Source organism: Tenrec ecaudatus, chromosome 2, assembly GCF_050624435.1.
Source record: "Tenrec ecaudatus isolate mTenEca1 chromosome 2, mTenEca1.hap1, whole genome shotgun sequence".
Classification (NCBI taxonomy): Eukaryota; Metazoa; Chordata; class Mammalia; order Afrosoricida; family Tenrecidae; genus Tenrec; species Tenrec ecaudatus.
The window spans coordinates 227,842,810-227,986,988 of record NC_134531.1 but is presented as its reverse complement, the minus strand read 5'-3'; the positions used below and the strand labels follow the sequence as shown (position 1 = coordinate 227,986,988).

General features: G+C 41.1%; 1 protein-coding gene, 1 non-coding gene and 2 pseudogenes across 2 annotated transcripts; 1 reads left to right on the top strand and 3 right to left on the bottom strand.

Annotated features, from left to right (window-relative positions):
- Positions 1-26,992: 26,992 nt before the first annotated feature.
- Positions 26,993-85,678, top strand: MAP3K7CL (MAP3K7 C-terminal like). The gene is made up of 5 exons (XM_075543403.1): positions 26,993-27,246; positions 29,337-29,445; positions 53,309-53,370; positions 66,697-66,812; positions 84,547-85,678. Exons 2-5 carry the CDS (start codon positions 29,376-29,378, stop codon positions 84,725-84,727), a joined length of 429 nt encoding a protein of 142 aa, XP_075399518.1. The 5' UTR covers positions 26,993-27,246; positions 29,337-29,375; the 3' UTR covers positions 84,728-85,678.
- On the bottom strand, positions 40,800-41,244 carry LOC142438985 (intraflagellar transport protein 20 homolog pseudogene; annotated as a pseudogene).
- LOC142441373 (small ribosomal subunit protein uS5 pseudogene) lies at positions 63,338-64,265 on the bottom strand (annotated as a pseudogene).
- Positions 85,679-121,679: 36,001 nt separating the features above from the next.
- LOC142441559 (small nucleolar RNA SNORA21) lies at positions 121,680-121,815 on the bottom strand. Its single transcript, XR_012782930.1, has one exon. It is a non-coding gene; the product is annotated as a small nucleolar RNA SNORA21 (small nucleolar RNA).
- Positions 121,816-144,179: the final 22,364 nt, after the last annotated feature.

The following is a 144,179-nucleotide window of genomic DNA, read 5'->3' as shown; positions in this document are numbered from 1 at the left end:
TTAATTTTTGACTACTTCCAATTTTCCTAGATTCACACTTTGTAACTTCAAATTCTGATATTTAATTGTTGCTTCTGTTAGGTAGCTAGCATAGGGACCGGCATATCCATTACGTATGCTCAGAGGTTTGAGCTTCTGGCCAGGAAGGGGTGGTACACCAAGGTGGGCGTGACACCTGGATTGGTTTATCTAAGCCAGGTGAATTAGATTCAGCCAATGGGGTTGACCAATATTGTTGACCACGCCTCCCAACAGGGCCCCTGAAAAGGCCAGAGGTTTTGCTCTGGCGCTCTTTCCCAGCGGCTGTAACACAATGTAGCACAGCTGGGCTGTGGTCCAGAGAGGCCAGGCCACAGTCCCGCAACTGTGCTTCAGTCTTGTGTTTCATTTACTGTAGAACCTGAAACTGCTACTATTCTCTATAAACCAACTTTGATGACAAACCAGGCTTTGGTGTGAGTTCTTCCTCATGCAGAGCCAAGGACCAAGGGATAGCTCTTCCCCAAGAGATCTAACACTAGCAGCTGTTTGTTCTCTAGTTGACTTGTGCCTAATCAGCAAATGGAGATCTGGACGGCTTTACTTCCAAAGATTCCCATAACCAGGGTTGCCTCTACTTTGAGAAGGCAACTGTTCCTCGTCATATTTTGAGTACCTTCTGACCCAAGGAGCCATCCTCTGGCACTGTCTCTGACATAGCTCTGCCTTCAGTATCTGACATGTTTCAAAGCTCTGAGTAAGGTTTTCAGTGGCTTGTTTCTCCAAAGTGGGAAGTTGATCTCTTCTTCATAATCTATTCTTATTCTGAAAAGTCTTCTGAAACCTGTTCATTTGGGGTCACCTTGCTGGCATTTGAAATCCCAGTGACATTGTTTCCAACATCATGGCAACACACAAGCCGCCTCAGTAGGATAAGCTGACAGACAAAAGGTGGAACAACAACCTCAGAGAAGTTGTTAGGCCATGTTGACTAGAGAAAAAAAACAACAACAGGGATACTCAAACATGTAAAAGAGAGAGCTTTATACCAAGAAGTAATTATATACAGCCCAGTCCAACTCAAGTCCATAAGTCCAATAAAAATTCACAAGTCCCTCTTCAGACTCACACAGCCACATGAAATGATTCAAAATGCAGGAAGATCACAGGCTGGTGGATGCAAAGTCATGTGGATCCAAGTTTGGTGGAAAACATGGCAGGGCTCCAACAGCCCTTGGGGTGGCCAGCAACAGGAAGGTCAAGGTAAAGAGAGGGAGAGGCAGTCTCCAGAGAGTCAAATATCTTGGTTGCACCTCCAAGTGAGGTTATCAGACCATGACCTGATTGATAGGCCAAACTCCACCCCTACACTTTTATATATCTTCAAGTTAACATGGAATTATGTAACTACCACAGGTAGTTACTAGGCTCTCACAGATCAAGATCAGTGAAAAGTAAGGATATAGTCATTGGTCCCTAGCACCTTTTCTCCTCAGCCAATAGTCAAGTCTCTCTCTAATCCTGAGCCTCTCAGCCATGTGGCTCCCTGACCCCTGCCTCCATGGACCAGGAAGCCATTTTGGAGTTCTGCCCCACAGTGTCTTATTCTCAGCACTGTTCCTCTGTTCTGTCTCCTGATCTCCTCCCCAGACAGGGGTCTCAGTGTGGCGTCTTGCTCTGTGCCATGGTTTCTGTGCAGCATCCTATGGTGCCTCTGGTCTTGGACTTTGCCACTTCAGACCGAGGTGTGGAACACACTGAATGGGTGGAGCATTTTCCTCAGGGTTCTAGGCCTTCTCTGTGTTTACAAGAGGTCTCATACACAAAGGAATGGCTTTAAATGAGGGGTGAATTTTGCCTTTCTGCATACCATACCCATAAAGAAGCAAGAGTTATGACTTGTTTAACACCATCCACTAAATTTGAAACTTAATTCCACCTTAATCCTATTATTCTAGCAGAGAACTCCTTCCAAAATGGGATTGTAGGCACCAGGCTAGAGTTTAGAATTATAACACATCACATTTGAAGTGCCTTATTTGAAGCACCTTATGGTTAGAAGGACCACATTAATTGACTACATGCCATTAATTAAGTGTACATATCATTTATCTGAGGTCAGCATTTATTTAAGATTTTCCTTGATGTAAAATTCACATGTAACTCAGCTCTGTGTAACCTAAATCCCTATCATGATTTATAAGGACAGCACTGCCATGTCCTTTTCCAGTCAGCATCACCCCACACTTTCAAAGGTCATCACTTCTGTTGTTTTCTTCCCATAGAACTGTTTTGCTTGTTCTAGAAACTCATTTAAATGGAGCCATACAGATGTTCTCTTTTGCAAACAGTTTTTGTTACTCAACAAACTGCTTTTGTGATCACCCATATTTTGTATTTGGCAGTAGTTAAACTGAAAACCACAACAAAACAAAGCACCAGATCTCTTATTGACTCATTTTCAACTCATAACAACATTCTATTGTATGACTGACCATACCAGTTTGTTTATATATTCTCCTATTGATAAACACCTTGTCTGTTTCCAGGTTTTGCTTCTTATGAATGAATCTGCTACAAATGAGACATTTCAATATGCCTTTTTCTTAAAGCTGTGCTTCATTTCTCTTGGGTGAGAACTTAAGAGTGGAATTGCCAGGCGATTGGGTAGTTATATATTTCCTGTCAGAAAACACTGTTAGATATTTTCTAAAAGTGGTTGAACTGTTTTTCCATTTTTCCTGACAATTTATGAAGATTTCAGAGCTTCAACACCCTCACTAAATTATTGTTGATGTCAAACGTCATTATAGTCTTTCTGGGGAATGTGGTAATATTGCATTATATTTTGTTTGCATTGGCTACTTTTCTGAGCAAATTGTCATCCAATTTGCTAATTTTACCTGATCTTTTATGTAACAGCCCAGTCCAACTCAGCTTTAGGGGACAGGTTAGATGGTAGAAACTCCTGAGCTGGGCATTACTTTGGGAGGTGGCTTGCAGTGCAATTTGTTTTGGTTCTCAACTTTCCCTCTTTCCATTTGATTCAGTCCTCTCTGGTCTATTACATCATGCCTTGTCATACTCTTTCACCTATTTTCCAGCTTGCAAAATTGTATTATAGTTGTATTTTTTCTCATTCTCTCTATTCTTGTGGATGCATAAAAATAAAACAAAACCAGAAAGTGACAATAATAGTAACAAAACGTTACTATCACTTTATAGGGTTTTGAAAATAGAAAATGTTCAAATTCCCATGTTTACAAGGAAGTCCATGGATGTGAATATGCTTTTAAAGTTCCTCAATATTTTTTAAGATAAAAGATATAAGATTATGAATGTTGTATAAGCTACATTGGGATTATGAGATGGCTGGTGATTCTATATCTTCATGCTAACACTCTCTGAGCATTGGCAGCACAGTGAGTGGTGGAAATAATACTAGAAGCCATTTCTACATTGGGAAGGCCATTGACAATGTGGCTATCCTGTCTGAGCACCCTATAAAGATATAAATGTATACAATTCCACTTCTCCTTAAGCAAATCTCCAGAATTTCCACAACTGTTGGAATGTGAATGGTAAGGAACAGCCATCTTAACTGATACAGTTAAAATAGTTCATGTTTGCAAGTTTTACAAAGACACAACATGATATGAACCCATTTGGAAGACCTTACCAGGCCTAGGCTGGAATCTGGGTGGGTGATGGTATCTGAAATCTACCTCTGGTCCCATAGATACTTTCAACAAGATGTGATGGTCATTCCTAAACCGAAACTAAACCAACTATTGCTGTTTAGTCCCTTCCAACTCCTAGAGACCCATAGGACAGAATAGAAGTGCCTCATATAGTTTCCAAAGCTGTAATCTTCATGGAACCAGACAGTCACCTTGTCCTGTGGAGCTGTTGGTGGGTTTGAACCACAGACCTTTTGCTTACTGTCAAACATTTAATATCAGTGATATCAGAGTACCTTTGGTGATCCATATCACTTTTTTGAAAGAAAGGTAAACAATGGTGGCTGTGTGAGTAATGATCTAACGAAGAATAAAAGTAGTGGTTTAAATGATACTGCTTCAAGTCACCACTGGGATATTATGATCGATTTTGGAGGATGAATTCACAGGATTCGGCTGATAATGCATTGTGAAGAGGGAAAGTAGAGGAAGCCTGGTGTCAGAAGATTAGTGAGATCTGGGATCTTTTCCTGCCTTCTCTTCTGCCCTTTCTTCAAATATGAAATGTTATATATCCCTTCCTTTGTCTTCTAATGGTTAATATTGGGCAAGTGTGCCTGAATACTTGTACAAATGAAAGGTTATGAGCATGCTGTTGCTCATGTAAGTCTCTCTTAAGGTGTGAACTTCCAGAGTGGCTCCCTGTTCTTTTTGTTGTTCTTCAATTCGACAGGCATAAATATATTTCTTCCTCTTCTTTTTACTACAGATAAAAGTTTATTGTACAAAATTAAGGCTTTCATATTTCACAGATCACTAAGGCTAACAAAATTAATTTTTTTAAATCCACAAAGTTTTAATTTCATTATCATCTCTGGTTCCAATTATAAAATGGCCTGACTAAATGTTATTTTAAAAAAAGATAAATAAAGCCACATCCTTTAAAGAAGACTACCCCAGCTATTATTTCTTGACATAGGTGATCTTCATGGCATGGGATGGTGAGATCTAAAATCCTTGTAAAGTATCCTTGGCAGCTCCAGTCTTTCCATCACTTTAACATTCAGCAAAAGCAATGCCATGTCTTCCAGTTCCAAACTCACTTTTTAAAAACCAGGAAACTACAGGAGTAGTCAAGGTGATACCCAGGTAGAATTATGCACCCAGTGCTCCTGTTGTTAGACCACAAAATGAACAGTTAAGGAGGTTGATACTGGGAGGTTGGGTGCTAAAAATAGATTTAGTGTACTAGTGTCTGATTCAGAGCTCCCCCTGTGATTTTTGCCCATGATGCGAGATAAGAACTCACTGAAACACCTTAAGTGCACTGCTTCTGCCCACAGGCTTCACTAGCCCCTTGTTGGGTCCAAGACAATAGCATACACCACCCATTCCTACACAAAAGGACTGAGTCCCACAGAGAGCAGTTATTTCTCCAAGCTGTTATCTAAAAGTGGTCATAATCTCAGGCTCATGGTGAGCCTCTGAGAGCGATCCACAAGACCTCACACCAGAGTTCCTCTCTTTGCTATCTGCCCTGCTTACAGTCTAGGGCATTGCAGCTTCCCTCCCCAGCCAGGAATGGAGTGAATACATCAGTCACCTCCTTTCTCCTTCTCCCCAGCTCCATGCCTGCCAGCATGGCTAACAGTTGTTAGATAATTAGACACTCATTTGCAGCAATTGAAGAGCCTTTGGGATATTTACCTGTGACAGAACGCAATTCCCAGAGCACAACCCACAGTACTGTGCAGGAAAGAGCTGAGGGTGGTACAGGAGTACAGTTGAGGGATTGTTCAGATTCAGTCAGCCCCAAACCCACTCTGCTAATCTGTTTTCCTTTACCTGGGGAACAGTGAGGCCCAGCACTGATACCAGGGCATCCCACAAGCCCATTATAAAAAGGAGAAAACTGTTTTTTAAATGCTTTCAAATCCAGACTGTGTTCCTTTGTGTAACTTTGAATGTAAGCCACCAGAACTCTGTCCTTAGCACAGCATTAAAAGACAGTCAGAACTCTAATCCCCAGAGCATAGCCTAGGATTTTAACGTAACAAAGCAGGAAAAGCTGGTTCTACCAGTTTTGGGCTCTATAGAGAATCTTGAAAAGGCTGAAAATTGGGGTTAGACAGTTCAGACCAGGCCCATGCCCATGCTGCAGATCCGCCCCTACCTGGCCCAGTGGCATACCTACAGTCACTTGCCTTAGCTCAGCCTCTGAGGGTGCCCCCCCGGCCCCTTCCAGCCAATGAGTTTCCTCAGCACTCTGCCTACATAGCAGACCTACACAACACCATAGTAGGCCACATGTCTTAAAAAAAAAAAAAAACACTTAACAGTCAAACTCAGGGCCTCTCGGTCTCCCAGGAACATGACTCCCAGTTCTTCCATAATGACATGTAAACAGCAACATTCCTCAACACCCTCCACAAGAAAATAAGACAAACAAAACAAAATACAAGAGCAGAGGAAGTCAAAAACCTAATAATGATCATAGAAGAATCATATGTTGATTTTACACAAAAAGAAATCTTCAGAAAGCTTCCTGGAATAATACAGGATATGCGGGAAGCAACACAGAATAAGGGTGCAATAAGAGAGGAGATTGAAGTCCATGATAGAGGGATGAAGTCCACACACCAAAGGGAAATACAAGAGCTAAAGTATGAGGTAACAGAAGCAAAACACAAGACCAACAAACTAGAAAAGTTTTTTGTACTAGTGATCTCAAGTACAATCAGGAAGACTTCAACAAACAGGAAAGACAATCAATCAAGATAATCAAACAAGTGGAAGAAAACCTGAGAACAACGACAGATGTTATGGAGAGGCACAATATTCAAATAATTGGTCTACCAGAACAAGACACAAGGAAGTCAACAGTGATGGAATTCCTGGAAGCAAACTTCCCTACCTTGATGAATGAGATACAGACACTCGTACAGGAAACAGAGGACACCAATTAGATAAAACCCCAGAATGAACTCACCAAGGCACATGATAGTTAAATTATTCAACTTCGAGGAAAAAGAGAAAATTTTAAGAGCAGCAAGAGGAAAAAAGGTGGCCATATACAATGGTGCTCAGGTAAGAATATGTTATAACTATCAGCAGAGACCAGGAAGAGAAGGAGAGAGTAGAGTAACACGTTCCAAAAGTTGAAAGAAAAAAATCGCCAACCTGAGAATCCTCTACTCTGTCAAACTATCTGCTAAGATAGATGGTGATGTACGGGTACTTTTGGACAAGGAAAACTCAAAGAATACACCATAAGACATTCAACCCTGCGGAAAATGCTTGCTGACTCACTGTGGTCATAAGACCAACATCCAGCAAGCACAAGCAGGGAAAGGAACTGCCATATAGCATAACTTCATCCAAAAGTCAATGAAAGAGGAGCTCAAGGAGGCAGTACCCTTCACAACAGGCAAGAACTAATTGAAATATCTAGGGATATATTTAACTAAAAAACCAAAAATGTATCCAAGGATGACTACAGGACCTTACTACAGGAAACCAAAAATGACCTCGAAAAATGGAAGAATACCCCATGCTCATGGATTGGAAGACTCAATATAGTAAAGATGTCAATCTTACCCAAGGTACTATATAAGCTTAATGCTATCCCAATTCAAATACCAACAACCTTCTTCAAAGAACTAGAAAAACTGACCGCCAATTTCATATATAGAGGGAAGAAGCCCAGAATTAGCAGAGAACTCCTGAAGAAGGACAAAGTCGAAAGACTCACTTTACCTGACTTTAACACTTACTATACAGTCACATTGTTTAAAACAGCATGGTACTGGAATAATGACAGATACTCAGACCAATGGAAAAGAACAGAAAATCCAGAAATGAAACCATCAGCATATAGACAACTTATCTTCGACAAGGGCCTATAAAGCACCAATTGGGATGTGGAAGTCCTCTTGAACAGTGGTGCTGAAACATTGGATATCTACTTTTAGAAAAATGAAACAAGACTCTTTCTTTACCCAATGCACAAGAAGAAATTCAAGGTGGATCACAGAACAAAAAAATAAAAAATAAAACCCCAAACTATCAGTGCCATCCAGAAAGGAATCAGGACAAACCTAAGGATCTTGGCTCAGGGAATACATAGCCTAAGTGTAATAGGGAAGGGTAACCACACAGAGGAAGCTCAAATCAACAAATGGGATATACTAAAGATAAAACACTTGAGTGCATTGAAAGACTTCAGCAAGAGAGTAACAAGAGAACCCATAGACTGGGACAGGATTTTTAGCAATGACATAACAGATAAAGGATTTATTACTAAAATCTACAATACCCTTCTAGTCTGCAAAAAAAGAGCAAAAACAGCTAACCCACTGAGGAAGTAGGCAAAAGGCCTGAATAGAAGTTTCACTAGGGTGGAGACCTGAATGGCCAATAAACATATGAAAAAATGCTCCCTATCATTAGCCACCAGAGAGATGCAAATTAAAATAACTATGAGATACCACTTAACACCCTAGAGGATAGTCCAAATCAGAAAATCAGAGAGCAACAAATGTTAGAGGGGATGTGGTGAGATAAGAACTCTCCTCCACTGTTGGTGGTCATGTAGATATTTACAGCCACTGTGGAAAGCTATCTGGCAATATTTAAAGAAATAAAAATTGAGTTACCTTACCACTCAGCAATCTCTCTACTGCTCAGAAGAGGTAAGAAAATGATCACGACAAGTTGCCTACACTCCAAAGTTTATTGTGGTGCAATTCACAATTGTAAAGAATTGGAAAGAACTTAAAAATCCATTGATAGATGAGTGGATTAGAAAACTCTGGCACATTCACACAACGGAAAACTATGCATCACTAAAAAGAAACATCGCATGAAGCACATCATCTCATGGGAAGAGTTGGAGGAAATTATGCTAAGTGACGTTAGCCAAGCACAAAAGGACAAGTACAACATGAGTCCAATGAGGTAAGTATATTCAGCACAGTAGGTATAGAAGACAACCCACTGTCTTACACTATGTGGGTTGAGATACAGGCAGTTGGACAGGCCAAACCCAAGGATGTACATGTCATTCAAATTCAAAGAAGGGTTAAGGGAGTGTGGAGGGAGGGAGAAAGGGGTTGGGGCTGAAAGAGGGAGATAATGGCACTGGGGACCAGGGACTAAACCACGCAGGTGGAGGGTATTGTTCATGTCTCCACTGCAATGGGAAGGGTGCACCTAGACTCCACCATGGTGCAGCGAACCTTGGAGCAACTCATGAAAAGAGTGGGCTGCAGGACCGGCTGCTGTCAGAGTCAAACTGACCACTTTCCTAGAACTATGTGCTACAGAGGAAAACACTAAACTTACAGGTTGGGGAGGGGGGCTGGCCTGCTATGCCCATACAGAAACAAACCCAGAGTGAAAAAGAGAGAGAGAGGGTCTAGACCCCATATTGGCACACCAATCCCTGAGGATGAGGTCCCTGCATGGAGCTGCTGAGGCACGGAGAGGAACTTTAGGACTGACAACAGCTCGAGACATGATGTCCCCTCCCTGGAGCATACTGCCTCAGAGGACAATACTGGGGACACATGGAAGGGAGTGAGTCCAGTCTGAACCACCCCCCCCCCCCAGTGGGGCGAACCAAGAAAGGAAAATAACTGATCAGCAACGGGAACAAAGCAAAGCCACAAAGCCCCTGAGGAGCCTCAAAATTAGACTGCAGGCTAGGAGGGGCAGTTCCGGGAACCTCTTGGACAGGTAGGGTGATAATCATAAAGGTCAGTGGACAGATGTGGAACTACATATGCTTTTTATTTTTTTGCTAGTTAATCCCCCCCCTTTTTATTCAATCTTCCATTTCTCTTTGTTTTATCTCCATTATTGTTGGTTTGCCGACCTATATAAGATAGGCATGGGAAGCAAGCCTGAGGAGAAAGCAACAAGGTTTGGGGGGAGGAGGAAGAAGGGGAAGGCAGTGGTGTGCAAACAACACCATATACAGGGGAACAACTAGGGAATTAAAAGCAACAACAAGGAAGACTTAAGAGATCCTGGGGGTGTTGGAGCAATAGCAATCTAGTTGTGAGAAATTACTAAGAGGCAGAAGAAGGATGAGCATGATGGTGGGGCAGGAGGACAGTTAAGAAACAGAGGAAAGATCTAGGAAGCAAAGCTATGGATAGAGGTATAAACATAGGTGTGTACATATGTAATTATATTAATTCATAAACCTAGAGGTATTGGCCTATGTAAATATATTTATTTGGCAATGCACTGAGATAGTAGGTCGAGTTTGGGCCTCTGCTCAAGCCTTCTATCAATGCAAGAACACTTTGTTCTGACAATCTGGCATTCTGTGATGCTTACCCTCCTACAGTATCACTAAAGACAAAATGAGTGCATAAACAAATGTGGTGAAAAAAGTGGATGGTGCCCAGCTATCAAAAGATATCGTAGCTGAGGTCTTAAAGGCTTGAAGTTAAGTAAGCAGTCATCCAGCAGAAAAGCACCAAGCCCACATGGAAGAAGCACATAAACCAGTGTGATCATGAGGTGTCGACAGGATCAGGTGATAGGCATCAGAAGATCCAAATAAAGCAAACCCAAAACATATTGTTGAGAACAAGAGGGGCTGGAGCAAAGACACAAAACCCATTAGCATACAGTATTTGCTGTCAGAAAGGCCATTTCTCACCACCACCTGGAAACCAGAAATGCCTCTTGGGAAATTGAAACAGTCTGGTTGTGAAGATGAATTGCAGTTACTTTTCCTTTTCTCTTTCTTGGGGAACCCCGCTGTTAGTCTGGGTGCTTTAGAGAAACAAATCCACAGAAACTCATGTATAAGAGAGAGCTTTATATAAAGGGTAAGTGCCAACCCAGTGCTGCCCAAGCCCACAAGTCCAACATTAATCCATTAACCCATATGTCCAACACCAATCCACAAAATCCTCCTTCATCTCACAAAACACACACTGTGATGCTGACTGCAAGAGGAAAGCCGAGTCAGTGAATGTGTGAGCTTCTCAGTGCTGGCAGTGGTCTCCACACAGCACCCAGGGCTGCATTGGGTTAGGTCCATAGGGCTTCTAATTGGGGATGTCGTGCAGGAAGTCAGCCTTGCCAGCTGAAACAGGGAACTGGCTAAGGCAGCTGCACCCTGGTCTGACCATCAGAAAGCAAGAGACCCAAGAACTAGAAAGGCGAGGCACACCGAGCCATTTATCCCTCCGCCCTTCAATTAACCCCACATGTGTTTATCGGTCAGGTTGGCACAATAAACTACCTAACCCACATTAATTGACCAACTGTGGAATAATTCTCTCCTACCTATCTTCATGGTGGGCCTATCACACGGGTCTCACTTAATTTAGTGCTCTGCCCTATGCTTCCCACTCATGTATCAGTTTGTTGTATTGTGGTGGTTTGTGTGCTGCTTTCATCCTGGAAGCGATTTCAAATACCACTTGGGTCATTCATGGTGGACAGGTTTTAACAGAGCTTCCGGACTAAGAAGACTAGGAAGTAAGACCAAGGGATCGACCTTAAAACATTAGACAATGAGGCTTTTTATAAGAGCTTTTCCACCAGAATGTGGGTGTTGATGAAAACCACCATAAAATCTAAGCAAAAATGGGAAAAGAAAAGACCCGTGTCAACATTGCCTTCATTGGATATCTAGATTTGTGTTACAGCACAACTACTGGTCACCTGAACAACAAATGAGGTGTGATCAACAGAAGAACCACTGAAAACTGAGAAGGACGTTGCTGAGAGGAGAAAGGGCTCCTTCAAGTATGCCTGGGTCTTGGATAAACTGAAAGCTGAACATGAATGTGACATCACTATTGATATCTCCCTGTGGAAATCTGAGACCATCAAGTGCTATGTAACCATCATTGATGGCCCCAGATATAGAGACTTTATTAGACACATGATTGTAAGAACATCGCAGGTTGACACTTCTGTCTTCATGTTGCTGTTGGTTTGGGCATGTTTGAAGCTGATATCTCCAATAAGGCGCCTGGAGGGTGTAGTAGTTATGTGTTGGGCTGTGATCCTAATGGTTAGCAGTTTCAAACCACCAGCAGCTATGAAGGAGAAAGACTTGCCTTTCTGCTTCCATAAACAGAATTTTAGAAAACCACAAAGGGTCACTGAGTCAGCATTGACTCAATGGCAGAGAGTGATCGCCCAGAATGGGTAGACCCATGAACTTGCTCTTCTGGCGTAACCACTGAGTGTTAAACAATTAATTGTTAGTTTTAACAAAGTAGGTTCCTCTGAGTTACTTTACATTCAGAAGAGATAGGAGGAAACTCTTAAGAAGGTCGTGCCACCCAATTAAGAAAATTGGCTACAAAATTGACATAGTAGCATTTGTGCCAATTTTAGGATAGAATGGTGACTCCCTACTGGAGGCAAGTGCTGCATGCCTTGGTTCTGCTTCCATAAAGGAAGGTCATGGAAGGTCACCCATGCTGCTTGAAGCTCTCAATTGCATCCTACCACTATTTGCCCAAATCACAAGCCCCTGTGTCTGCATCTCCAGGTTGTCTATAAAAGTTGAGGCACTAGTATTATCCTGTGCACAGAATAGAGATTGGTGTCCTCAAAGTGAGCATGGTTGTCACTTTTGCTCCAGTCAATGTTATCACTGAAGAAAAGTCTGTTGAAATGCACCATGAAGCTTTGCATGAAGTTCTACCTGAGGCCAATGTAGGCTTCCATATCAAAAAATGTTTCTGTCAATGATGTTTGCCATGCCAATTTGGTTGATGACAGCAATGAGCCATCAATGGAAGTAGCTGGGTGTACTGTTCAGGTAATCATCCTGAACGAAACCTGACTCATTCCAGGTTATTTCTAAGAAGGTTTTATAACTTTGCCCCCCTGTGTACTATATCACATTTGTGGATGTTTTTGCAGCAAAGGAAAATACCCCTGTACAAATAACTTCTGGATTATATATATATATATATATGAAGGTATGCTCCCCCTCCCCCTCCCACACCTGCATGTCTATCCAGGCATCAATTAATAGAGTATGGTTATCATAGGATTGGGTATATAACACTGTTTACCTCCGTTGCCTTTAACTCTTGCCTTCCTTCAGTGTCTTCCTTTGCTTACATAATTTTTTATCAACTTCCTTCCTTTTTATCAACTTCCTAATAGTATATTGACTTCCCATCACCCAAGTTCTTGAAACCTACTCTACTTCCTGTCCACTCAGAAGTTCTACAACTACTCTATTCCCTTTTTACTTTGTAATTGTCTTCATTACAAATTTATATCTCTGGTTCCCTGTCGTGAATCTCATAGATTGTTTAACTTTGGATACCGATATATCTGGCTCGACTGCTGGGTGTTGTTGTGATGGATATCAACCTCGGATTGTTGTCTGCTGTTGTTGGTTTTCTGAGTGAAGAACAACCTATGGTATGTTTTGAAAGACTGGTCTGGGTTTTGGAAATTCTTTACTTTTTGTTTATCTGAAAGTGTCCTAATATCATATCTGGGGGATATTTTTTCTGGGTATATGGTTCTTGGTTGGCAATTATTTTCTTTCAGAGTTTTTGATGTGTCATCTCGTGGTCTTCTTTCCTATATAGTTTCTGCTAAGAAAAATTTCATTCTTTTGAGTTACCTTTTCAGGATTTTTCCTTGTCTTTGGTTTTGAGAAGTTTGATTCTAATTTGATGTAGTTATTTTCTTTTAGGATCTATCCTGATTTGACTTTTGTTCAAGCTTCTTGAATGCATTTCTCCACTTTCATGATGTTAGGAAATTTTTTTCTTTGCTTTGGTCAGTGTTTTTCCCAGTCCCTTGATGGAGCCTAAATGCCATATTTTAAAAATTTCTTACCAGATAGTTCCCATTTTTTCCTTGGAGAGATCTTCTTGACCTGTGCTTTGGGCACTTGTTTGGGCCACTTTTTTTTTCTTTCTGTAAGCTGAAATGGTTGTCTCTGAGACATTGTGGTATAGTTATATTTACTGTATTTGATGATTGTTAGTGGGTATGTTCCTAGACACTTACTGTCTGTCTCTTGGAGGGTATGATAGAAAATAATGAGTGTGCGCACAGTTATGTTGGAAGGCAGATTTGGTTGGTGTTGGGTGCTGCTATCAGTGATCAAGTGGTACAGGTACGAGTGGTTGCCTTTGATCAGTAGGTGGGCTGCAAGAGGTACAGGTGTGATTGGGCAGTGAGTGCAAATGGATGTTTCCCATTAGGTGAGACAATGAAAAACAATCAAGAGCAAACAAAAAGAAAATAATAATAAAAAACCAAAGAACTTCAAGACAAAAGAATTTTATGAGAGTAGTGATACCATGAGGGTAGGGGGAAGATGTGGGAGAAGGGTGAGGAATGGGGAAATGATTGCAATGATTGGTGTGCAACAACCGCACCCCCCACATCCCTGGAGAGGAACAACAGAAATGTGGGTAAAGGGAGACAGTGGATGGTGTAAAACATGAAAATAATAATAATTTCTAAGTTATCAAGGGTTCACAAAGGTGGGAGGGTGGGGGATGGAGGGGGAACAAGAGGAACCGATAGCAAGGGCTTAAGTAGAAAGAAAATATTTTGAAAATAATGATGATAACATATGTACAAATGTGCTTGATAAAATTGATGTGTGGATTGCTATAAGAGCTTTAAGAGCCGCCAATAAAATGATTTATTAAAATAAAATAAAAAACCCAAAAAGACTGAAGAATTTAGTAACTACAAAGAAGGAAAAAAGGAGGGAAAATAAAAACAAAGGAAGTGATAAGCCAGAAAGAAAAACACAATAAACCAAACTAAGAAGAAGGGAAAGGAAAATAAAATAGTGAAGAGAAAAACTAAGGGAAGACAAAAGAAAGAGGGGAAGGGAAAAGGAAAATAAACAGTAGAAAAAAGAAAGCAGAGGATGAAAAGATTAAAACAAGGCACGGGAAAGAAAAGGGCAAAAAACCACCAAAGGATAAAACTTAAGTTGGGGCTGACCCCAGAGTGGAGGAAAAAACTGGAGCATGGTACCCAGTGTGGGTCAGCACACTCTTCAGTCAAAGGTGAGGGTTTGGGATGCTGGGTCTTAAATGGGGTTTTTGCTAGTCTGTATGTTGTCTGGGGCCAGGCACAATGGCAGGAAATCATTTATGATGGCTTAGAAGGTGACTAAGGTCACGGTGCTTATTTCCCATAGGAACTCTTTCAGGTTTAGAGGGCAGTTGGGGGTGGCGAGGAGGGGCGGGCAGGGTAACTCATTATATAAGGAGTTCTTGCCTACCCAAGGGTGTCCAGGGACTTAGCACAGTATGTTTTGTGAGTCTGACAAGTTAAGGTGCTTCCAAATAAAAGTGTAGTCTCTCTGGTGCCAGATCTGTGAGAGCATGACAGGCAGAGCAGGGCGGGAGTGTCACTGGCCACTGTGTGAGAGAGGGTGGCGGTTGACTGTGCTTTTAGTCACCAGAGCGGAGAACAAGGGAGAAGCTCACTTTTTACTTCACCTGTCACCGATGTGTGCCTGTGTTGTCAGATGTCAGTTATGAGTTTTAAAAATCATTACTTTTTCAATGAAGACAACTTATGTAACTAAAAATTCATTATAGAATTTTGAGATTCACTAAAACTAAGTTCAATGAGCAAAGCAAAAATTAGACAATAAAAACTTTATGGATCACAACAGAACACTGTCAGTTTGTGTGTTTGGGACCATCATCAAGAGTGATCAGTTACTATAGAAGGATGGTATACTTGGTGAAGGAACAGGCCAGTGAGGCTGTGGAGACCCTCAGTGACGTGGACTGGCACAACAACCACACATGTGTGAGTGATTATGAAGATGATACGGAATACCTGGCAATGTTTTGTGCATGAGAGTGAGCTGACATAACACCAATTGCCACCCCTTTTTTGCAGTAGAGGAGGCCTGGTGGGGTAATGGTTATTAATTAGGCTGTGATCCACAAGGTCAGAAGTTTGAAACCACTAGCCACTCCTCAAGAGAAAGATGGGCTGGCCACTCCTGTAAACAGCTAGACTATGCTCAATAGGGTCACTGTGAATCAGCATTGACTCCATGACAGTGAGTTTGGTTTGATTTTGGTCTGCAGTGGTGAGTATGGTGGGCAACTGTGGCCATTGATTGTCCTACCCAGGAATTCTGAGGAGAAAAGGTATCCTCTTTGCACTGGGCTCATAACATTTTAACGATGTAAGTATAGGTTGCTGTGGCCACTTGCGGAGGGAGTCCCTTGGAGAATGGAGCTGCCATAGAGAAAAAAAAATGATAGGGAGGTGAAGAACGACACTTTCCTAATGGCATCATTTGTGTCTTTGGATTAATGTATTCCTCCTGAAACGGAAGGTCTTTTGATTTCCTAGTTATGTGAGCCAATTCATATCATTTGGTATCCAAACTAGTCTTAAATTAGCTATTGACTCTTGAACGAAAAGGCTTGACTAAGTTAGAGTGGAGGTTGTTCCCTTGCCTCTTCACTCGCATGGATTATGAAAAGGTTTGCTGTCCTTTGGTCCTCTCCTGCAATGGAGGCTTTTCAGGTAAAGACATACACAACAGAGCAGATGACCAACATATCATGTAGCTCAGTGTTTGGGATTTTTGCCCACGGTTATACACATTTTCGTGATCATCTCTATAAACCCAAACCAAATCCACTACCCTTGAGTCCATTCCAACTCATAGCGACCCTACAGACAGAGTAGAACTGTCCCACAGATTTCCCATTGCTGTAAATCTTTAAGGAAGCAGATAGGCCAACTTTTAACCATTGTGCCATTAGACTTTCATATCCCAGTAGAGATATGACCTGAAACTGAAGCTCACTTGAGAAGGATCTCAAATAAGAGCTGTCTGAAAGGCCTTCAGGACACATCTGTTTAGGTTTTTCACGTGTTTGTGGGTTAATGTGGTACAAAAAGAAGCAGTTGTGGTTGGAAACAAAAGACAACCGATGTTAACTCTCACCAGGTGTTCAGTACTTCCTTCACAAAGTGTATTTGAAGCATGAAGGGCTGAGGATTCAAACACGAATCTCAAAACAAGTCTCAGAGACAGTCTCTGAGGAATTCAATTGTCATGCTGGTAGCTGCATGGAGAGGAGGAGCCTCAACAGCTCTGCACTGTTGAATGTGTGGTATATTCAAGTTGGGTGTGCCTGCCAGGCTACCTTAATGTAGTTAAATTATGGTGTAAATTGGTTTCATTTGTATTTCATTTCATTTCAATTTTTAAATTTGGTCTAGTAAGAGTCTCACAAATCTATAAATCTGATTGTGTGAGTTTTTAATGTGGTAGTTACATAATCTATTGTCAATTTGGGACTTAAGAGTGAAGGGGTGGAGTTTAACCTGTCAATCAGGTTGCAGTATGATGACCTAATTTGGAGGTGCTAAGGAGATAAATAGCTTACTGGAGGTGGGACATGCACACTCCCTTCAAGGCATGTTTGCTGACAAGACACATGGCGCTCCAGAGTCCTGGAGCTGAAGGAACCATGTGGAGACCCCTGTCAGCGCTGAGATGCTTCTACTGCCACTGGGTCCATAAGAATTACCACCCAATGGCCTGTGATCTTCCTTCATTCAGTGTCATTGTATGTGTTTCATGACTTTGAAGAGGACTTTATAGATTGGTATTAGACACATGGGCTAATATCAGACTTATGAACTTGATTTGGACTGGGCTGGGATGTTTTCTCACGATGCATTGTATATAAAGCTCTTTCTTATACACAGATGAGTGTCTATGGATTTGTTTCTCTAGTCTACCCAGACTAACACATTTTATAAGGAGCTTAAGCAAAGTTTCTGGTTTGTTCTTATTAATTCAGAGAGTTAAATTTATTCTTAAATAAATAATTCTGTTAAATCTTGAATACAGAGTGTGTCCTGGTATGGTGAAAATGAAGCAAAAAAATCACACAATTTGAGAGGTCCTGGTGGTGCTGTTGGCTGAGTTTTGGACTGCTAATTGCGAGATTATTGGTGCAAAATGACCAGCCACTCTGAGGGTGAAAAATAAGGCTATCTGCTCTCGTAAAGATTCACAGCATTGGAAACCCTATGTAGTGTCACTGTGCGTTGGAATAGACCATATTATCTTGCCATAGAGAGCCCTGGTAGTGCAGTTGTGAAAACAATTAGCTATTAACCAAGAGGTCAGCAGTTTGATCCCACCAGCAGCTCTGAGGGATACAGACATGACTGTCTGCTTCCATAAAGACTCACAGCACTGAAAACATATGGAGGCAGTTCGACTCTTTCCTATCGGATATTAATAACTGGGAATTGACTAGATGGCAGTGGATTTGGAGTATCAAGGTCCATTCTGATCCACCACTGATCAGTCAGTTGTTAACTGTGGTGACTTTCTCGTTATTGCAATTCTGAGAGCTCTGCTATTGGTATTTAAAACACCAGTGAGGCCAACTTTAGAGGACAGGTTTTCATGGAGCTTCCAGACCAAGATAGACTAGGAACATGGTCTACTTTTGAAAATTGTTGTTGGTGCCACTGAAGTGTGTTATTCCGGGTAGATTAGAGAAACAAATTCATAGTCACTCATATTTGCATAGGAGAAAGCTTTATATCAAAGAGTAATTGTTCATTAAGAAAATATCTCAGCACATGGTGTCCCAACAGACTTGACTGGGAAACACTCCTAAAGGCCACCAAACCATCCTTGAACTAACTACAAGCTTTTCTTTCTTGTGTTTTGTCAGTGGTTTGTTGTTGTTTTGTTGTATATTGTTGTTTGGTTTTGCTCTGTCTTGTTTTGGGGCATGTTATTATCTCTGTAGGTCTGTCTAAATAAGATAGGCTGGATGAACAATCTGGAGGAGAAAACAATGGGACCAACAGGTCCAGGGGAACATGCGAGAGGGGGAGGTGGGGGGGAAAGGAAGTGGTGTTAATAAACCCAGGGACAAGGGAAAAACAGTGATTCAAATTGGTGGTGAGGAGGGTGTGGGAGGCCTGGTAGGGCATGATCAAGGGTAATGTAACCAAGAGGAATTGCTGAAACCCTGGTGGGGACTGAGCATGATAGTAGGACAGGAGGAAAGTCAAGGGAAATAGAGGAAAGAGCTGGGAGGCAAAGTGCATTTATAGAGGTCTAGATAAAGACATGTATATATGCAAATATATTTATATATGAGGATGGAGAAATAGATCTATGTGCCTATATTTATAGGTTTAGTATTAAGGTAGCAGAAGGACATTGGGCTTCCACTCAAGTACTCCCTCAATGCAACAATACTTTCTCCTATTAAATTGGCATTCTATGATGCTCACCTTCCAGACGCAACCGCTGAAGACAAAGCAGGTGAATAAGTAAATGTGGTCAAGAAAGCTGATGGTGTCTGACTATCAAAAGAGATAGCATATGGGGTCTTAAAGGCTTGAAGGTAAGCAAGTGGCCATGTAGCTCAGAAGCAACAAAGCCCACATGGAAGAAGCACAGCATCCTGTGTGATCACGAGGTGTTGAAGGAATCAGGCGTCAGGCATCATCAGAACAAAAAAATCTTACCATAGTGAATGAGGGGGGAGTGCGGAGTGGAGACCCAAAGCCCATTTGTAGGCCACTGGAGATCCCCTTGCAGAGGGGTCTTGGGGAGATGACGAGCCAGTCAGGGTGTAATGTAGCAATGATGAAAAATACAACTTTCTTCTGGTTCCTAAATGCTTCCCCCCCACCCCCACCCCCACTATCATGATCCCAATTCTACCTTGCAAGTCTGGCTAGACCAGAGGATGTACACTGGTACAGATAGGAGCCATAAACACAGGAAACCCAAGGCGGAGGATCCCTTCAGGACCAGTGTTGTGAGTGGCGATGCTAGGAGAGTAGAGGGAGGGTGGGTTGGAAAGGGGGGCCCAATTACAAGTATCTACATGTGACCTCCTCCCTGGGAGATGGACAACAGAAATGTGGGTGAAAGGAGATGTCAGACAGGGCAAGATATGTCAAAACAATAATTTATAAATTATTAAGGGTTCATGAGGGAGGGGGAAGTGGGGAAAGAGGGGAAAAATGAGGACCTGATGCCAGGGGCTTAAGTGGAGAGCAAATGTTTTGAGAATGATGAGGGCAATGAATGTACAAATTTGCTTTACACATTGATATATGTATGGATTGTGATAAGAGTTGTATGAGCTCCTAATAAAACGATTAAAAAAAGAAAAGAAAACATCCCAGCTCTGTCCAGATCAGGCTCATAAGCCCAATATTAGCCCATATGACCAATACTAGTCCATAAATTCCTCTTTAGATACATGCATCCATGCAATAATGACAAATACAGGAAGATCACAGTCCAGAAACATCTCAGTGCTGGGAGGGGTCTCCACGTGGCTCCTCCAGCTCCTAGGCCTCTGGCTGCATCAGCATAGCTCCATCAGGCTCATCATCAGTAATGTCTCACAGGGAGTGAGCGTGTGTCCCGCCTCCAATGAGATATTTATCTCCTTAGCACTTCCAAGGGAGATAATCAAGCTGCAACCTGATTGACAGGCTAAACTCCACCCCTTCACTCAAATTTACAACAGATTATGTAACTACCACTTGAGTCATTGCTACCTTATACAATTGGATAAAATTACCCACATAGAATTTTATTGACTGTAATTTTATGGATAAAAACCTAAAATTAGAAAACCAAAAGGGAAGAAAACACTCAGCATATCTGAAACAAGAAAAAATTAAAACCTCAAGTTGTGATTTGGAAAGGTCCTATAAGCAAAATATTGAATGATACAGGAAGCATCAAGAGATGATGGAAAGAATATACAGAATCACTGTACCAAAAAAGAAGTAGTCAACATTCCACCATTTCAGGAGGTAGCATTATCAACAAGAACCAATGGTGCTGAAGGAAGAACTTCAAACTGCACTGAATGCATTAGCCCAAAACAAGGCTCCAGGGAATTGATGGAATACCAATGGAAATGTTTCAGAAAGCAGAAGTATTGGAAGCATTTACTTGTCTAAGCCAGTAAATTCAGAAGATAATTACTTAGCCAACTGACTGGAAGAGATAGATATTTGTGCTCATTCCAAGGAAAGGTGACCCAACAGAATGTTCAAACTATAGAATGAAACCATTGATATTGCACGCAAGTAAAAGTTTATCACGATCATTCAACAACATAGTGCAACACATGACAGGGAGCTGCAGGATAGAGCCGACCAAGCTTCTAGATCCAGAGAAGTGTGTTCAATTACATTATGGTGGCGCAACGTTCCAGACTGTGGGAAACTCTATGATTTCTTCAACAAATAAATTGCAAAAAAATGTTGAGGAGGGACCTGTTGATTAACAAAATCAAACAAAATAGAGCAAATAAACTTATACCTGGGCCTTGTTTGTGTATTGATTAAAAATGGGAAACAAAATGAAAAGCAGGCGATTTGAATGGCATGCAGATGAATGTTTGATAATTCTAGAAAATGATTGCTATGGTGGGGATGGCGTGGTGTGATAGTGCTATTTGGATGTGTTAAGGACATATATTCAGAGGTATTTACAGATGGCAGTAAAGTAATGCTTTCTTAGGATAACCTTAAAAGAATAAAACTATCTGTCTTATAATAATATGTTGAACAATCTTGCTTTTATTAGGCCTTCTGTGTCATATTCTTGAGAAAGATGCAAATGTTTAAATATAAAATAAATAAAACTTCCCTATGCAATCAAGAATATTACAGAATATTTTATTCTTGCTCCAAGAGCCTGATAACCAAGTTATTATAGGATCACAAACTTTACAACTAAGATCCCAAGCTTTAAAAACCTGTAAATGATAAAGTCACATATCAAGTTTAAACAAAATAGAAGACATGCACACATACTAAATATCATTCTAATCTGGGAAACCCTCAGCTGCACCATTGTTGTTTGGTGACTAACTCCATTGATCAAAAGGCAAAAACTGATGGGATTTAGAAAAAATGTGGTATACCACCTGTTTAATTTAACATGGCCTATGAGCTAAGAATAATTTTTACATGAGCGAGAGAAAGAAAAAAAGATATTAGTGACATGCACACATAATATTCAAATTTCTGAGTGCTTAAGTGTAGTCTCATGGGGAGATAGCCAAGCCCGCCTTTTAGCAGGTTTTTTAATGGAGCCATTCCTTTCCTGCATGGATTGTCTACGACGCTGTTGTGCTATCAGGGCAGAGATGAGTAGATGTGATGGAGACTGTATGGCCTACAAAACATACAGTGTTTATTATCTGGATCTTTACAGAAGCTGTGTAAAGATACACTGTGAAGATATGTTGACCTCTGCTACCAATGGAAAAAAACAACAACAACCAAGCCCAGGAGGAGTATGAAGTGTCTCATCTAAACCTCAGCTGTTGAAAGCAGAATTATCATTCCATAAATAGTATGCCTTCAAACTCCAGGTACCCTTTAGGTGTGGTTTTCCTCGTACTAAATCTTTTGGCACACTGAGCCAAACATTGATTAGAAGTCACTATCCCTTCAGGAGAGCAACCTAGTTATCTGCTTCCATAAAGATGGGAAACCATACAGGGCTGGTCTACTCCATCCTCCTGGGTTGTTATGAGTAAGAATTGACACAGTTGTAGTGTGGCATTTTGTTTTGAAGAATAATAACAACTTCTACTTGTTATTGGGCATCATTGAAATAATTCTGACTCAACTATCCCTACATAGCAGAGAAACTTCCCCATGGGTTTTCTGGCCTATAATCGTTTTTTATTTTTAATCATTTTGTGGGCAGCTCTTACAGATATCACAATAATCCATAGTTCAGTTATATCAAGCAATATTGTACAATTACTACCACTTTGAGTTTCAAAACATTTTCTTTCTTTTTGAACCCCTTAATATCATCTCCCTTCTGTTCCCTCCCTCACCCTATCTCTCAGGAACCCTTAGTATAATTATTTTTTTTCCTTTAATAGATTTTCTTGGGGGGGGGGCATATCTTACACAATCCATTATATCAATCCACATACAAGTCTGTTGTTCGATCCCATCGAGTGGGGGATACAGTCATCAGTGCTATTATCTCCCTGTTACCCCATTTCCCACTTCCTCTTCCCACACCCTCAGGGAACCATTACTCCTGTTACTGTTTCTGAAGAGTTATCTATCTTGGCTTTCATGCACCAAACAATCTTAAATATACAAATGAGCATACACAAATCTCACATGATTAATGAGGTAAAACAAATAAAAACCATAATGGTAAGGGGAGGAAATATTAAAGAACTAGAAGACTTTCATCTCCTCTGTTTGACCCTTCTGAGAGGGACTGTCCAATTATCTTGCAGGTGGGTTTTGGGTATCCTCTCTATCCACTCCCCTTCACATTGATTTGGTTTCTTGTTTTTGAATTTCTGATACCTCTTTCCATCTCTTAATAGAAGGAGAACTTCTGGGTGAGTTTGGTTAAATGTATCATCAGTGCTCTTTAGCTTCTACTTCTCTAGTGTGTTGCTGTGAGTCTTTCATTTATGTTAACTCTTGATCTTTTCAAATCTGTAAGTATATAATTCTTTTATACTATGAGTATAGGTTAAGTAAATTGGAAACAAAGAAAATGTATTAATAACAGAAAAAGGCTATTTATTCATAGTATATCATAGCCAGGCATCAGCTACCCTCATTGTGTTGGGCAGAAACTCAGTGGCCGACAGGAGAGTATGAAAGCTTTACAATAGAAAAAAGAAGAGGCTTCTAATATGTTGTGGTGGGAGGCTGTTGGCAACAGGAAGCTGTAAGTGGGCTAAGTAGAAATGGAGTAGTTTATGTGATGGGTCCCAAGGCAAAGACCAAACTCATTGCTGTTGAGATGACTATGGCTCATAGTGATCCGGTAGTGACAGGGTTGACTTTGGCTCATAGTGACAGAGTAGGCTGCTCCTTAGAGTTTCCAAGAATATGAATATTTATAGGAGCAGACAGCCTCATCCTTCTCTAATGAAATAGCTGGTAAGTTAGAACCACCAACCTTCAAGGTAGCAGCTCAAGATAACTCCTACTCTGTCAAGAGTTGTAACCAAGAGTGCCTTGTGATTGGTTAGGGGCGTATATTTGACTTTATCTGGCTATCCATTAGTTGGAAGCAGGGAGAAACATTAAGGAAGCGGTCAGATATTAATCAAGGTTTAGACTTTGGATTCCATTGTTACCGGAACTAGATTGGTTGTTTGGTTACCAGGATTGGATGCTACTGGAAGTGGCTTGACTTCCAGCGCTGGTGGTTACAGTTAGTGGGACAGCGTTGTTTTAGGATATGGTCTGACCACTGTCTGTACGAAGTCTCAACACCAGCAGCAGACAGAGAAAGATGGGAAACTGACTTGTACAAGACAGGCTCACAAACACCAAACCGACACTGCTTCTCTTTCAGAGGAACTACAGGCTTGTGAAAGAGAGATCACAGAGTAGCATAATGCCTCTTGGGGTGGTTGTTGTTGACATGGAGTTGGCTCCAAGGGCAATTTATACCAGAGCAGAATCATTAATATATCAATGTCGAGGCTATAGAAACCAGGCTCACTCAGGCTTTCCAAATCACGATCTATGACAGAACCTGAGAAGGCTATTTTTAAAAGGCATGAGCAGGTAAATGTGGGAATATTGGGGTGTAATTCATCTTCAAAACATGTTTAATCTTCAAATCTTTAATTAATTAATCTTTAAAACATGTTTCTTCAAATGTATGGAGAAACTGAGACTTCATAATCATGTTTGTACAGGAGTCTTGGTTGCGTAGTGATTACGAGTTGAGCTGCAATCCCCCTGGTCAGCAGTTCGAAATCACCAGCATCTCTTTGGGAGGAAGACTGGGCTTTCTATTCTCATCTGTTACCGTCTTGGAAACCCACAGAGGACCACTGTGAGTAAGTATTGACTCCATAGCAGTGAGTTTGGTTTGGTTTATAGCTTGTATGCCTGCTATGCATGAGCTATAGGTCACAATTCAGAAGCATGAGTCTAAAGCTCATTATGTGAAAAGTTTATGAAGTACTACTAAAATAAACCTTCCACAAAGCAGTCAAGACACGTTTTCTGCTGAGAAGAATAGAAATTATACAAACTGCTGCTACTCATGGTGCCCCTGGTGACTTAGTGGATTAGGCCTTGGGCTATTTGCTGGGAGTCAGCAGTTCCAACCCATCAGCCACTCGGTGGGAGAAAGATGAGACTGTCTGCCCTCGCAAAGACTTCTCGTCACTGAAACCCCCAGAAGCAGTTCTGTGCTTCCCCTGCAGGTTTGTTATGAGTCGAAATTGACTTTATGGCTGTGGGTCACTGTCCACAGGAATACTGTTAATATTTTGAAACACGCACACAGACCTTTTTGGCTTGAATTAATATAATTCTATTGAATTCTTAAAAATACCACTGTTATTTTGGGTTTCAGTTGTGGGAAGGGATTTTACTTGGGCTTCAGATTTGTTACTGTCTTGGTAGTGTTTGGATAATGAGCCAAGAAATATATTGTTGCTTTTATGGGAACAGAAGAATTGGCAAATATTAATTATTGTTTTGAAACTCTTAAATTTAGATGCTCAGGCTCAGACAGAGCATATTCAGATGATTTAGACATTTTTTGTTGTTGTCCCTTTCTTGCTGTTCTTAAATGATCTGTTAATGAAATATTTTCCTCCAAAATTCTTAGCCACCTGGGTTTGCACAGCACCACTGTCAATGTCTTCTTTGATGTGAGGACAGCAGTCCTTGACATTGCAGCCCAACACATGCTCCAGCCCCAGCATCTCACTGATGCTCTGGAGTGTTTTCTGGCTACATCTGGATCTGCCAGTTGCTGTTGACTTTATCGTCAAAGGTGATATTGTTATTGTCTTCAATATGCATCTGTTTCTTTCTCTTTCTGGTGTGTACTTGAGGGCTTTGATGATAAAGGCCATCCCATCCAGGGGTGGAGCTGCCATCCCATCCAGGATTGTGGAGAGTCCAAATGTTTTCATTGGAGCTGCCATCCCATCCAGGATTCGATCATGTTTAATTGTCCATTTTCCTGTCATGGACTGCCTTCCGGTCACTGATTGCCTAGGCAATGTGGATGCCATCACTTTTTCTGGAGACCCAATCTGTGGGTCAATTTGGGAGCCAATGCCCCTCTATCATCCTCTTCTCCACACATCAGGCACACACCGATGCACAAGTTTGATCTCGTTGGGGCTGTACTTGGATGTCATGATGGAGGCACCTGCTGAGAGATGGACAAGCAAGCCATTTCTAAGCTCAACACTGAGCACCGCACTTATTCTTAAATAAACAATTCAGTTACCTAATGCAAGTAAATTCAGAGTGCACCCTGATGTAGTGGAAATAGCATAAGCCAAAAAGGGGAAAACTGAGATTCAACCCATGTCCTTTATTCCATTATTATCTCTTACCATTAAGCCTCTTCCGTAAACTTTCTGAGCATTATGTAAAGTGATATGGAGTCCCTGATGGTGCACATGGTTACCATGCTCAGCTGCTAACCAAAAGCTTACGTTCCAACCCACGGCTAGGCTTGGCATGCTACTTCTGAAAAAGTATCTATTGAAAGTCCTATGGCACACAATGCTATAGAGTTAGGGAATCCACTCAATCATAACTTTTAAAAAGCAGTGACATTATTATACAAAGAAATACATAAGATAACATGAACATAATAGTTGTTCCTGAAGAGAATTGCATTTGCAGTCACAGACAGGTTTGCATGCATAAAGAGCTTTATTCCTGAGTATATCACAGCAAATTAACCTTCCACTCATTTGTTCAGGGAAACCTGTTAAGCCCTTTCATTTATTTATTTTTAGTTATTTAATCTCAACATCTTCCTCCAACTATTCTTAAGTACTATGGACATTCAGGTTCCTGGCATTGCAAAGGTGGAAATGGTTTAAACCTTCCATTCTTCAATGCCATTGACTTGTTTTGTGGCTGGTTCCATTTGTAGATGGGGTTCCGGTCATCAAGCTCAGTCACCAGCTCAACCTCAAACCTCACGTTCTTAACGGGGATCATCGCCGCTAGCATCTGGGAGTCTGCTGGCGGCCTGTCCGAGTTGGCTGGGTCTCACTGAGCAGATTGGGGAGGCCAGCATTTTTGCTGACTGGAGTCATGCTATCTTTGCCAGTTTGCTGGAACAGACACAGACACCAATCGGGTCACGCCGAAGACATTCCTGTCTTGTGAAGCAAGTCTGTTTGTATTTTAAGTTTGCCAGGACTAATGAATTAAAACATTTGGACTCTCCACAACATGCCTGTGACAGGAGGAGGGTTTTCTTTTGCTCTTGCTTTTTCTAGAAGCATGACAACATCCTGGCTGTTGGAAAGGCAAGGAAAGGAGAGAGGGCTTGTGGAAGGAAGCGGAACAGGGAGGTCCCATGGGACGCTGGGGTCTGGGGGAGAGCAGGTAGCTGTGTGCTGTCCTGCCAGCTGTCTCTGCTCCTCAGATTGTCACTGGCTGCTATGCAGCAGGTGCAGCCTGGTCTCTTATTGAGTCTTTATTCCACAAAGGCAACGACTGGCCAAGGCAGTGGCTGGCCCTGGATTACACAAGGGCAGACACTCAACTAAGTGAGGTAAGGCAACAGGTGTGAAAACCCAGCTAAACGCCCGGAGCACAGGCAACTTAGCCCAAAGCTCTGTGGCAGCCTCCGAGGAGGAAGCAGTGGCCAGTTTCCCCCAGGCGGTGTGATGAGAAGGCAAGTTGGTTTAGGGGCTCGCTGGGTCCACAAGGCTTGGAGGTGGAAACTTGCTCACCTCAGCCTCCATCCTAGGAGGCAGACAGATGCTGTGGGGAGGGAGGGGTGCCAATTAGCTGTGCTTATCATTTCATTGTCTCTGGCTGAAGGCAGCCGCATAAATCTCTTTAGGAAACCCCGAAGGCAAATTTCTACCTCTTGTGTTTTATTTCTTCATTCAGAAAAGCATTGGGAGAGGGAGCCGAAGCAGCAGCACAGCCGTTTTCTCTTTAGATGTTGTGATAAGATGGTTGGTTGATGCTAACAACACCACTCTTCCTTTTAGCGACCACTTCAAGGGGGGCTGTTAAAGTATGTTTTGTTAAGTTTCAGATGGTCTGCTCTATTCCCTAGGGACAGGTGGCTAAGAAAGGGCGTGATTATGTCCCGATGGGACAACTGCAGATGTGTGTGCCAGAGCTGATATAAAACTTATCTTAAGTCACAGTCATTATGCATTGCCCTTTCCTTAAAGCTGTCCTTCATGGACTAGTTCTTTCTAACTTAAGAGTTACATGACATCTAAAGCGGATTGCCTTCCTGTTCATTGCTATTTGTAGTATTAAATGAATGGGCTAAACATAGTTCTAATTCTGACTGTGTGATAAACAAATGCTGTTTTTTCTTCAAAGTTATCCTAGATATTTAAGCTTGTTTCCTTTTAATACATTGGGTGGATGATTCCCTGTGTGTGCGTGGATATGAAAGTCCACATATGAGTATATCTGGATACTTACACTCTATACAAATTATTGTAAAAGCAAAACTCAGTGTTCTAGGTGCTATTTTTAGATAGGAAAAGTTATGGGAAAGAACCAGAAACCTAGCTATGAGAAAATGCTCTGCAAAATCAGTTCCCAGAAATCCCTGCTAAGGATGGCTAATGGAGTGCTTTCTATTTTGGCAGTTTTAGAAAATTAGACTTTAAAATAGCAGTCAAGAAGTTGGCCTGAAGCTTGTAGGTTACTGTAAATAAATAAAATATCACTCAGGGTTTTGACCTATGTGAGATGGAAAGGAGAAGTTTTAGGAGAAGCAAAACTAAAATAGAAAAGTTAAACAGATGTATTTAAATGATAAGGTATCATATTTTCAGCAATATCTTTTCCCGGTCCTTGTGAACATAAAATGGTCAAATGTGCTGGTTAAAATGTATTTGGGTTGACTTCTCTCTTGCTAAACAAAGGTTCGTGAATTTCTGCCCATCCCACTGCATCTTATCTGTAGGATGATGACTTTCCATTCATTTTATCTTAATTTACGAATGAAATAACACTTGGATAGATGGCATAGGAGAGCAATAGAGTGTTTTTCAGTTTTTCCTTCCGCTTGCATCATTCATTGCTAAGATATTGTTGTCTTGGTTGGTGTTTGATAGATTTATAAGTAGTTAATCAGATATACAAAGTACCTAATATCCAGTTGGACCACGAGACATTTAAAAACAAGCTGGTATTCTTTAGATGAGTCTAGGCCTTTGACTTTTTACCATTCCCAGATCAATAATTCAGATCTAATTTAGGATTTCGAGCCTCTAAAGCTAGCCCAGTCTGATTCCGTCTGCTACACTATTAAGCCTATCTCTTCTTTATACCTCTTAAGTGAAAATAAAATACAGTGGCAGCCCTTACAAAACTGGGGTTAAACTGTTCGGTGTGAAGGGATACTGAAAGAGCAAGTTGGATGGAGATTTTTACCACATCTTGCACACTCTATTTTAGCCATACTCCCCCCCCCCCCATAAGTCAGACACAATTTTTAATGGGGCTGAGGAATACTTTTGAAGTAGGGAAAGATGTTCAGAATTGGGAGACTTTCAAGATAAGAAAGCAGTGTTTGCTAACTTCCCCTTTTAGTTTTCCAGAGTTTCTGAGTATCCATGGGCATGGTACCAAGTAAATTGACATGGCTTCTTCTTTTCCTTACAGCTGGAAGACCCAGGGGAAGGCCGAGGCTCAGGTGCCCACATGATCAGCACAGCCAGGGTACCTGCGGATAAGCCAGTACGCATTGCTTTCAGCCTCAATGACGCCGCAGGTACACTGTGCTATGCCTTCTGCCTGTTACCAGTATGATGTCTAGTTCCACAAAGGGCAAAAAAAGTCCACTGACATTAAGTTGATTCTGATTCATTAGGACAGAGTAGAAGACTGTAACTGTTCATGGGAGTAGAAACCTTATCTTCCATGGAGTGGCTGGTGATTTTGAACCACTGACCTTGCTTGCAGTTAGCAGCCCCAAAGCAGCCACACCTGCAAATGCCCCCTTACAAGCTGAAGAGTTTTCATCACACATTGGTAGGGTATGGATTCCAGAGAGCACTCTGGTGGTACTTCACCCACCACCTCCGATTCTTTGGTTGCTTTTGCATAGTTCTTCTGTTTTTGTTTCCATCCACTGTGTTTACTTCCTTTAAGTATAAGATTAATAAGAGTAAATAGCACTATACTAAAGGGCCTAATGAAAGCAATGGACGTCACTTTAAAAACTGCATGAGAAAACATTCATGAAGGGCTGGCCGCTAGTTAGGTGACATAAAAATATCGCTGTCCCAGTTCCAGCAGCATTTGCTGAAGCCCGAGCTCCAAATGCTGCTTTCTCCCTGGTGCTCCCACACTTCCGGCTAAACAGGCTTCAGCGGGAGTGATGAATGGGACAGGTGAGGCCGAGTCTCTCGAAATAGTAAGGTCTGAGGTGAGGCTGCCATACTTAGAGCCCTTCATCATCGCTCCCCTCGGTGACCTCTTAACACATATATTGAGTTGCACCACCTTTGAACACAGGACTCAGTGGTGGGAGGTCACAGCCATGAGGCTTGGCACTTTTCCACGGTGGCGACCATTTCTCTCTGTCTAATGTCACCTGTTAAAATCGCATGCTTGCACCACATGACCATTTCAACCCTGGGTCTTTTGAAGACCAGCTTAAGTTCTGTATCTGTTTTCCTACAATGCTCATGAAAGGGTGATACTTGTAATTATTTTTCAGAATGATTGCAAAAAGACAGATTTATTTGAAAATACTGTGGAAAGAGAGAGAGAGAGAGAGAGAGAGAGAGAGAGAGAGAGAGAGAGAGAGAGAGAGAGAGGGAGAGAGTGAAAGCTAGGTTCTGTACAGTCTGATGTTACATGGCCCATGCAGACTAGAGATTATGTGGGTGATACATTTACCCCAGGTTTCCTGCACAACGGCACCCATGGAGGGTGTGCTCCGGTGCAGGGAGAAGGGAAGCCTCAGGTTTTGTGACCTCTTCTTACATTATTCTTCCTCTGGCCTGCTGCTGTGCTCTACTCTGATTCAGGGTTTGTCCAGAAAGACAGTGGCGAGGGAGAAGTAAGCCAATCTACCCCAACATAGGCGTGCAATTGCATTTAGGTGCCTTTCTTTGTTTATTAGGCATTTGATATTATTCCTAATTCATGAAACCTGCCCGCAGCGTAGGCATCATTATTCTCACTTGACGCGCAGAGACCATAGTCGAATTGTCGTTTAAATTCAGATTCGTAGTCTTAACGGTGGAACTCTTTATTATTCCATCCGGCCTCTCTAGGAGAAGAAAACAAGGAGAGAAAACCCCCCTCTTACTTTAAAACGCGTTCATCCAAGCGAGCTTTTGAGGAATAATCAGGCCTTGAGTGCTCAGTTCTCAGAACGCACATCATCCCCAAATCCCGGGAGAAGCAGGAGCCATCATTCTTCCTTCCGCTCCTCCTGCCCCATGGGTGTAGTACAAGTCATCGTGTAATCAACAACCGTAGAAAGAAAATGTTTGTATAAGAAGCTCGTTTATTCTCAACAGGGTTTTTACATCATAATGTTAGCGTAGACAGATAAAGGTACTGCTCCATTAGATTCATTTTAACAGAATTTACAGGCAGAAAAGCCACTGAGAGGAGAATCTCAATGTTGAGTCTACCTTAATGAGAGCCTTCTTGGAAGCACAAGATGTGCGGCTTGTAATCTGCTGCCATCCCACAACTGGGAGCGCGTCCATACTTTTAATCCACCAGTTTAGATAGATCCGCTCCACTCTCTTATGCATCAATTAAAAAACAAGCAAACCAGTGATAATGCTCTTAAATGCCACAAAATATGGGCAGAACTAGAGAACATTATGCTTAGCAAATTCAGTCAGTTCTACGCAGATCAACATTCAACATCACCATTGTTAGAAGGAAAAACAAAGAAGCGTTGTTTATACACCTGTAACCAAGACTTTGATGGCCACGAAGAGGCCAGAGACAGGGGTAGGAACGTGGAGAGGGGAGGCGCGGTGGTGGAGGGAGAAATGGAGGGTTTAACACGCAAAACAATTAATTTAAGAAATAAATAAAATAAAAATTGCGTCATTAAGGGAAAAACCCAAACCCTCCAGATTCCTTGCTCTTGAGATCTAAATACTGGTCTGAGTGGCCCAGAAAGGAGGAAAAGTAAAGCTGACATGGACTTGGAGTCTCCACTGAGAGGCAAGTGCATTTCAAACAGTTGCGAACAACAACAACAACCACACAAACATTTGTTCTAGTCTCTTTCTCATCTCTCCCAAATGCTCTAAGAATGTCTACTTGGAGATGCATGGGCTTTAAAATATATAATTTCAAAAAGAGATCGTCATTTATTATACACCATTCTTCCTGATCCCACCGAAAGATACTTATGAAGAACGGACCAAAATTAGATATACTAATGATCAATGTGTCTCTGTATCTCTGAAGGAGCATCACACTGGAGTGTCCATGGCAGGCGCTTGGGCTCATTATTTCTCTGCATCTACTGGAAGAGCTACTTGAGACAAACAAACATTAAAAATACACATCCGATTCAATAGGTTCAGGCTCAGGAATCTGTTTTAGACAAGTGCTCCGCGAGAACTTTCTGATCTGACAAATACGGGGTTAGCTATTAGTGCAAAACTGGTTTCACTTGACGCTGAGAATATAGAGAAACATGCTTTGCAGATATGTGGGGACACTCCTGGATTCTTGAATAAGCATGTGGAGTGTCACACACAGCAGTGCTTGTTGTCATGGACACAGTGCATGCCTTTGGCATTCCAGTGCATATGGCCATGTGTTTAGGGGGGAAACAAAGAAAAATATCAGAGGCTTTCATGACAAATAGGGACATTGCAGTGGACTTCTGGGAGAATAAGTCTAAATTGTTGACAGTTTATTACTGATGAGTGAGCAACATCTTTTGCAGAAGGAGAATCTATCCGTAAGCATAGATACTTATCTAGTTTTGTAAGTATTGTAATACTGTGCCTCTTTCTCTCCCATTATGTTAGGACTGACTATTCATTGTTTGCATTTTTTCCTGAAATCATTTGGTGTCGAAGTTAAGACTTAGGTCTTTGGACTCAGAGGGTGTGGGTTTCAGGTTCATCTTTCTCACTGTTTGTATGACCTTGGTTAAGTCATTTAACCTTGCTAAACTTCAGCTTCCCATAAACTTTATAAATTCATAACTCACAGAATTGTTGTAAGAATTAAATGACATCATATAGTGCTTGACACAAATTAAACTTTATTACCGTGACTGGTGGAGTCCCTGAGACTATGGCCCTGAGTCACGCTTTAGGTTCTGGAAATGAACTCACCTCTATGACTCAACTTTCAGCCAAACAATAGACAGGTCTATAAGGAGAACAGTAACACTAGGGAGCTATGCACACCTTAGAATAATTAATTTTTGAGATCAAAAGGGTGGCACTTACTCAAGGACAAAATACTGACGGGTCAGGAAAGGAGCAACAGTAACACGGGGAGGAATTGGACTGCATGATGTTACATTCAGGGAATCGCAATCAATGAGATCAATGAAAATGTGTATGAATTGTTGAATGGAAAATTGATTTGTGGGATAAATCTGCACCTAGTTTACAATAAAAAAGCTTTGTTCTTAAAAAGGAAACTACAAAGCAGTGTATGTCTTCTAGTTGATAGCAAAATAGATTTTATAGTACAGGATTGGCAGCAGCTATGTAACTAGTAATTACATGCTCTCAGGCTGATTTCAATTTATGGTGAACCCATGAATGTCAGAGTAGAGCTGTACTTCAAAGGGTTTCCAAAATCTGATATTTCAGACAGAAGTAGATCGCCAGGGCTTTCTTCTGAGGCACCTCTGGGTAGACTCACATGTTTAGCCTTTTGATTAGCTGCTGAGCACATCAGCCATTTTTCATACCTCCCAGCGACTCCTGCAGTTTTTCAGGGTCTAGTTATCTATTTGATTGGCTGTGGGTGTCCCTTGCTTCCTTTCTTTTCCAAATAGAACACATGAGCTAACCTAAGAGAAGGAAGTAGTGTAGTGTGTTGGGGAAATACTAAGACTCCAGTCAGCTGTAGCAGAGGTCTGAACTGTGTGAGTCAGTAACATCATTTACTGAGCCTTGCTTGAGTTGGACCTTGTGATGGGAAGTTACCTATATTTTAACTCAGAATACATAATCATGGGGAAGAATTAGCAAGTCAGTTTTATGAGTTCAACAAAATAATTTGGACCTGTTTAGAAGGAGTAGGAAATAAAAAATCTCTTTAACAAGAGAGCAATATAAGGGAGCTTCAAAAAGTTCATGGAAATAATCCATTGCCTTTTAATTCAATTTGTCCATAAACTTTTGAAGCCCCTGCATCTAATGAAAGTGCTAAAAGCTTGACTAGTGGGATACTCTAGAATATGGAGAAAGGAGAGTACCCAAGAAGCTTTCTACAGTGCCACAGAGACAAGCAATAAAAGCCTAGATTCGAAAGGAGAGACTGCTAGATCCAGGGGACTGTGTTAGTCCAGGTGGACTAGAGAAACAAATTCATACAAATTATATGTGTATAAGAAAGAGGTTTATATCAAAGAGTAATTGTATCCTAAGAAAACCTCTCAGCCCAGTCCAGATCAAGTCTATAAGTCTGATACTAGCCCATCTGTCCAATACCAGTCTATAAATTCCTCTTCAGACTCATGTGACACATGCAATGGTGCCGAATGCAGGAAGCTCACAAGCCAGTGGGTGGAAAGTCTTGTGGATCCAGTGGTGGTGGAAGCATCTAAGTGCTGGCATGGGTCTGCACATGGCTCCTCCAGCTCTAAGGGTCGGGCTGCCACCAGCATAGATCCATGTGTATTGTTAATAGGAATGTCTCACAGGGAGAATCCACAGGAGAAGGCCAAGCCCACATAGAGGCCTCATTGGTTGTTACCTGATTGACAGGTTAGACTCCACCCCTTTGCAAGTTGATAGATTATGTAACTGCCACACACACTTGGAAGCAAGGACTGAAAGGATGTAGTGACAGAGTTTCCTGGGAGAAGGGGAGTCTGCCATTGTCCATTGATAGCAGACAAGCCATAATACTCCAAATCAACCAGGGGCTTCCAGAAGTTTAAATGAAGTAAGTTTATTGTTTTATTTTATTTTATTTTATTTTTTAACATAGCCCTTTAAACTACATCCACTGTTTTGAGCTTGCCATTGGGACCCTTCATTCAATAACAGGTGTTGTTAGTGGATCCCAGGTTCGCGTCCATTCTAGCAACTCCACAACATGCTGCCAAGTCCTGTGCCGACTTTAGGGTTATTGATGCTCATTGTTGTGTTCCTGGTGTGTTTTCAGTGCCTTTCAAAGCTAGGGCCCTCATTTTCCAGCTGTATATTATATAATATTCTGTTGTTATTTATAAAGTGTTCCTTGACTGATGTTTCAGAAGTAGTTAGCCATTTCTTTCTCCCTCATGTGTCTTAATCCATAAATTCTGCTGTAAATTGCTTACCCCAAGTCACTCTGCTGATGCTTAACATATGGGCAGAGTTTCCAGCATCATAGCAATATACACATAATCATAATTTCCAGAAGTAGAAATGCCTGTCTGTAATAAGTGAATGATATGACTATTTTCTAACTGGGAATTCCAAAGGGTTAACTTCCTCAGCCTTCACGGAGTTAGTTTTCCCAATATAAGTATGCAGAAGAGAAACATAACTCCCACTTTCTTGAGTTAGTAGATACTCCCTTTTCCGAGTACAATTTATAGCTGGACTGACATGGATTTCATATTAATTATTTGAGAGTTTCCTTTAGCTGAGCTAAAATCTGGCATGTGCTCACACAAATTTAGACCTTGACTCCGAGGTTCTTCTTTTTCAAAATTATATTTAAAAAATTTCTTTCAAGCTATTGGAATTTTTCATATCTGAACATGAATTAATCATGTGACAGTTAATATCTATCCAAGACCCATGCTGTTGGAGTCTCTATTAAAGCAGTATCATTTAGTCTTCAAAGAGCAGGGTGCTTTGTGCGACAGTGGGAATGATGCGGACTAGCAGAAGTAGTCTAATTAAACTAAGTGGCTGTCTGTGTATGTCTACTTGTATAATTGGCTCTTAGCAAGATGATGACAAAGGCAGAGTTCCTTTTCATTGTCCTCTTCCTTCAATTTTGTTTCTAACTTCACTGTTATTGCACTCTCTCTTCTCATGGCCCTAAAATCTTCTGTACTCTCTTTTTCCATGATCACAGTCCCCATATTTCTTACCAAGCACAGTGCTGAGGAAAAGAATAAAAACATATTTTAAAAATGTTTATAATAGGGTATCTATAGCCACACAGGACACATTTATCGATATCAAATGATTCTTTGAGGTACAACTGGTTTATTGGTTGGAATCTGTTACATATGGCTTTAAAGAAAGTCCAGAAGAGAATGTTTTTTAAACATCTATATGCCTTTATCAGAAAAAAACTCTGTGACTTGCCTTTGAGCATAGAGTAGCTAAAGCAAAGGGAGAAAATGATGAAATAAGTGAAAGAGCTGAACAGAAAATTTCAAAAGCAGTTCAAGGAAACAAAGTATTATAATAAAAGGTACAAAGACCTGTAACTTGAAAGCTAAAAGGGAAGAAAATGATCAGTATATCTGAAGAAAAAAATTCAGGCTTCAAATGGCAATATTGAAGGCAGTTATGGGTAAAATACTGAATGTTGCAGGAAGCATCAAAAGATGGAAAAATATACTGTCATTGTATCAAAGACAAAGAACTGGTTGACAGTCAAGTATTTCAAGAAGTAGCACATGATCAATAATCATTGATACTGAACGAAGAAGTCCCAGCTGCACTAAAGACATTAGTGAAAAACAAAGCTCCAGGTATTGAAGAAATGCCAATTAAAATATTTCAGCAAGCTGATGAAGCACTAGAAGCACTCACTCACCTATGCCAAGCACTGGAAGATGTCCTTATTTGTATCCACTCCGAAGGAAGGTGCCCCCCAAACAATTAGGGAATCATTGAACAATATAATGAATATCCCACGCAAGTAAATTTTTGCAGATGATCATTCAACAGTAGCAGCAGTGCATTGGCACAGAGTTACTAGAAACTTAAGGTGGATTCAGAAGAGGATGTGGAAAAAGGGATATCATTACTGACTTCAGATGAATCTTGGCAAGAGCAGAGAATAATTGAAAGAGGTTTACTTGTGTTTTATTGACTATATGAGAGGGTAGCCCCCTGAAAAACAGAATTTTTCCCCCAAAAGTATGTATTTAATTTTTTTTTTACAAAACAACCTCATCATCTTCAAAGTACTCTCCATTAACACTTAATACATTAGTCAAATCTGTGATTCCATTCCTGAAAACATTTTCCAAATTCTTCTGTTTGGATGGCTGACAGCATCTCCCCCCTATTTTTTTCACCTCTTCTACTTCATCAAATCGCTGTCCTTTCATGTCCCTCTGTTTTTGCAGAAACAAAAAGAATTCTCAGGGAGTGAGGTCAGGTGAGTAAGGTGTGTGGGGCAAGAGAGGCATGCTGTTTATTGTCCAAAACTGGTGCACTGAAATGGCTGCGTGAGCACATGCATTGTCGTGGTGGCAAGACCAGTTTCCTGTCTACCACATATCAGGCCTTTTTTGGTCATACGCTGTTACACAATCTTTTCAGAACCTCTAAATAGAAAGCTTGATTAACACTCTGACCTAGTGGAAGGAACTCCAAATGCATTTTTGTCCGTTCTGGAAGTTGATGGATGTTCAGAATGAGATTTGTCATCAGTTTACCTCTCTTGAAATGAGAAAACCATTTGTACACTTTTCCTGGTAAGCTGTATTCAACCTCATAACAGTTTCTGAGGCATTTTTCCTAAGTAAGAAACAAAATTTCATAGTCACATGCTGTTCTCTTAAACTGGCCATCCCCAAAAAACAAGGGCAAAACTGAGCAAAACTGCTTTGATGAAAATATTCCCTGTGACCAGAGAGAAACTTCCCAGGTGATGCTACTGAGTGCACTAACTCAGAGCCAGTGTCTGGATGCTCGCCTAGCAGGGGAAATGTGTACTATGAAAGCTCCGTCCAGCGCAATCCCATTTTTGGGGGGCAACACCTCGTATAAAGGAATTTTAAAAATTTAAATCATTTTACTGGGGCTCATGCAGCTCTTATCACAATCCATATATACATCAATTGTGTAAGGCACACATACATTTGTTGCCCTCATTCTCAAAATTTTCCTTCCACTTGGGTTCCTGGAATCAGCTCCTCATTTTCCCTTTTTTCCTCCCCATCCCTCCCTGCTCTCCCCTCCTTCATGAACCCTTAATAATTTATAAATTATTATTTTATCTTATCTTACACTGCCCAGCGTCTCCCTTCACCCACTTTCCTGTTGCCCATCCCCCAGAGAGGAGGTTATATGTAGATCCTGAGATTGGTTCCCCCTTCCTACCCCCACTTCTCTCCCATTATCGCCACTCTCACCCTTGGTCCCGAGGGTTTCATCTGTCCTGGATTCCCTGTGTTTCCAGATCCCATCTGTACTGCTGTGCATCCTCTGGTCTAACCAGGTTTGCAAGGTAGAATTGGGATCATGATAGTTGGGGGGAGGAAGCGTTTAAGAACTAGAGGAAGGTTTTGAGTTTCATTATTGCCACACTGAACCCCGAGTGACTCATCTCCTCCCCACTACCCCTCTGCAAGGGATGTCCAGTTGTCTACAGATAGGCATTGGGTTCCCATCATGTGTTACCCTCATTCACGATGATAAGATTTTTTTCCTCCAGCCTTTGTTGCTTGAAACCTGGTCCCCTCGACCCTTCATGATCACACATGTTGGTGTGCTGCTTCCATGTGGGCTTTGTTGCTTCTGGGCTAGAAGACCACTTGTTTACTTTCAAGCCTTTAAGTCCCCAGACGCTATATCTCTCAATAGCCAGGCACTATCAGTCTTCTTCACCACACTTACTTATGCACCTATTCGTCTTCAGCGTTTAGGTGGGGAAGGTGATCACACAATGATGGTTTTTGTTCTTTGGTGTCTGCTATCTGGTCCATTCAACACCTCATGTTCACACAGGCTTGTGTGCTTCTTTTCTGTGGGTTTTGTTGCTTCCGAGCTAGATGGCCGCTTGTTTGTCTTCAAGCCTTTAAGAACCCAGACATTATATCTTTTGATAGTCGGACACCATCAGCTTTCTTCACCACATTTGCTTATGCACATGTTTGCCTTCAGCAATCGTATCAGGAAGGTGGGTATCAAGAAATGACTGTTTAGCTGAGCAAGGTGCTCTTGTATTGAGGGAATGCGCATGAGGAGGCCCAATGCCCACCTGCTACCCTAGTACTAAACCTATAAATATACGCACATAGGTCTATTTACCCCATAATCATAAGTATATTTACATATGTACATGTCTGTATTTAGGCTTCTCTGTATGCCCTTTGCCTCCTACTCCTTTCCTCTATTTCCTTATGCTTTCCTCCTGTCCCACTACCATGTTCAGCCTTCATTCTTGTTTCAGTAATTCCTCTCAGTTACCTTGCCCTCGGTCACTCCCTACCAGTCCTCCCATCCTCTCCCTCCACTGGTTTTGAATCACTCCTTGTTCCCTTGTCCCTGGTTTGGCCAACACCTCCTCCCTTCCCCTACCTCCCACACTCTCATGTCCCTCCGGGACCATTGGTCCCGTTATTTTCTTCTCACATTGTTTGTCCAGCCTGTCCTGTCTAGGTGGACCTGCAGATATAGTAATATGTGCATAAATGCAGATGGCTTTGACAGCACCAAAGTGGCACATGAGAACATGGCTTCGACGCAGCAACACTGACATGCCGACAGACAAAAAAGCCACTGACATACAAAATTTAAAAGAAGAGGAAAAAAAGAAAAAACAAAACAAAAAGACAGCAACAACAACAACAACAAAAAGCCTGTTAGTATCAAGGTCTCTTTGTTGATCTTTAGGAGTGTTTTCCTGACAAGTCTGATGGGGTGCCACGTCCTGGCCCCAAAGTCCATACTTTATACTCTCTTGGGACCTCCTTGCTCTACTTCCTCCGCCCCTCCATTGCACACCCACTGTGTTTTGCCTCAGTGTGGTGGGGTCAGTTCAGGTGCACATCCCCCACTGTGTCTCAGGTGCTGTCCCATGTAGGGTCAGTGCAGGATGTCGCATCTCATCGTGGGGCCAGCTATATGGTCCTCTCTGTACATTGGAACCTTCGAGCTGGGCTATCGTCCTCTGAACTTGGTGGACCCAGGCGTGCTCCGCTCCATTCTTTCTCCTTCCTTGTACAAAGGAATTTTTTAACTATGTGAATCATAACACAAACTAGTGATAAAATTGAGCAGAATTGGGATTTCAGAAAACTTCATTGTACTCATATGGAACCTGTGCTGGAACAAGAAGTAGTTATTCAAAAAGGAGCATGGCCCTTCTACGACGCCAAGCATGATGTCCTTTCCAAGAATTGGTGTCTTCTGAGAATATGTCCATCGTGTATGGCATAAAGGCTCCCTTCCAAGGAGCCTTCTGGACCTATGTCTTCCAAGACAGATTTGTTTGTTCGTTTGGCAGTCCATGGTACTTTCAACATTTTTTACCAGCATGATAATTCAAATGCATCAACTCTTCTTTGGTCTTTCTTATGTAATGCCTAGATTCCACATGCATATGAAGCTATTGAAAATACCATGGCTCTAGTCAGGCACACCTAGTCTTCCATGTGAAATCTTTGCTTTTACACACTTCCAAGAGGTCATTCACAGTGGATTTACCCAGTGTAATCTATCACTTGGTTGTTTTTTTTCACTTGAAAACAGTAATTTATGGCTTTTCTTTCCAAAGGTTTTTGGACTTAACAAAACAAAACAAAAAAAGGGATAAATGATTCCAGATTGCTTAGTTCATACTGAGAACTTGCCTATATTCCACATGCATATGAAGCCTTCATAATGCCTATATTTATAGCAGATAGGCCTGCTGCTGTTTGAAACAAGTTTCCGCAACTTTGTCTTCCTGTCTTTTGAAATCCATTCCTTACATGCCATTCCACATAACAGTATCCAAGTCATTAAAACAGCACAGAGGTTTATTTTGGTCTATTTAACTTTATTTTTGGCTTCCTTCTATAAAATGAAAAATTACAGTTTGTTTCTGAAAAATAAATTGGTCAATAAATTAATTTTTTTTGCTTCTACTTTACGTAAAACTTCATATTCAATCAGATACTTTTCTGGCTGGATTTTCTTCTGTGCTATTGGTGCTTAAAGTTGTTGTTGTTGTACTTGGCTGTGCTCTGCTATAGATTTTAGTGAGTTCTGAGCACTAATGAACTACATCTTCTCATTTTCTGCTGCTTTTGCAGATTAGTCCACAGCTCAATTAAACCACCAATTACTTTCTGAAATATTGCCCACAAAAATGTCCACAAAGTCCTTGTCTCTATCATCCTTGAACTGTATCATCTGGTGGAGATAACCTCTGGGTCCAACATGCTCAGCTGGTTCAGCTCATCAAAGTGCAGCCCAGCATCCCCCAGGATGTCCTTGGTCATAGCTGCAGGCCACGTAAAAGTGATGCTTTGCTAGTCCAGGTTGATGACTGTGGGCTAAGCTTTATGCTCAGTGGTTCTCTGCCAGCCTGGGTGTCTCAGCCACTGCTGCGGATATAGGGACTGTTTATTCAGGACATCACTATCTGTTACCATTTGAGTTCTTCACTCCTTTTTCCCTGGATGTTGATTGTGGATCCAAGTAAGAGGAAATACTTGACAACTTCAATTTTTTTTACTCTAGTGATTATGATAATGTTTATCGACCCAGTTGTAAAGATTTTTGTTTTCTTCATATTGAGTTGTAATCATACTGAGTTGTCAGCAGTTTGAAACCACCAACTACTTTTTGGGAGAAAAATGAGACTGAAGGATATATTCTTTGTTCTTCAGCAGTAAGTACTTCAAGCCCTTTTTTTCAGCAAGCAAGTTTGCCTTATCTGCATATTGTAGGTTGTTAAAGGAACCTCTGCCAATCCTGATGTCACATTCTTCTTCAGATTGTCCAGCTTGTTGCAATGTTTGCTCTGCATAGAGATTGAATAAGTATGGTAAAAGGATGCAAGGATACAATCTTGATGCATACCTTTCCTCCCTTTAAGTCACTTTGTTCTATTCAAATGACTGCCTCTTACTCTGTGTACAAGGTCCACGTGGTACAAATAAGTATTCTAGAATTACAGTTCTTTGAAAGATAGTACATAGTTTTCTGTAGTCTACACAATCAGATGCGTCTGCATTGTCAATAAAAAACATAAATCAACATCTTTCTGATATTCTCTGCTTTCTAGTATTCTTTGCTTTTAATTGTGATCCATCAGATATCAGCAATATTATCCTTTGTTCCATGTCCTCATGTGAATCTGGCTTGAATTTCTGGCAGTTCCCTGTATTGCTGCAATAATATTAAAATTAACTTCATGAAAATGATGCTTTTGTGTAATATGGTATTTTTTGCTAGTTTCACCATTCTGATTGATTACTTTTCTTTGGAATGGGCACCAATATGGACCTCTTCTGGTCAGCTGGTCAGTTCCAAATTTTTGTCATAGACAGTGAACACTTCCAGTGGAGCATCTGTTTGTTGAAACATCTCAGTTGGTATTCCATCAATTCCTGGAGGCTTCCCCCCCCCCCCCCAATGCATTCAATGTAGCTTAGTCTTCTTCCTGAAATGCCATTGGTTCTTGATCACATATGATCTTTTTGATATGGATGAGCGAGCCCTGGTGGCAGAGTGATTGCATGTTGAGCTGCTAACTGCAATGTCAATTGTTTGAAACCACCTGGGGAGAAAGACAGGGCTTTCTACTCCCATTAAGAGTTAGTGTCTCAGAGACTCACAGGAACAGTTCTACCCTGTCTCACAGGGTTGCTGTGAGTTGCCATTCCCTTGATGGCCCTGGTGGTATAGTGGTTATACAGTGGATTTTAAAAATCATTTTATTAGGGGCTCATACAACTCTTATCACAATCCATACATACATCAATTGTGTAAAGCACATCTGTACGCTCGTTACCCTCATCATTCTCAAAACATTTGCTCTACACTTAAGCCCCTGGCATCAGGTCCTTGTTTTTTCCCCTCCTTCCCTGCTCCCCCCTCCCTCATGAACCCCTTGATAATTTATAAATTATTATTTTGTCATATCTTGCCCTGTCTGACATCTCCTTTCACCCTCCTTTCTGTTGTCCATCCCCCAAGAAGGAGGTCACATGTAGATCCCTGTAATCGGTTCCCTCTTTCCAGCCCACTCACTCTCTACCCTCCCAGTATCACCACTCACACCACTGGTCCTGAAGGGATCATCTGCCCTGGATCCCCTGTGCCTCCAGCTCCTATCTGTACCAGTGTACATCCTCTGGTCTAGCCAGACTTGCAAGATAGAATTTGGATCATGATAGTGGGGGAGGAAGCATTTAGGAACTAGAGGAAAGCTGTATTCTTCCTTGGTGCTACATCACACCTTGACTGGCTCATCTCCTCCCCCTCTGCAAGGGGATCTTCAGTGGCCTACAAATGGGCTTTGGGTCTCCACTCTGCACTCCCCCCCTCATTCACTATGGTAAGATTTTTTGTTGTGATGATGCCTTATACCTGATCCCTTCGACACATCGTGATCACACAGGCTGGTGTGCTTATTCCATGTGGGCTTTATTGCTTCTGAGCTAGATGACCGCTTGTTTACCTTCAAGCCTTTAAGACCCCAGATGCTATACATTTTGATAGCTGGGCACCATCAGCTTTCTTCGCCACATTTTGCTTATGCACCCATTTGTCTTCAGCGATTATATCATGGAGGTGAGCACACAATGATAAGAATTTTTGTTCTTTTATGTCTGATAACTGATCCCTTTGGCACCTCATGATCACACAGGCATGTGAGCTTTGTTGCTTCTGAGCTAGATGGCCGCTTGTTTACTTTCAAGCCTTTAAGACCCCAGAAGCTATCTCTTTTGATAACCAGGCACCATCAGCTTTCTTCACCACATTTGCTTATTCACCTGCTTTTTCTTCAGCAGTTGTGTCTGGAAGGTGAGCATCATAGAATGTCAATTTAATAGAGTAAAGTATTCTTGCCTTGAGGGAGTACTTAAGTGGAGGCCCAATATCCCTCATGCAGTGGATTTTTACCCACAGGGTCAGGAGTTCGAAATCACCAACTGCTCTTTGGTAGAAAGATGAGGCTTTCTGCTCCCATACAGAAGAGTTGCAGTCTCAGAAATACATGTGGGCAGTTGTAACTCTGCCATATAAGGTTGCTTGGGGTTGGAATTGACTTGATTCTAGTGAGTTATTTATTTTTCATATGGGTGAATGCTGACCAATTCTCTTGGTACAGCGACTCTGTATTCATCACATCTTCTTTTGATGCTTCTTCCAGATTTAATATTTGTCTATAGAATCCTCCGGTATTTCAACTCAGAGCTTGGATTTTTGTTCAGTTCTTTCAGCTTGAGAAATGCTGAATGTTCATGCCTTTTGTTTTTTAAACCCAGGTCTTTGTGCACTTCTTTACTTTTTTTTTTTTTTTTGCTCAAGCTGCTCTTTGAATTTCTCTGTTCATTCTTATGTCATAGTCCCCCCCCCCCCCAATAGTTTTAGCCACTCTGTGTTCAAGAACAAGTTTCAGAGTGTCTTTAGGCATCCATTTTGGTCCTTTCTTTCTCATTCATTTTTTTAAATGACCCTTTGCTTTTTTCATTTCTGACTTCCTTGATCCTAGAGGTCCCGTTGTCTGGTCATTAGCATTTAATGCATAACTTTGCTCACCTCAACAGCTCTAAGTCGGAAGGAATTCACTGTCACATTCTTGGGCATGTTTATAAGCTGTTACTCATTTAGAGACTGGGTCCATGTCACAAGAGAAGAACATGAATTTTCCTGATAACAAATTATTTCCCTAGTGATTGTGGGAGATGTTGAAGTAAGTTCAGTATAGGTACGTTTTTTTTACAATATGAAAAAAGAAAAACAGATATAATCTATTTGATGATGTGCTGAGAAATAAATAAATTTCTAGGCAGCTCTTCTTGAAACTTGACCTGACAAGATGTTTCTGGTCAGGTTGTTAATGAGTATTCCTTATAGTCTGTTATAAATCAAAGCACATATCCTTCACAAAGGGTAAATTTATAAGATTTTCAAAGCAGAACTTATAATAATAGTAACCAGATAAGGGTTTAAGGAAATGTAAGCTCTGTTCTTAAGCTGAATCAAGTTGGTCCTTGATTTATCTAGTCTTTTAATGCATGATTTGTTTGCCTGATAATTTTAGGGACTGGTTAACATAATAAGGTGATTATTATTCATTAATAAAGAGTTGAAAATCTGCTAAATGTCAAGCCACATCTCCATCTGTGTCCACAGTAGTATTTGTTTCTCCCTGTCTCCAATATCTATAATGTCTCTCTCAATTTATCCTTTTAATTGTATTGACCTTGAAAATTCAATGTCTTAAATAATTTTTTTTCTAAATTTTGTCATGCTCTAATAAGAATCTAGTTATCTAGAAATTGGTAATATGTGTGTGTGTATGTGTTGCTATGTAGTAATGCTGGTTGGCAGCCATATTAATTTTATTTCTAAAAATAAAATATTAATATAGACTTAGATTTAAAGCGAAGCTAGTTAAAGACATCTCATTTAAGTTAAATTTTTTATAATGGTCCATTTATAAAGTATTGGCTTTGATTATGAAGTAAAAGAGAAACTCTTCTTAAATTCAGATTTAAATGAAGAGAATAAACCCATAAGACTTGAAGTTATGACCACACCAGAGAAATAAGTGGCTTTTTGTCTTGCATAGGAAAAACTAAGTAATTAGAGTCAATAACCTTGGCCCAAGTAGCACAGTGGTAAAGCACTCAGCTGCTAACTAAAAAGTCAATGGTTGATTCCATAGATGAAAGATATGACAGTCTGCCTTGTTAAAGATTAGCAGTCTTGGAAACCTATGGGTCCGTTCTACTCTGTCCTATGGAGTGACTATGAGTTGCAATAGACTTGATACCAATGGAAACCTTGATCCTGGTTGTTTTCTTTGTATTAGTCAGATGATGAAGAATCGTTTGTCTACTCCTTCACTACACACCCCCATTTGGTCAGATTGATGGTAAAAGCACGCTCTGTTATATTAAAGATGTATTATTATTACAGTAATAATTATTATTTTATATGGTAGGCTTCCTTGAGGAGCCCCGATGGCTCAGTAGGTTAAGTATTGGGCTGGTATCTGCAAAGTTAGCAGTTCAAATCCACAGCTGCTCTGCGGGAGAAAGTTGCAGTTATCCATGTCTGTCCAATAGGGTTGTTATGAGCTCAAATCAACTTGACAGCAATGGAAGGCGTCTGTGGCATTTACAAATGGGAGAAATGCTTGGTTGTGACTAAAAGGCTGGTGGTTCAAGATCATCCAGTGGTGACTTGAAAGAAATGTTTGGCAACCCACTTCTGAAAAACCAGCCCTTAAAAACTCTGAGAGCCTTGCTATCAGGCAGAAAGCACTGAAAAGTTGATATAACTGACGCAGTTAGGCTAAGATGTAACACCTTATCATTTGAGCTCCCCTTTGACCCATTTTAAGTTTGCTTCTGTTTGTAATATGTTCTGCTTTTCAATTGGGGTTTTTCTGTTTTATTTTGTCATTGTTGAAAAACAATTTTGTCAGCTGATTATGTTATATATTTTATGTCTATTATACCCAGGATGGGTAAATCTATAGAGTCAGCAATTGGATTATTAATTACCTAGGGACATGGTAGGGGAGATTGTGGGGGAAAGGGAGAGAGCTAACAACAATGAGTACAAGAAGGAAGAAAATGTTCTAAAATGGATTGTAATGATGATTTTGAATATGATTGAACCATTGGTTTGTGTGACATGTGAATTATATGCCAACAATCACAACAACATAACCCCCTACCAAATGCAGTTTGCCTCTGACCTCCATGGGGTTTCCATGAGTTGGGGTTGACTTGACACTAACTGGTGGTCCTCAGGCTAAGTCATTGATATTTGCTTCTCCTTCTTAATAATATGTTTCTCAGAGGAGGAAACGGAGTTTCAGAGAGAGTATGTTAATTGTCCATTGTCCCCAGTTACACAATTATAAAGTAACAAAGCTGAAGTTCAAATGCAGGTAGGTCTGCCTGTCAAAATGGTGTACCAACCCAATGGGTTTGACTGGTTGAGACTCTATAGGCAAACAATTCCCAGGATCATTTTTATACCAGTTTCAGAACTACAGGTAGTGCCGAATGCATTTTCATCTCCAGGGCCACTTTGTCTCTGCTGCTCTGTAAGACACACTGTAGGTAGGGTCTTTTACATAATTCATGGAGCCCGTTGCAGAGTGAAAAGGCTGAGTTCCTTGTTCAAAACTTTCTAAGAATTTCATGATGATGACAGCAGAGCAGTAAGCTAAGTGGAACTCTCTGGAACTCGGCCCATCACATGCTCATGAAGCTGGTCTTCATGGCAAGGAATGCAAACACACTGAGAGGGTCTTGGGCAGGGCTGCCTATTGCATTCCTGTTTGGGGAGTGGGACGGAGTTTGGGAATGTCTTGTGAGCAGCTTCCCCTTCTCCAAAAGTCTTCTCCAGTACATGAAAAACTAAGAAATTTGTACCAGAGATTTCAAGTGTTCTATGCTCAAAATAAAACTTATTGCCAAAGAGTCAATTCTGATTCACAGTGACCTTGTAGAATGTAGGGCAAAATAGAATTGCCTCTTTTTCTATTTCTGAGGCTGTAAATCTTTTTTAAAATTAATTGAACAGTTTGATTGGCATATAATTCACAAATCATAAATTTATTAGTTTGATCATCTTATGAAGAGTTGTACAATCATCACTACAGTCAACTTTAGAAAAGTTTCCTCCTTCTTGTACTCATTATTATTAGCTCCCTATTCCTCTTGAACTTCCCCTGCCACCCTCAAGAAACCATTAATTAATTCAATTACTGCCTCTATAGTTTTCCTATTCTGGATTTCATATACAGAAAAGCATTTAAGAAAAAACTAACGACAATAACAAAATAAAACAGAGAAAAACCTCAAATGAAAAGAAAGCAGAAAATATTAAAAACTAGGACAAATTTAAAATTCATAAAAAGTAAGATCAAACGATAAAGTGTCAAATTTTAACCTAATTGTATCTGCAATAATCCACTTTCCAGTGCATTCTGCATGATGAGATTGCAAATCTTTCTGGGGGCAGAATGCCTCATCTTTCTCCCTGGAGCTAGCTAGTCATAGTCTAGACCCCAAATCCAAATACCCAACCCTGTTGTTGTTGAGTCCATTTCAATTTATGGTGACCCCTCCGTTGCAGACTGGAACTGAAGTGCCACAGGATTTCTTCACCATCATCTCTAGAAAGCAATCTACAGGCCTTTCCTCTAAGGCATGGCTGCATGAGTTTGAACTGTCTACCTTTCCAATAGTCTCCTAGAGCCACGTGGGCTTCAAATCCTGGTCTGTTGGTTTGGTCTGGTTTTGATGAGGTTTTAGTTATTTGTTAGGTTTTTACTTCTTTGCTATGAAATAAAAGCGATCAGGACATGGTCATTTATATATATATATATATATATATATATATATATATATATATATATATATATATATATATGCTTTTGTTTATAAAGTGAAATTTATCCAACATAATGAATTTCCTTTATCATGTTAGAATGTTATTTCTTATAAAGTGCTAATGATGGTAGACAGTAGTTGTTTTTAAAAGTTATTTTCACTTGTCAAATAAGAAGTTGGACATTACGAGACATGATTCCCACTATTTTATGGGAAAAATGCAAACACAGAAATTCATTTATACAAGGTAAAGAGGAACAGTGTCGCGTGGTGGGATGAGGTGAACGTCACAAGACCTGACTCCTTAATCTTACGTGATATCTTGGGTGGCCTCTTTCTGCTCTCAGCGCCCTGCCTTTGCCTCTAGTCTGAGGGGACGGGAGGAGAGGCTCGACTAGCCCTTTCCAGCTTCACCATTCTCCGGCCACTCTTGCCGGAGATATCTCCTCGCTAAACAACAGTGAGGGGTTGCCTCACAGACCTAATGCGTCCCACTCACCTGACTCATGGAGCAGCACAGTGGAGGCAATTTAAGGAAACCCGAAAACAGAAGAGCCACAAAAGCAACCCAACAGCTGCAGAATCGATGCTGCGACAAGCCCCTCTGAAAATGTACTATGGTATGCCATAACTGTTGGGATATGAATAGGAAAGCTCTATTTTGAAGTCCCATTGACTTAGTCACTTTATGTTTGCAGAACAAGGAATGAACATCTGCTTATTAAAATTTTTCTCTTTATTCATTCCTTTATATTTCACCATTCAACAAAATTTTAGGATATTTATTTACTTACTAACTTTTGCTTTCTCCATTAAATCCCCAACGCCATTTTGAGAAGGAAGCCCACAGATGACTCATTGTGTGCATTAAAAACATAAGATAAAATGATTTGCCATTGTAGTGTAGTTTCTTAGTTCCTGCCTTGCACATCACACGTATTCAGTCAACAGTAAATAATTTCAGTAAAAATGTACTTGCGTTGTGATTTTTGTCACCCTACACACATATGTACCAATTGTTCTCCTTTTCCCCCAAAGCTAAATTCGATGCATAGCTACTGTACTTTGCTTTGTGCCTCTGGAATTGTCAAAACAAGCAACGTCCTCTCCGGAACTCTGATCCAGGATCACCGTCAAAATGTTTTACAGCGATAACGCCAACCGCCTGTGAAACAGCTGTGCTTCTACGCTGCCCGAGTCATTTTCCTTCTTTCTTTTTGGCCCAATCCTGTGATTCATCATTCTGCTTTTAGAATACTTGCCTATTTTTAAATCCAGTCAAAGAAGGCAGCCACTGTTTAAAAGTAAACACACCACACATCAACTTCGGGTAGCTCTGTGAGCAGCTTCGCAGGCCCTGCAATTTCTGGCTGGCTGGGATGCCAGCGAAACCAGATGGCATCGAGGCATGAACTACAGGGCTGGCTTTCAGACTCGGTCGTCTCCTTACATCTGCGTCTGGTTTCCTTGTTTCCACTGCCATTTCCTGCTTGGGTTAATCCCACTTGATCCCTTCTTTCACAAAAGTCTTACTTTTATTTTGCTGTCTCTCTAAATCACCCCACACATGTTACATTTCTATGTTAATAAATTATACTTTCATTTCAGCTCAAGGAATCCAGTCCAAAGGCTTTATTTATCTGCAAAAAAATATTGGTCTGGTCACATATCTGTGCCTCCATATCAGGCTTACCCCAAATGGGCACGACCTCCCCTGGGAGGTGCTGGAGTGATCCAGGGGTCTGCAGAAGTAGATACCTACCCTCCACCCTGGATTATGGGCTATAATACAAAGCATTTTAATGCTAAGTAATTTTTTTTGTTTTTATTTTTTTTCTGACAAGGATGAGAGAGGTCAAATAGGTTGGGGAACCTGTGCTCCCCACGGTGATCTACTTGCTTCTGAAGGACGGCAGCCTTGAACACTGTGGAGCACTTGTCTCTGCACACATGGGGCCACTTGGAGTAGGAATCAAATGGACAGCAATTAAAAACACCACCACCAGAGGCTGTGATGACACATCATCATCTAGATTTCTAGAATGGCCGTATTAATGCTCAGTCATACTAGGTATTTCCTATGTCAAATAGAGTAGCTAGTATGACAGTAAAAAAGCAATAAAACAACAACAACAAAAGCCCAACCACAAACAAACAAACAAAACCTCCCCAAAACAACCAAGGGTCACTTTTCTTTCTTACTGGTAAGGCAGAAGGATTGTGCCTTCCTAGGGCGCTGGAGGGATTAAGTCTCCAGAAACCTTGAGTTGCATTGCTGGCTGTCGCCGAGATTTCTAAAATGTTCAGTTTGCTGCAGTACATTGCAGAAATGATTTCTCTTTCCAAAGTGTCTGTTCACTTATAATTGTTAGGATCGGGATGCCAAAGCATAATGTGTTCCCATTCACCTGTGCCAAATCAATCGGGCCTGGAACCCCCTGAGCTACAATAATCCTGATGTCTAGATTATTAAAATGCCAATGAAAAGTGCCCCAGACAAAAGCTGGTTTGAGGATCAACCGTGCCAAGTGACTATATCTGTCTCTAATCCAGTCCTTGACTGGGGCTGATTAAATGACTGTGGAGTTTACAGCTGCAGTAATTGCAAGAATTACTCACCTCTTCCGAGGATCCTTGGTGGTGTAATGGTTGAGTGTACAGTTGCCAACCATAAAGGTTTCGGCAGTTCAAAGCCACCATCGACTTTACAGGAGATAGACTTGGGAATCTGCTTCCATGAAGATTTCAGGCCAGGAAGCCTAAGGGTCTGTGCTGCTGAGTAGCTATGGGCCAGAAGGTATTGAGAACACCTGACTCCGTCAACAAGCGTCTGGGTAGGAAGAGGGCATAAGAGGCCCGTTGATTGCAGCTTGAGGTTTACTCCCAAGGCGGTTGGTTCTCCAGCCAGCGAAAGACTTCCGCTCTGCTGGCTCTGAGACAGCAAATAGACAGTGGCAGCAAACGCCTTCTGGCACAAGGACAAGTAGGCGATGGATTCAGGTTTGGTGATGTACTGTCATTTTCTTCAGCTACTTTTAGATGAGAACATGATTATATTACTTTGAGTAAAATATCCCCACGGTTACTTAAAGTCGTAGCTCTTGAGCTGTTTGGCTAAGGTTAATACTGTCTTCCTCTGAATGACCTTGCTGGTGATTATCGATGTCCCCAAAGAAACGCAATCAGCTTAGAAGCCGAGAGACCCTTGCTGACTGTATTTTATTGGCAAGTTGTGGCAGAAATAAGGTACTTGTTTCTGCATTCGGTATGGTCTGTTCCCTTCCTCTAGTTCAATAAGCGGTTTGCTTGTTTTAAAACGTTTCATTATGAATTGGTAGAGAGTTTACAGAGAAGACCATTAGGCTTACATTGAACAATTCATACACATGTTGTTTTGACTCATCCACTGCCATGTCGCCAGTGTGACATCACTTATGTCACCATCTCCCTGTATTTGGGGGTTCCCTTCTGCCCTCTTTCCTGACCCTGCCAACTCTGTCATTGAGTACAGACTGCCCTTTTGGTCTTGAATGGTTATTCTTCTGTCCCAGGGGCGAGTTTATTTCCAGACCTTCAGGGTGACTAACTAAGGGCCATTGTCTCGGGGGTCTCACCTGTGTCCATCTAACCAGTTAGAATGGTCTCTTTTATGATCTTATCAGTTAGCTTTTTTTCTTTCTTTTTTTACATTTTATTAGGGACTCATACAACTCTTATCACAATCCATACATATACATACATCAATTGTATAAAGCACATCCATACATTCCCTGCCCCAATCATTCTCAAGGCATTTGCTCTCCACTTAAGCCCCTTGCATCAGGTCCTCTTTTTTTTCCCCTCCCTCCCCTTTCCCCCCTCCCTCATGTGCCCTTGGTAATTTATACATCGTTATTTTGTCATATCTTGCCCTATCCGGAGTCTCCCTTCCCCCCTTCTCTGTCCCTCTCCCAGGGATCAGTTAACTTTTACAAATACATGTGATTATGGTGGTGAGAAGACGAACCTCATGATCCCCTCTTTGCTTATTAAAATAGAAAATATATTTTAAAGAATATTCTTTTAGCTTGCATTTTAGTCTTATTAGTTAGAGTCATATGTACTGGGCAAAGAGAGACTAGAAATGGATGTACCGGGAACTGTTCAGTCATATTCTGCCTAGAGGGACAGGGATTCTGAGGGCAGGGAGCTGCTATCTGGCACCAGAGCTGGGCTAGTGTGGTGCTCTAGAAGAGATATGAGGATGACACGGACAGCTTCTCTCAGGTTTCATCTGATGCTTTGAGAAGTGCATTTTTGATCCGACAACAAACACTTTGGTACTGCTGGTCAATTTACTTACTCAAGAGGCCTCTGTAATAGTGGCTGAGGAACTGAGTGGCAAAGGGCTATGGATTCTGCTTGTGGTTGGGAATGCTGCCTGTCACTGTCTGAGTCATTGCCTGCTACCCTTTCCAATGGGGAATGAGGCTCTGGTTTCCTGCCTTCTGGTGTCACTTTGTAGTAAGAGCAGAGAGCAAAACCATCAAAGCTTCCCATGCTTGAAGTCATTCAAAATAGAACTAATACATTGATTCTTTTCACTCATATGATGTTTCCGTCCCATTGAGATTGTTCTGGTCACCACATTAGCACCTTGTTAAAGCACTTTTCAGCATACCATGTTTTTTTTTGGTTTGGGCTGAAGTAGGAATATTGAAAGACAAGTAGTCCCTCTCACCACACCGGAGAGCTATCAGACTAAACATTTGAGGACTTTGACCTTTGTTTGCAGGCTGAGTAAGCTCGCCATGTTTCTCTTTGTACTGAAAATGAATAATAACATTCTCTCTATTCTCAACTGAAGTGACAAAAATGACTGAAGTTATAACTTGAATACCGAGGTGTGAGAGTAACTAAGGATGGTAACAGCAGGACAATTGTCATGAGAGAAAGGTCTCCCCAGTGAAGAGTCATTTTCTTTTCATTGTAGATGACGCGCCTGCTGAAGACACCATTCCTCCGGCCTTTCCAGAACTAGACCAGCAGCTACAGGTACGGATTTATTTAAAGTCTTTTTTACCACCTCAGTTTCACAAAGTATAGTGACCTGAGAGGTGATTAACACACAAGAGTCCTCAAACCCTGCATTTCCCAGACCTCCAAGGTCTTTGGGTGGCACAAACAGTTAATGTGGTCAGTTGACCTGTTTCCAAAAAGCAACCATCGAAAACCCTTTGGACCACAGAATTACTCTGATACATGTGAGGTGTCTATGAGTTGAAATCAACCACATCAACTGTGTGGTTGGTTTAAAGACAGGTTGAAGTCATTATGGAACATTCTGGGATGTCAAGAACGTACAATGCAAACTAATTCCTACTTTTAGGGAGTTCTGGCGTGACTTTAATCCTTGCTTTTTGGTGTGGATGCCTCTGGGCTAGTGTGGTTTGGCCCTGATTTGGGTTAATAACCTAGCAAGAAACTCCGCAGAAGAAACTTGCCATGATTGCCAAGAGTTGTGATTAATTTTATTTTCTTCACTCTCGTCCCCTCCCGCTGACAGCTTTTACTGGAATATAATTATTTATAGTTAAAACTTCTGAAAACTGATTTGACCCATGAGAAAAAATATTTTGCGTACATCGTTTATGGACGGTCTATTAAAAGATACCCCATTTTTAGTATGCAGAATGTTTTGAAAGGATTGACTTATGACATTTTAATTTTATTTAGATGATATATGATGATTACTGACAAAGATGGCTTTGGGAAGAGGTTGAGCTTAAAATACCTGGGTTTCTGGCCTTGGGCCAGCTGTTCACATGAGTGCTTAACTATGATCGCCGTTAGTTGAGTCCAGTAGGGAGGGGTCTTGAATCCTGTGTACAGACATTTGTTTTTCTCACCACCTCTTTCCTCGAAGAGAGTTTTGGGAATGGTCTGGAATCTCCAGTGTCTAACGACTCTATCTTACATGGAAGAGCTATTCCCATTTGTGAGCATCCCTGGTGTCCAGATGACTTCTGAGTTTGGAACCGTTGATGTGGAATAATTTTTGATAAGCCTGTCGAGAAGCAAGAATAAGCCTCTCTGCAAAATAAGATGCTACTCTTTTTGGTTCGTGCCTGCTATCATCATTCAGTAACAATCTGGAATAGGTCCAGCTTGAAAACCTATGGCTCCCCTGTTGAAGAGACCTCTAAAAACCAAGCCAGTAAAATTCTGGTTCATGGCCTCTTGGCCTCAATTAGTTCCAGTTCTCATCTCTATAGCAGACCTGGATCTTCTCAGAGCTTTCCAACAGGAAATCTGTCTGCCACACCATGTAGATTTGATGGAAGGCCATCTAGGAGGTAGCATTGTGGGTGTAACAGTCAGTGAACATGCTTGGATTCTAACAAAAGGCTGAGTTGACCCCTTTCCCAGAGGTGCCTTGGAAGAAGGACCTGAGGATCTACTCCTGAGAAATCAGCCACTGAAAACCTTATGAATCAGGGCGGTGGTCTAGAGAGACCCCCATTTCATAGGAGTAATAGTCCATAAAGCTAATGCTCTGCTTCCTATTTAAGTGGGTAGTGACTACTGAGGTCTTAAAAGCTTGTGAGTGAACCTCTAAGGTGGAACTATTGGCCTCTGCTCATCCAGAGAAAGAAGCAATGAAAATTTTTTATGTACAGAGGGAGCAGTCTACTCCATGGAGCAGGCTGGCTTGACAGCATCACGAGCTTTCATCACACAGTCACGGCTCTGGGATTTTACCCACTGTTACTGTTCTCTATGGAAGAATGAGTTAGGTCATAAAGGCCCTACTAAGTACCGTGTGGTTGACACTGTTTTCTGGAGGATGCACGGACTCTGAATCTCTCTATTCAAACTACCTAGTGAAAAAGTGGTGTTGCCACATGACTACTGTCAGCCCCACTCTGCATAACCTCTGCTTTACGTCTGATCAAGGCAGATTAAATGCCCACTGGGCAATGAGGTTCCCCGCCCCCCACTTGTCATATAATCCTTGCAAAAATTAGTTTAAGCCAGGTGTCTCATCCCCACTTTGCAGAAAAGAAACCTGAGGTCAGAATTTGGACCTGAGAATTTGGACCTCAGGTCAGAATTTGCTGCTTCAGAGTAGGAATGTAGACCAGGTTACTGATTCAAAGTTTAGGGAAAACGCTTTCCTTCACATATTGGTGGCATTGATGGGCAACCTAGATTACCTGGGTAGTGATGAAGACATCCTGGCCTCATTCACAGATTGCCATAATGACGTCATAAAGCAACCTTGTGAAATCTATTCCGAATCATGACACCCCTGGCATATTCTTTCGTGTATTTGCGGTTTATGAAACGCAGCTATAAAGTATCTAGTTGGTAGATACTCTTTCACAAATTTGACCCCCAAGATTTTTCCTTTGGTTTGCCAAGAATGTGGGCATGTTTGAGCCTGTAATCCATGATGCTTCTATTTTCACAGAAGCCAAAAAAAGCCTTGTGTAAGAATAGCAGTGACAGACATTTCTGTTGATGTCTCTATTGCTGCTAAATGCTAGGCAAGAGCACTCAGGGTAAGGTAGCTGTTAAAGTGAGTGTTTCTTTATAATGTTCATCTGGGGGCCCTAGCCCAGGGCGGGGGGTGTTGGAAGGTTTGTTCCTTTTCTGGGACTCGTTCTCTAAATCCTCCATGCCCATCAGAGGCAGTGTTTAGGCAGAACTAATTTAGACCATACAGTCAGAAGAAAGGAGATCCAATTCTATTTTCACTTCTAAGAACAGATGAAAGATCAGTACTTTTCTTTAGGCCTCAGTTTCCTTCTGAGATGACTGGCCCTGCTTTCCAATGTTAATAGTCCTGCAACTCAGGCCAGGTCCCAGCATATCTTTCAGCCTAACCATATTAAATTTGGTGGTGATGGTAGGTGTGTGGGGTGGTCTGGTCTGTGGACTTAGCTAAAGACAATCCCAAACTGTGCTATCAGGCCACTCTAATTGCATGTGAGTGCGGAACATGATTTTGTAATGAGGTAGACGACACACTAACCAGGAGATTGTCATGCGCATCCTAGCAGAAATGACAATAACTGAAGTGGCATTAGGTTGGCCTAATTTTGGCAATAGGTTGGCACCAGCATTAGGTTGGCCTAATTTTGGATTTCTCCCCAGCTAGTTTTGACCTTGTACACTTGTCACTTATCCATTGTGTCTGTTATTTGATGTCTAGGTGGCTCTGGCTCATGATGACCCTTTTGGATTGAATTGTGCTCCCCTCAAATAATGTTGTAAATCCAGCCTCTGTTGCTGCTAGCAGGTTTCCCCCTGTCAGTTCTGCGTCGTGGCGACCCTGTGCAGGATAGAAAAAGTGCTGCATCGTCCCGTGCCGTCCTCACGATTGCGGCTGTGCTTGAGCCCATTGCTGTAGTCTCTGTGTCCAGCCATCTCATTTAGGGTCTTTCTGATTTTTAGCTACCTTCTTCCAAACATGCTGCCCTTCTCCAGGGAGTGGTCCTTTCTGATAACGTCTCCAAAGTCCATGTGAGGCAGCCTTGAAATTTCACGTCTTAGGAATGTTCTGGCCGTACTTCTTCCAGGGCAATTTTGTGAATTCATGGTATATTTAATATCCTTTGCCAGCCACGTAATTCAAAAATATCAATTTTTCTTCAGCTTTCCTTATTAATTGTTTGGCTTTTATATGCATAAAAGGTGATGGGAAATGCCTTGTCTTGGGACAGTCACACCTTAGTCTTCAAAGGGATATCTTTACTATTTTACTACGTTAAAGAGATATTTTACAGTACAATGTCATTGAAATTTTTGACTGCTACTTCCATGAGTGTTGATTGTGGGTCCAAAGACAATGAATTCCTTGACAACTTCTATCTTTTCTTGTTGTTTATTGATCCAGTATGAAGATTTTTGTTTTCTTTATGTGGAGGTGTAGTCTGTACTGAAGGCTGTTGTCTTTGATCTTCATCAGTAAATACTTCAAGTCTTCTTTACTTTCAGCAAGCAAGATTGTGTCATCTGCATATCACAGGTTGTTAATGAGGATTCCTCCAATCCTAATGCTATATTCTTCATAGCGTTAAGCTGCTCACATTGTTTACCCAGTCAGTACACATGTGGAAGGAACACTGTCTGACTGCACAATGTGTGAGAGCACAGGACCGTGCTCCATGTCCTTCTGTGTACACAGGGTTGCTATGAGTTGGAGCAGACTCGATGTCTCCTGTGTTAGTCTGGGTGGACTGGAGAAACAAACCTATGGACACACATATGTGTATAAGGGAGAGGTTTATATACAAGAGCAATTGAACATTGGGAAAACACCCCAGCCCAGTCCAGATCAAGTCCATAGTCCAATATTAGCCCATATTTCTGATCTATAAAGTCTTCTTCAGACTCACAAAACACATGCAATGATGCCGAATGCAGAAGATCACAGGCCAGTGGGTAGAAAGTCTTTGGAAACAGTTTTACTGGAAACATCTCAGTGCTGGCAAGGGTCTCTCTGTGGCTTCTCTGGCTTCCAAGGTCTGGTTGTGTCCATGTGGCTTGTCTTCTGCAATATCTCCCAGGGAGTATCAGAGAGAGAGAGAGGTGTCTTCCACCTCCAAGGAGGAAGTTCCAGATTTCCCAGAATTCTCAGGAGAAGGCCATGCCCACAGAAGTCTCATTGGCTATCTCCAGATTGACAGTCTAGACTCCACCCAACACTCTTAATCCTTAAACTGATATTAGATTAGGTGACTACCACAGCACTTAACAGCAAACATATTGAATACATATGGCGGAAGGATACAGCTCTGACACACTTATTTTCTGATTTACCCTGTTTCATGTCAAATCTTGCTATATTTGAATGTCTACCTCTTGGCATATGTACAGGTTTTACACAAGCACATGTAAGTGTTCTGGAATTCCAATTATTTGCAATGTTATCTATAGTTTGTTAAGATGCACCTAGTAGATAGCCTTTGTGTAGTCAGGAAAACACAGCCAAACATCTTCCTGGAATTCTTTGCTTTCAGCCAACATTCCCCTGACAACCATGGTTATATCTCTTGTTCCATAGCGTCTTCTGAATCTGGCTTGAATTTTCTGGCAGTTCCCCGCCAAAGTTCTGCTGCAACTGTTTTTGAAATTACCTTCAGCAAAATTTTACTTTGTTATAGAAATGTTATTGTTAGACAATGGATCACTTTTCTTTGGAATGGCTCTCTTCTAGTCAGGAAGCTCTCTTCCAAATTTGTTGTCATAGATGATCGAGCAGTTCCAGCACTGCATCAGTTTGTTGAAACATCTAAATTGATAGTCTGTCAATGCATGTAACCTGAATTTTGCCAGTGCCTTGCCATGCAGCTTGGATTTCTTCCTACAGTACCACAAATTCTTGATCATATGTTATTTCGCGAATGGTTGAAGGTTACTTCTTTTGGGCACAGTGAATGCGTTTCCCTGCTATCATCTTCAGATGCTCCCTCCATCACTCAGCATTCTATCATAGAATCATTTGATGTTACAACTCCACATAAACCAGTAGTTTCCCCATCCCACTAATGGTGACCCCAAGCACTTCAGAGTTGAACCATGGGCCATCGAGTCTCTAATGGACTGCAATTTTTCAGAAGTACTGATGTATCTTTGGATGGATTCAAATCAACTGCCTTTCCATTTATAGCCAAGCCCTTAACTATCTGTACCATCTGGAGACTTATCTTAAGTCAATAAAATTGACAACTTTGCTCCAAGCGTGTAAAATGTACAAGATATGCAGTATAATTACTAAGCTGACAGACCATAATGGAGATACCATAGAAATATCAGATCTCTGAATTTTTTTTTTTGGAACCTCGGTGGCATAGTGGGTTATGTACTGGACTGCTAAGCCCAAGGTTGGCAGTCTGAGACCACCAGCCACTCCACAGGAGAAAGAAAGGCAGTCTGCTCCCATAAAGATTTATAGCTTTGGAAACCTGAGGGAACAGCTCTTCTCTGTCCTGAAGGGTCATTATGGGTCAAAATTAATTCTATGGCAATCAGTTTGAATTTGGCTTAAAATACTTAATTTTTCAGATTGCAAGAGTTTGAACAACATATTGGAGCCAGTATGGATTCAATATTTTCCTCTTAGAGCTTGCTAATTTTAGGATATTATTAACTCACTGCCATCCAGTTGATTCTGATTCAGCACAACGCTACAGAGGGTTTCTGAGATTGCACATTTAAAAAATCATTTTATTGGGGCTCATACAACTCTTATCACAATCCATACATGCACCCATTGTCTCAAGCTCATTTATTCATTTGTTGCCCTTGTCACTCTCAAAACATTTACTTTCTACTTGAGCCTTTAATATAAGCTCCTCATTTCCTCCCTCCCTCCCTGCTACCCCCTCCATCATGAACCCTTCCTAATTAATAAATTATTATTATTTTGTCAAATATTACATTGTCTGACGTCTGCCTTCACCCACTTTTCTGTTGCCCATCCCCCAGGGAGAAGGTTATATGTAGATCTTTGTAATCGGTTCCCCCTTTCTTCCCCACCTTCCCTCCACCCTCCAGGTTATTGTCACTCTCACCACTGGTCCTGGAGGGGTCATCTGTCCTGGATTCCCTGTGTTTCCCGTTGCTATCTGTACCAGTGTACATCCTCTGGTCTAGTCAGATTTGTAAGGTAGAATTGGGATCATGATAGTGGGGGAGGAAGCATTTAAGAACCAGAGGAAAGTTGTATGTTTCATCGTTACTAACCTGCACCCTGACTGGCTCAACTCTTCCCCCAAAATTTTATGGGAGCAAATGGTCTTATTTTGTCTCCTACTCAGTCACTGCTGGGTTTGAACCTCTGGCTTTGAATTTATCTGCCCAACACCTAGCCCACAGTACCACAGGGCTCTTTAAGACACAAAGGGCAACATAAATTTGAACTGGACATCCACACATCCCCACAATAAAGTTAGCATCAGGAATCAAGGAATGAACACAAAGCCTGCTCAGTGACGAACATGTTTAATCTCCCTAAATTAAATATATCTTCTGTGTGGGAAGCTGGGACAGGAAAATTAAATTCTTTCCTTTTTAAACTGGATGCGGCCAGTAGTATTTGAAAAAGCCATGCAGAAAAGGAACCACTTAAGCTGGCTTTGCCCCCTGCTGAGGGATGGTTGGCTTCAGTCCTTTCTTTCCCCTGGGGCCGCTTCCAGAGGAATGAGCCCATTTGGGAAGGAGTTCGCCCTGCTCTGAGGCTGGAGCAAAGAGCCCAGGACATGGTGTGGTGCAGCCCCAGCATTCTTGGAACAAGAACCTGCGGTTTCTCTCTTCCTTCATCTTGTTAAATCTGTCCCAGTGATTGGGGTGGGTACCAGAGATAGTAGAGGCTTTCTCACACTCTCATGTAATTTAAAGCTCCATTCTCAGTCAGCAGCGGGAGAAGGCAGACATGGAGGAAAGGGGGTGAGGAGGAAGTGGCTTTCCTGGGCTCTGACCTCATCCAAGTCCCAAACTATGTCTTGGAAAATGCGTTTCTAAATTGGCCTGAGGCACTGTTAGGAGAATGTCTTAATTTAACCTTCCTAGAACTCTGTGTTGCTTAGGAGACCAGATACCAGCATCTTCTGCACATGGGAAATGTTCTAATGTTTCCAAAGAATATGTTTTCTGGTACATGGAGAATAACCAGGCAACACCCAGCTGCTCTCGGTCTAGAGTACTCATGACCTCCCCATGTGTGTCAGAGTAGAATGGTGGTTCATGGGCTTTTCAGTGGCTGAGTGTTCGGAAATCAGTCATTATGCCTTTCTTCCGAGGTATTGCTGGATGGACAAACATCTCCACCCTTTTGCTTCACATTCTAGCGAGTTTTCTTTTTGCAGTGCCCAGGGATTCCCCATGAAGACTATCTTTGAACTTTCCGTGTTCAAACAGTGTATCGGAGGATTCCTTTATTAGGAGTGCCACATGGCATTTTGGTGGTACATGGTTTCATGGAGAAAGATGTTGAGCTCTGCTCCAGGGTCCACAGTCTCCTCTGTCACACAGGACCGCTAGGGGTCAGAATGGACCCAGCACCACACAGCCATTATGCACGAGGGAATGGTGAATAAACGCCCACTGTGAGAATCTACAGGGGTTACAGAGAAAATGACAAAATAATAGAGTCAAAAACACACTCTATTAATGTTGGAGAGCATCAAAATCAAAATATGAGATTTGAAATAGTGTTATTTTTAGTCCAATCAGTTAAGAGCGACTTTGCATCTGATAATTGCAAAAATTTTACTGAAAGTTGTCTTTCAGTTTTAAATTCAAACATGTGATAAACATGATCTCAAACCGCTAATTAATTCACGAGTGCCAGTGTTTTAAATATCACATTATTTTAAATGTCAACTTAGCAGTAGCTCAATTTTTACATGGGGAATCTGATTCTTGTGTTTGAATTTTAGGAATCTATTTCCTCTGGGGAGGAAAAAAAAAGCTTATTCACCAGATACTATTAGAACACATATTATTGATGTTATTTTTAAGGGTTATAAGAAGATAAGTCAGGTCACCCTCAACGAGGATCTTATGACGATAGCGATGTGTTCATTAATATCAGTACATGCTATGCAGAGCCAGTTTCATCTCACGGAGGCCCAGATGTGTTTCAGAATGGAATTACACTCCACAGGGTTTTCGTGGCAGTGACCTCTTGGAGGTTATCTTTTTGATAACGAGGCTTTTCTTCTAGACGATGTCCAGTGGGTTCAAATCACCGACTTTTTAGCCAGTAGCTAACTAAGGACTCACAAACAGCTATTATACCATTAATCAATTGGCGTGACCTCTCTGTCACGCTGAACCACCTATCTCAGCAATATGCAGTCTCATTTTTTGATGAGTTTCTTGGGCTAGTGTGCATATCCAGTGAACATGCCAATTGCTTTCACAGAATGATAGATTCTGCCGACCACAGGCCCCTTTGATTAACTTTCCATTGATATTTGGGGTTGGCAATGAATGGTTCAGAACTGTAAAGGGGTGAGGAATTTGAAGTTCTTGCAGGAGATATTTGAGAAGAGGAAGGTGTGCAAGTTTCGGTGTAGATGGAAGGCAGTCTCCAACGGAGACCCTGGTAATGCTCATGGGCGAGGGACATGGAGAGATCTGATGAAATAATCTCTCAATACTGCGATTGACATCACATAATATTTGCAAGATATCTCTCCTCCAATATAACTCTATCTCTTGTAAAAAGACATCCATGCTGCTCTATAATGCATCCAGGCAAATTGAGGAACTTAAAGAGAAGCTATATTGTATGTTAGGTTGAGATGAAGATGGAGCATGCAGGAGCTGAGGCTGCCGTAGTACCTGAGACCATTTTACCACATGAAACATTGGATCCTCAGTATTTCAGCTTGCTCTTTATTAATCAGTATTTCTTAATTGTGGAAATTACTGAAAACACTATTCACGTCTAAGTGGTATATCTATCCTGCTACGAGTCTGTGAAGATACTAAGCACAGCCTGAAGTTCAGCGCCTTCTCACATACCCTTAGCAGCATGATCAAGTCAACTGTGCGGTTCTTATCTGTGGTCAAGTGAGTTCTGACTTCTGGCGACCCCATGTATCCAGAAGGGAACTGCTCCATAGCCTTTCAAGGCTATGCCTGTTAGGAAGCAGACCATCGAAAACACCTCAAGGGTGGAGGGAGGGTGGCGTGGAAAGGGGGAACCAATTACAAGGATCTACATATAACCTCCTCCCTGAGGGACGGGCAGCAGAAACGTGGGTGAAGGGAGACATTGGACGATGTAAGACATGACAAAATAATAATTTATAAATTATCAAGGGTTCATAAAGGGAGGGGCGGAGAGGGAGGCAAAAAATGAGGAGCTGACACCAAGGGCTCAAGTAGAAAGCAAATGTTTTGAGAATGATGATGGCAACAAATGTACAAATGTGCTTGACACTACGTATGTTTGTAGGTATTCTGAGAGGAGTTGTATAAACCCCCAATAAAATGATTTTTTTTCAGGCTCAATTCACTTTATTACATTTTGTATAAAATTGACTATGTGGTAGCCACAGCTGGAGCCTGGGTCCTCTGCATGGAGACTCTGGTGTGGGTCTTCACAAGATGGTCAGTGAATTTCTGGTAGGGAGACTTGGTGAACACTGTCTCTTTGAAGAGGTCAGGGGTCAGATAGCTGTAGGTCTTGGAGATGGCATCAAAGGTGGCTTTGGCAAAGTTGCCCAGGGTGGCTGTGCAGCCCCTAGCCGACGTGTAGCAGTCATCAATCCCTGCCATCATCAGCAGTTTCTTGGGCACAGGGGCTGAGATGATGCCAGTGCCCCTCGGGGCAGGGATGAGTTGCACCAGCACAGACCGACAGCGGCCGGTCACCTTGCAGGGGACCGTGTGGGGCTTGCCGATCTTGTTGCCCCAGTAGCCTCGCCGCACAGGGACAATGGACAGCTTGGCCAGGATGATGGCCCCTCGGATGGCAGTGGCGACTTCCTTGGAGCACTTGACACCCAGGCCAACGTGCCCATTGTAGTCCCCGATGGCAACGAAGGCCTTGAACCTGGTGCACTGTCCAGCTCGGGTCTGCTTCTGCACAGGCATGATCTTTAGGACCTCGTCCTTGAGAGCCATCCCCAGGAAGAAGTCAATGATCTCAGACTCCTTGATGGGTAGGGAGAACAGTTAGATCTCCTCCAGGGACTTGATCTTCATGTCCTTGACCAGATGACCCAGCTTGGTGACAGGGAGCCACTCCTTGTCTTCGGCTTTGCCCCCGCGAGCTCCGCGGCCTCGTCCACGGCCCCGACCCCGGCCGCGACCCCGTCCTCGCAAGCCGCTGCGGAAGCCTTCGCAGAAGCCGCTGCGAGCTGCTGCTCCCGGGCCCCCGGGACCTCCAGGCCCTCCCGCTGCACCGGCGTCATCCGCCATTTGGTGTTTTCTCGGAGAAGAAGCTAAAATGATTTTTTTTAAAAACCCAAAACACCTCAGAGATGAGTTTAAACTGCAAGCCTTTCAGGTATCAGTCCAGTGTTTAACCTTCTGTGCCATTCAGGAATTCCTGTGCTACCTTTTCACATTCTTAAGATTTTCACAAAATCAAGAAGTACCAATTAAAAAAATAGAAAGCAAATAAAAATCCCCACTTAGAAACTTTCCAGGATAAGGAAATAGGGGACTCCCTCTTTGGTCTTATTATTAGAAAAAAAAGTTATACTCACCTCTATAGTCATAGTGAATTTCCGTATTTTAATGGTAGTTGTAAAAGGCATTTAAAGCGGCTTGGCAACAGCGTTCCCGCACGGGGTAAATCACACTGTAATGCCACTGTGCACTGCTCTTCAACTGCGTGTGTTTAGAAAGAGATACCGGTCCCAACAACCTGAGCGTCTGCTGTGAATGTGTGCAGGAGGAAGTAGGGAAAGATACTACATGATAGGATCATTGTTCTATGTCCCCATGAATTTTAGGAAATTTCCATGAGTTTCCATCAGGATGGAACCATGGTAAATTTTATCCAAAGCAGCCTAAAATTTTATTTCCCTTAGAAGACCTCTACTAAAAGACCCCCTGATCAGTGGAGAAGTTATCCAATGTATAAGATAAAGGTTATACAATTTTATTATGTCCTTGGTGGATTGCTAAGTCTGACACTCAAAGAGGCCTGTGTTCTTGGGGAATATGAGGAGAGGAGTGAGCACCGAGTAAGGCATCCATTCGTCCTCTACTTGGTCATGTAAACTTAGTGAGAATATGACCTGGCAAAAATATATTTTATACGCAAAGGCTATTGTGATGAAAGTAAGACCAAAGAGATTTTATCGCCACAAATTCACAGTTCTAGGATTTTTAATAAGATTTTCTATAAATAAATGAAAGCTAACTGAAAACTCCCTAAAACATTAACTAGTGTGCTTAAAAATGATGGTTTTAATAATGTGTTGTGAATTAAAAATTGGAGTCCCCGAATGGTGCACATGTTTATGGTCTTTACCATTAGCCAGAGATTAGAGATTTAAATTCACACAGATGTAATTCAGAACAAAAGTTTCAGTGATCTGCTTCTAAAACATCAGCTCTTGAAAACTCTGCGAAGCTCCGTTCTATCTGAACACATGAGGTCATCATGATAGCAATTGACAACCATTAGGTTAGTGAGAAACTAGAATGACAAGGTCCGAGAAATCTAGTTCTTAAAAAATATGAAGAAGTAGGATTTTTACCTACTAACACATTTAGATATTGACTAAAAGTTGGTGATTTGGATTCACCCAGAGATGCCTCCAAAGAAAGTCCTGGCAATCGCTTCTGAAGATCAGCCACCGCACACCTTGTAGAGAACAGTGGTGTGTGACACACATGAGCTTTCCATGAGTCTGAATGGACTCGATAATTGGTTTAAACAGGCAATAGGATCACAAGAGCAACAAAACCATGCACCTGTATATAGTATAAAAGATAAATATATATATATACATATATATATGTAGACTTTTCACCATGGTCTTGTCAGATGTTTTGCCATTGTTGGTGTGTGTTTCCTTCGTGAGTAGATGAAAAGTAAAGACATGAATCTGTTCTTTCATGCCTCACCTGTAGCAAGCATGGTTTTATTTGGGCTTTGCCTTTTATGCTGGTTGCGAATCATGCCTCCATCCAAGGACTCTCTCCTGAGGTCGGACGTGTCTTTTAGAAGAGCTGCTTGCTGGCAGGGCTGCTCTACTAGGAAAGATGAGACGTTCTCCGGGTTCCTGGACGGGAAGGCAAGGGGCCATTGGAACAGGCAACTGAACTGTCGCTCCCTCACTGCTCTTCTCGAACGCAGAATCGAACGTTTCTGGTGGGGGTTCAGAATCGTGAGGAGACTCAGTTCTAATCCAACACATGGCAGGTGACTGACACGTAATGAGTTCGAGTCTGTCCATGATATTGGAAGATGAATGCAAGAAATATCTGTCCAAGTGGCAGTCCACTTCTCTATTTTTCATCAAATAGAGTCAGGCGACGGAGTTGCTGGGTGATGCAAAGGGTTATTGGATGAGGCTTCTGACGGGTGGGAGGTTTGAATCTACCCATGGGTGTTTGGGAACAAAAATCTGCTTCCAAAATAGTTGCCTTTGACAACCCGATGGAGCACAGTTCTGCCACCATGAGTTGACATCCATTGAAGAAAACGGGTAAAATTAGCGACACTCTGTTTTGGTGTGTTTGTTTTTTGGGGGGTGGGGTGTGGTGGTGAGGGAGTTCCCTGTTGGTTGTCAGTGTTATTCTTAGACCCAAAAAATCTCTCTTGGCGGAGGAAAGTGGTTAGTACTTGATTCTGACACAGATGAATGGACTGACTTCTCCTTGTCGTTGTCTGTGAAGCCCCTGCCGCCCTGCCATGACTCCGTGGAATCCATGCAGGTGTTCAAGCAGCACTGCCAGATCGCAGAGGAGTACCATGAGGTCAAAAAGGAGATCGCCCTGCTGGAAGAGAAGAAGTAAGTGGGACCTCCCTGAGCCTTCTCTCCTCTCACCTGTCTGCTGACAACGGGTCCCGAATGGTGGGGATGTCCTGTGTTAGCAGGGGCGACAGGAACCAACAGTGTGTGCTTCCGGAGTTGCCTGGCATCTTACATGGATGTTGCTTTTGATAATAGAAATGGGGGCAAAAATAGAAGAAATGCTCTACTTTATGGGATGGTGAGAGGAATAGCATGAATACTTTCCCACTGTTTAAATAAGAAATTTCAGGGTCGGAAATGGAAACGAACAACCCAGAGCCATATTATGTTTCTTGTGAACAAGCTCAGGGATCCCAGAGTATTTTGGCCTGGAGAAAATTTTAATTAGTGCTTACCTAATAGATTTCTGCCACTGCAAGGAAGCTTTCTATCTTGATAGCTTCTAGTACCAACTTAGACGAGCTTCAATACCAACTGTATTCTATTGCAGTTGTTAATAAGCCTTCCTCCAATTCTGATGCCACATTCTTCTTCATATAATCCACTTTCTCTGATGATTTGCTCAGCATCCCCCATATATATACACATATATATATATTTTATATATTGCATTAAAAATAAGCTGATATAATAGTTCATGTCTAGTCTTTGTTTGAAATCTCTGCTGTTAGCATTGAGAGTAATAGTAACTGGGGGTATTAATGCTGTAATAATATAAGAAAATTAAGCCCCAAGCTAAACTCACTGCATAAAATCTCTTCCAACTGACAGCAACCTTATAGGACAGGGCAGGAATGTCCCACGGGGTCTCCAGGGTTGTGCATTGTTATGATTGCAGAGGCTGCATTTTTCTCCCAAGAAGCAGCTGGCTGAGAGGGTTGAACCAGTGAACTTTTGGTTAGTAGCCAAGGACTTGAACACTGTTCCACCTGCACTCAGTAAAGTGAGAAACAAGTCCGTGGATAGAGATGGGGAGGCTAGCATACGAATGGAGATACTTCATACAGAATGGGCCAGACTCTTAATGTAGATGTTACTCACGAACCAATATGTGCTTCTTCAGAACCTATCCCATTTTCCCTTCAACTTTGTTTAAATTATATATATATATATATGTTTTAAGTTCAGTATTATCTTTCTTTCCTCCACTAATTGACTGAATGTGGAGCAAAGTCCAGATTCTTTTGTTATCACCAGTTTCCCTTTTCTCCATTCTCACTTCGGTCATTTAGGTTTGGAGCCTACACACCCACGTTTTGGTTGATGCAATCCTACAACTGGTCTCCCTTTGCTATAAGTTTTTTTTAGATAGATGTAAAATGACACCCGGCTCTGGATTTCAAGACCTGTCCCTGTATGAGGATCCTTTGTGATTCAAGAGTTAAGTGCTTGGCAGCTAATGGAAAAGTCTGTGGGTTTCCACCCACTGGCCACTCTGCAGCAGAGAGACGTGGCTGTCTGCTTCTGTAAAGACCGACAGCTTAGCAACCCTCTGAGGGGTTGTAATGTCCCATAGCATTACTATGAGTAGGAATCAACTCAGGGGCAGTGGGCCATCTCAGTATGGTGCTGATTCATTTGTAGAGCTTGCTATCTCACCTCTTGCCTTCTGCGCTTTACTTTCACCAGAACACAAAGCCCCTCCAGCATCTGAGTCCTTATTCACAATGCCAGCCCCAATTCTGCACACGTGCAAGAGCTACTCTCCTTTAAGAAGGCTCAGCTCAATTTCCTGCTTTAACCATCCCATAATAATCAGCCTTTCTGATCAAAGGACTGCCAGTAGTATCCCTTTGAGTTTCTGTCTCATCCTCCTAACTATGTACACTTTTCACAGTTACCCTGCAACATCTCTTGGTATCTGAGTCACCTTTGAACTGTGCATCAGATGGGTGATCAAGGTGACAAGGATTATTTAAAATGACTAGTATAAACAACAACAACAACAACAACAACACAAAACTCACTGCCATTGACTTGCTGCTGACATGTAGCCACCCTCAAGGCTTTCCAAGGCTGTAAGGCTTTATGGAAACATCCTCACCTTTTTTTCTCCTGTGGAATGGCTGCTGGGTTTTCAACCTTGCGGTTAACAGCCCAATATTTACTGGTGATGCCACCAGGGAGCCCTGCTGTAACAAACAGTAATCTACTTTCTGTATACATTATTTTATTTGTAGCTTGTGTGGTCTCTCTAGATAGATAGATAGATAGATAGGTAGATAGATAGATAGAGAGAGAGTCATCTTACTGGGGGCTCTTATCACAATCCATCCATCCATCCATCCATATGTCATGCACTTTTGTACATATGTTGCCATCATAATTTTCAAAATATTTTCTTTCTACTTGAGCCCTTAATATCAGCTCATACCCCCCCCCATGGCCTATATTTTAAACAGACTCCTTATCAGAAATAAAGTATTGCCAAGATAAACTTTTAAGTTAGAGCATATCTTATATCAATGAAAAATGAGTTTGGTCTAAAACTCTAAAAGTTTATAATGGTCATTTATTTCCTATACTTCTCTGAAGCAGAAATTTGGTGTTGCAACATGTTTTCTTTGTTTTTTCGGTCAAGATAAATTGGGCCAAATGGATTTGATCCAAGAATTTAGCTGTCTCCTTTTTTTGGATAGTTCTAATGAGAATTTCTTTCCCATCATTTCATAAAGGGTCACTGATTATGTTGCCTCTGATGATTGGCTAATATAAGCTAGTTGCAAAAAGAGATTCTAGCTTATTTCAAAAGAGTGCTTGCCTCGCTTTGGAATCGCTTGGGCACAGCTTAAGGTTTGGACTAAGCTGAACTTCTGTCTGTCTCCAGAGGGGGTCTCCCTGGATCATGTTTGGCAGAACCTGGGGCAGTGCAACAAAAAAGTCGATAGAACTATTATTTTAAATCATGCCTATCTGTGGGAAAAGAAGTAAAACATTTTCTAGGTTTATAAACACTGCATGGAATGAATTTAATTTAAAGAATCACTTCTGGCTTCTTGGCTAATGATGTAGGAACAATCTTTTCCTGCTTTATTGAAAAAAAATTTTTCCCTCAATGTCAAAAATAGAGAAATAAATAAAAGGCTTTGTAACATTTTCAAGGACTCTGATATCTTTCCAGTACGCCCGCTCTTAGTTTTGCATAGTTCTTTCTAGGTCTTTTTCTATATAAATTGACATTTTTTTCCAGGTATGGAGCACAGTTCTACTCTGACAGACATAGGATTGTTATAAGAAGCAGTCAACTCATTCTCAACAGAAACTTTTTTTTAAGTGGGTGGGAAGACAGATTGCATTGTGGCTTTGATTTGCATTTAATTTTCCTGATGGCTAATGACATTGAGCAACTTTTTTTCCTTATGATTATCTATATATCACCTTGGAGGAGAAATATCTACTCAAATCTATTGTCTGTTTTAAAATTGGATAATTTGTCTTTCTATTATTGAATTAAAGGCATACTTTTTGTGGGTCTCAGGCAAAACATAAAAAAGTAGTCCATAACCAAAGCGGATGTACATTCTCATTCTTCTTTTAAATATTGACTGTGATGAAGGGGAGGGGAGCACCTCAGCCAGGGGAACGTATCAGGACGGAGGAGAGAGGAACACATGTAATTTATGAGTTTGCTCTTAGCCATGCTTTGATTTGGTTTTTTATCATACATTTGATTTATTTAAGCATTTTCCATAGTAAGAGATTCTTTTTTCTTTCTTTTAAAAAATAAATCATTTTATTGGGAGCTCATACAACTCTTATTACAATCCATCCATCCATCCATTGTGTCAAACTCATTTGTTGCCATCATCCTCAAAACATTTTCTTTCTACTTGAGCTCAATTTTCTCCCTCCATCCTTGCCCCTCTTCCATCACAAACTCTTGATAATTTATAAAGTATTATTATTTCATTTCTTACACTGCCCAACATCTCCCTTTACCCACTTTTCTATTGTCTGTCCTCCAGGGAGGGGGTTATATGTAGATCATTGTGATCAGTTCCCCATTTCTCTCCCCACCTTCCCCTTCCCCTCCTGGTATTGCTACTCTCATTATTGCTCATGACGGGTTTATCTGTCCTGGATTCCCTGTGTTTCCAATTCCTATCTGTACCAGTGTACATCCTCTGGTCTAGCTGAATTTGTAAGTTAGAATTGGGATCATGATAGTGGGGGGGAAGGGGGTGGGGGAGCATTAAAGAACTAGAGGAAAGTTGTGTGTTTCATTGTTGCTACACTGCACCCTGACTGGCTCATCTCTTCCCTGAGACCCTTCTGTAAGGGGATGTTCAGTTGCCTACAGGTGGACTTTGGGTCTTCACTCCACACTCCCCCTCATTCACAATAGTATATTTTTTGTTCTTTTATGCCTGATAGCTGATCCCATCGGCACCTTGTGATCACACAGGCTGGTGTGCTTCTTCCATGTGGGCTTTATTGCTTCTAGGCTAGATGGCCACTTGTTTACCTTCAATCCTTTAAGAAACCATATGCTGTATCTTTTGATAGCCAGGCACCATCAGCTTTCTTCACTACATTTACTTATGCACCCGCTTTGTCTTTGGCAATCATGGCGGGAGGTGAGCATCATGCAATGCCAGCTAATAAAACAAAGTGTTCTTGCGTTGAGGGAGTTCTTGAGTAGAGGCCCAATGTCCATCTGCTACCAATAAGAGATTCTTATATTTAGCCAGAAACACATATTTCTTTTGGAGATCCCCAAAGGCAGCCATTTTTAAACAGGGCTCTTGAAGCCTCTCCAAGAAGAGTGAGAGTAAAGAGGGTGGCAGGCTGAGGACTGTACCAGAACCCACTAGAAAAGGTCCAAGTCTAAGTTGTATTTATTTCTCATCAATGTAAGATGCTTTTTGAACAGGGATTTCATGACTGGAAAACATTGACAGCCAAGCTTGACTTTTTCATTTCAAGGATGTTTTTCTTAAATATTTATTCAGCCTTGTAGAAGTTAGGTCTCCTTTTTCTTAAAGAAATTGTAAAAGACATCTCCTCCCCCCTAAGCATTTGTAGGTTATATTGTCATGTGAGGGTGGGGGTGGAGTTCTGTCCTTTTCCCCAACAGCCTTCCATGCGAGACTTGGGACTAGGGTTCATTTTCTAGTGGTAGTGGTGTGTTCTCCAAGACCAACTTGGCTGGCAATAACCAACGACTAGGCTTTTTAGTCCCGCAAAGATTTAAAATCTTGGGAACCCACGGAGGCATTCTATTCTGTCCCATAGGTAATTATGCAACAGAATTGCGTCAATGTCAGTGAGAATTTAAGTGTTTGGTTTTCCCGGTCGCTGTTAATAAGTGCTATAAAATTGCAGCAGTAGCACCTGACTTCCTCTAACTTTTCACAAGGGGGAGTGGGAATTAAGACTCGCAGTCCAAGGCTGGTCCCTATGAGGGAGGTGCAGAGATATTGGCACCCTCCAACCATTTTCACCAGTCTTAATACCAGCCATTCCTCCCGCGGTAACTTTCTCTACTGCTTTTCAACAATTCATTGCAAAAGTCACACAGAACTACAGACCTCACTATTAAGGGTTTCTGAGGAAATGGACAGCTTTTTCGTGATTCAGTTTTTTGATCAAGACAACCGCTTCTCAGCCAATCTAATAGGTCTTTGGCCTCTCAGCCTGGCTTCTGCTCTGCTTTGACAAGAATTGCAAAAGCTCTCTTAGCTCTGCTGATAAGTGCCTAGAGGCGCCCTAGTCTAAAAGGAAGCCTTGGTCCAGAGGTGCTCGCCACTGGCTTTCTGGGTCAGCAGACCCAGTTTTACCAAATGCTTGCAAACACCCTCCCACAGGAAGGGACTCAACTTTCTGATTCTAAAGGGCCAGGAAGCCCAGTGCATCAGTTCCTGTCCAAATCGTGGTTCCTGTCGTCTCATGCTGCCAACCTCTCATTGTCTTCTGTGTCTCTTCATTCTGTGTTCCCCACTTTCTTCTGCACCTTGTGTTCTCTGTTTCTTCCGTGTAGGAGGATCTCAGAATAGGAGTCCCAGGCCCAAAGGCTGTGTTTCACGCCTAGATTGTCTTTCTGGGTGGTTATAAAGCTTTGGAATTGACTCTTTTAAAATCTAGTGGAACGGCAAAACTAACCAATCCCTTTTTTAGAGTCCCTTACACTTACCTGTATGGTCGCATCCACCGCAAAGGTCTAGGCACCTATTTATTTCATTAGCAAGTTATCCAATACCTTGGTGGACCATAAAAACCTTGCATGCATAGTCCCATACAGTCATTTAATGGGAGTCATAAAGGTTATAGCTGGCAGAGCCATATGAATTCACTGCGCTACAGATGTTATCAAAATAGACGTGCCCTGGGGGTTTCCAGGCTATAATATTTAAGGGAACATACATCTGGGTTTTTCTACTGCAGATGCCCTGGAGAGTTTGAACCGCCAACCTTACTGCTAGTAAACTAGCACTCAACCAACGCTGCTTCAGTTTGGGGTTGGCATTCCATTAATTTTACATTTTGGAAGACCAAAAAAAAAAATCTCTCTCTCAACTCTTACTAAAGAAGGTATGGCAAAATGGATTCTTCTTCAGAAGATTTATTTTTGTATTCCCAATTCCCTGTCTTCATCAGGCTGTGAGGTTCTATTTTCTCTTAATGATCAACTGTGATGTTTTTACACCACCTAATCATACGCAGTTCACGCTTTTCAACTCCCATTCCCAGGCATCTCTTTCCTCAGGTCTATTTGGAACCATATTAAAAGGAACACAATATGAGTGTTTATCTCTCTCATGTGAGTGTGCTTTTAATATATTTGCAGTACTAAAGAACAAGTCGTCATCTCTGGGGAAGCAGAGAGAGAAAACATTTTTCCTTTCATCTTATGAGAGTAGTTTGTAACTCTGGTGATCTCCCACCCCTGGGGATATTGGTAATATCTAGAGATATTTGGGGTTGCTATAACTGGATACTGGCATCTAATGAATAGAGGCCAGCGAGGCTGTTAAATTTCCTACACTATCCATATATGGGACGGCCATCTACAGCAAAGAATTATCCCGTCCCAAACACCAATTAGATGAGATTTAAGGAATCCTGCTTTAGAGAGATTTCACCTCTGGTTGCCCTTGGGCTCCAAAAATACATGAGTATATTTGTTGCTTCTGAGATATTCATTTGTAGGGACTTTACTCATTTACCATTCACTTACCTGCATAAAGTGAAGGCAGATAGGTCTTCACGTCTTTGCCATCTTGCCACCGCTATGCCTTTTCCCCAGTGTATGAGTGCTTTTACATGCACCTCTCTCAAGCACTAAAAATATAGCAGTCTCAATCTTTATTATATAATAAAATTATACCCAAGATGAAAGTATTGTTATGAATTTATTTTAAGAAGTGTAGCCAGGAATTGGAAAAGATTTGATAGTCGACAATTTTAAAAATCTATTTATCTACCTGCCTATTTATTTATTTTAATAATTCATTTTGTTGGGTTCTTACAGCTTTTATAACAGTCCATACATCAATTGTACCAAGCATACTTTTACATATGTTTCCATCATCATTTCCAAAACATTTTCTTTCTACTTGAGCCCTTGGTATCAGCTCATTTTTGCCTTCCCTCTCCCACTCTCCCATCCTAGTTAACCGTTGATAATTTATAAATTATTTTTATTTTTGTATTTTACATGATCTGTTGTTTCCCTTCACTCATGTTTCTGTTGTTCATCCCCCTGGGGTGTGTGGATGTTATATATCAATCATTGGGATTGGTTTCCCCTTTCTCCCTTTTCTCTCCTCACCTTCCCTCTACCCTTATGGTATAGCCACTCTTATCATTGGCCCTAAGGGGTTTATCTGTCCTGGATTCTATATGTCTAGAGTTCTTATCTGTACCATTGTTCATGCTCAGGTCTAGCAGGATTTGTAAGGTAGAACTGGGGTCATGATAGTGGAGGGGGAGGGTATTGAAGCATTAACGATCTACAGGAATGTTGTGTGTTTCTTTGGTGCTATACTACACCCTGGATGGCTCCTCCCTTCCTTGTGACTCTTCTGTGAGGGGATATCCATTTATGTACAGATGGGCTTTGGGTCTCCATTCTGACCCCTCCTCGTTCACATAGAAATGTTATTTGTTTTGGGTCTTGTGATGCCTGATACCTGTTCCCATTGATACCTTGTGATCACACAGGCTGATGTGCTTCTTCCATGTGGGCTTTGTTGCTTCCCTGCTAGATGGCCGTTTGTTTAACTTTGCTAGATAGCCGCTTGTTTAACTTTAAACCTTTAAGACCCCAGATGCTATAACTTTTGATAACTGGGCACCATCATCTTTCTTCACTACATTAGCTATGCACCCAGTCTGGGAAGACAATATTTGGATTGGGAACAATCCAAAAATGAAACTAAGAAATAAAATAAAATAAAAAGAAACAAAAAAACAAGTATAGCCAAAATGCTTCTCAGAAGCAAAGGTGATGAGAGACTTCATCTCACATACTTTGGACATGTTGTCAGGGGAGACCAGTCCCTGGTGAAGGACATCATGCTTGGTCAAATAGAGGAATAGAAAAAAGGATGTAGGCCCACAGTGAGATGGTTTGACACGGTGGTTTCAACAAGGAGCTTAATCACCAGAACAATTATGAGGATGGTGCAAGACCAGGAAGTGTTTTATTCAGTTGTACATTTGGGTGACTCAGATGATTAAGTTCTTAACTATTTGTCAACATTTGGTGGCTCGTATACAGCCAAATGCATTTCAGAAGAGAGAGCTAACGATCTGATATCCAAAGGTAACAGCGTTTGAAAATACAATGAAATAGCTCTGGAATTGACTTGAGGGAAATTAACTCAAGAACAACAATTACTATATTACTCTTTAGCTGACTGGGGAAAAACAAACAAACAAACAAACGAAACTGTCAAGAATTTATTCTTTTCTGAATAGTCTTTAATACATTTTTACAAGTTCTGAGAACCATGGTCATGATCTATCTAAAAATAAGCAATATTTGCCTGAAGGATGAACACATGTATCCGTCTCATGGAAGTCAAACGATCTCATTAATTTTGCTATTAGTTTCCCCAACATTTCAAAGTTCTCTTTACCAACTCAATTGGACTTTTCCCTTCCCCATTTGTTTTGGTAAATAAAATATTTTTCTGACAAGTAACTTTTAGATGGAGCTCTGGGAGCTTAGTAAGTTATGTGTTTGGGCTGCTTACCGCCATGGTCAGGAGTTTGAAGCCACCATTGGCTCCAAGAAAGAAACGAGATCTTCTGTTCCTGTGAACATTTACATACTTAGAAACTCACAAGGACAGCTATACTCTGTCTACAGAGTCACTATAAGTTGGAATTGATTTGGTGACATTACATTTGGTTTGAGTTTTTTGAGAGCTGAAGATGGAGTAGCAGACAACCTACTGTGGCACCCAAAGTGGTGGTTTTCTCACTGATGACATGTTATCATTTTCACATTATATCAAAAATCATGTTCCAGCATTTGGCCTCAACTCAAGTAATCCCTCAACACAAGAACACTTTGTTCTAATAATCTGGCATTCTGTGATGCTCACCTTCCTGACACGATCGCTGAAGACAAAATGGGGGTATAAGCAGATGTGGTGAAGAAAGCTGGTGGTGCCCGGCTATCAAAAGATATAGCATCTGGGGTCTTAAAGGCTTGAAGATAAATAAGCGGCCATCTAGCAGAGAAGCAACAGAGCCCACATGGAAGAAACACACCAGCCTGTGTGATCATGAGGTGTTGATGGGATCAGGTATCAGGCATCTAAGACCCAGAACAAAATCATACCAATGTGAATAGAGGTGGGGGATGGAGGGCAGAGTGGAGACCCAAAGCCCATCTGTTGACAATTGGACATCCACTTACAGAAGGGTCACAAGGAAGAGACAAGCCAGTCAGGGTGCAGTATAGCACTGATGAAACATACAACTTTCCTCTAGTTCTTTAATGCTTCCCACCCACCCCCACTATCATGACCTCAATTCTACCTTACAAATACGACTAGACTAGAACATGCACACTGCTATAGATGAGAACCTGCAACACAGGGAATCCAGGACAGATAAACCCTTCAGAACCAATAATGAGACTAGAGATTCTAGGAGGGTAAGGGTAAGGTGAGGGGAGAAATGGGGAATTAATCTCAAGGATCAACAATAGATGAACAATAGAAAAGTGGGTGAAGGGAGATATAGGGTGATGTAAGATATGAAAATTATAATGTATAATTTATCAAGGGTTCATGAGGGAGGGGAAAACGAGGAGCTGATATCAAGCGCTCAAGTAGAAAGAAAATGCTTTGAAAATTATTATTCTAGCAAAAGATAAATTATTATTGACTTTCTCTTATGTGAGAAGGTTAGACTAAAATTCTCTGATTCCATTTAGCTGTAATTTCTATGATGTTATGATTTGTTATCCATATCAGTTAAAACATATGACTTTGGAAGTTTTAACAAGGTCAGATATGGAACTAGAAAAATAATCATTGTCATTCCCATCCCCGTATGCTAACTCCTAGGCTAGGATTTGAAAGCAAAATTTGTCTCCTGAACCATTTGTATGACAAAATTCATTTAACAAGGAAAAAGAAGGAGTGTATGAAGAGCTTTGAAGCATGTCTGTTTTTTTCATTTATAAATTTATTTTAAATAGTTATATAAGGAATTTTATTAATAAATACTTAACTGCTTAAATTATGTTTAAATGGAAATGGCTCTAAACCTTTAACCAGAAGTAAATGTTTAGCTTCTGGTGGTTTGTTACCAGCGGTGACTGTTTTTCAGTTAAATGTGCACTCTAAGTCCCTGTTTTTCCTTTTTTCAAATGGTATATTTCATGGCAGTTGCTCTACCACAGGGGCTTATAGGGAGGATCCAATAAGATAACTCGGGTGGTGGTGGTGGTGGTGGTGAATCACCAGCCTATAAACTGATCAAATGCAAAATGTAGTTTTTTTAAAAAACAGACGTTTTTTTAAAACTAACCCCTGTAAGTTATTTGCTTCTGAGGTAACTTATTCTTCAATTATCCATTCAGAAAGCATTTATTGGGTTTTGCAGGAGGGTCACGGATTGTGGACAGGCTTCAGCAGAGGTTCCAGACAAAATCATACTCAGAAGGAAGGCTTCGTGGTCTCCTTCTGAAAATTAGCCAATTACAGCTTAATGTAACATGATTAAATATGATCTGAATTTCTTGTTTTCGACACCTAATTAGGAGGGACGATGCCAAAGAAGGGGATTGTGTGTAGTGAAGTGTAGGCTCAGCAAGGGCGAGAGCATAGTTTTGATTGGAGGATTGACCCAGTCGCGTTAATGATGGGCTTAAAATACTGACAATCACAAGGAAGGTGCAAGACTGACCACATGTCAGTCATTTACATCATTCAGTCACTGATCATGTGAGATCACTGCAGACAAGTAATACATGTGCTCTTCTCATGAAGGTGATTTCAAAAAGGGGACCTTTTGTGACAGGGAAATGATCTTGAGATGAGGGCTAACACAACATTTTAAACAAACTCAAGTGGACATCTTTCCAAATCATTGAAGCTTTACAAGTTTATGGGAATACTGCCTCACATCAGACAAGAGGATTTAGATGAATAAGTAGTTTAAGGAAGGCTGGGAAGACCTCAGAGATGAGGCCAGAGAGAGAAGTCCATTATCTCAATGAATGAAGGGACTATGGCTGAAGTACAGAAACTAGTGGGAAAAGGTCAGAGAATTACTCTTGATGAAACAGCCCCTGCAGTTTGGATCTCCCATGGTTAGGCACTTTCAATTTTAAGCGAGCATCTTGTCCTCAGCAAGCTTTCAGTTCAGTGGGTGCCAGAACTGTTATGGGAAGATCAGGTTGCTCAAATAGCTGATTGTCCTATCAGTGTTTTGAGCAAGAGAAAAGCTAATGAAAGACTATTTTATGAAAGGAATTGTAACTGGGGTTGCCTATGTTTACCAATATGATCCAGAGAACAAGGTCCCATCAAAATATTGAATTCTTGCAGGGATTTGCTGGGCCAGTTAAATTCAAAACAGAGAGGTAAGCTCAGAAGGTTATGGTGATTGTTTTATTGGGGGATTTCAAGAGAGTCATCTTGATAAATATTTTCAAGAGACACAGGACAATCATGAGGGCTTATTATGAAGATCTTTTTTTTTAACTGAAAACTTGTGTTGGAAAGAAAAAGGTCAGGAAATTTGTTTATAAGAATTTTCCCATTACACCAATGTACTCGATCATCCTATGAGGTTTCCAGGGTTATTCTTCAAGAATTGGGTTAGGAAATCTTACCCTGCCCACCCTACGTCTGTGATATTTCATCTTTAGACCACCTTTTCCCAAAATCAAAGAACAAGTGAAAGGAACATAATTTGAGTCCCCTAAGGAGGCCCAATGGGCTGTTCTGATGTGGTGTACAGAATAATTAGCGGAAAGGTTACCTACTGCCCTAGAGTTGGTTCCTACTCATATCACCCAGTAATCTTTTTTTCTTTCAAAATAAAATTTATTGATTTTAGTGAAGGTTTACACAGCGGATTAGGTTTTCATTTAACAATTTCTATGTAATTTGTTCAGTGACATTGGTTACAATTTCTTTCATTCCAAAAGATAACAGAACATAATTTAAGAAATAGAACAAATTAAGAATGGGTTAAAAAGGAAAATGATTCAACTTAAAAAACAAAAACAAACACCACACTCACTGCCATCAAGTGGATTCTGACTAATGGCAACTCTATAGGACAGGGATAAGAGGGAGGTCAACTGATCAAGTCTCAAGTTCAATCCAGCTCTGTAATCTTTGTGGCAGCAGATAATTTCATCTTTTTCATAAGGACAAGTCGGTGCGATAGAGTCTCCTAACATCTTATGAAAGTGTAAAGGCTTACATGGAGGATATATAAGAAACCATGACTCTACATTTTATATATATGTACATATGTATACACACATACATGTATATATACATACACACATATATGTCATCATGACCCATTGTACTTAAATACTCCAGTGAATATTTTCTAAAATTAAGCACATTCTTTCATGTAACCAAGGTACATCGTATAGATTAACTTGTGTCCCACAAAAAAATGTATCCACTTGGCTAGATCATGATTCTCCCTATAATATAATGATCTATTTTGTGATCTGATATAATTACACTGTGTATTGTATACCTGACCTATGATGTTAATAAGGAAGGATTAGAGGCAGTTATATCAATGAAGCAGAATCCAATCTAGAGGATTAAGTTATATTTGGGGTCAATCTCTTTTGAAATATAAAAGCAATCAAATAACCAAGCAGACATTACCTCCAAGGCAGAAGAGCCAGGAGAAGAGAATATCATCTGGACGTGGGGTCTGCACTGAGAATCTCCTAGATCGAGAGGAAAATTGATGTCCAGACCCAGAGAGATCTCCACGTACGTTGAAGGAGACCAGGACCTGCCCCTGAACCAACAGAGGAAAACCTTCCTCTTAGAGCTAGCACCCTAGATTTATACTTCTTGCTTGAGAGAACAAATTTTTATTTGTGGTATTACTGTTCCAGCACTAAATAACGAATTCAGTGTAATAATTAAAATCTGGAAATTGAGCCTAGATAGTGATTGTTGTTGCTGTTGAATCAGCTCGGACTCGTAACAATCCTATGTGTAGCAGAAAAAAAACCATTTTCATTCCTCGCCATTTTCATGGTTGCTGGCATGATTGAGCTCATTTTAACAACTATAATTGATAATAGTACTATTATCTAATTCACAGCCCATGTTCAAATTGCATTAATTACCTAGTAATGTCTTTCATAGCTACTCCCGCCCACCCACCCCCCCCACACACACACACTGTAGGATGACACGTGACATGCAGCTGTCATTCCTCTCTGGCCTCTTTAAACCTGGACTATCCCTTTAAATCTGGAATCCTTCTTATGATTTTGTCTCCCTACCCCTCTGCCCCATGAAGAGTACAGGCTAGTTCCCCTTAGTTTGAGGATGCTTGGTGTTTCTCGTGATTAGATTCCAGCTATGCATGTGCGGCAGCAATACCACAGAAATGATGCTATATTCTTCTCAGGCCATGTGATACAGATTTACCCCATGACAGGTGGTAGCAGGTTTGATCACTTGTTTAAGGTGGTTTGATCCGATTTCTTGACACTTTTCCTATTTCATAATTAAAATGTGAGAAGCTACTTTGAGATTATGAAAGGTCTTGCTTCTCTCTGAACATTCACTATTTTAACATTCCATCGTACCCTTGTAAGTATCTAAATTTAGATATACGTTATAGCGCCCCTAAATATTAGTACAATGACATATATCTCTATGAATGCACACACACATAAAATATTTCACCACTTGGATTTACTGAGAGCAATGCACCATTAGACATTTTCGAAGACCATGACCTAAAGTCAGTGAGATGAGCTGGTTAACCCATTTTCTGTTTTGGATTATTTGAACACTATAGGTTGAGGTTTTTGTTTTGTTTTTTCATGTTTTAAGGTCTTTGTTTCCTTTTCCAATATCCACTGACAACCATGAATTTAATAAACACTCATAAGATATCCCTAAGCCCAAGTAACAGCAGACTCCACAGTTCAAAAGGTGCAGTTTCTCCATGAGCAGCTGCCTGGTTGCTGAAGAGTGGCCTCGACAAAATTTTTGGTAGACTGAGTTTGGGATCAAGGGCTTCTCCCTACCCCCACCTCCCAGTGGCCTTGGTCTTGTTTGCAATGGAATCTCAAAGATGACGGTTTTTCAATAATTCAAAACCAGCTGCAGTCACATGGGTCCGATTCCATGCGAATCGCATTTGTGTCAGAGTAGAGCCGTGCTCTATTTGGTTTTCAGAAGATCACCAGCTTTTTTGTCTGGGGCTGCTCTGGGTGGACTCAACCTCCAACGTTTCAGTTAGCAGCTAAGTACACTCGCTGTTTGCATCATGTAGGAGCTCCTTCGGCAATTTTCACTTCCTTTTGTTCTCGCTCTTCATTCGACATAGTATCAGACCAGTCTCGGCACAAGGAAAGAAGAAAGAAGAGGAGCCTTTAGAACTTCAACCAGCAGAAGGGTAGAGTGGAGTAAGGGAGAAAGGTGTCTGTAGTCATGAGTGAGTGTGAGGAAGACAGTGATTGCGAGTAGAGTGTATTCCACCATCAAGACTACCTGCGTGTCCCAAAAGGTTAAGTGCTCCATCAGTAGCCGGGAAGTTGGCTGATCCTGCTTCCTAAACTCAAGCCAGCGGCCAGTACCAAATGCAGATACATTGTTAATTAAACCCCAAATGGAATCCTGTGCCTTCAAGCTGATTCTGACTCATGAAAAGCCCAGAAGCTTCAAAGTAGAACTGTTCCACAGGGATTTTTTGGGTGTAGTTTTTATGAGCCTGTCTTCCCCAGTGCTGAGTGGGTTTGAACTATCCATTTTCCAGCTAGCAGTTGACTGCAAACTTCTTGCATCACCCAGGGCAAGTTTGTTCATTGAGGTTGCAATGTATATATGTACACACACACATATGTAAGGACTAGGGAAAGACATGGACACTAACACCTGTTGGGGAGGAGTTGGAAACCTTGATTCAAAGAAACCTAGTGAAGAGTCATTATGCTCAGAAATATCAAAGAAAAGGAAAAAACAAAAACAAGTGACTTGTAGAGTATGAAGGTGAGTTAAGGGGCACGCTATATAGTTAGTTCTCTTACTAACACACCATAGACAGCAACTTAAATCATAAGAACTATAAACAGATCTGCTTTTTTCATAAATTGTAATATGCTGTGCTCTTAAGTAATCTTTGATTTTAGATATGTCGTGTTTCGATGTGTTAGGTAGAGGTGGCAAATTAAAATACAGGGATCTAAAACTTGCAAGGGGTCCCTGGATGGTCCAAATAGTTAAGAAGTTATTTTGTGCTAACCCAAAGGTTGGCAGTTTGAACCCATCCAAAAGTTCCTTAAAAGAAAGTGGGGAGTCGGGAGGGAGGGGGAAAACGAGCAGCAGATATTAAGGGTTCAAGTAGAAGGCAAATGTTTTGAGAATGATGATGGCAATAAATGTGCATATGTTCTTGACATAGTGGGTGTATGTATGGATTGTGATAAGAATTGTACGAGCCCCCAATAAAACGATTAAAAAAAAAAAAGAAAGGGCAGGTGATCTACTTGTGGGGCAAAAACCCTCCCAAACAGAAATAATTCATTGGAAACCCTAGAGAGACTCGAATAGCTTTACTATCAGACAGACATCATTGTAAACTTGATCATGGTGAATCGAACTACAGTCTGATACGATACTTGGTCAGTTGACCTCTCTCTTGGCCCCTCCTGAATTTTCTTTAGGCTCAAATATTTCTCGATTGTTCCAAGACAGAAAGTTCTTCTTTTGCTTTTTAAATATTGTTGGTAGTCCAGTGGTTCTCAACCTGTGGGTTTGACCCCTTTGGGGCGGGGGGGGGGGGGGGGCGTCAAATGACCCTTTCACAGAGGTTATCCAAGACTATTGGAAAACTATTTCCAACGGTCTTAGGAACTGAGACACCACTCATCTATCCGTCTCCAGGCGGGTCTGCCTACATGCAGATACGCCCATAACCAAGTACCCTTATCCATGTTACACCGGGTTTCAGGACAAAACTTCATTGATTTGTAATTAGAAATAAATATTTCACAGTATATAATTACATATTGTTTGGGGGATTAATCACTCTGCTTTAATTATGTTCATTTGTAACAATGAAAATACATCCCGCATATCAGATATTTACATTATGATTTATAACAGTAGCAAAATTACAGTTATGGAGTTGCAACAAAAATAATTGTATGGTTGGGGGGTCACCCCAACATGAGGAACTGTATGAAAGGGTCCCGGCATTCGGAAGGTTGAGAACCACTGTGGTGGTCTTTTCTTTCTTCCTTCCCATCATCATTATTACCGTTTTCTTCTTTCTGTTTTGTTCTTTATTGTTTCTGTTAGGTCTTCCAGTTCAGGAAGCACAGAAGGAGTGGGTGCATACAGGGAATCACTGACGTCATGCTTTATCCAGGAGGAGGGGAATCAGTGGGTGCAGGAGCGGGGGAGGGTGATTAGGGCTGATTGCGATGTGTTTGTATACAACTCTTTTTAGAAGCAGCTCAACTATAGAAGTATATGAGATGTTAATATTATATTAAGAAAACTACTAAAAAATAAAAAGAAAGAAAGAAAAAGAAACCATACTTGACTTATGGTTAGCAGGCGTGAAGGAAGAAGAGTTTTGGGGGGGCACTGCGTTTATTTTAATGGTGGTGGGACAATTCGGAGGAGGAATTCCGTAGTGGTTGTACATCCAATGGCACTGATTTTACCTATGGAAGTTGTTGGATTGCTTTGCTGTGCATATTTTTGCCATAATTGACAAAAACACAAATAACAATGGGGGCGGAGAAAACGTTCTAAAATTGATTGTGGTAAAGATTGTACAACTCTTCTGGGTATGGTTGAACTGTTGAATTGTATGTTATGTGGATGAAGTGCCAATAAAACTGTAAAAAGAAAGAGAAAGAAAACCGTAGCGAGCACAGTTCGTCATGTGGCACGAAAGGGAGTTGGAATGGGTTCCAGCAACAGTGCAGACGCGGGGAGCTGGGAAAACGAAAGCGACAGGCACCCACGGGAACGTCTGGTTTCTAGCATGCTACTGCGCAGTCATTGGATTTCCCCCCATTAAATGTTACACTTCTCCCTCCCTCCCGTGTCCCTTGCATCTCCAGAAAGGAGCTCATTGCCAGGCTGGATCAGGCCGAAAAGGAGAAGGCGGACGCCGCGCAGCTCGCCCGGGAGTACGAGGCGCTGGCCGAGGAGAACCGGACGCTGAAGCTGGCGCAGTCGCAGTGTGTGGAGCAGCTGGAGAAGCTTCGGATACAGTACCAGAAGCGACAGGGCTCGTCCTAACTCACGGCCAAGTGCGCCCAGAGCGGCAGCAGGGGCGGCTGCGGTGCGCGGGCCAGAGCTTTTGATTTCTAAGGGATGAAAGTAAAATCTATCATGACTTCCCTTCATCACCCACACGGCAAATGCCTATAATGAGTTTCGTGCTTGCCAGCTTCTAGCCTGAGAGAAAGATTGCTTTAAAAATTTTTTTTTGAAATAAGATAATTATGTTGAACCTGTTCCCATGATATGTGTTCAGAGATCAGAATCCTTTCCCAAAGATCTACGTATATAGCGCTGGAAAAGAAAAATAGCTGCTTATTTAGGAAGGTAGTCAAAACGTACACCAGGGGCAAGATGATGAAATAAAGTCGTAATTAGTCCTATTAAGAGCCACGAGCCGGGCAGAGTTAAGCCATGGAAATTACGCACGAAAAGCTCACTGCAGTTCACCAAGTGTGCATTTTACATTTTCATGCCTTTAATGTTTGGCCACCAGTAACTCCCCTGTATAGATTTATGTTCACCAGAGTCAGATTAATCCCTCCATGACTGATAGTACTCAGAATAACTGATCATGTATCAAAAACGCTTTCTCGTGAAAATAGGAGCAGGAAGCATGTTTGTGCCCACAGCACATTGGCCAGTGCTGACTTGCTGTTGTAATGAAAAACCGGATACGGTTGCGTTTCCTTCTGGCCGCGTTATCTCATGCTTGGCTTCTCTGCCTTTGCTTGTTGGGACAGGGGAAGGTATCATTGGACGCTGAAAGCTCTCATGAAACCAGCAGTCTCGTGTCACTTTGCTTTGAATTTTTGGAGAGGTTTTGAATAAGTAATAAATAATAGGAATCCATGAGTAAATCGAGGGTTACAATTATTTTTTCCCTGCTCTACCTATCATATTTCCTCAAATTGATCTCTTTGTACTATGTCCATTTCTATTCCTGTAACTTTTTCATTAAACATGGATCAAAACTGTCAGCTTGTATTTTGCCTCTTTCTTGCCCCCTTACGCTCAAAGAAGCAATTGCCTAAGCCTCAACAGAAATTGTTCTTAGGTGTATTTGCATGTCCCAAGAAGCAAAGTCCCCTTTCCTGGAAAAGTCTGTGGCTTCTTACACAACTCAGAACATTTTTACTGAATATGATGCCTTTGTGTCCGGAGATATTTACCAAGAAACCATTAAAAACTGATTAAAACAGTAAAATGACAAGAATTGACCAATATTTCTCAACTGGGGTTATGTTGTGTCCTTCTCCCTGCTCCCCGGGGAGGACATTTGGCAGTGTGTTAGGAAGAGTTTTTTGTTTGTCACAAGTGGGTGTGGGGAGGTGTTACTGGCACCCAGTGGATAAAAGCCAGGGATGCTGCCAGACAGACATCCTGAAATGCACAGAACAAACCCCACAGCCACGATTCCACGGACCCCAAACAGCAGTGAATTTGAGACCTCCTCACTGGGCAGTTTGGACAAATGCCAAGGTCAGCTTCTTGCAGGGTTACCCATTTCTTGTAATGTGATACAGTCTACAAAGACCTGATGTACCTTTAAAAAACCCACAGTTAATCGTCCCTCCACCCCTCCCACCGCCCTGAAACCTTTCATTGTGGCTTAAGTGAAAGTCTACAGAGCAAATAAAAACTCCAAGTTATGCACATTTTGTTCCATCACACTGGTACCAGGCCGCTCAATGTAACAGCACTTTCCCCACTTCCTCTGTGGGTTCCCCAATTCCAGTCTTCCTTCTTCCTTCCTTCCTTCCTTCCTTCCTTCCTTCCTTCCTTCCTTCCTTCCTTCCTTCCTTCCTTCCTTCCTAGCTTCGATTTTAGGCAGATGTTCCCACTTGGGCCTCGAATGACTGAGGAGTATGCCCTCCTTGGTATGATGGTTGAAGGTGAAGGAGTGGGTGGATTCAGTGTCAGGCCTGAAGGATCTCAAAGGATCACAGTCTCAGAAGTTCTATCCATCTCAAATTGATCAGACCAGTAAGTCTGGTCTTTTTATGATGTTGAATATTGTTCTACATTCTTTTTCTCTCTCCTGCTATCTGTGTAGCACTTTCTGTATTGTGATCCCGATCAATGTGGTGGGGATGGTAGCCGAGTAACACCTTCCCACTCCCACTTGTAGTTTATACTCTGTTCCCCAGTCACAATTCATATACAAATGTTCCTTCATTCCTTCAATAAATATTTACTGACATTCTTTAGGGGACACAAAGGGCTCTGGTGGTTTAGTGGTTACAAGTTGGGCTGTGAACCACAAGGTCAACAGTTCGAAACCACCAGCTGATTTTTGAGACAAAGATGGGCTTTCTACTCCTGTGAAAAGTTACAGTCTCAGAAACTCATACGGGCAGTTCTACTACATCCTATAGGGTTGCTATGGATTGGCATTGACCTGATGGCAGTGAGTTTGTTTGTTTTTGTGGATAGGGGACACAATAAATGGAAAAAATATTAAAGTTATTATGAATGTCACTTTATTTGAATCAAAAAGTAATGCCCAGAGAAACACTAACAAGAAATCAAGCAATATATTGAATTGGGACAACCTGCAGCAAAAGATCTCTTGAAAGTGTTAAAAAGTAAAGATCTTTGCTCCTGACCCAAGCCATGATATTTTCAATCAGCAAATGCAATTTTGAATAAGGAAAACTGAAGAGGAATTGCTGTTTTGAATGACTGTGTTCACCAAGAATATCGATTGCACAATGGATTGCCCGAAGAACAAACAAATCTGCCATGAAGGACAGTGAAACTGTCCATGGGAATTGAGGGTGGCAAGATTCCCATCCTTTGAACATGTTGTTAGGAGAGACCAGTCCCTGGAGAAGAGCATCATACCTGGAAGAGGGGCAATGGAAAGGAGGAAGACCCGCTAAGAGATGGAATGGCCCCATGACTGCAGCAATGGGCTCAAACATAGCAACAATGATGACACTGGCAAGGGATCACTCAGCGTTTTCTCCCGCTGTCCACAGGGACTAAAGATTTTTGTTTTCTTCACATTGATGTGTAATGCACGCTGGTGACTGTAGTCTCTGATCTTCATCAATAAGAACATTAAGTCCTTTTTTGGTGTCATGTGCATACTGTAATGGTTAGTGAGCTTTCCTCTCATCTTGATGTCACGTTCTTCATAGTCTAGCTCCATGAAGTCGTCGCTCCTCATCCATACATATGGGAAAACAATGCACCACTGCTGCAGATTCTTCCCAATTCTAAACCACGGAGTGTTGCCTCTTGTTCTCATTGAATGACTGCCTCATGTCTATGTATAGATTTCCTATGAGCACAGTATTGAGAATTCTCAGTCTTCCAAATATTACAGGTAGGTCACTGTTGTTGTTAGGTGACATTGAGCCAATTCTGGCTTATAGTCCCCTAAATACAACAGAACAAAACACGGCCTGATCCTGTCCCATCCTCACATTTGCTCTTTTCTCAGCTCATTGTTGCACTTACTGCATTGCAGTTATAAGGGATAGGGTTTCAACATATCTTTTTAGGGAAACACAATTCAATAATTCCCCATAATAAATGCTCAATACCATCGTGCTTTTAGTGTACAAATGATCTCAATAGTTTCACTTGTATATATAAGTATAATCTATAGTTTGCTTTTTGAATTATGATCTACATAATGTCCATGGTTTGGAATTGGTTGATGTGACTCTTTTAATCTATAGTTTATCCTACCCCTTTAAAAAACATCATTGATAGATAATTCACAAATATAAAGCTTTTCCTTTCAAAGTGTACAATTCAAGAAAAAAAGAAATTAAGTGTACAATTCAGTGGTTTTTAAATATATTCACAGAATTGTACAACCATCTCTACTCTCCTTTATAATTTATTATTTTATAATCACTTATAATTTACAAGGACAGTAATTTCAGAACAATTTACCACTCCCAAAACAAATCCTTTACCAATCATTAGTTATCCTCCTTTCTTCTTTCCCTGAACACCTGGAACCTAATATTTTGATTGTATGGATTTGCCTATTTTGAACATGTCACATATATGGACTCATACCACACGTCATCTTAACCACATGCTTCATCACTTAACACACCATTCCAACAGTTCATTCATGGAGCTTGCATCAGTATCTCATCTCCTTTTCTAGTGCCAAGTAATATTTCATTATATGAATCTGCCACATTTTCTTTATTCATCAATCAGTTGGTGAACTCTTGACTCACTCTATGTGTGTGTTTAAGGAACTGGGTAGTTTTTCCTGTAGCGTTTCCCACATCCTGAATATTTTGACTTCAAGATGTGGTTGAACATGCTTCCCTGTGCCCTGTTTCTCTGGTAAATGGGTCCATAAATCTAAAGGCTTGATCAACTTCAGATTTCCCCTGCCTGTAGGTCTGCTACACAAGAGGTGGAGCTTGATCTGGGAGTCACTTGAAGGGTTGAGCTATTAGGAACCGAGCGAGTCCATGACGTCACTAAGGTGCCAGTGAACAGAAGGAGGAAGAGAACATTTAAGGCAGGATGTAAGAAGCTTATACTTAGGGTCAGAAAGGAAAGACATGGAGCCTTTGTTCCAGGAATCGTCCCTGCAAAACAGTGTTCTTGTCTGGGTCCCTGAGACCCACCAGATGCCTGGACAGCATTCCACTGCCTCTAGACTCCTCTGAAGGTTAAGTATTTTCTATTGGGAAATGCAAGTTGATAAAGTTGTGGTTTTCAAATAAAAACCCCCAAAACTCAACTAATATTTTTCCTCAGATGGAGAGAGTTTCCTTTATCTATACAGAGATGAGAATGGTGATTGTTTTTCTAATCACTTGAGAATATTTGGTTATCAGCTCTAGTGTATGTGGTTTTAAAACATGCACTAAACCTTTTCATTAAAAGGAGGATTTATCCAGCAGGGAAGCAACAAAGCCCATAAGGAAGAAGCACACCAGCCTGTGTGATTGTGATGTATTGATAGAATCAGATATCAGGCATAAGAAGATCCCAAACAAACAGTCATATCATATTGATGTGAACAGGTGGGGCAGAGTGGAGACTCAAAGCCTATCACAGATAGACAATGGGCCATCCCCTCACAGAATGGTCACAAGGAAGAGTTAAGTCAGCCAGGGTGTACAATAGCATGGACAAAATACACAACATCCCTCTAGTTTTTTAATGCCACCCCCAACCCCGCCATGGTTAGCCTGGATAGACTAGAAACAAATCCATAGACACTCATATGTGTATAAGAAAGAGTTTTATATACAAGAGTAATTGAATAGTAGGAAAACATCACAGCCCCATCCAGATCAAGTCCATAAGTCTGATATTAGCCCATATGTCCAATACAATCTGTAAAGTCCTCTTCAGACTCATGAAACATGCAATGATGTCGAATGCAGGAAGATCAAAGGCCACTGGGTTGGAAGTCTTGTGGATTCAGGGGCATTGTAAGCATCTCAACACTGGCAGGGATCTCTACATGGTTCCTTCAGCTCCAAAACTCTGACTGCCTCAGGGTAGCTTCATGTGGCTTCTCAGAAATATCTCACAGGGAGTGAGCAGAGAGAGAAAGAGTATATCTCCCGCCTCCAAGGAGGACAACAGTAATTCCCAGAATCCTCAGGACAAGGCCATGCCCACACAGAGGCCTCATTGGCTATGATCTGATTGGAAGGCTAGACTCCACCCCTACACTCTTAATCCTCAATTTGATACCAGATTATGTAACTAACACACACACACACACACACACACACACACACATGTACTATCATGACCCAAGTTCTACTTTACAAATCCGGCTAGAGTAGACGATGTACACTAGTACAGATAGGAACTGGAAACAGGGAATTTATGACAGATGACCCCTTCAGGACCAGTGGTGTGAGTGGTGATACTGGGAGAGTGGGTTGGAAAGGGGGAACCAATTACAAGTATCTACATATAACCTCTTCCCTGGGGGACAGACAACATAAAAGTAAGCAAAGGGAGAAGTTGGACAGGGGAAGATATGACAAAATAATAATTTATAAATCATCAAGGGTTCATGAGGGAGGGGGGTGCAGGGAAGGAGGGGAAAATGAGGAGCTGATACCAAGAGCTCAAGTAGAAAGCAGATGTCTTGAGAATGATGAGGGCAACAAATGTACAAATGTGCTTGACATAATGGATGTATGTATGGATTGTGATAAAAGTTGAACAAGCCCCCAATAAATTGATTTAAAAAAAAAGAAATTTGAAATAGGATGATTTTAAAATGAAAGCTCTTCAGACAATATTTTCCCCCTGCCCTTGTAAGTTTTAAAGAATGATCACCACCAGAAATGAGAATACAGATCATGTCAAGCATAAACATAGAATGCTAGACTTAAAAAAAGTAAAAGTTAGCTTTTTTCCCTATGCCACTTTTGCTTTTAAAAAAAATTTTTTTTTAATTCTTACCTCAGCGGACTCATGTTGAAGACGGTGTAGTATGGCAGAGACCAGACCAAAACCAGGGATGTACATGGTAGACAATGGTGGAGGAGGTGGGGAAAGGAAAACAAAAGGATGAATATAAGGAAGAAAAGGGTAGTGGGGTCATGGGGCACTAATCCACCCAAGGGGAGGGTATTGTTTATATCTCCACAGGGAAAGTGGGACCAGACTTCAACCCAGTGTAGCAAGGTGTGAATGCAATATCCCGGCGTGGAAGAGGGAACCAGTGGAGAGGTCTGGGAGGCTGGCCCCAGCACCATAAATTAAGTGGATTCCTGCCCCTCCCCCAAAAAGAATTTGTTCCAAAGGACGACATTGACTCTGCAGCTCCGGGAGATGAACATATCTGATCAGAGCACACGGGAGCAGATGAAGGGGCAGGAGGAGAGAGTGGAGCACAGCCTGGCCCACCAGGCCGTGATGATGATGTTCCTGAGTAGAGCAGCCAGTCCACAGAGAGAACAACATGGCTGGCCCTACTATGAGACATGATGCCCCTCAGTGACGAAGGGCGATACAGGGGACAGCACCGGAGACACAGTGTGGGAATTGCACCTGACCTGATCCCACCACACCGAGGCAAATCACTGGGGGTGTGCAGCGGAACAGCAAGGGAATGGAGTGGCAAGGTCCCCAGGGAATGTTGAAAGTGGACTTTGGGGCCAGGGCGTGGTGCCCCAACAGACTGGACTGGAAAACGCTCCTAAGGGCCAGCAAACGATCCCTGAACTAACTACAAGCTTTTCTCTTGTGAACTGTTTTGTTCTGTTCTTTGTCAGTGGTTTGTTTATGTTGTTTTGTTGTCTGGTTGTATACTGTTGCTTTGTTTTCCTCTGTCTTGTTTTCGTGCATGTTAGTGACTCCACAGGTCTGTCTGAATAGGACAGGCTGGATGAACTATCTGGAGGAAAAACAATGGGACCGACAGTTCCGGGGGGACTTGGGGTGGGGGGGTAGGGGGGTAAGGAAGTGGTGTTAACAAACCCAGGGACAAGGGAAAAACATGGGACCCCAAATGGTAGAGAAGGGGGAGTGGCAGGCCTGGTGGGAAATGATCAAGGGTAAGGTTGCTTAGAGAAGAGGTATACTCTAGCCCAGGTGGCGATGAAGCATGGTAGTAGGGCAGGAGGAAAGTCAAGGGAGATGGAGGAAAGAGCTAGGAGTCAAAGGCCATTCATGGAGGTCTAGACAAAGACATGTACATGCAAATATATATAGGAGGATGGGGAAATAGCTCTATGTGTCTATATTTATAGGTCAAGTATTAAGGTGGCGGAAGGACCTTGGGCCTCTACTCAAACACTCCCTCAATGCATGAATACCTTCTTTTATTAAATTGGAACTCTATGATGCTCACTCTCCCGACACAACGGCTGGAGCCAAAGTGGGTGAACAAGTAAATGTGGTGAAGAAAGCTGATGGTGCCCGGCTATCAAAAGAGATAGTGACTGGGGTCTTAAAGGTTTGAAGATAAGCAACCGGCCATCTAGCTCAGAAGCAACAAAGTCCACATGGAAGAACACACCAGCCTGTGTGATCAATTGGTCCCAACGGGATCAGTTACCAGGCATCAAAGAACAAAAAATCATATCATTGACTGCACACCTCCATGATAGGATCGCTGAAGACAAATGGGTGCATAAGCAAATGTGGTGAAGAAAGCTGATGGTGCCCGGCTATCAAAAGAGATAGTGTCTGGGGTCTTAAAGGCTTGAAGGTGAACAAGCGGCCATCTAGCTCAGAAGCAAAAAAGCCCACATGGAAGAAGCACACCAGGTGCCAAGGGACCAGGTATAAGGCATCATGCAAAAAAAAAAAAAAAAACAACGACATAAGTGTGTGTATGTATGTGTATATATGTGTATATGTATATATATATATATATATATATATATATATATATATATATATATATATATATATATATATATATATATATACCATATTAAATGAAGGGGGAAGTGCAGAGTGGAGACCCAAGGCCCAAGTGTTGGCCGATGGAGATCCCCTCATAGAGGCGTTTAGGAGAGGAGATGGGTTAATTAGGGTGCGAGGTAGTACCAATGAAGCACACAGCTTTCCCCCAGATCCTGGATGCTTCCTCCCCCCAACTACCATGATCCGAATTCTACCTTGCAGGGCTGGATAGGACAGAGGCTGTACACTGGTACATATGAGGGCTGGAGGTACAGGGAATCCAGAGTGGATGATACCTTCAGGACCAAGGGTGTGAGGGACGATGCTGGGAGAGTGGCGGGTGAGTGGGTTGGAAAGGGGGAACTGATTACAAGGATCCACATGTGACCTCTTCCCTGGGAGATGGACGGCAGAGAAGGGGAGGGAAGGAAGACTCCGGATAGGGCAAGATATGACAAAATAACGAGGTATAAATTACCAAGGGCACATGAGGGAGGGGGGAAAGGGGAGGGAGGGGGAAAAAAAAGAGGACCTGATGCAAGGGGCTTAAGTGGAGAGCAAATGCCTTGAGAATGATTGGGGCAGGGAATGTATGGATGTGCTTTATACAACTGATGCATGTATATGTATGGATGGTGATAAGAGTTGTCTGAGTCCCTAATAAAATGTAAAAAAAGAAAAGAGGAGAAAAAAATGATTAGGGCAAAGACTGTACAGATGTGCTTTATACAATTGATGTATGTATATGTATGAACTGTGATAAGAATTGTATGAGCCCCTCATAAATTGTTAAAATTAAAAAAAAAATAAAAGTTAAGTAACTCATGAAGCAGATAGAATTATCTTTCAGATTTTCTGAAACTCCCCACTTCCAGATCTAATATCCTCTGTTTTAATTAACAGAGAATATATTTTTCATTTATCCTGGTCACAACTAAATACTCTTGAGAAGAAAATATACTAAGTAGATAATTTTTTAATTGATGTTGTCAAGGATTTTATGTTATTTGATCAACCGCCACCCATGTAAGCAGTCAAATGACAGACTACATTGGGAAAATCTTCTCAAAAGAATTTCTCAAAAATTCTGAAAGACAAAGTAGCCACTTTGAAGACTAAGATACATTCAACCCATATTTTTATTGGTGAGGAGCTCTGTTGGTTCTGTTCGGTAAGAGTTGGACTGCTATCCACAAGGTTGATGGTTCAAATCCTCCAGTTGTTCCCTGGGAGGAAAATGAGGCTATCCTGCTCTTATAAACATGTACAGCTTTGGAAACCCTGTATAGGGTTGCTATCAGTTGGAAATTTGCTTGACAGCAGAGGTTCCTTTGTTTTCCATATGCATACAAAAGCTGGATAGCCCCCCCAAAACAAGAATTCATAATGACGCATTTGAATTGTGTTGATGCTGAACATTGATCATATGAGCTACTGCTAGAAGAAAGAAAAAAAGAAGAAACGTTTTAGAAGTAATATATCCAAAATGCTTTTTAGACGTCAGAATAGTGAGCCTCTGGCTCGATCATTCTGGACACGTCATCAGGAATTAGCAACTACTGGAGATAGCATTATGGTTAGACACATAGAGGGCCGTTGAAAACAAAGAAAACTCGAAAGGAGATGGATTGACCTAGTAACCTCAGCAGTTGACACAGTAAAGATCCTGGAGGTGGCTCAGGACCAGGCATTGTTCCTCCTGTTATACATGGCCACTGGGAATCCGAGGTCACAACAACAGAGTTTTAAGTTACTGTGCTTACGTCATGACTATAATGTTCATCTCTATAAAATGTTGAAATGGTCACATCAGCCCTGGCGTGTGCATGCTTCTCAAGCATCTTTGAGGGCGGAGGAATAAAGTGGGAGGTTCTCATGAGTCTAGATTATAGAGGCCATCACAATGACCTTGAGATGATGGCCTGAGACACAAATCTGGGAAGCCAGGATTTTCCCTAAGGAGTTTGACTTTTAAAGGCTTTAATTTGGCTGCTTTTGGATGAAGGAATTTACGAGGAACATTCTGAGCAGAGGGACTGACTCAGCATGTGTAAAAGAGAAACCGGGTTTTTCAATAACCAGGAGAAGAGGAACTTGCATTTGCAAACTGCTACACTATTTCCCCCCCCCCCCCACTGTCAGTGAATGTGTCTAGGCCGTGGATGTCCTCCCAAGTCTGAGTCCTGAAAAGGAAAGATAAATCGATAATAGGACAAGGTGAAGCAGCCTATGTCCACCCCCCGCCCCCGCCTCCGCTCCCTGCCCCACCCCTGCATGCCCCTGCTTCTTGAGTGCCCACTCGCTTCTCTTAAATGGAGCAAATGCTGAACAAGCTCACTCTCCCCCACCATTCCTGTAAATAGGGAAATGATTCATAAACCCTGCAATCTCCAAAATGTCATAGATCCTATGGTGATTTGATTATTTAAAAATAACTGGGGAAAAGCAAGAAATCAATCATGGGTAACTCTGCCCTTTTCCCAGCCCTGTGGATTCTATTTTTGATTTAAATTGTCACTGCACCCAGTTTTCAGAATTCTGAGAACATCTGGTTTGCCAAGCCAGTCTTAGGGATCTATGATTTCTGGGAAGTGCAACATGAACATCGTGGTCAGACCCACGGGTCACTGAACTGGGTGCAGATCTCTACTCGGTCGGCCATCCTTCTAAAAGGCGAGATGAGCACTAAGGCCACATGAACACACTGAGCACCCCACAACTATTGCAGGTAAGTCTTAGTGTTGTAAATGCTGATTTCTTTAAAAAATCATTTTATAGGGGGCTCATGCAGCACTTATCACAATCCATACATACGTCCATTGTGTCAAGTACATTTGTTGCCATCATCATTTTCAAGACATTTTCTTTCTACTTGAGCCTTTGGTATCAGTTCCTCATTTTTTCCCTCTCTACCCCCCCCCGCAGAACCCTTGATAATTTATAAATTATTATATTTTTTCATGTCTTACACTGACCAATGTCTCCTTTCACCCACTTTTCTGTTGTCCATCCCCCTGAGAAGAGGTTATATGTAGATCATTGTGATCGGTTTCTCCTTTCTCCCCCCCACCTTCACCTTACCCTCCTGGTATCTCTACTTTCATTATTGGTCTTGAGGGATTTATCTGTCCTGGATTCCCTTGTTTCCAATTCTTATCTGTACCCATGTACATGCTCTGGTCTAGCCGGATTTGTAAGGTAGAATTAGGGTCATGATAGTGGGTGTGTGTGTGGGAAGCATTAAAGAACTAGAGGAAAGTTGTATGTTTCATTAATGCTATACTGCACCCTGACTGGCTCGTCTATTCCTTGTGTTCCTTCTGTAAGGAGATGTCCAATTGCCTACAGATGGACTTTGGGCCTCCGCTCTGCAACCTCCCTCATTCACATTGATATGATTTTTTGTTCTGGGTCTTTGATGCCTGATACCCGATCCTATTGACACCTCATGACACCTATTTACACAGGCTGGTGTGCTTCTTCCATGTGGACTTGTTGCTTCCCAAATAGATTGACACTTGTTTATCTTGAAGTCTTTAAAGCCTCAGATGCTATATCTTTCGATAGCCGGGCACCATCAGTTTTCTTCACCATATTTGCTATGCACTCATTTGTCTTAAAAGATCATATCAGGAAGCTGAGCATCACGGAATGTCAGGTTATCAGAACAAAGTGTTCTTGCATTAAGGGAGTACTTGAGTAGAGGCCCAATGTCCATCTATTTCCCTATCATTAATAATAAATATTTTTACATATGTACATGCCTGTATTTAGACCTCTGTAAATGCCCTTTGTCTCCTACTTCTTTCCTCTAGTTCCTTTTACTTTCCTCTTGTCCCACTATCATGTTTGGCCTTCAAGAGTGTTTCAGGAATTCCTTTTTGTTACATTGCCCTTAATCAAGCCCTACCAGGTATCCTATGTTGGATGTTGTTGAATACTTTTTCTACATCCATCGATGTTATCATGTGGTTCTTATAATTGTTTATAAATGCTGGTTTCTTGTGTTCTGATTATAGGAGCCCTCGCAGACAGTGGTTAAATAGTTCATCGGCTTACTGAAAGGTTGATGACTCCAACCCAGCTGCTGCTCCATGACAGTCTGCCTCTGCACAAATTGACTGCCTCAGAACAGCCTGTGGAGCCGTTCTGCTCTGTCCCATGGGGTCATTAGGAGTCAGAATTGACTTGATGGCCATATAATACAGAAAGCTATGAGGCAGTTTCAGTTGGAATTAACTCAAGAGCGTCTATCAACAATAATAGTAGTAGCAAGAGCAATAGCTTATGTTGATATTGTTTATTGATATTTTTTAGCTGATTGAGAAAGGGGAAATAAACATCCTCTTTATAGAGCTGTCTGGTAAAGATGGGGTTAAGGTTGTGATTTAGGATTAAGGTCCAGGCAGGACGTCTCCCCTTTCCCCCCTCATGAACCCTTGATAATTTATAAATTATTATTTTGTCATATCTTACACTGTCTGACGTCTTCCTTCACCCACTTTTCTGTTGTCCATCCCCCAGGGAGGAGGTTATATGTCATACTTGTGATCAATTCCCCCTTTCCACTCTACCAACCCCTCCACCTTCCTGGTGTCACCATTCTTGGCACTGGTCCTGACGGAATCATCTGTCCTGGATTCCCTGTGTTTCCAGTTCCTATCTGTACCAGTGTACATCCTTTGCTCTAGCCAGATTTGTAAGGTAGAATTGGGATCATGATAGTGGAGGGAGGAGGAAGCATTTAGGAACTAAAGTTGTCTGTTTCATTGTGGCTATACTGCACCCTGACTGGCTCGATTCCTCTCCATGACCCTTCTGTAAGGGGATGTCCAGTTTCCTACAGATGGGTCTTGGGTCCACAATCTGCACTCCCCCTCATTCACAATGATTTCATTTTTTGTTCTTTGATGTCTGATACCTTATCCCTTCAACAGCTTGAGATCACACAGGCTGGCGTGCTTCTTCCATGTGGGCTTTGTTGCTTCCAAACTACATGGCCACTTGTTTACCTTCAAGCCTTTAACCTCCCTGGCAGTCTAATTATGTCAGTAATTTTGTACCCAAAGCGGTACCTTGTTTTGCATAATGTTTGTTTTATATTGTAGGCCTGTAATTCTTAAGAAATTACTCATTTTAATATCTTTAGTAGACATTCCAGGTGTGATAAACTTTAATACACAGTTAATATTTACCCTGAGCCACACTCAGTATTACTGCCAGGGAGGTTAAGATCCTAGAGCTATATCTTTTGATAGCTGGGCACCATCAGCTTTCTTCACCACATTTGATTATGCACCCATTTACCTACAGAGATTGTGTTGGAAAGGTGAGCATCATGGAATGCCAGGTTAATAGAGCAAAGTGTTCTTGAATTGAGGGAATATTTGAGTGGATGCCCAATGTCCATCTGTTACCTTAATACTAAACCTATAAATATATGCACATAAGTCTATTTCCCCATCTCATATATAAATATATTTACATATGTACATGCCTGTATCTAGACCTTTATAAATGCCCTTTGCCTCCTAGCTCTTTCCTCTATTTCCTTTTAATTTCCTCTCATCCCACAATCATGCTCAGCCTTCTTTTGGGTTTCAGTAATTCTTCTCAGTTACATTACACTTAATCACGCCCTACCAGGCCTCTTCATGACTGAGAATTTAGTTTTGCTGCATCTACAACCATGAATGATATGGACCATACAGGGGCAGAGTTATGAAGACTTCTAAGAAATAACCAAACACTTCGAGGGACTGGATCACCAAATCTCATTATGTTCAGGACCATAATCTTAGAGACACCAAGGTCAATTGGCATAACATAGTCTATAAAGGCAATATTCTAGATCTACAATATTTTAAAAGCTCATAGCAGCCATCTAAAGTGCAACTATTGGTCTCTCCCTGTTGGAAGGAATAAGAGTAGTGACACATGGGAACAATCAGTCCAGTAGATTAATTGATCACACAGACATCAATCTTCATGACCTTGAGACCAGAAGGACTAGATGGTACAGCGCTATCTTTAACCACTGCTCTGAATAGGAACAGATTAAAAGGTCCTGGATAGAGCAGGAGACAAACAATGGACAAAACTCAATTGTGAAAGACACTAGGCTTGCTGGTTTGAGGAAGACTGGTGTCAGCCCTGAGGATAGGGCCCTTGTTCACACTTCAGGTCTGGAACTGAATCACATCTGTAGCTCAGTTTTCGGCCAAATAATACCAACCCCACCCTCGCCCCCAAACTCACTGCCATGAAGTCCATACCAACTTATAGTGGCCCTGTAGGATAGGGTAAAACTGCCACAGTGAGTTTTTGAGACTATAACTCTTCACAGGAGTAGAAAGACTGTAATTTTTTACTGGAGTGGAAACCACATGTCTCTCCCATGGAGCAGCTGGTGGTTTTGAACCGCTGACTTTGCAGTTAGCAGTCCAGTGCATCACTACTATGCCACCCAGGCTCTTCCAGCCACATAGTAGATAGGTTTAAAAAGGAGGGATAACACTAGAAGTACACACACATTAGAATAAGCAACAGTTTGGGATCAAGTGGGCAGCATTTGACAAGGACAAGAACCAACGAATATCATCAGGGATCTCCCCTATTGCTGCATTTTATTCTATGTCATTGCTGTATTTGTTGTATGTTTCTATCATAATTTATGATTATATCATAATTTTTCATTGATGATACTTGGCTTATGTGCAATTTTTTGTTTGAAAATTTCTATTAAAAGAGTACTGCTGCAGGTATCAGGCATCAAAGGAAAAAAATCATATTATTGTGAATGAGGGGGAGTGCACTGAGGAGTGGGGACCCAAAGCCCATCTCTAGGCAACTGGACATCCCCTTCCAGAAGGGTCATGGGGAGAAGATGAGCCAGTCAGGGTGCCAGGTAGCAACGATGAAACATACAACTTTCCTCTAGTTATTTAATGCTTCCTTACCCCCACTATCATGATCTCATTCTACTTTACAAATTTGGCTAGACCAAAGTATGTACACTGGTACAGATACAAACGGGAAACACAGGGAATCCAGGATAGATGATCCCTTCGGGACTGGTGGTGAGAGTGGTGATACTGGGAGAGTGGAGGGAAGGTGGGGTAGAAACTGATTACAAGGATCTCCATATAACCTCCTCCCTGGGGGACAGACAACAGAAAAGTGGGTGGAGGGAGACATCAGACAGTGTAAAATATGACAAAATAATAATAATTTATAAATTATGAAGGGTTCATAAGGGAGGGAGAGTCTGGGAGGGAGGGGAATAATGATACCAAGGAGGGGAGCTGCTACCAAGGGCTTAGGTGGAGAGCAAATGTTTTGAGAATGATGAGGACAATGAATGTACACATGTGCTTGACACAATGGATGTATGTGTGGATTGTGATAAGAGTTGTATGAGCCCCTAATAAAATGATTTTTAAAAAAGGGGGTACTGCTGTCTTTTGGTGGTCCTGTGTAAGCATTTTCTTTGGAATATGTCCAATAATGGAATCTGTAGATCTTAATGAATGAGCATACTCAAATTTACTTGTTAGGCACCATCTAGTCTTAGGGAATGACCATATTTAAAATAATTCATTATTACATGATAGTGGGACAAAAGGAAAGTAAAAGGAAATAGAAGAAAGAATTAGGAGGCAAAGGACATTTATAGAGGTCTAAATACAGGCATATATATATGAAATTTGGGAAATAGATCTATGTATTTATATTTATAGGTTTAGTATTAAGGTAGCAGATGGAAAATGGGCCTCTACTCAAGTACTCCCTCAATGCAAGAACACTTTCTTCTATTAACCTGGCATTCCATGATGCTCACCTTCCTGACATGATCATTGAAGACAAAATGGGTGAATAAGCAAATGTGGTAAAGAAAGCAGATTGTGCCCAGCTATCAAAAGATATGGCAGTCTGGGGTTTTAAAGGCTTGAAGATAAACAGGTGGCCATCTAGCTGAGAAGCAACAAAGCCCACATGGAAAAGCACACCAGCCTGTGTAATCACAAGGTGTCGATAGGATCAGGTATCAGGCATCATAGACCGAGAACAAAAAATCATATCATTGTTAATGAGGGGGAGTGCGGAGTGGAGACTCAAAACTTATCTGTAGGCAACTTGACATCCTCTTACAGAAGGGATTCGGGGAGGAGATGAGCCAGTCAGGGTGCAGTATAGCACTGATAAAACATACAACTTTCCTCTAGTTCTTTAATGCTTCCTTACCCACCTCCCATGCTTATGACCCCAATTCTACCTTAAAAATCTGGCTAGACCAGAGCATGTAGATGGGTACAGAGAAGAGCTGGAAATACAGGGAATCCAGGACAGATAAACCTCTCAGGACCAATATTGAGAGTAGTCATACCAGGAGGGGAAGAGGAAGGTGGGTGGAAGCAGAGCGAACCGATCACAATGATCTAACTATAACCCCCTTCCAGGGGGATGGACAGCAGAAAAGTGGATGAAGCGAGACATAAGTCAATATAAGACATGAAATAATAATAATCTATACATTATCAGGAGTTCATGAGGGAGGGAGAGAGGGTGAAAATTAAGAGCTGATCCCAAGGGCTCAAGTGGAAAGAACACGTTTTGAAAATGATGATGTAAACAAACGTACAAATGTGCTTGGCACAATGTATGTATGTATGTGTTGTGATAAGAACTGTATGAGCCCCCAATAAAATGATTTATTAAAAAATTATTCATTGTTGTTAAGCATCATCAAGTCAGTTTCAACTCATAGTGACACTACACACAACAGAGTGAAATACTTACCGGTCTGCTCTTCTCCTCACAATCATTACTCTGTGAATCGATCTGTGTAGTCTCTGTGTCAATCCATTTCATTGGGAGTCTTCCTGTTTTACACGGTCCCTCCACTTTATCAAGCATGATGTCCTTCTCCAGGAGCTGGTCCATCCTGTAACATGTCCAAAGTGTGTGAGACAAAGTCTTGTCCTCACTTGAAGGAGCATTCTAACTGTACTTTTTCCAAAACAGATTCACTTATTCTTTGGCAGTCTGTGGAATGTTTAATATTCTTCAGCAACATCATAAATCAAATGCATCAATTATTCTTAAATCCTCCTTTTTTTAAATAACATTTTTATTGACATATCTTACTGGTTCCAATATATCCCTTCCCTTCCCATACAGTTCTGTTGTTTTTTTTCATTGGGTGAGGCTATAAAATCATCAGTGCTGTCAACTTCCCACTCCCCTTTCATCGTTCAACTTCCATATTCATATAAGCCCATTGAAAACACCATGGCTCGAGTCAGGCACATCCTAGCTCTTTATTTTTTTTTAAGTGTGCACTGTGATTTATTTGCAAGGAACTACTGGGAGACATTGGCCTCCTAAGAGGGCTATGGCATTTCAGGGTATTTGAATCCTATAGTTCACACTCAGGGCACATTTCAGAAACCACGGAAGAGTAATTTTCAAAATAAGAATGCGTCAAAAGTCTTTAAGGAAGAGAACTGGTTGTGGCCCTTAAGCCTCTAAAAGTGACATCATTGTTCTTAATACTTTGACGAGATCTTGCTCATTAGTTTGCCTAATGCAATCTTTTTTCTGTTTATCATGATATTGGCTATTGACTGAAGGAACCCTGCTGGCCCACGTTAGCCTGCTAACCCCAAGGACAGTAAGACTTCAGTCTGGTTTTCATCAGCAAGGATTTCAAGTCCTCCCTGCTTTCAACAAGAAATATTTTGTTATCTGCACATGGCAGGTTGATAAGAAGCTGACCTCTGATCCTGATTCTGCATTCTTCATGTTGTCCAACCTCACTGATGCAGCCAAAGTAGGGATAGTGAAACAATACAACCCTGGCGCACACCTTTCCTGATTTTAAGTCAAATAATATCTTGTTCTGTTTGAATGAGTGCCTCTGGGTCTATGGACAGATTGTGCATGAGCACAATAAAGTATTCTGGAATTCCCATTCTTCTCAATGTTATTCATAGTTTGTTATGATCCACACAGTCAAATGCTTCTGCATAGTCAATAAAATACAAATAAACATCTTTCTGGTATTTTCTCTTTCAGCCAAGATCCATTTGATGTCAGCAATGATATCTCTCATGCCATTTCCTCCTGTGAATCTAGCTTGAATTTAAGGCAGCTTTCTGCTGATGAACTCATGTAACCAACTTTGAATCTTCAGCAAAATTTTACTTGCATATGATATTAATTATTGTGCTCAGTAATTTCTGCATTTATTACATCATCTTTCTTTGCACTGGGCACAAATATAGATATATTTGGTTGGCCAAGTAGCTGTCTCCCAAATTTCTTGGTGAGTGCTTGCAGTGCTTTCGCCAGCCTGTTGAAATAATTCATTTGTTATTCCACCAGTTCCTGGCAACATGTTTTATGCTAATACCTTCAGTGAAGTTTTAACCCTTTCCTTCACTATTACTGGTTCCTGATCACAGGCTTCATTTTGAAATAGTTAAACGTCAATCAATTATTATTTTTTTGGCACAGTGACTCTGTATATACTTGATCTTCTTTTGATGTTTCCTGCATTATTCCATTTCTGACCATGAAATCCTTCACTATTTCGATTGGAGGCTTGGGTTTCCTCTAACTGTATTGGCTTGAGATCTTCTTATCATGTTTTTCTAAATGCTTAATGATGCAGAGGAGAAATGAAGCCACCCCAGAGCCTGATGGTGTGAAAGAGTTAAAGCCACAGTCAACACTAGTCAATGAGAAAAATTCATTGCTAAAGAAGAGGCTTGAGAGGTCAAAAAACATTGGCATCCAAGAGTCAGAACAAGGATGAACCGAAGGGAAGCTTTTATTAATTATTTAAGCATGTCCTGAATTCCTACTATGTGCTAAGTACCATAGAATATTCTGGAAACATGAAGGTGAAGGGGCACTGCTTTTACTGACCCTGGATTATTCTTCCATTGCTGCCATTGCTTCCCACCAGACATTCTGTTTTCTGGTCAGTTGTCACCGCTCACGTGCTGAAGAAGAGTACTGCGCTCTTCTTCTGGATGCTTTGTTCAGGATGTTCTATCTGCCTGGAATGCCGTGTCTCCTTGCCATTGCTTGGATTGTTATTATTGTTGATGTTGATTTGGTTCCAACTCACGGTGACTTTATGTACAACAGACAACGACGTTGCCTGGTTTTGTGCCATGATGTTTAGTATATTTTAGTTCATTATTTCGGTTACTGAACTATCTCACTGAGCATTTATTTATTTTCCCCCATTGGCCCTCTATTTTACTAAACGTGATGTCCTTTTCTGGCAACTGGGCTTTCCTGATGACAAGTCCAAAGTAATCTAATAGAAATCTAGTCATTCTCCCTTCTAAGCAACATTCTGATGTAGTAGGGGAATGTAAACAATGAGGAGAGACTGGTGATGTGAAGCGGAACTGCACACTGTACCTACTTCATAGAGCCTGCAGTCGGATAAGATTTATGAATAACAGTGTAATACTAGGCAAGTGACATAATGCAACACTGGACAAGAGAGCAGGGTTTTTGGTTTAGCAAATAAAGTATTTTTTAAAGACTGATTTGTTTGGTCTCAGTCTAGAGATTTTTTTTTCTATATATAAGAAGGGGTCTGGCACACCTCCATGATACGATAGCTGAGGACAAATGGGTGCATAAGCAAATGTGGCGAAGAAAGCTGATTGTGTCCGGCTATCAAAAGATATAGTGTCTGGAGTCTTAAAGGCTTAAAGGTGAACAAGTGGCCATCTAACTCAGAAGCAACAAAGCCCACATGGAAGAAGCACACCAGCCTGTGTGATCACGAGATGTCGAAGGGATCAGGTATAAGGCATCATAAAAATTTTTTTAAATCTTACCATAGTGAATGAAGGGGGAAGTGCAGAATGGAGACCCAAAGTCCATTTGTCGGCCAATGGAGATCCCCTCCCAGAGGGGTCTAGAGGAGGAGATGAGTCAGTCAGGGTGCAATGTAGCACCGATGAAGAATACTGCTTTCCTCCAGTTCTTAAATGCTTCCTCCCTCCCCAACTACCATGATCTGAATTCTACCTTGCAAGTCTGGATAGAGCAGAGGTTGTACACTGGTGCAGATAGGAGCTGGAGGCACAGGGAATCCAGGGTGGATGACACCTTCAGGACCAGGGGTGTGAGGGGCGATACTGGGAGGGTAGAGGGTGAGTGGGTTGGAAAGGGGGAACCGATCACAAGGATCTACATGTGACCTCCTCCCTGGGGGACGGACAACAGAAAAGGGGGTGAAGGGAGACACCGAATAGGGCAAGATATTACAAAATAATAATTTATAAATTATCAAGGGCTCATGAGGGAGAGGGGAGCGGGGAGGGAGGGGAAAAAAGAGGATTTGATGCAAAGGGCTTAAGTGGAGAGCAAATGCTTTGAAAATGATTAGGGCAAAGAATGTACAGATGTGCTTTACACAATTGATGTATGTATATGTATGGATTGTGATAAGAGTTGTATGAGTCCCTAATAAAATGTTAAAAAAATAAGAAGAAGGGGTCTGGCACCAATTAAACACACAACTTCTAGTTTTTTGGTGCTTCCTTCCCCCACTATCATGACCTCAATTCTACCTCACAAATCAGATAAGATCAGAACATGCAACTGCTACAGATAAGAGCCCCAAACACAGGGAACCCAGGACAGATAAACACCCAGGGCCAACAAGGAGAGTAGAGATACCAGGAGGATTAGGGGAGGGTGTGGGGTGAAAGGGGGAATTGAATGAACAATGGGAAAAGTGGGTGAGGCGTGTCGACGGACGATATAAGATATGAAAATAATAATCTATAACTTATCAAGGGTTCATGAGGGAGGGCGAGCAGGGGAGGAGGGGGAAGGAATGGGGAGCTGATATCAGGGGCTCAAGTGGGAAGAGAATGCTTTGAAAATGATGATGGCAGCATATGTACAAATGTGCTTGACACACTGGATGAATGTATGGATTGTGATAAAAGATGTAAGAGCCCCCAATAAAACATTTAATAATAAAAAAGAAGGGTGCCTTTCTCCTGTTTTCTCCTACCTACCTACTTTAGAATTGATCACACTGATTGAATTAACTTCTGAACTGCCTGATTTCCCAGCAAGTGCAGAGCTCCTTGATAGGAATGGTTGGTTATTGTTTATGCTTGAGGTAGGCTGATGCTACCTTAATGTCTAGCATTTAACAAATAGGAGGTAAATGTTGTTCTTAGCTGCCATTGAGTTTGCTTCTCTTCTGTTAATGAGTAGAATTGCTTCATAGAACTTTTTTTTACTTAAAAAATCATTTTATTGGGGGCTCGTACAATTCTTGTCATATCTTGCCCTATCCGGAGTCTCCTTCCCCTCCTTCTCTGCCATCCATCTCCCAGGGAGGAGGTCACTTGTGGATCCTTGTAATCAGTTCCCCCTTTCCAACCCACTCAACCTCCACTCTCCCAGCAGCTCGTACAATTCTTATCACAATCCATACATTCATCCTTTGTGTCAAGCACATTTGTCCATTTATTGCCATCATCATTCTGGTTTTTGTACTTTTTAAAAAATAAATCACCTTATTGGGGCCCACCCCAGTCGTTATAGAAGCAGGAAGATAGGCCTTTCTCCACAGAGCCGCTGGGCAGGGTGGAACTGGCAGCCTTTGTATTAGCAGCTGAGAGTTAACTGCTTGCACCATCTAGTCTCAGTAAGAGTTTAATAGTTATTTGTCAACTCAAAGAAGGAATGAAGAAAGAATGGATGAAGAACTTATGTTTTGATCTTTTCAATAATATATATGGAAAAGTAAGGTACTGGTGTGTAAAAATTTTTTTTATTTATAAAAAATTAAATACTTTTTTATTGGGGCCTCTTACATCTCTTATCACAATCCATACATCCATCCAGTGTGTCAAGCACATTTGAACATATGCTGCCATCATCATTTTCTTTCTTTCTTTTTTTTGCCATCATCATTTTCAAAACATTTCCTTTCTACTTGAGTCCTTGATATCAGCTCCTCATTTCCCCCCTCCCTCCCCCACCTGCCCTCCCTCATGAAATAATAATCACATATCAACCTCTGTCACCCTTCACCTACTCTCCCTTTGCTTGTCCCCCTGGGAGGGGATTGTATGTTGATCCTTGTGATCAATTCCCTTTTTCTCCCCCACCCTCCCTAATCCTCCTGGTTCCTCTATTCTCATTGTTAGCCCTGAGGGTTCTATGGATCCTGGATTCCCTGTGTTGTGGGCTCTTATCGTAGGTACTGGTGTTTTGTAGGTAACAATTGTGTGAATCAGAAACTGGACAGTTTCCCTACTTCAAAGAACTTGCAGTCTGATAAGAATTGTGATGAATGGTGTAATACAAGGCAAGTGACACAAGACAACGATGTAATGCTGAACAAGAGAGTATCGTCATCAGATTTGGCAAATTAAAAAAATAAGATTCCAATTAAATTTTAATTTCAGATAAATAATAGCATATATCTATCTCCTGATATATTTGTTTATTATAATTTTAGTTTGATTGGATATCCTGTATTTTAGTTAGCATCTCTCAAAGGGATTACTTCCTTATAGGGTCAAAGGGGAAATCGGGATGGTGTATTACAGAAGCAAATGATATGTGATGGATTTTCTAGAAGGGAAAGAGACTGAGTAGAGACCCAGAGGATGGAAGCCAACATATGAGCAAGTGTGGTTTATGTAGAAGAAATGTCATATGAACATGTGGGGTGATTCACAAACTTGTTAAAATCTGATTTGACTGGTGTATAGAAGATGTGGCCTGGGAAATCAAGCTAGAAGGTTAGGAAGAGTCTTGTGATTCTACGTTATTTCAAAGCTTCAGTCCCCTGAATAATCTGCCCCTCTTCCTGGTCTGCACTTTGTGAACAAGCAGAACTAGGTCCTTGTACAAATGTCCTTACACAGTTTATCAGGCTGGCTATGTGTCTCCCTCACATGTGAAGAAGAAACACCAGAAACATTTTCCAAGGGTCACACATTGATCAGCTGTTGGCATTTTCTTAAATACTGGTTTCATAACAGCATCTCCAATCAAGTTGAGGAAAATTTGAATAGTAATAATGACTTACTAAAACAAGATGGGATGGCACAGGGAATATCACACCCTTTATTTAGCATTATATATCACACATTACATATCACCAGAATGCCATGGTGCCATATATTTTACTGTGATGTTGGATGCTGGTATTCCCTCATTTATTTAAAATTAAGTTTTAGTGGAGTTTCTGGATTAAGACAGATTAGAAAGAAAATCCTGATTATATATTTTAAAAATTAGCCATTGTAAACTTTGTGGCTCACAGCCAAACATCGTATGACTTCTTGCTTTGGACATGTCATCAGGAAGAATCAGTTACTGTAGGATGTCATGTTTGCTGAAGTAGAGGGGCCATCTTGTGTTACACCTTCCCTGAGATGGATTGGAAAGGGAATAATAACAGCAATGACAGTTTTCGCGATGCCGGTGATCATGAAGATGATGCAGAACTAGTAATCTTTCATTCTGCTGCTCACAACGTTGCCATGGGTGGAAGTTGACTTCATGGCAGCCGACAGAAACAAGTGTCATATGTTACTACATATAATATCCTACATATGTAATCAAATAGATAAAAATAGTTGATTATCAAGGAAAGAGGTGGAAATGTGTACATAATGTTAGCAAACACCTACTGTGATGGCTAGATTTTATGTCCACTGGATAGCACCTGTGTGGAGGTAGTGGGAGAGTCCAACCGCTCAGTGAGATTATAGTCTGGTGATGCTGCCTTGGTGGTGTGGTCTTTGTATAAGAGAGACACACGGAGCACTTCTCTCTTGAACCTCTCCACCTTCCTGCTTGCTTGGATTCTGTATCTGCCTTCCAGGGCAACCCATGTGACCTGCCATCCACTGAACTATCCGAGCCCTACCATTTTCCTATGAACCTTGGATCCCTACAACTCTGCCCCCAACTGGCATATCTCCCAGGTTCCTGCTTTGCCTTCCTGTGTCATCGGCCAGCAGCTGTGTGAGTTTAGAGGGCTTCAGCTAGCAGCTGACCCTTGGACTTGCGTTCGACTGGGCCACTTTCTTGAAATGAAATTCCCTTTTTAACAGTTTTATTGTCATATAATTCACATATCATGTCATTGAAAATTATCCCTTGATACAAAGTTCTTTCTTATTATTCATATGGGAGTATCACTGGCTTTGTTTCTCTAGAAAACTCAGTCTAATACTATGTTGCAGATATAACATGTAATGCCCCTTAATCCTTATAGTAATATGTCCTATAAATTAAGAATTTCTATGTACATTTTGCTATGGCTCTCGTGTCCAAGCTCTTGTGTAAAATAACCGAGTTAACCAGTAATTGTTTTGGAATTCAAATCTGACACTTACATTTGTATTATTCCCATTATACCTCACCTACAGACCCAGGGCTACGGGTTAACAGCAGTTATTGAGTGTATCTCAAGTACCTTGTGGGAACATGGGTTAAATGACTTGTGGGGGTGGGGGAGATATCTGACCTCCTCTGCCATTTAAAAGAAGAAGAGAATCCAGCTCTACCCAAACTTAAACCTGATTGCCACATGGCAGAGGTCAGACATGCCCGTAACCTTCATCTTTCTTCATCCTATTCTGACACCAGCCATTCTTCCCATGACATTTTTCTGCTGGGTGTGATGATTAATTGCAATGACCACACGGAACTCAGTTAAAACTCAAATTGTAAGTGTTTATTATAGAAGCTAACAAATTACTACAAGTCTGGATCAGTAAACAGAAGGATACAATGATTGATCCACAACAGTGCCTCTCCTCAAGCATCAGCCAAGGCTCTCTCTGGTCCTTAGCCTCTCAGCCACATGGTCTTCTGCCTATGCGGACAAGGGTGTTTGCCTGTTGCTCTGCCTCACAGTCTCATTACCTCAGCCCTGCCCCTCTGCTTTGTCTCATGGTCTCCTTCCCTGGACCTCTGGTCTCAGAGTGGCACAACCTTTACCACTTCCACCATTCTTCACTCAGGAGGGATCTCAAATGTGCTTTGCCTAGTGGTCCTTCCTTGGTGGTTCCAGGGATTCTCTCCCTCCCTGCTTCTGAGTAGCTGTCTTCTATGGAGGTGTGACTTTTGTCTTTCATCGGACCATATCCCCAATAAAACAAAAGGTAAAAACTTAGTTCACTTCCTTTCACTCATTGTCATCAAGTTGATGTCTATTTATAATGACCCTGTAGGACAGATGGATCTGCCCCCAAGGGGTTTCAAGACTAACGTTACAGGAGTAGAAAGCCCCATCTTTCTCCAGTGGAACAGATGGTGATTTGGAACTGCTAACCTTCTGGATCGCAGGTGAGTGCAGACCCATTATGCCACTAGGACTCCTTCAATCCCTCTACTAAGGTGGAAATTCAGAAAATATTGCTCTTAAATTCTGTCCATTACATAACAGAGAACTCCCTGCAAAATGAGATTATAACCACAGTCATAGAGGCTAGCATTTACAATATATCACAAAGAGATTATGGTCAGAAGAGTCATTAATTGGCTCGACATCATTGCATAAATAAGGCAGCTCCTAACTCCATCTTGTGGTCCTTAAAGATGGTGTCACAGAGTAGGGGACGCTTGAGTGGTGACTGACAAAATCATATTACATTCTTATGTAATGTAAGGGACAACGTATGCAAATTGCTTACAGGTGAAAGAAGCATTATAATTTAAAATTAGATATTATATTTTCTTTTAAAATTTTTGCATAAGATTTCTATCATCTTATAAGTGTTCTGCATTGATGACACATTTAAATTCTCATACTGGCTTCTATTCTTTATTAAACACCCACTAGCATTTTCATATTCATTAAATGGTCATTATTTACCATTTTCAGCTACTTATAGCATTATAGTTTGGTACCAATTTTAGAGAAACAGTACATTACCATAACAGTATATTTTAAAATTCTCTACAATTCTGTAACCTGAACAAATGATTAATATATTTGGGTTGACTAAATTCCTCCTACATAATTATTTCAATTATATAAAATGTTACTTACATAACTGCAATATATTGTCGATATAAAATATTCAGTTCTGCAATTATGTAAGATTAAAGTAAGCACACACACAAAAAGTGGCGGGGAGGTGAGGGGAAGCTTGAATTTTTAGCAGCCTGTTCCCTAGAGAAAACTGAAGAAATAATCTGCTCCTTTACTGGGCTTACATTTCTGGAGCTCTCACCTTCCCACGTGGGAGACTGGGCTTCCATTCCATTCCTGGCCAGCGCCCCTCAGGTGCACTCAGCACCTGTCTGTTCTGAAGGCTTGTGGGTTGCCATGGCAGTGCACAGGTTCCAGTGGAGCCTACAGACTCACACCAAATAGGTAGAAAGGTTTGGGGATTGCTACCAGAAAGCAACCAATGAAACCCTGTGGCTTAAAACAGCAGGCATGTTTTACTTCTAGATCTGTGACCCACCTTGAGTTTATTCATGTGCATGTGACGAGGTAAGAATCTTACTTCATTTTTTTACAAGTGGGTATCCATGTTCCCGTTGTTTCCAGCACCACTTGTTAAAGAGGGCATCCACCTCCCACATGATGCTTTTTGGGCCCTTGTCAACAATCAGTTGTCTATATGCTGATGGTTTTATTTCTGAGTTTTCTGTTCTTTTCCATCAGTCTGAGTATCTGCCATTATTCCAGCATCGTACTATTTTGACCCCTGTGGCTGTGTAGTAGGTATTCAAATCAGGTAAAGGGAGCCCTCCAACTTTGTTCTTCTGCTGCTGCTCCTTCTGGGCTTCTTCCCTCGGCATATGAAATTGGTGATCAGTTTTTCCAATTCTTTGAAGGTTGTTGGGATTTGAATCGGGATAGCTTTAAACTTATATAGTGCCCTGCGTAAGATTGACATCTTTACTATATTGAGTCTTCCGATCCAGGAGCATAGGATATTCTTCCACTTGTGGAGGTCGCTTTTAATTTCCTGTCGTAGGGTCCTGTAGTTTTCCTTGTATAAGTCGTTTGTTTGTTTGGGTTTTTGTTAAATATATCCCTAGATATTTCAATTTGGTCTTGGTTATTGTGAAGAGTGCTTCCTTCTTGATCGCCTCTTCCATGGCCCTGTCTGATGTATATAGTTTCAAACCAATAGACTTCTGTTTGTTGATCTTGTATCCTGCTACTATTCCATAGTCCCCTACTGCTGCCAGTACTTCTGTTGTAGAACTTTTGGGATTTTCAATGTATGGAATCATGTCATCTGAAAATAACGGTAGTTTCACCTCCTCCTCTCCAAACTGGATACCTTTAATGTCCTTCTGCTGTATTATGCTGTTAGCTAGTACGATGTTGAATAGAAGTGTGGAGAAGGGGCATCCTTGTCTGGTCCCCCTTTCAGTGGAATTGTTTCCATCTTTTCTCCATTGACTATAATGTTGCCTGTCAGCTTTTTGTGGATAGCTTTTATTAACTTGTGGAATTTTTCTTCAATTCCTATCATTTTAATGTCTTAATTATGAATGGTGGTGTTGGATGTTGTCAAATGGTTTTTATGCATCTATAGATATTATTATGTGATCCTTATCCTTTTTCTTATCAACGTGGTGCATAATGTTTATGGAGTTTCGAATGTTGATCCATTCATGCATCCGTGGAATAAATCCCACGTGATCATGATGAATGATATGTTTTATATACTTTTGTATTCTATTGGTCAAAATTTTGTTAAGGGTATTTGCATTTATGTTCATTAGAGATATCGGTCTGTGGTCCTCTATTCCTATGGGTCCTTGCCCTGTTTGGGTATTAAAGTTGTATTGGCTTCATAGAATGAGTTTGAGAGTTTTCCGTCTTTTTCCGTGTTCTGGAATAAGTTTGGAGAATCACTGTCAGGTATTGCCTGAATATTTGGTAGAATTCTCCTGTAAAGCCTTCTGGCCTGGGAGCTTTTTTCATTGGTAGTTTCTTGATAGCCATATGTATTTCTGCTTTTATTCCTTGAGGCTTCCTCACCTCCCACTATCATGACCCCAATCTTGCCTTTCACTGCAGGCTAGGCCAGAGCATGTACACAGTTATAGATAAGAGGTCACAACACAAGGAATCCAGGTCAGAGATGGGAGTAGCGATACCAGGAGGTTAAGGGGGGCGGGGGTGGAGAAGGGAGGGGGAAAGAAACTGCAGGGGAAGGGAGACAGTGATTGGTGTAAGATATGAAAATAATAATAATTTATTATTGATCAAGGGTCACCAAAGATGGTGGGGGGGGGGGGAGATGGTAAAAAGAGGAGCTGATACCACGGGCTCAAATAGAAAGTAAATTTTTAGAAAATAATGATGACAACATATGTAAAAATATGTTTGATACAATTGATGTATGGATTGTTATAAAAGCTGTAAGACCCCCAATAAAATTATCTAAAAAAAGAACAACAGCAGGAATGATGCAGGTCCAGGCAGCATTTCATTCACAACAATATGATTTTAAAAGTACAACTATAATGATAAAATATTAAAAACAAACTATTTTTTCTTTTTTGTGTTGTTCCACTTTTTAAAAATCATTTTTGGGGGCTGGTACAGCTCTTATCACAATACATATATACATGTATACATACATACATTGTGCCAATCACATTTGTACATTTGTTGCCATCATCATTTTCAAAGCATTCTCTTTTTACTTGAGCCCTTGGTACCAGCTCCTCTTTGTGACCCTGTAGGTCAGAGTAGAACTGCCCTGTGAATTTCCAAAACAATAACTCGTAATGGAAATAGAAAGCCCCATCTTTCTCCCATGGAGCAACCCCCTCCATCATTTTTCCATAAAGTACCCTTGATAATTTATTAATTATTATTACTTTTTCATGTCTTACACTAATCGATGTCTCCCTTCACCCACTTTTCTGTTGTCTGTCCCCCAGGGAGGGAGTTATATGTAGATCATTTTGATCCGTTCCCCATTTCCGCCCCCCCCCACCTTCCACTTACCGTACTGGTATCACTACTCTCATTATTGGTCCTGTGGGTTTATCTGTCCTGGATTCCCTGTGTTTCCAGATCTTATCTGTACATGCTCGGACCTAGTCAGATTGGTCAGGTAGAAATGGGGTCATGACAGTGGAGCTGGGGGAGCATTAAAGAACTAGTGGAAAGTTGTATGTTTCATTGGTGTTATACTTCACCCTGACTGGCTCGTCTGTTCCTTGTGACTCTTCTGTAAGGGGATGTCCAATTGTCTGCAGATGGGCTTTGGGTCTGCACTCCGCACTCCCCCTCATTTACATTTATGTGATTTTTTTTGTTCTGGATCTTTGATGCTTGATACCTAATCCTGTTGACACTTCATGATCACACAGACCAGTGTTTCTTCAACGTAAACTTTGTTGCCTCTCAGCTAGATGACTGCCTGTTTATCTTTAAGTGTTTAAGACCCCAGACACTATATCTTTTGATAGCCAGGCACCATCAGCTTTCTTCAAAAACATTAGCCACATTCAAATTCAAAGCATCTCAGACTTTGTCTTTTTTTTCCTTTTTGCTTATGTCACAGAAACTTTTACTGCAAACACATGAACTACAGTGAAGGGATAATCAGTGCATGTGTCCGGAGGGCAAAGCGGGGAACACAGGTGAATGTCAGTCAGTCTGCCTGGTGGGGTCTGTGGCCAGGTCTAGACAGTGCGCTCTTAGCTGGAGTGTGAAAGTCCAGCATTTCCCCATACAACATAGAAAAATAACTGTAGTCCAGCTGTTTCTGACTTGTGGCAGTTCCCATAGGCAGGGCAGTCCCTCATGCCACCAGGTCTCCTGCCACCCAGTCCAGCCACCGAGAGGGCAGCAGGAACATGTGGGAATCAGAGTTTGTTTTGAGTATTTTCTTGCAAGGCGAGTTATTATTGCTGTTCTTTGAGCCCAAATCTGCCTTCCGAGCCCTCTGTCCAGGAAAACATTTTGATTAGTGCTTGGTTAATGCTTGTTTTTTGCTGTCAACTTATTTATATTTTGGTTTAGTAGTCTTGTGGGTCTTACATGTGTAGAAAAACACTACTCAACAATGCCCAGTAAAGGTAGGCAATCACTTTTGACTGTCTGATTTTTCTGACACGGACTGCCTAGAAGCTATAGAGAGAAAAGTGTGATTTTGGTCTTAGGAAGAATGTGTGCAAGGACAGTAAAAATTGAATCACCAAAATGTTCCTCAGCAAATACTACATGTCGGGTGCTTATATTTATTAAGGAGTCTTGGGGGTGTCGTGTTTACATGTTGGGCGGTGATCTACAAGGGCAGTAGTTCAAAGCTACCAGTTGCTCCGTGGGAGAAAGAGGGGCTTTCTATTTCCATTAAGCTACCATTTTGGAAATTCACAGGGGGCATTCTACCCTGACCTATAGGGCCATTATGAGTTGGCATCAACTCGGTGGTAGCAAGTCTGGTTTTAGTTTATATTTATTAAGGGATTACTTTTAAATACATGAAGATAAATTCTCTTATTTAACTCATGAATCAATGGAGAGGCCAATAGCGTTTAAAAGGAAATTTACATTTATGATCAGATACAGAATGAGAAAATTAGTTATAATCGATCTAAAACTCTTCATGTCCACACAGACACAATTTTCATTTCTATAGAAGGAATTATTTTCATTATTATAAATTTTCATTATATATAAATTTAATCTACAGGATCATAAACTAGTTTAGAGGCAACCAAAGGCACAGATAACCCAAGTGGGTGAACTGGATAGGACACCCAATAAATTTCAGCCTTTCGCATTTAAAAACGATTGCATCATCACATTTTAAAAAACATTTTATTAGGAACTCATACAACTCTTATCACAATCCATACATATACATACATCAGTTGTATAAAGCACATCTGTACATTCTTTGCCCTAATCATTTTCAAAGCATTTGCTCTCCACTTAAGCCCTTTGCGTCCTTTTCCCCCTCTCTCCCCGCTCCCCTCTCCCTCATGAGCCCTTGGTAATTTATAAATTATTATTTTGTCATATCTTGCCCTATTCGGCATCTCCCTTCACCCCTTTTCTGTTGTCTGTCCCCCAGAGAGGAGGTCACATGTAGATCCTTGTAATCGGTTCCCTCTTTCCAAACCAATCCCCTCTACTCTCCCAATATCGCCCCTCACACCCCTGGTTCTGAAGGTATCATCCACCCTGGATTCTCTGTGCCTCCAGCTCCTATCTGCACCAGTGTACAACCTCTGCTCTATCCAGGCTTGCAAGCTAGAATTCGGATCATGGTAGTTGGGCGTGGGGGGGGGGCGGGGCGGAGGAAACATTTAGGAACCGGAGGAAAGCTGTATTCTTCATCACCCTGATTGACTCATCTCCTCCTCTAGACCCCTCTGTAAGGGGATCTCCAGTGGCTGACAAATGGGCTTTGGATCTCCACTCTGCACTTCCCCCTTCATTCACTATGGTAAGATTTTTTTTTCTGATGATGCCTTATACCTGATCCCTTCGACACCTCAAGATTGCACAGGCTGGTGTGCTTTTTCCATGTGGGGTTTGTTGCTTTTGAGCTAGATGGCCGCTTGTTCACTTTCAAGCCTTTAAGACCCCAGACGCTATCTCTTTTGATAGCCGGGCACCATCAGCTTTCTTCGCCACATTTGCTTATGCACCCGTTTGTCCTCTGCGATTGTATCATGGAAGTGTGCACCCAATGATATGATTTTTTGTTCTTTGATGCCTGATAACTGATGCCTTCGGAACCACGTGATCACACAGGCTGGTGTGTTCTTCCATGTGTGCTTTGTTGCTTCTGAGCTAGATTGCCGCTTGTTTATCTTCAAGCCTTTAAGACCCCAGACACGATCTCTTTTGATAGCTGGGCACCATCAGCTTTCTTCACCACATTTGCTTATTCACCCGCTTTGGCTTCAGTGGTTGTGTCGGGAGGGTTAGCATCAAAGAATGGCAATTTAATAGAAGAAAATATTCATGCATTGAGGGAATGCTTGAGTGGAGGCCCAAGGTCTTTCCGCCACCTTAATCTAAACCTATAAATATAGACACATAGATCTATTTCCCCATCCTCATATATATATTTGCATGTACATGTCTTTGTCTAGACCTCTATAAATGCCCTTTGCCTCCTAGCTCTTTTCTCTATTTCTCTCGACTTTCCTCCTGCCCCACTATCATGCTCCGTCCCCAGCTGGGTTACAGCTATACCTCTTCCTTACATTACTTTACCCTTGATCATTCCCTACCAGGCCTGCCACTCCCACCTCACCACCAATTTGGATCTTATGTTGTTCTCTTGTCCCTGGGTTTGTTAACATCACTTCCTTACCCCCACCTCCCTCTATCCTAAGTCCCCCTGGAACTCTTGGTCCCGTTGTTTTTCCTCCAGATAGTTCATCCAGCCTATCTTATTTAGACAGACCTGTGGAGATACTAACATGCACAAAAACAAGACAGAGGAAAACAAAGCAACAGTATACAACAAAATAACAACAAACTACTGACAAAGAACAAAACAAAACACATCAAGAAAGAAAAGCTTGTAGTTAGTTCAAGGATTGTTTGTTGGCCTAATGGAGTGTTTTCTAGTCCAGTCTGCTGGGGCACCACATCCTGGCCCCAAAGTCCACTTTCAGCATTCACTGGGGACCTTGCCGCTCCATTCCCTTGCTGTTCCCCTGCACTCCCCCAGTGCTTTGCCTCGGTGTGGTGGGATCAGGTCAGGTGCAATTCCCACACTGTGTCTCTGGTGATGTCCCCTTTAGCGCCATGGGTCAGTGAGGGGCATCATGTCTCATAGTGGGGCCAGCCATGTTGTCCTCTCTGTGGACTGGCTGCTCTAATCAGGAACATCATCTGGCTGGTGGGCCAGGCTGTGCTCCACTCTCTCCTTCTCCCCCTTCATCTGCTCCCGTATGCTCTGATCATATATGTCCCTCTCCCAGAGCTGCAGAATCAATGTCATCCTTTGAAACAAATTCTTCTAGGGGAAGGGGCAGGCATCCACTTAATTTTTGTTGTGGGGCCAGCCTCCCAGACCTCTCCACTGGTTCCCTACTCCACGCCGGAATGTTACATTCACTCCTTGAGGCACTGGGTTAAAGTCTGGTCCCTCTTTCCCTGTGGAGATATAAACAATACCCTTCCCTTGGGTGGGTTAGTGCCCCATGCCCCCACTCCCCTTTTCTTCCTTATATTCATCCTTTCCCTCCCCCCCTTTCATCACCTCCTCCCTAGTTGTCTACCATGTGCATCCCTGGATTTGATCTGGTCTCTGCCATACTACACAGTCCTCACCCCAAAAATGTTTATATACAGTAGGTTTTTCCCTATGCCCCTTTTGCATTTTTGTTAATACTTACCTCAGCGGGCTCATGTTATATTTGTCCTTTTGTGCCTGACTTCGCTTAACATGATTTCCTCCAGTTCTTCCACGCAGCAATGTGCTTCATACGTTCATCACTGCTTTTTAGTGACATTATCACATTTTTAAAATCACATATTTTATCTTTCCTTCTTAGAGGGTGCTTTTGATACATCTGACATCTTTGTAATGATAAGTATATTGTGATCAAGGAATTAGTAAAGTAAATTTGTTTTGATCAAAGATCCTTGAATAAGAAATTTTGCATTGAAATATACTATTTGCTACTGATAATAAATAAAAATACAACCATGGATCTTGCAGTAATGATTCATGTTGTGATTTTTCTGGGTGCTGTTCCTGCTCTTCCTGTGCCGTTCTGACAATCAGTGTTGTATTTGAGCCCTCGTGGCAGCCACTATGCCAATTTATCTAGTAAAGGATCTTCTTTTTGCACGATTCTCTAATTTATGGAGAATAATGCATTTTTCCAGCAACTAGTCTCTTCTGACAACATGTCCAAAGTACATGAGTTGAGGTTTGGCTATGGCTTTATATTTCCAAGGCAGACACTTCTGCTCTTTTGGAAGCCCATGATACTTTCAAAATCATTCACCAATAACAAATAATTCAAATGCGTAGACTATTCTTCAGTTTTCTTTATTCATTGTCCAACTTTCATATGCATCTGAGGCCATTGAAAATATCAAAGCTTGGGTCAGGGACAGCTTAGTCTTCAAAGACTTGTGCAGCAGATTTGCCCATTGCAATACATTCTTTGACTTCTTGGTTGGGGCTTCTGTGAGTGTTGGTTGTGGATCTAAGTAAAATGAAACCCTTGACAACATCCATCTTTTCTGTTCATCAGTGTCGATTGGTCCAGTTGTGAGAATTTTTTCTTTACATTACTTTGCAATCCATCAGGAAGGCTGTCATCCTTGATCTTTATCGGTACTTTAAGTCCTCTTGATTTTCAACAAGATCTAGTCACCTGAACATAGGAAGTTGTAAATAAGTCCTCTTCCAATTTTGAAGCCCCATTCTTCTTCACATGGTCCAGTTCCTTGGTTTACTTGCTCAGCACACAGACTGATCCAGTATGGTGAATATCTATAATCCTGAGGCACATGTTTTCTGATTTTAAACAAGCGTTCCTTCATTCTGTTCAGACAACGGACTCTTGGTTTACGTCCAGGTTCTCTGGGAGCACAATCAAGTGTTCTGGAACTTTCAATCATCTCCACTCAAAACTTATCTTTACAAATCTCATGGTGTTCTACATGCTGGATATGATCTCTGAAATATAAGAGAAGTTTGCTAGACAATTTGAATCAAGTATTCAGCTTTAAGAAATCTTCCTGTAACTCACAGAACCACCTCAATAACAACAGTGGTAATAATAATGACAGAAATAGAGACCCCACTACATGAATGGATTGTGACTTATAGGACCTTTTTTGTACCTTGTAGGGCAGAGGCACCTTACAGGATAGAGTCAACTGCTCCACAGAATTTCCCAGGCTGTCCATTCTTATGGAGGCAGACTGACAGGGTTAGCAGCCCAAAACTCAACCCAGTGTGCACCGGAGCTTCATCATGTGTCAGACATGTAGCTATGGGTTTTATCTCTGTTTTCATTTTTTTCCAACAAAGCAATTAAAATACCCAAAGTTATGCCTATTTTATAGAACTGCATCTCATGCCTTCTTTACTCTAAATTCTTCTTTTTTAATAAGGAAGGAGAAAATTCAACCAAACCAGCGTCCATGGATTTATCTGAATTAGAGCATTTCAAAAGCAACGTGATTCAGCAAACTCAACAGCAATCCTCTTTTGGCTTTGAATTTCCCCATAACTTGGCTTAGTTCCTCTCAGTTTTAAGTTACGGGTAGTTTTATATAATTCCTTATATTCAATCCCTGTACAGTGCTTTGAGAAATAATCTCTCAAGATATAAAAACCTCAATTACCCATGATATGAGTGGAAAGGTTTGAAAGGACTTGCGTACTTTGCTTTAACCATTTTAAAGTTGTGAACTATTGACTTCTAGCTATTCAGAGAGGGGAGGAGAGGAACCATCTGAAGTTAAAATGTAAATGCTGTTTGCGGAACTGAGACAGTATCTGGACTGCCCACATTGTAAAGCAGATATATGTGCACACTTGTCCTCTCCTCTGCACCCCTCTCTTCCTTTCCTTTTTCTTTGTAACCTTATCTGCTTTAAGTGCTTAAAGGATAATTTAGTATCTGACCACACACACACACGCGCACACGCACACACACACGCACACACATTCACACCGTGTGCTGAGTTTGACTATTTTCTTTCTTTCATGGGGAAAATTTTAGTATATGCTGTATTTCATTTAGTCTTCAGATGAACCTTTCTCTTTGCTGTATAGATACTCCCTAGACTCTCATTGCTTGCTTTGCATTGCGTTGTTTTCTCACCACACCAAACCTAACAAAATATAATCCCAACCCACTACTTGAATTGATTCCAACTCAGAGTGGCCCTTGAAGACAGAGTAGGGCATCCCCACAGCACTTCCAAGACCATAAATCATTATGGACACAGATTGCCTCTTTCTTCCTCGCAGTGACCGCTGGATTGACACTACTGTCACTGATCTTGCTGTTCATCTTCAAGCACTTTAATCACAGCATCACTAACACTTTTGCCACACCAAAATCAAGGGCACTTCTAAATAGAGAAGTCTTCCCCTGGCCTAGCTATGGGTTTTCTCCATCCTGCTGGTGGGAAGGGAAGGGAAGGGTCAGAACGAGGAAGTAACATGAGTCATTGCTATTGCCACACTCTCAGGAAAACCCCGACTTGGCCTTCCTCTTGCTCTGCATCCTCTCTGGAACCTACAATCTATGTTCTCAGAACATTTATTCAAGGAGATTCCTGGAAGAAAATAGAAGGGATTTCATTTAAAAATTACAATAAGTATAAAAAGTTGATCAGGCACAAAATATCCTCTAGTGAAGAACAGAAGAATGTGTCCTGATCCAAACATTTTATCTCCGCACTTATCTAGTATCTCATTGCCTACCATTTTACATTTATTACAAAAATTAAAAAACCCTACTACTTGACTATAGAGCTCAGCTGTACTATGTAAGATATGGGGTCACCATGAGTCAGAATCCGAAGGCATTGGGTTTGGCTCATTCATTTATTTATATTTTATTTATTTATTTTTTACTCTGTCATGACACAGATTGAAGCTTACCAATATAAGATGTTACCACTTCACCCAAAAGCAGTGTTTTCATTCTGCCCTGTCTTGACAGCTCATTAGGTCACTTGAAAAAGACTCAATAAATACTTTTAAAGGGGGAGGGCTTTTTGGTTTGTTGTGTCGAGGAATTCCACTATGTGATGACATGGATTTATTTTACTCCTATGTGTGAAGATACATTATGAAATCAAAGAGAGAACATTGAATTGACTTTTGTCTCACTAGGTAATGATGATTTGAGGAAGTTATTTTACCTGGGCAGCAGTTTCTTTCCAAATTGAATATATACTTAGGAATTGCTATTTTTCATAGTGGCTACACCACTTTCCCTTGTTACCTGCAATAGATAGGGTTCCAATTTGTCCACATTCTCATCAATACTTGTTATTAAATGACTTTTGAATCCTAGTGGATGACACATATTGTGGTTTTGATGTGCATTTCCTTAGTGTTAATGAAGAAACTGTCAGGAGAACAAACATATTTGTCTTGGAAGATGTACGAGAGCAGGTGGCAGGGCTTTGTCTCATTCACTTTGGATATGCTATCAGGAGAGATCAGTCCTTGGAAGGTGACATCATGCTTGGTAAGAGGAAAGGGAAAAAGAGGAAAACTCAATTCAGATTGACACAATGATTGCAAGAATGTTCTTAAATAAAAATAATTGTGAGGCTGGTGCAGAACTGGGCAGTGTTTTGTTCTGTTGTTCATTGTGGTCACTATGAGTTGAGTTAGTCTGGGTTGAGTGGAGAAACAAATTCATAGACACTCAAATGTGTATAAGGAAGAGCCTTATATACAGAGGAGTTGTATATTAAGAAAACATCCCAGCCCAGTCCAGATCAAGTCCCTAAGTTCAATATTAGCCCATATGTCCATTACCAATCTATAAATTCCTCCAGACTCATTCAACACATGCAATGATGCAAAATGCTGGAAGATCACAGGCCAGTGGGTGGAAAGTCTTCTGGATCCAGTGGCAGTGGAAATATCTCAGCACTGGTGTGGTTCTCCATGTATGTTCTCCAGCTCCAGGGCTCTGGTTCCATTGGTGTATCTCCACGTGGCTTGTCAACACGAATAGCAAGCAGAGAGAGAGTGCATCTGGCCTCTAGTGAGCTATTTATCTCCTTTGGGCATCCATATGAGGTCATCAAACTGTGGCCTGATTGACAGGCTAGACTCCACCCCTTCACAAGTTGACAGGAAATGATGTAACTGTCACAGAGTTGAAATCAATTCCACGGCACCTAACAACAACAACAGTGGTGAATGTAACTAAACACTCTACTACTAACTGAACTTTTAATATCTACCCAGAGATGACTCAGGAGATAGGCCTGGCAATATCCTTTTGAAAGATCACAACCACTGAAAACATTATGGAGCACAGTTTACTCTGATAAATACGGAGTTTCCATGAATTAGGATCACATCAATGGTCACTGTTGGGTTTTGAGGGTTCTTTGCCTAGTGGCTCATGGTCAAATAGCATCTTTTCATGTGCTTACTCACCATTTGTGTATCTTTCTTGGTGAAATGTACATTCAGGTTCTTTGCTTTTGTTTTGTTTTGTTTTTACTGTTGGGTTGTCAAAGCTTCTTATGTACCATGGATACAAGTCTCTTAATGGTTATATAATTTCCAATATTTTTCCCACTCTGTAGGTTGTCTTCTTAATTTCTTTTAAAAAGTTTTATTGGTTTATATTTCATATATCATACAATTTAATTGTTCCATCATATTAAGAATATTTGTGTAATCATCACCACAATCAATTTCAGAACATTTTCTTCTCATACTCATTGCTGTTATCTCCCCATTTCCACCTTTCCCTCCTGCCATTTACCTAGACAAATAACCAACTTATTGTCTCTACAGATATACCTTTCCCGAGATTCATATAGAAAAAATTCTATGAAATACAACCAAGAACAAACAAATGCACAAAGCCAAAAGCAACACACACACACACACACACACCGAACACCAAATAACTAGATAAAACAGAAAAGCCCCAATCAAAAAGAAATAAAATATTAAAAATAGAAAGAATTTTAGAATGGATCAAAAGGAAGATCTAATGAAAAGGTATAACATTTTAACCTCCCTATAGCTGGAGTAATCCACTTTCCAGTGCTCTCTGTCTGGTAGCAGGGCTGTGCACATCTCTGGGCTATGTTCAAAGGGGATGCACAAAAGCCTTAATCCGCGTGAGGACCCTGCACACAGACTTTGATCTTCCACTGTCATTCAACGTGTTCTGAAAACTGGGTATTCACAATTTAAGCTTTAAAACTATTCCCTCTTTCAGTTTTGCATTTTATTATTTACAATCCTTGGATCACACGGGTTGATATGCTTCTTCCATGTGGATTTAGTCCATGCCTCATTTAGATGGATGCTTGTGGCTTGAAAATCAAGCCTTTAAGATCCTAGGACCCTGGGTTGCATAGTGGTTTGCACATTGAGCTGATAACTTCAACAGTTTGAAACTACTAGCAGCTCCAGGGAGATAAGACAGGGTTTTCAACTCCCATAAAGAGTTATAGTCTTGGACACCCAAAGGGGCAGTTCTATCCTGTCCTATAGGGTCATTCTGAGTCGGAATTGACTTGCTGTCAATGAGCTCGTTACGTCTTTTTGATAGAGGAGCAGCTCTTGGTTTCTGTACCACACTTTGACAGAGCATTCATATTTTTACTGCTCTCCTCACGAGGGCAAGCATGAATAGGTCCCAATCACCTTTTCTTTCTTCTGCTTTGTATGCACTCTCTATTATATTTGGTAGTCTGTGTATACCTGGCAATAGGGGCCTTCAGTTTGTTTCAATTTCCTCACTGATAACCCTTGTATCTCTGGGGTTTACATTTAGGCCTCTAATCCATCTTGAATTCATTTTTGTCCATGGGGCAACGTATGGGTCCTGTTTTATTCTTCTGCAGATGGCAATCCAGTTTTTCCAGCACCATTTGTTGAAAAGGGTGGCCCTTCCCATTTAGTGTTTTTTGGTCCTTCGTCAAAAATCATGTATGTAGATAGTTTTATTGCCGTGTTTTCTATCCTGTTCCACTGGTGTTTTTTTTTTACCACTTTGGCTGTGTGGGAGTTTTGAGGTTGGATGGTGTAAGGCCTCCTACTTTATTCTTATTTTTGAGAAGTTCTTTGTTTATCCTGGGCTTCTTCCCTCTCCATATCAAGTTGGTAATTAGATTTTCCTTTTCTTTAAAGGATTTGGATTGGAATTGCATTGCATTTATAGATTGCTTTGGGTAGTATTGGAAGTTTCACACTATTGTCTTCCTATCTATTTGTATAGCTTTCTTGTAATAGTGTTCTATAGCTTCCTTTGTGCAGGTCGTTTGTGTCTTTGGTTAAGTTTATTCCTAGGTATTTCATGTGTTATTTTTGGTGGCTATTATGAATGCTATTGTTTTCTTTTTTTTTCTTCTTTTACATTTTATTGCTATTGTTTTCTTGATGCCTTTTTTAGAGCTCTCTTTGTTAGTTTGGAGGAATCGGATCGATTTCTACTTGTTAATCTTCCATTCTGCTACTTTACCAAAGCCCTCAATTATTTCCAGTAGTCTTTGTGGAGTCCCCTATATATAGAATCATGTTGTCTGTGAATAAAGAGAGCTTCACTTCTTATTTGCCCAATTGTTTTCCTTTGGTTTCTTTCTATTGTCTGATGGTTTGAGATAAAACTTCCAGGACAGTGTGGAATAAGAGTAGTGATGGAGGACACTCTTGTCTAGTTCCCATTTTCAGATGGAAAAGTTTTCAGTTTTTCCCCACTGTGTGTGATATTGGCTGTTGGATTTTGTATATGGCCTGTATTATGTTGAGAAATTTTCCTTCTAGTCCTATTTATTAATGGATACTGAATGGATTTAGAAATGGATATGATATTGTCAAATGCTTTTTCTGCATTGATTGATATGATCATGTGATTCTTATTCTTTGTCTTGTTAATGAGGTGGAGTGCATTGATTATTTTTTGAATGTTGAACCATCCTTTCATCTCTGGTATGAATCCCATTCGGTCATCATGAATTATTTTTTTGATACGTTGTTGGATTCTATTGGCTAGAATTTTGTTGAGAATTTTTGAATCTATGTTCATGAGAGATATTGGTCTGTAGTTTTCTGTCTTTGGGAGCCTTTGCATGTTTCTTTGTATCAGGGTTATGCTCATATAATAGAATGGGCTTGGGCGTTTGCTGTTCCTTTCTATATTCTGGAATAATCTGTGTAGAATTGTTGACAGGTCTTCCGTAAATACTTGGTAGAATTACCCACTGAAGCCATCTGGACCTGGACTTTTCTTGGTTGGAAGTTTCTTGATGACTTTTTCTATTTCTTCTTTTGTTGTTGGTCTATTTACAAGTTTTCTATATTCATCTGTGTTAATTTGGGTAGATAATGTATTTCTAGGTATGTGTCTATTTCTTTTAGATTATCAGTCTTTCCGGAGTACTGTGTTATTGTTATTCTTTTAATTCATCGTCAATAATTTATTGGCATATACTTCAGATATCATACAATTTGATCATCTAATCATATTAAGATTTGTGCCATCATCACTACAATCATTTTCAGAACACTTTCTTCTCATGCTTATCGTTGTTATCTTCCCATTACCACCCTCTACTCATCCTCCAGTGCCATGCCCCAATCCAGTTGCTGTCTCTATAAGTATAGGTATATCTATTTTGGATTTCTTATACAGAGAAGCATACAAATCAAAATACAGTCACACCAAAACCATACAAAGCAAGTAAACAACTGAGAAAAAGCCCCAATGACAATGAAGAGACAAAATGTAGAAAAACCTCAATCAACGAGAAAGCAGAACATCTATTATCAATAGACTTTCAAAAAAAGGATGCCAAGGAAATCCAGAGGGGAAAAGAATCATGGTTTCAATAAATGACACTGAGACAACTTGATGTCCATATACAAAATAATGAAGTTGGACCTCACATCTCATTCTTTAAAAATTCACTTAAAATGTATCAAAGATTAAAGATAAGAGCCGAGCTATACAAAAGACTCTAAGAATAAGACAAAGAGATAAGTCTTCATGTCCTATAATTGGGAAAGGGCTCTCAGATATGAGAACAAAGGCACCAGCAAAGTAATGCATCTTTATTCTGGAATCTGTCATATGAGGTCCCTATGATGTGGAATTGCCGTGGTGGCAGTGGGTTTGATTTTTGGTTTTGCTCTCAGTCCCACACATATACTTGACCCTCAAGATGCCCAGCAATATATCACAGGTTTTGAAAACCTCTCTGAATATCTATCGCCCATTTCCCTTTTATGTTTTTTATTAGCCTTCTGTTAATCTCAACTAGTAAACCACCTCAGGCAGTAGTAATATTAAATAATTGAGCTCCCCACTCCCAACCCCTCCTGAGGGAGAAGGTTGTTCACACAGTGGAGGTTCTGAGTCAGGTGTAGCAAAGGGAAACCTTTACATGAGAAAAGAACTTTCCCTCAAGCTGTGAGACATGTAAAACTGTAACAATTCGGGGTATTGTGGGGGCTCTAGAGCCATTCTACCCCCTCCTCCTGGGGCTGATGGTTTTCACAGCTATTAGTTGTCATACTATTTAATTTCAGGGCTAATATTAATGGAGTCTCTAAATATTAATTTTATTTCTTGCTTTCTTTAGTCTGAGGAGTAGGGGAGGGGCTAGAACAAGGTGAGATGCATTACATTTACTTATCCTACAGATTCAGCTTGACCTGCCCCCCAAACCCATTCCTTTGAATTTTGTGATGCTTCCGTTAATTTCCAGAGTTCTACAAAAGTTGATTTTGACAATTTCCCCCCAGAATTATCATTGCCTTTATGGAGAAGTGGATTTTGGGAGGTTGTTATTTTGCCATTTATGAAGTGCTTTTCCTTCTAAGATGTTAAAGAACAGTATTTAAAGAATAAGATCATGACTTCTCAGACAAACATATACAAACACCTGCCAAATAACTTATTTAGGTCTTTAATTAATGAGATTACAAATGGGTTAATGATGTGATAAATGGATCAAAAGGTAATTTAAAAACACACATACATGCACACAAACAATTGAGCATGTTGAATTAGTTTACCACTTGATGCTGATTTTGCCCATATTTATGGCACAATAATAAATTATATTCCATAAGGCATACTTTATTTTCATTTGTTCGACAAGTACCCTTTGCATTATTGTCCATTTTCTATCATGTATGAGGTTGTAAATCAGATGGAAAACATCAAAACATTGAGAGACACTGGAAATGTAGATATTGAGAACTCTGTCTAGAGTTTATGAAGACTCATTGCACCCCCAGTTTTAGTCGAAATTATCCATAGGATTATTCTAGCTGTTATCTTTATAGAAATTTATCTCCTGGTATTTCTTCTGCATCACCACTGAGTGGGCTCAAAGCACCAAACTTGGGGTTCATACTTAAGCACGAATTTTTTTCTATGAGAGTTTAGGAGAGTGTAGGGGGGTATACACAAAATTTTTGAGAGATTAAATAGACATCTCACTGAAACAGTGGAGGAGGACTTGGTATAATGTAGGAATGGTGCTCAGGACTTGTGGAAAAGGGAACATTATTAGCCCTACCTGGGACAATCAGTTATCTGTGCATTAGATTCCTCATCTGTAGGAACCAGACCAGGTGATCGCTTCTTCTATTCCACCAGTGTCACCACCAGCCTTAGAATTATATGAAAACTAATCATAAATGCAAATTCTTGGGCCATACCACAGCCTACTGAAACTCTGCAGGTGGTACCCTACAATGTATATTTTAATAAGTACTTTTGATTACTCTGATAGTTGACATTTGAGAACCACAGCATTCTAGTACCATCTGTCAGATTGTACTTTGCACTCAGGGAAATTCCTTACTTACCACGAGGAGCAGGTGCATTGTGAAGACTAAATTCCACATATACCTAAAAAAAGAAAGTCAGTCTGCTCGAAGCTCTTTTTTCACTTTTTATGTTAAATGGAAGTTTATTATTTGCTTACTCAAACCTTCTGAAGGAAGTGGCCCCTCAAAATTCCATGTTTATAATGTTGTAGGCAAAACTGACTCTACTTTATTTCAACCTAACCTGTTCAAGTGCCATGTCCTCTTCAGAATCCAAACCACAGGTGCACTTGCATGTGATATCAATGATCTCATTGCTGAAGTCGGATGGATCTTAACTCAAGCTGAAGATACCAGAAAGATTGTTTGCTCGTGTTTAATTGACTATACCAAGGCATACAACTGTGTGGATCATAACAAACTATGGATAACCTTGAGGAGAATGGAAATTCTGGAACATTTCATTGTGCGCCTGCAGAAATTGTACATGGATCAAGGAGCAGTTGTGTAAACAGAAAAAGGGAATATTGCGTGATTTAAAATCAGGAAAGGTGTGCGACAAGATTATGTCCTTTCATCATACTTATTCAGTCTATGTGCTGAGCAAATAATGAGAGAAGCTGGATTATATGGAGAAGACTGAGGCATCAGGATTGAAGGAAGGCTTATTAACAACCTTCGCTAGGCAGATGACACAACCTTGCCTGCTGGAAGTGAGGAGGATTGAAGCATTTGCTGATAGGAAGATCAAGGATTGTAGTCTTCAATACGGATCACAATGAAATGTAAAGACTTACATTTGGTTTAACAGGTAACATCCTGATAAATGGAGAAAAGGTTGAAGTTGTCAAGCATTTTTTTTGGCTTGGATCCACAATTAATGCTCATGGAAATAGCAATCAAGAGATCAAAAAACATGTTATATTAGATAAATCTGCTGTGCAAGACCTCATTAGAGTATTGAAAAGCAAGAATATTGCTTTAAGGACCAAGGAGGCCTGACCCAAACCATTGTATTCTAAATTTCCTCATATGCATGTGAGAATTGGACATTGACTAAGGAAGACTAAAGAAGAATCGATGCATTTGAATCGTGGTGCTGGAGAATATTGAAAGTGCCACAAACTGCTAAATGGACAAACAGATCTGTCTTGGAAGAAATAGGGCCACAATGTTCCTTAGAAGTAAGGATAATGTGACAGTTACCTAATCTCATACCAACCTGAGGGTATTAAACGTGAAGGGGTGGAGAGTAGCCTGTCAATCAGGTCACAGCTTGATGATACCTCCTTTTGGACATGGCCTTATCATGAGGATTCTGGGAGCATCCCCTCTCTTTCTGCCTTCATCTTCCTGTGGAGAAGTCATGTGGAGAATTGCTGCGCCATGGGAGAGCCTCTCTCTCTGATTCACCTTCTTGCTGTTGAGTCTCTCAGAGAGCTGCCAGGACCACACTGAGACCTGTGAGAGACCTGGAGATACTTCCACCACCAGCACTGAATTCACAAGACTTTTGTACCCACAGACCTGTTATCTTCTTCATTTTGCATCATTGCATGTGCTGTGTGAATCTCAAGATGGATTTATGGACTAGTATCAGACTCATGGGCTTATATTGGACTTATGGACTTGATCTGGACTCGGCTGGGATATTTTATTAATATACAATTACTCCTTGATATAAAGCTCTTTCTTATACATATATGTCTCTGGATTTGTTTCTCTAGTCAACCCAGCCTAGCAAACCGGTATATGGCAAGATGTTGTCTTATATACTTTGGACATGTAGTCAGCAGCTAGAAGTCCCTGGAGAAGGACAGTATGTTTGGTAAAGTGGAGGGGCAGTGAAAAAGAGGAAGGCTCTCAACAAGATAGACTGGCACAGTGACTACCATATGAACTCAAGCACAGGAACCATTGTGAAGATGGCATGGGGTTGAGCAGTGTTTCATTCTTTTGTGCATCGCTTCACTATGAGTCAGAAGTGTATGTCACCTAACAACAACAATCTGTTCAACAGGAGTATTGGTTAAGTGGTTGGCTACTAACTGGAAGGTTGGTGGTTCAAATTTAGCAGCTGCTGTTCCAAAAGTCGATGTAGTAGTCTACTTTTGTGAAGATCCATAGCTTTGAAAACCAAATGGGTCATTCCAGCAGGGTCACTATATGTTGAAATTGACTCGATGGCATTGAATTTGATTTTTCTTTTTCAAATGAGTGAAGGAAAAACAATGGAGGAAGAGTCCTGGAAGATTTTGGGTTTTACACATTGCAAATAGAAACTTCTCAAGTAGTCATGAAAATGGGCAATAATGAGACCAGACTTCCCAGGTCTCACAATGGAAAGCATTTATCCTTTCTCTTCACTTGCAAAGGCAGGGATCACAAGGCACAGTGGAAGCAGTGTGTAAGATTCATAATTTACAGTCTGTGGAGCGGACATGTCTTCCTTATGATAATCCATGCACTTTCTGCTTGCTACAAGAGCACTGATCAGTCCTCTCTGCTGCTATCGAATGGTTCAGCTATGTTGTGCCACTTGAAAGGACTGTATTTAACATGCCTCTGTGCATTCTCAGTGTGTTGTCCTTTCCAGAGCTCATAAATGTCAACCACCAACCTCTCAGTTAGCAGCCAAGCACTTAACCATTGCATCACCAAGGGTCCTCTTGAGTAGGTTGTTGCTGGGTGTCATCCAGTTCTGACCCACACCACAACGACACATGAAAGAATGAAACACTGCCCAGTCCTGCACCACCTTTCACAAATGTTCTTCTGCTGGAGCCCATGGGTGTAGCCCCTGGGTCAATCTATCTGGTTGAAGGCTTTCCTATTTTTCACTACCCTTCGACATTACCAAGTATGCTGTCCTTCTATAGGGGTGACTTTCTAGAGTTTTCTACAGTAGTCACTTTCTTTCCAAGCCAATCTGATTGAGTAATGCAAAGGCAACTATTATTTCAAACCTTACATTTTGGCTACTATTTTTTTAAAGATCATTTTATTGGTTGCTCATACAACTCTCATCATAATCCATCCACCCATCCATTGTGTCAAGCACATTTGTACATTTGTTGTCATCATCATTTTCAAAACATTTTCTACTTGAGCCCTTGGTATCAGCTCATCATGTTTTTCTCCTCTCTTCCTCATGAACCTTTGATAATTTATAATTTAGTATTGTTTTTTTCATGTCTTACATTAACTGATGTCTCCCTTCACCCACTTTTCTCTTGTCCATCCCCCAGGGAGGAGGTTATATGTAGATTATTGAGATTGGTTCCCCATTTCTCCCCACACCTTCCCCTTACTCTCCTGGAATCGCTACTCTCATCATTGGTCCTGAGGAGGTTATCTGTCCTGGATTCCCTGTGTTTCCAGCTCTTATATGTACCAGTGTACATCCTCTGGTCTAGCCAGATTTGAAGGTAGAATTGGGGATCATGATAGTGGGGTGGAGGAAGCATTAAAGAAGTAGAGAAAAGTTGTACGTTTAATCGGTGCTGCACTGCATCCTGACTGGCTCATCTCCTCCCCACAACCATTCTGTAAGGGGATGCCCAGTTGCCTACAGATGAGCTTTGGGTCTCCACTCTGCACTCCCCATCATTCACAATGATATTATATTTTTTTGTTCTTTAATGCCTGATACCTGATCCTATCGATACCTTGTGATCACACAGGCTGGTGTGCTTCTTCCAGGTGGGCTTTGTTGCTTCTCAGTAGATGACCATTTGTTTATCTTCACGCCTTTTAAGACCCTAGATGCTATATCTTTTGATAGCTGGGCACCATCTGCTTTCTTCACCACTTTTGCTTATGCACCCGCTTTGTCTTCAGCGATCATGTTGGGAGGGTGAGCATCATGGAATGCCAGGTTAATAGAACAAAGTGTTTTTGCATAGAGGTAGTACTTGAGTTGAGGCCTGATGTCCATCTGTTACCTTAATACTAATCCTATACATATATGTACATAGATATATTTCCTCCTCATCATATATGAATAATTTATATATGTATATGCCTGTATTTAGACCTCTATAAATGCCCTTTGCCTCTTAGTTCTTTCCTCTTGTCCCACTATCATGTTGAGTCATCATTTGGATTTCAGTAATTCTCCTCAGTTACATTGCCTTTGATCAAGCCCTACCAGGCCTCCTAACCTCTCCTAGACATCAATTTTAGATTACATGTTGTTCCCTTGTCCCTGGGTTTGTTAACACCCAATTCCTTGCCCCCCTGTCTCCCCATCTCCCATGTCCCCCAAACACTGGTCCCATTGCTTTCTCCTCCACATTGTTTATCCCACCTATCTTATCTAGATAAACCTGCAAAAATAACAATATGCACAAAAAAACAAGACAGAGCAAAACAAAATAACAAAAGAAAACAAAACAACAACAATAACAACAAAAGACAAATGACCAAAAAAAAGAAAATCCTATAAATAGTTCAAGGCCTGTGTGTTGACCTTTGGGAGTGTTTTCCAGTCAAGTCTGACGGGGTACCACACCCGGGCCCCAAAGTCTATTTTTGGTATTCCCTGGGGACTTCATTGCTCTGTCCCCCTTGCTGTTCTGTTCCACACCCTTAGTGTTTTGCCTTGGTGTGAAGAGGTCAGATTGAGAGCAATTCCTGCACTGTATTTCCAGTGTTGTCCCCTGTAGTGCTATGGGTTAGTGAGGGATGTCGTGTCTCACAGTGAGGCTGACCCTATGGTCCTCTCTGTGCATTGGGCGCTCTGAGCAAGAGTATCTTACTCAGAGCTTGGTGGGCCAGGATGTGCTCCACTCTCTCTTCCACCCCCTTCATTTACTCCTGTGTGCTCTGATCAGACATGTCCCTCTCACTGAGCTGCAGTCAGTGCTTTCAGAAGAATTCCCTTCAGAGGAAAGTGCAGGGGCTGTCCAAATAGTTGGGATTGGGGCTGGCCCGTTCTGGCAACTTTTAAGACACCTGATATCAATAAGTTTATTTAACTATAAGTTACCAGTTACATCACTCAAACTAGCATCCATGAAATTAAGAACAATGAAACCTTCTGACAGCTCTGCTGATGTTAAAGGATTGGTTTTTGTTGGTTTGCTTTAATTATTGGTTGTGATGCCGTTGATTCCAACTCATGGCAAGCTCCCATGTGCAAAGTAGAGCTGCTTTATAAAGTTTTCAAGCTTGACGCGTTAGAAGCAGATCGCCAAGCCTGGCATCTTCTTCTGAGGTGCCTCTACGTAGTGAGGACGGCTAACCTTTTAACTGATGGTTGACTGCTTAACGTTTTAAGCCATTGAGGGAGTCCTGTTAAAAGAGTTAGCCTGGAAAAAGTCATTAAGTTCATGGTCAAACCTTTCATTTAAAGATTTGATGCATATTTTGTTAGTAGCTCTGAATAGTCTTATGGTAAAGAAACTAGTTAATTCAAATTTTTCTAAGTTTCCTGGATCATGGAATACATGGAATATATGGGAAAGGCAGGTGTGGAAGCTTTGATCTTCACCACCACTACCACCCACTGCTGTTAAGGCAATTCCCACGGATAGCAACCCTCTAGACCAGAGTAGAGCTGCTCCACGGGGCGGCCAAGGCTATAGCTCTTCTCAGAAGCCTATTATTCCATCTTACTCCCCGGGAGCACTGGGGGTTTCAAACTGCTGCTTTTTCGGTTAGCTACCAAACGGCGAAGCTGCTGTACCACCCGGACTTTCTGTTGATTTTCAGAACTTGTTGAAAAGAGAGTCTTACAAGAGCTGGAGTGTGGTCTAGTGCTCAATCTCTGAGGTTTGCTTGAGTGCGTTGCTATAATATAAGACCAAATGAATCATGATGACGATTAAGAAAGGCTGGAGAAGAATGGATGTTTTGAATTATGCTGTTGGCAAAAACCCTTGAAAGTACAGTGAACATCCAGAAGAATAAGCAAATCTGTCTTGGAGGAAGTACAACCCTAATCCTCCTAGAATAACAATGGCAAGACTTTGTCTCATGTGCCTTGGGACCTGTGATCAGAAGAGCAGTCCTTGGAAAAGGGCATCATACTTGCTGAAGGAGAGGGGCAGTGAAAGAGAGGAAGGCCCTCTACAAGATGGATTGACACAGTGTCTCCAACAATGGGCTTAAACACACCAAGTGCTGGGTTGGTACAGGATCTGTTAATGTTTTGTTCTGTTGGACATATGGTATTATGAATCAGACTCCACGTGGTGGCACTTAATGAAGTGACAAAGTTCCAAAATGTTCCTAAAAGTTGTCTCTTCTTTAGTAGTTCCCCTAATACCTTTGCATTATAATTGAATAGCGTAGCCTTAACATGTTAAAATGTATGTCATATAAAAGAGAAGTGAAACTTACAAGTATGAAAAAAGGATGTGATTTGAAGAAGGGCATATGTGCTAAGTAGAAAAACCAAGACTTCTGAGAAAACGCTAAATGAATGAGTTCATAACTCAACATTTTACATTTCCTGGTGCTGAGTTTTTACTGTTTACAAGTAATCTGAAGGGCATTCAGGCTTCTAGGAAGAAGTTTTGTAACTCTGAATTTCTGCCAGATGCTCGGCCCTCCTAAGGGTGTTTAAAAAAATATCAAGGGAATTTGGCCCATTTCTAAAATGGGGAATAACATCTTCCTCTTCCAAGTCTCTGATATCATGTTCCTTAATACTTTATAAAAACTCAAATTCATGAAGGATTATAATATTAAGAACCCAGGCATGTAGAAACTATAGGAATTGTTTCTCACCTTCAAAGTTGATTGACCTTGGATCCCTTCCTGGAGCAGCACTGGTCTTTAGAACTGCCTATGATAATGAAAATATTCTATATTTTTGCTGTCCAAGTCACTGAACACGTAGAAAGGTGGCTAGTGTAACTGATATTACTTTGATTTTATCCTTGGGCTAATGGTGTGTTTCACTGTTGTTGCTAGCTCCTTGAATTGTGCTCTAACACGAGCCCTTGTTAAAATGGCAAAGTATGTTCTAATCTTGCATCGTCCCAATGTGATCCATGGGATTTCATTCACTGGTTTTTCAGTAGTATATTTCCAGGCTTTTATTTATGGTCTATTTTACTCTGAAAGTTCCATGAAAATGTGTTTGACATCGTAGACACATGCATGGCTGCACTAACAGATGATTAGTGAGTGTGCATGAGATGACTTTGCTGGGAACTGAACCCAGGTCTCCTCTCACATGGAAGCGAGAATTCCACCATGGAACTGCCATTGTTCCCAGTAGATTATATGTATAAATATATATATATGCAGATGTAGAGCATATATATAAATATATGTGTGTAGATGTAATACACATGTGTGTGTATATATATATACATATATATATGTTGTTTTTAGGTGGCATTGAGTCGGCTCCAGCCCATAGGGACCCTGTGCACAATAGAATGAAGCACTGTATAGTTGTGCACGATCCTGCACCATCCTCATAACTGTTCCTATGCCTGAGTCCATTGATGCAGCCATTGTGTCAATCCATCTGGTTAAAGGCTATCCTCTTTTTCACCACCCTGCCACTTTACCAAACATGATGTCCTGCTCTAGGAACTGGTCTCTCCTGACAATATGTCTGAAGTATGTAAGATGATGTCTTACCATCTGAGATAGTTAATGTTTATTGTGCCAACATGGCCAATCAACACATGTGGGATTAATTGAAGGACAGAGATAAATGGCTCAGCGAGGCTTGCCTCTCTCGTCTCTTGCTTGTTCCGTGCCTCAGTTTGCAAGCGACACTACCTGTGGGACAACTAACCTGTGGACTGTGTCACTGTAATTTGAGGTTCCTTTAAAACCTGCTTCGCCACACTATTGGAATTTATATCTCTTGAACTGGGGACTGTCAGACTGTCAGACTGACTGACTGTTGGTGACCTGCCTTCCTGTTTGCTGCCTGTGTCTGGATAGCCTGAATTGCTCTAGCGAAGACTACCTGGTGGCCCTCAAGACTTGATGGACTGCTAGTGTCTCACAACTGTCTCATGGGAGTGAGTTGCACTGAGCCATTTGTACTGCTTTATAATTTAATTAACTGCTTATTTCTTATGTTATCTATCTGTATAAATATGTATATAACTATTAGCGTTCTGGTTTTGTTTCTCTAGAGAACCCTGTCTAACACACCATCTTTTCCTTGAAGGTGCACTCTAGTCTTATTTCGTCTAACACACACACATACACACGGGCACACAGACACATTTGACAAAAGGCCAAGATAGCCTAGCAGGATAAGTCTGCCAGAGGCTTGACTAAAAATAACTGAGGGAAAAACAAATACAGTGGTTGGTTCTGTAGGTATGACACCTGTTTTTACTTTTATTAATTTTGAAAAAAATTTCCAAACCTTTTGTTGTATTTTAGGAAAAATATTAGACTTACATATTTTATCTGCTCTGACAGTTCCCGGTTGATACACTGCTGAGACCATTTTAAAATTGCCAGCAAAATTGTACTTCAAGTATTATTAATGATATTATCTGATAATTTCCACATTCGTTTGCTCACCTTTCTTTGGAATGGGCACAAACATGAATCTCTCCCAGTTGGTTGACCAGTTAGCTAGCTTCCAATTTTCTTGGCATAGATGAGTGAATGTTTTCTGTACTGTGTAGTTTGTTGAAATATTGCCATTGGGTTCCTATCAATTCCTGGGGTCTTGTTTTTCACTAATAAACTCTAAGTGCAGCTTGGATTTATTTTTCAATACCATACGTTCATGATCGTATGCTTCCCTTGATATATGGTTGAATATAGTCCAATTCTTTTTGGTGTGCCGACTCTATATAGTCCTTCCATATTCTTTTAATACTTCCTGTAGTATTATTCATTATTTTGTCTGTAAAATACTTTAATATTGTAACTTGTGTCTTGAATTTTGTTTCTTCAGGCATACTGAACATATTCTTCCCTTGATTTCTTAACTTCAGGTCTCTGCACATTTCTATATGTGTTACTTTACTTCTAGAGCTGCCTTTTGAATTTTTTACTCTTTTAATTTATAATATCTTCCACTTGCTTTAGTTACTCCATGTGCAAGGATAAGTATCAGAGTGTCTTCTGACATTTATTTCAGTCTTTACTTTCCTTACGTTTTAATAACTTGCTTTTGTCTTATATAAGGCTCTTGATGTCACCCCATAATCTGGTCTTCAGTCATTAGTGTTCAATGAATCACATTTGAAATATTCTCTTAACTCAGGTAAGTTATATTTAAGATTGTATATTGGCTCTTATGAACTTGCTTTTAATTTTCTCCAGCTCTAACCTGAATTTGAATATAAGTAATTGATAGTTCATTTTGCAATTTGCCCCTGGCCTTGTTTTGAGTTTCTCCATCAATTCTTCCCACAGATGTTGTCAATTTGATTCCTGCGTATTCCATCTCAATAAATCCACATATAATTACAATTTATGTTACTGAGAAAAGGTATTTTCAAAGAAGTCATTGGTCTTGCGAAATTCTATCATGCAACCTCCAGCTCCCCTTTTATAACCAAGACATATTTTCCAATTAATATTTCTTCCTCTTTGCTTCCAACTTTCACATTCTATCACACCTAATGATCAATGCATCTGATTACATTTTTTATCAATTTCAGAGTGAAGATGTTGATAGATTTCTTCATCACTGACTTTTAGTGGTTAGTGTGTACATTTGAAATATAGTCATATTAACAGGTTTTCCTTGTAAGTATGTAGATATTATTCAATCACAGATAAGATTGTACTTCTAGATAATTCTTATAATGTTCTTTGTACTGATGGACGTGGCACCCTTCTTTTAAAATTTATCATTCTAGGTTAGTATAGCAAACCACATGATTGCTGTTTTTAAAAGGCCATTACCAGTCCATTTCAACTCAGGGTATTGTTCCTTTTGCATTTCAGTCAAGAGTATCAGTCCTTCTGCATTCCATTTCAACTTGGATGAATTCTAATTTTCCTAGATTCTTACTTGGTGCATTCCTCATTCTGATTAGGATGTTTGCAGCTGTTTCTTCTCCGAGACCAAATTTAAGTCTTGCAACATCAACAAATCAAAGTCCTGAAAATGTTGCTCCAACCATACCATCATGGTCAAATCTGCTTTGAGGAGGCAGCTCTTCCTCAGTCATATTTTGAATGCCATCTGAGTGGTTCCTCTTCCAACACCATATCAGGCAGTGTTCTGTGGCAGCTATTTATAAGGTTTCAGCGCTAATCTCTCAGAAGCAGATAGCCTATTCCTTCTCTCTACCGTTATAGCCTGGAAACTACTGACACCTGTTTAACATGGGTGACCTTCGGCATTTGAAAGACCAGTGGCATAGCTTCTGGCATCACAGCAACATACAAGCCACCACAGTTTGCAAAGTGACAGGGAGTGTTCTAGTCACATTTACTTGCTGCCACCGAGTGGAATCCAACTCAGAGCAAACTGATAGGCAAAGTAAAATAGTCCCAAAGAGACTAAATCTTTACCAAAGTAGAAAGCCTTGTCTTTCTATTGTCCAGTGGAACAGATGGTGATTTTGAATGACTGACCTTGAAGTTAGCAGTTTAATGTGCAACTCACTAAGTTCCTGGCTCTACCTCAGTAGGCTCTAAATATTTGGGGGTAGAGACGGTGGGAGAAGGTGGTAGTAGTGAGATGTCAGAGTCCCCCCCTTTGGGCCAACACTCCAGACTCTACAAATTGCTCTTTCTTAGCCCCTGACGTAGCATGAGAAGAGGACAAGAACACGCCTTTTGCTCTCTTACGTAAGGAGGACCGGCATTTGAAAAACAAAACCAAACATTAATTGACTTACTCCTCTAGTACAGAAATGATTTTCTCACTCCTTTTGGACAGGATAGGGTAAACCAGATTTGTCCCACAATGACAGCAATCCATGCCAATGTTCTAAAACCTCTCTTTAGAACTTGAAACAGTGCACTTTTTTTCCTTATCATTTTATTGGGGGCTCATACAGATCTTATCAAAATCCAAATTTACACCCATTGTGTCAAGCACATTTGTACATTTGTTGCCCTCATCGTCAATACATTTTCTTTCTACTTGAGCCCTTGGTATCAGCACCTCATCTTTTTCCTCCTCCATGAACCCTTGATTATTTATAAATTACTATTATTATTTCATGTCTTACACTGACAGATGTCTCTCTTCACCCACTTTTCTATTGCCCATCTCCCTGGGAGGGCGTTGTATGTATATCATTGTGATTGGGTTCCACTTTCTCCACCTACCTTCCCCTTCCCCTCCTGGTATTGCTACACTCAAAATAATAATCTATAAATTATCAAGGGCTCATGAGGGAGGGGGGAGTGGGAAAGGAGGGGAAAAAAAGAGGACCTGATGCAAAGGGCTTAAGTGGAGAGCAAATGCTTTGAGAATGATTGGGGCAGGGAATGTGCGGATGTGCTTTATACAATTGATGTATGTATATGTATGGATTGTGATAAGAGTTGTATGAGCCCCTAATAAAATGTTTTTAAAAAACATGGGCATGCACGTTATAACCCAGAATGCATTTGGGCTGACTATTATGAAGACCTGTTTTAGCCCCAACCAGGTGATTGGTCTCCCACGTGATTTGCAGCAAATTAGAGGGCTGTGAGCGTGCATCCAAGATGCCCTAAGCACAGCGTTACAGTGTGCAGAGGATGTACTGCCTGAAAAGGTGTCAGATGGCAATATTAGGGGCTGCTTCTCAAAGAGTCTGGTTAACCAAGTACCCCAAATTGTTCCTGATGACTTTGAGACTACGCTCAACAGCAGCATTAATGACTTCCTGATGATAACCTACCTGACCAATCTTCTACAGTCACAGACCATCCTCATTGAGAAATTTGTAACCTGTAAATATGTCCAGGAAGTACTCCTGCCACTTGGGGTCCCCACCCTGGGACTCAGAATAAGTGACAGAGAAATGGTTTCTTTGTGGTCTTGAATCACACTGAATAAGGCAACTGATATGACTAAATAAGTAAAGCCTGCCTTTTCTAAGCCACAAACAAACAAACACACAAACAAAACATTTCCAGATTTAGAATCATAGTGTTATCAAGGAAGACCAGATAGCACTACTATTCAAATTTACACACCAAACACTAAAACTAGTGATGAAGAAATTGAAGAATGTTACCAACTTCTTCAGTCTTGATTTGGTCCAATATGCAGTCAAGATAATGTGTGAGTGCCTGGTTTCGGTGCCCTCTAGTTAGATGGAGAAGGTCTAAATCTAAGGTCTGGGTCATTTAGGGAATATGGTTACCAACACGGGAAGATTTCTTCAGCAACTATCAGACAGGCCACACCAGGAAGTAAGATCAGTGATTCCTGAAACCAGAAAGACAGCTTAAAAGTTGTTAAGTACACCAAACTTTCGAAAAGTTGAAGATCAGCAATGCCTACTAATTGTTACTGACTCCCCTTCAACACTGGCCAGTGGTCCAGCCCCTTCTGTGCACAAACTCTCTCCTGCACAAGTTTGTTCCCTGGCCCCATTTCAACTCACCCAGCCAAACTGCTTGCCTTGCTGGCTTCTGTCAGGTTGGTGCAGATATATTCACTAACGAAGCAACACTTTCCCCATTAATTTTTAAATTTTATCTCTTATATCCTCCTTTTCAGGTAGACCTTCCCTCCAGTTCACCACCCTCCCCTACACAGCAGAGGCATCCACATACAAACTCCACTGTCTTAGGCAGGGTTATCTAAAGAAACAAAACCAGGACACTTATGAATAGATAGATAGATAGCTAGATAGATAGCTAGATAAGATAGCTAAAGCAGTGGCATGCTGGTCAGATCACCAGAGAGCAAGAAAGAGAGAGGGGCAGGCCTTGCTGAGGCATTTATCTCTTTGCTCTCCAATCAAAGTGTGATCTTATTAATCCCACATGTTCCTATTGGCCAGGTTGGCACAATGACCCTCCCTATAACACCCACCAAAAAAACCAGAAATCTCTATCTACAGTGTAGTTTTATGTTTTACTTTGGGGTTTTGTATTTTTGTTTTATTTAATTAAAGTCTACTTTCCTTTATGATTCTGTTTCCTTCATTTCTTGAAATCATGAAGAGAACACTGAAGATATAGATGCTATAGCAAAGTGTGATGAAAAATCAGATGGTGCCTTGCTCTCACGAAGAATAGCATCTGGGGTTTAAAGGCTCTTTTTCAAATAAACAGCCAGTTAAGTGAGGTGACAGCTAAGTCCACATGGAAGAAACACATCAGCTTCTGTGATCCAAGGATGTAAATAATAAAATCTAAGACTGAAGGAGGGAATGGTCCTAGAGCTTAAATTCTGAGCACCCAGTTGCAGAAAGCTAAGAAACTCAGTGAAAACCCAACATCTCTTTTCAGGGTCTGAATGTGGAGTAAACCTCAGAAGAATCCTCTTTGACCACAGCCCAGGGATGTGAGTACCCTTGCTATCAGATAGAGTACTTTGGAAAGTGAATTATTCCATGGATAGTTAGGTTAAATAGTAACACCTTATAATTTGATTTCCCTTTCGGCTCATTTAAAATTTGTTATAGTTTGAATATTTTCTGCTTTCATTTATGTTGAGATTTTTCTTGGTATTGCTTTTTGGTTGTTGTATTTTTCTTTTGGGCTTGTATATGAAATTCAGGATATGTAAATTTCTAAAGACAGTAATTGGATTAATGATTTCTGAGAGATCCCTCAGGGAAGGCTGGGGTGAAATGGGGAGCTGATAACAATGAGTACCAGAATGAAGAAAATGCTCTAAAATTGATTGATGTGATGATCGCACACCTCTTTGAATATGATTGAACGATTGAATTGCGTGATAAGTGAATCATTTCTCAATAAAACTGTTAAAAACACGATCAAGATGCATTGATAATTATTGGCAATTGGAATGTGAAAGTTAGAAACAAAGAGGAAAAGGCAGTAGTTAGAATATATGGTCTTGTTAATAGAAACCAAACAGGAAATTATATGATAGAATTTTCCAAGACCAAGGACTTCTTCATTGAAAACATTATTTTTTAACAATACAAACAGCGACTATACATGATGACTCAATGGATGAAGCACTCAGGAAACAAATTGACTACATCTATGAGCTCAAACATTGGAGAGGTTCGGCATAAGCAGCTAAAAGAAGGCCAGGGGCCAACTGCTCATATGTCAATTCAGGATGAAGTTGAAGAAATTTAAAATAAGTCCATGAGAACCAAAATATGACCTTGAGTCTATCCCATCTGAATGTTGAGACCATCACAAGAGAGATTTGCTTTATTGGATACTAATGACAGAAAGTCTGATGAGCTGTGGGAGGACAGTGAATGGTGTAAAATATGAAAATAATAAATTATAAGTTATCAAGGCTTCACAAGGGTGGGGAAGGAGAGAAAAAAGAGGAGCTGATACCAAGGACTCAAGTAGAAAGAAAATATTTTGAATATGATTATGGCATCATATGTACAAATGCGCTTGATACAACTGATGTATGGATTGTTATAAGAGCTGTAAGAGCCCCCAATAAAATGATTTATTAAAAAAATCATTCATGAGGAAAGCAAAAGTTCATTAAAAAGTAAGGAAAGAAATAAGAGATAAAAATTTATGTCAGGAGTTGGGGGAAAATGACAACCTGATAGGATTCACCTGTCCAGAGTTCCTGCTGCCAGACCAGAAAATTGGGAGGTAAGATGAAGGAAACGTGAAGGTGGAGTCCTTAAATTAGAACTAGGGTACCAGGGTCTTTCCTGGACCCCTTTTTGTGTGGGATTTCCACTCACAAAGCAAACCCAGAACGCTTTAAAGCGCTCTAGCTTTGGTGAGCCCTAGGCGCTGGCTGCACCCGAGCTGGGAGCAGAGATTTCTGCAGGCAAACACCCGAGAGGGGACAGAATCCGAGCCACGACAGGCACCCAACATCAGAGCTCTCCACACCGTTGGCTGCCTTGAGTTCACAGCCTGGGGAGTGGGGGTGGTGGGCAGCCATAATTTAGAGTAGAAGAAAAAGCAGATATTTACCTCAGGTAGATCACGGCCAGGTTAATAGTCAGAAAGTCGGGAATCCAGGGAGAGAATTCAGTTCCAATTGACCAAGAAGGAAAAAACCCTGGTGATAAGCTAGATCTTCCCCTCTGGAGGTCAGCCTGACAGTCCCCAAATTGGAGCACATCACAAACATAATAGAAAAAGGATGAAATATGTATTATTGGTTTAAAACTCAAACCCAAGTCTGGTTGCTCAGCTCCAAGGAACACAAAGGCAGGAGACTCTTAATATAAATCAGCATAAGAAGAAACCTAGTTAAGGAATGCCAGAACTCAGCTACAGGGCCTGGTGGCTTTTTGGATAACAAAGACCCGCTATAGCAAGTGTAAACTTTAAACAGCATGGAGCTGCAGCCCAGAGACTGTGGGAGACAATTTCATTTGATTTTATTCTAGCTGACAGGGGGATAAAAAAAAAATCCTCTGATCTAGTAAGCACCAGCAGACTAGATAAGACAATAAGTCCAGTTTCCCTCTCAGTGATTCTACGGGGAGGCTCTGCCTGTCCTGGGGCCCTAGACGGGGCTGTGGGAACACCTAAGCCCCCGCCACCCC

What these genes read in the sequence shown, in the direction of transcription:
- MAP3K7CL (XM_075543403.1), top strand. Translation starts at nt 29,376, where the DNA reads ATGATCAGCACAGCCAGGGTACCTGCGGATAAGCCAGTACGCATTGCT. An exon ending in CAGCCTCAATGACGCCGCAG is followed by an intron (nt 29,446 to 53,308) that starts GTACACTGTGCT and finishes TTTTCATTGTAG; the next exon opens with ATGACGCGCCTGCTGAAGAC. An exon ending in AACTAGACCAGCAGCTACAG is followed by an intron (nt 53,371 to 66,696) that starts GTACGGATTTAT and finishes TTGTCTGTGAAG; the next exon opens with CCCCTGCCGCCCTGCCATGA.